The 115,241-nt window shown below is 35.2% G+C and overlaps 12 protein-coding genes and 4 pseudogenes across 15 annotated transcripts; 6 read left to right on the top strand and 10 right to left on the bottom strand.

Moving 5' to 3' along the window:
* Window positions 1-3,224: 3,224 nt before the first annotated feature.
* On the top strand, window positions 3,225-6,212 carry LOC120211942 (pectinesterase). Its single transcript, XM_039210409.1, has 3 exons — window positions 3,225-3,519; window positions 4,523-5,119; window positions 5,518-6,212. The coding sequence occupies exons 1-3, from the start codon at window positions 3,237-3,239 to the stop codon at window positions 6,210-6,212; spliced, it is 1,575 nt and encodes a 524-aa protein (XP_039066340.1). The 5' UTR covers window positions 3,225-3,236.
* Window positions 6,213-14,205: 7,993 nt separating this feature from the next.
* LOC120211965 lies at window positions 14,206-16,748 on the bottom strand (annotated as a pseudogene).
* Window positions 16,749-18,907: 2,159 nt separating this feature from the next.
* LOC120211864 (AT-rich interactive domain-containing protein 4-like) lies at window positions 18,908-23,985 on the top strand. 2 transcript variants are annotated; one of them, XM_039210331.1, is made up of 16 exons: window positions 18,908-19,086; window positions 19,237-19,459; window positions 19,535-19,726; window positions 19,950-20,003; window positions 20,121-20,209; window positions 20,427-20,700; window positions 21,159-21,215; window positions 21,372-21,403; window positions 21,602-21,737; window positions 21,827-22,000; window positions 22,133-22,681; window positions 22,844-22,981; window positions 23,073-23,171; window positions 23,270-23,370; window positions 23,454-23,544; window positions 23,633-23,985. In XM_039210331.1, exons 2-16 carry the CDS (start codon window positions 19,304-19,306, stop codon window positions 23,717-23,719), a joined length of 2,229 nt encoding a protein of 742 aa, XP_039066262.1. In that variant the 5' UTR covers window positions 18,908-19,086; window positions 19,237-19,303; the 3' UTR covers window positions 23,720-23,985. The 2 variants fall into 2 exon arrangements, with proteins under 2 accessions (XP_039066262.1, XP_039066261.1); XM_039210330.1 differs by having other exon boundaries at window positions 18,908-19,459.
* Window positions 23,986-24,199: 214 nt separating this feature from the next.
* Window positions 24,200-26,393, bottom strand: LOC120211964 (transcription factor bHLH74-like). Its single transcript, XM_039210424.1, has 8 exons — window positions 26,097-26,393; window positions 25,612-26,022; window positions 25,482-25,535; window positions 25,270-25,371; window positions 25,123-25,188; window positions 24,940-25,005; window positions 24,774-24,842; window positions 24,200-24,666 (listed from the first exon to the last, which is right to left on the bottom strand). The coding sequence occupies exons 1-8, from the start codon at window positions 26,391-26,393 to the stop codon at window positions 24,226-24,228; spliced, it is 1,506 nt and encodes a 501-aa protein (XP_039066355.1). The 3' UTR covers window positions 24,200-24,225.
* A 10,765-nt stretch (window positions 26,394-37,158) lies between these two features.
* LOC120211963 lies at window positions 37,159-40,440 on the top strand (annotated as a pseudogene).
* Window positions 40,441-40,442: 2 nt separating this feature from the next.
* LOC120211962 (phosphoinositide phosphatase SAC4-like) lies at window positions 40,443-41,365 on the top strand. The gene is made up of 3 exons (XM_039210423.1): window positions 40,443-40,449; window positions 40,484-40,694; window positions 40,984-41,365. Exons 1-3 carry the CDS (start codon window positions 40,443-40,445, stop codon window positions 41,147-41,149), a joined length of 384 nt encoding a protein of 127 aa, XP_039066354.1. The 3' UTR covers window positions 41,150-41,365.
* A 14,188-nt stretch (window positions 41,366-55,553) lies between these two features.
* LOC120211856 (auxin response factor 7-like) lies at window positions 55,554-61,049 on the top strand. Its single transcript, XM_039210322.1, has 13 exons — window positions 55,554-55,668; window positions 56,369-56,481; window positions 56,564-56,659; window positions 56,939-56,995; window positions 57,096-57,251; window positions 57,360-57,444; window positions 57,535-57,625; window positions 57,711-57,875; window positions 57,979-58,174; window positions 58,286-58,424; window positions 58,520-60,384; window positions 60,501-60,691; window positions 60,782-61,049. The coding sequence occupies exons 1-13, from the start codon at window positions 55,626-55,628 to the stop codon at window positions 60,927-60,929; spliced, it is 3,345 nt and encodes a 1,114-aa protein (XP_039066253.1). The 5' UTR covers window positions 55,554-55,625; the 3' UTR covers window positions 60,930-61,049.
* A 148-nt stretch (window positions 61,050-61,197) lies between these two features.
* LOC120211859 (20 kDa chaperonin, chloroplastic-like) lies at window positions 61,198-73,357 on the bottom strand. Of its 2 annotated transcripts, XM_039210327.1 has the most exons (7): window positions 73,353-73,357; window positions 64,248-64,255; window positions 62,264-62,450; window positions 61,936-62,115; window positions 61,696-61,851; window positions 61,493-61,570; window positions 61,198-61,411 (listed from the first exon to the last, which is right to left on the bottom strand). In XM_039210327.1, the coding sequence occupies exons 3-7, from the start codon at window positions 62,444-62,446 to the stop codon at window positions 61,238-61,240; spliced, it is 771 nt and encodes a 256-aa protein (XP_039066258.1). In that variant the 5' UTR covers window positions 62,447-62,450; window positions 64,248-64,255; window positions 73,353-73,357; the 3' UTR covers window positions 61,198-61,237. The 2 variants fall into 2 exon arrangements, with proteins under 2 accessions (XP_039066258.1, XP_039066257.1); XM_039210326.1 differs by lacking the exons at window positions 64,248-64,255; window positions 73,353-73,357 and adding an exon at window positions 62,554-62,642 and having other exon boundaries at window positions 62,264-62,448.
* Window positions 64,392-67,955, bottom strand: LOC120211858 (oligouridylate-binding protein 1-like). Its single transcript, XM_039210325.1, has 12 exons — window positions 67,776-67,955; window positions 67,356-67,417; window positions 67,076-67,178; window positions 66,885-66,961; window positions 66,745-66,806; window positions 66,564-66,651; window positions 66,327-66,402; window positions 66,169-66,199; window positions 65,971-66,078; window positions 65,626-65,708; window positions 65,113-65,286; window positions 64,392-64,798 (listed from the first exon to the last, which is right to left on the bottom strand). The coding sequence occupies exons 1-12, from the start codon at window positions 67,863-67,865 to the stop codon at window positions 64,595-64,597; spliced, it is 1,158 nt and encodes a 385-aa protein (XP_039066256.1). The 5' UTR covers window positions 67,866-67,955; the 3' UTR covers window positions 64,392-64,594.
* On the bottom strand, window positions 68,770-70,510 carry LOC120211961 (annotated as a pseudogene).
* LOC120211960 (pollen receptor-like kinase 4) lies at window positions 70,509-71,683 on the top strand. The gene is made up of 2 exons (XM_039210421.1): window positions 70,509-70,817; window positions 71,510-71,683. The coding sequence occupies exons 1-2, from the start codon at window positions 70,509-70,511 to the stop codon at window positions 71,681-71,683; spliced, it is 483 nt and encodes a 160-aa protein (XP_039066352.1).
* On the bottom strand, window positions 71,826-74,227 carry LOC120211862 (sm-like protein LSM1B). Its single transcript, XM_039210328.1, has 5 exons — window positions 73,914-74,227; window positions 72,900-72,968; window positions 72,676-72,791; window positions 72,501-72,563; window positions 71,826-72,325 (listed from the first exon to the last, which is right to left on the bottom strand). The coding sequence occupies exons 1-5, from the start codon at window positions 73,972-73,974 to the stop codon at window positions 72,248-72,250; spliced, it is 387 nt and encodes a 128-aa protein (XP_039066259.1). The 5' UTR covers window positions 73,975-74,227; the 3' UTR covers window positions 71,826-72,247.
* Window positions 74,228-77,183: 2,956 nt separating this feature from the next.
* Window positions 77,184-80,166, bottom strand: LOC120211959 (annotated as a pseudogene).
* Window positions 80,167-81,664: 1,498 nt separating this feature from the next.
* Window positions 81,665-88,435, bottom strand: LOC120211857 (protein trichome birefringence-like 16). Of its 2 annotated transcripts, XM_039210323.1 has the most exons (7): window positions 88,345-88,435; window positions 87,232-87,391; window positions 86,532-86,702; window positions 84,329-84,481; window positions 83,781-83,933; window positions 83,103-83,298; window positions 81,665-82,939 (listed from the first exon to the last, which is right to left on the bottom strand). In XM_039210323.1, exons 1-7 carry the CDS (start codon window positions 88,351-88,353, stop codon window positions 82,111-82,113), a joined length of 1,671 nt encoding a protein of 556 aa, XP_039066254.1. In that variant the 5' UTR covers window positions 88,354-88,435; the 3' UTR covers window positions 81,665-82,110. The 2 variants fall into 2 exon arrangements, with proteins under 2 accessions (XP_039066254.1, XP_039066255.1); XM_039210324.1 differs by lacking the exon at window positions 83,781-83,933.
* A 7,272-nt stretch (window positions 88,436-95,707) lies between these two features.
* On the bottom strand, window positions 95,708-97,557 carry LOC120211863 (RING-box protein 1a-like). Its single transcript, XM_039210329.1, has 5 exons — window positions 97,370-97,557; window positions 97,216-97,266; window positions 97,037-97,096; window positions 96,028-96,099; window positions 95,708-95,938 (listed from the first exon to the last, which is right to left on the bottom strand). The coding sequence occupies exons 1-5, from the start codon at window positions 97,503-97,505 to the stop codon at window positions 95,901-95,903; spliced, it is 357 nt and encodes a 118-aa protein (XP_039066260.1). The 5' UTR covers window positions 97,506-97,557; the 3' UTR covers window positions 95,708-95,900.
* Window positions 97,558-99,275: 1,718 nt separating this feature from the next.
* On the bottom strand, window positions 99,276-100,908 carry LOC120211800 (transcription factor MYB1-like). Its single transcript, XM_039210274.1, has 3 exons — window positions 100,775-100,908; window positions 100,323-100,452; window positions 99,276-99,859 (listed from the first exon to the last, which is right to left on the bottom strand). Exons 1-3 carry the CDS (start codon window positions 100,905-100,907, stop codon window positions 99,322-99,324), a joined length of 801 nt encoding a protein of 266 aa, XP_039066205.1. The 5' UTR covers window position 100,908; the 3' UTR covers window positions 99,276-99,321.
* Window positions 100,909-115,241: the final 14,333 nt, after the last annotated feature.

Here is a 115,241-nt window from a genome sequence, read left to right as displayed (position 1 = left end):
TATTTTTAATTTATGTGTCAAAATACACTAAAGTATATAAAGTTTATCAAATAATTCCTTAAACTATTATATATAACCACTTTAAATACCTTAACTATTTTTGGTCAAAATATGTCCTTAAATTATACCCTTTTTTTGCTTTAAGCCCCTAAAATATTTTTTTGTCAAAACAAGAATACAATTTTATGTGACATGTCAACATCTTATTGATTAAAAAATAGTTAAATATAATAATTTAAATACCTAGTTTGATCAAAAAATTAATTTGAGTACCTAAAAAAACATAGTTTAGATACATATGTTTACTTTAAACCATATTTTATCCATAGTTCTAAGCTAATCAAAAGCACGTGATACGACAAGGGCAGATAGGGCACGTAGGCATGCACTTTACACATGTTTAGAAGCTGATAAGTGTCTGGTCCGACGCTTTTCCAAATCCCCAAAATGTCCCCACACATCAATAGGACTAAATGGCCAAAACTTGTATGGTTGCTTTTAGCTACACCATCCATATGGTGGCTCACTTGTCCCTTGTCCAACACATGTGCCCATGTCTCCACCAAGAAACATAAATTTTACGTTTTTTATATTTATTATCAGGGGTCTAATTTTACAATACTTTTTTTTATAAATTTCATAAACGGACCTAATAAAAGGATGTTTATTTTATAACGTCGATCGTTTGTTAAATAACGATTTTTATTTACGAAAAGGTCTTTTTATCTAAAAATTAATGTGACTATTTAATCAAATGTTATATATATTTTTGTTATTATATATATATATATCTTTTAAAGGAATATTTCTGGACCGGTCGCCATCGGAATTTATTATTTTGCTTCGCCTCTGGCCACCAACAAGGCGGATAACAGCCTTATCCGGCTGTGGGAACGGCGGAAGACAGTTTAATGTAGACTGCAAGTGAGGCATTTACACGTGGAAGAGGTCTCATGATTTCCAATTAAAATGTGGGTCTAATGATGTGATTATTACATGGTAGATGGCACATACGCATATTTGAGGCCCATATTTAACTTAACCTATGGTTGAGGTCTACTTCCCCTTTAAACTAAGGTTGAGGTTTTTAAAATTTTTAGGGTCAACTATGCATTTAGCACCTATACTATCGCTTGACAAATGACATATTTTCTCATCTAGGTCTTTATCTTTTGTACGTTTTATAGTTGATTCACTCTCTTTACTCCTTCAAAGTCCTACCACTAGGGGTGTTAAAACCCGGGTATTCGAAATACCGGTTACCCAAAATTTTTTGGTGTCAAAATTTTGGCTCGTGTCCCATCCCATTACATCCGGATACCTTTATTTTCGGGTCACAAGTACTCGATTTATAATTTTTTTAGAATTATATTATTTTTAAAAAATATATATAGAAAATTCTAAAATTTAAAATTTAAAGGTCTATAATATATAATTCACACATAAAGTTTAAAAAATCAAATTACATAATTGAAAAAAGTTATTAAAAATTAAAACAAAAATTATAATTAAATTTCAAATGTTTCAAAGTTAAAATAAATATTTTAAAAAATAATTTAGAATGTTAATGTGAAATAATTTAAGAAATTAAGAATTTAGAATGTTATGGTGGCAAAATTTAAGAAATTAAGAATTTAGAATGTTAGAGTGAAATAATTTGAGAATTATAAATAAAAATTTAATAAAAAATAATAATATATATATATATATATATAAAATAAACTAGGTACCCGGTTAAACAACATTTTATTATATTAAATTGAAATTAGGACCTAAATAAAAATTAAGAATTAAAGTTAGTCTTGGTGATCAAATTGATTAACTCTAAAATCTAGGGGATTTAATATATAAATTTAATACATGACTAGAATAAAAGATTTTAAAGTTAATACTCAAATTAAGGCATTAGACAAATTAAAAACAAAATCACGATTGATTGGATTAAATGAAAATCCAAAGAAACATATCATATACAAGTAGTGACAAAAATGGAAGAAAACAAAGCAGGGTGCCAACGCCGTAAATACATAACTTTACAGGGACTCCCGCCCTAATTATACCAATTTATTTTTACTGCCACGTAAATACCTCCGTTAAATGTTAACGTCGTGTGGTCATTTTGAACCCGTTTAAATAGTTTAGTGGTATATTTGTCATAATTTTGAAAATGGTGGTCATTTCGCGACCTAATTCATAGTTCCATGGTCATTTATGTAGTTTGCCCTAATATTTACACAAAATAAAACCTAAAAAAATTAAAGCATTTGACCATATTTATCATTATTACATACAAAATGCAAGTCAAGGCACACCGATCCCACACCTAGTCACATATACCTACGTACGTACATATATACATAATACATACGTACATATATACATGTATAGGATGTTTTTCTCTTGTCATGTTAGTCATGTCAATAATAATTATGTCATGCTTCTTTAAAATAAAATTATAAAAAGGGATAAAGTATACAAATTGGTCCCATGACTATAGGATATTACTTTGTTAAGTTCATTGACTATTAAAAGTTACAAAATGATCATTTGACTGTAGAATGTTGCTTTATTGAGTTCCTTGACTATTAAAAGTTACAAATTGGTCACCCGACTATTCATTATATTCCAAACTCATCTTTTTTCATAAAAAAATGACGATTATCTAAGCTGGACGTTAACATAGTGACTGAATTATGATAGTTGTTTGAGATTCTGGGATTAAATTTTATCATATCACAGTTAGCAAATCAACATTTAACTCAGAATACTGTTATTTTTAACAGAAAAGGACGGGTTTAGAACGTAATGAATAGTCAGGTGATCATTTTGTAACTTTTAATAGTCAGGGGATTCAACAAAGCAACACTCTATAGTTAGATGACCATTTTGTAACTCTAATAGTAGAGGGACTTAATAAAATAATATCTTATAGTTGGGGGACCATATATGTACTTTACCCAATAAAAAAGTGAAAAAATTTACAAATTAGCCAGAGAAATGGACATGGAACTTAGCACCACTGCACTCTCAAGTACAGTTTTCAAAGAGAAATGGACATTTAAACAAACCAAACCATTGTATGCCACAAATCATGTACGTCCAAAACGAACCTTCCATCCCTATAAGTATCCGAACCCCCATGACCATCCCACAACCCACACACAACATTTCACAAACCCTAATCACTTGTCTAAATCCAAACCTGACTTGGTCCGATCATGTTCGAATTATTCACCATGTTCTGGTTGTTGGGTTGTGCCCGAGCGGCCACCCACGGCTCTTTCGCCGCCGTGAGCGGCGGTTACCACAAACATGTCCATGAACAATGCAGGTTCACCAGATACTCCAGCCTCTGTGCCGACACGATGGCGGGGTTCGTGTCCGGAAACCAACAGGTCGACGTCGTCTCAGCTCTTATAAACAAAACCATATTGGAAACCAATCTCCCGACCTCCTACTTCACACAATTAAGCTCCAACCTCGACATCTCAGAAGCTCAACATGTCAATTCCATCACAGGTTTGCCGACAATATTAAAACACTTTTTGACAACATTATTTCGATAATTATTTGATACGTTGATAATAGAGTTTTTTAACACCACAAATAAATTAAATTCATCGTCACGTGTCTTATATTTATATAAATATTAATTAAAAATATACGACAGTAGACTAAGACTGATTGTGAAGCTAAAAAAACTTCACCATTGATGCATCAAATATATATATATATATATGTTTATTATTTGAAACATTGAAGATAAACAATGAAGGATTCTAAAATATTTTGAGGTGCGTACACGTGTATTAATAACATAAAATTTTTGTATGGAGTGAATACAATCAATAAAATATTAATACAAAAAATTCGGATTTTATGGTGTACTGTCCACCCTAAACTAAGGGAGGATCCACCACTTATAATAAAACTCTTACTTCACAAATAGTATTAAGGGTAAATTATGCAATTAGTATATAAACTATTAGTTTTGGTCATTTTTAATATCTAAACTTTTAATTTTTTTCAAAAACATACCTAATGTTTGGTTTTTATTTCATTTTTGTACCTAAACTATCAATTTTGGTCCGTTTTAGTACCTAAACTTTTAATTTTTTTAAAAAAAACATTGAATTTTGAACATGGGTACTAAAATGAAACAAAAACTAAACTTTAAGTATTGTTTTAAAAAAATTGAAAGTTTAGGTACAAAAATAGACTAAAATTGATAGTTTAGGTACTAAATGCATATTTTACCCTAGTATTAATTCACCTTTATGTGCCTTGTAAAGATTAAATAATAGCTCCTATATATATGAGGATTAATTTAGAATAAGAGTTATAGTTTATGTATAAAATCGAAATATTTAGAAGTTTGAGATCAATGAGGGTCCTAGGTTGGGGATTGGTGATGTAATTAACTCGGATTAAAATATAGATCCGAGTAAACCAAAGTGACTAAAACCACAATTTGACATAAATAGTTTTATTGTAGCTAAAAGGCACAATTTTTTACATGCAGGGTACTGTCAAGAGCTGTTGAGCATGTCCCTGAAACGGCTCGACCAGTCTTTATTAGCTCTCCAGAATTCTCGGAACCAAAACAAACACAATATTCAGACATGGATGAGCGCTGCCCTTACTTACCAACAAGCCTGTAAGGATTCCGCCGACACTCATACTTTGCTGTCCAATAGGGACCTAATGGGACAAATAGCCCGAAAAATGGACTACCTGTCTCAGTTGGGCAGCAACACATTAGCCCTTGTCAATAGGATGTCCGGCACGTCGACCGTGTCTCGCCAGCTGAGCGAGAGGGCCCGCGATTTCCCCAATTGGTTGTCGGCGAAAGACCGGAGACTACTTCAGGCACCGGAGGTGAAAGCCAATGTTGTAGTGGCGAAAGACGGGACGGGGAACTATAAGACGGTCTCGGAAGCTATCGCTGCGGCTTCTGGGGGACGGTTTGTGATCTACGTGAAAGCCGGAGTTTATAACGAGAAAATCCAGACTAATAAAGACGGTATTACGTTGATCGGAGATGGGAAGTACAGAACTATCATCGTCGGTGGTGGTAGTGTCAATGGTGGCTCTAGCATGCCCGGGTCCGCCACATTTAGTGAGTATTTTTTATATCTTTATTAAAGGTCAAATTCTGTATTTGGTCCATATATTATGTCCTTTTTTAAGATTTAGTCCTATTATGATTTGATTATTTCTAATTCTCTGCTTTTTAAATTTTGTATTTTCAGTCCTAAATACAAATTATCCGATGAAAAAAGTAGGATTCGAGACTGAAAAAACAAATTTCGGAAAGTAGAGGGATTAAATTCACCAAAAGTATATTGTACAGGGACCTTCTAAATAATTTGATCTTTTTATGATACTGAAGTGGTCCTTAATAAATGGCCTAACATATAATTTGTATCATTAATTATCAAGATCTTAGAAGATCAAGAGCGGGGTAAAGGGTCCTTCATGTACTGGCCTGTTCTAACTTCTCGTTCGATTTTTCAGCTGTTACCGGCGACGGATTTATGGCTCGGGATATCGGATTTCAAAACACGGCCGGTCCCCAAGGAGAACAAGCCTTGGCTCTTCATGTTGCTTCCGATCATTCGGTTTTCTATAGGTGCAGCATTGCAGGGTACCAGGACACATTATACGCTCTTTCCTTGCGTCAGTTCTATAGGGAATGCGACATTTACGGCACGATCGATTTCATATTCGGAAATGCCGCCGCCGTTTTCCAGAGCTGCACGTTGTCTCTTCGCCGTCCTCGCAGCGGCAGCTACAACGTGATACTAGCGAACGGGAGGTCGGATCCCGGACAAAACACCGGCTTCGTGATTCAAAATTGCCGGATCGTGCCGAGTTCGGATTTTTCTCCCCTTAAGCATAGCTTCAACTCGTACCTAGGAAGGCCCTGGAAACAATATTCGAGAGCAATCGTGATGGAATCGACAATAGACGACGCCATCGCTTCCGCAGGTTGGGTCGAGTGGCCCGGACAAAGTGCTTACTCGAAATCGTTGTACTTTGCCGAGTATGCGAATGCAGGACCCGGAGCAGGAACTTCCGGAAGGGTAACGTGGCCGGGATTCCACGTTTTAGGACGCGTTGAAGCCGCGAAATTCACGGTCAGTCAATTTATCGCCGGAAATGCGTGGCTGCCGTCAACCGGAGTAACTTTCACCTCAGGCCTCCAGTAAACTTGATTGAAAAGCATAAGTGTGGTCAGAAATGGATTAATCAAAATCCAGTATATAAAATAAATCATCAGCAAATTTAGGACATAAATGTTTTATTTTACCAAATATTTAGTTTCTGTAAGTTTAATTATATGATTATGAAGATAATATTCAATTTTAAAAATAAAACTTTTTTGGTGAATTGCTTTTTAGCCCTCCAATAATTTTAAAAATAATAAATTGAATACCTGGTCCCCTTAATTTTTATGGGTCAATTGCTCTTTAGACCCTCTCAATTTTGAAACCAATAAAATTAAGTCTTAATCCTCAACTTTTTAGATTCAATTATTCTTTAAGTCCTTATTCAACTTACTTTCTATCTCTTTTTTTTTTCTTTTAAATTTTCAATTACTCTTCAAGTCCTTATTCAATTGCTCTTTTTTTCTTTAAGTCCTCAACTTTTAATCTCACTATTATTGTTGTGATTGGATCCAATTACATCATTACAATAATTAATCTTAACACCACAACTACTTTTAATTTCATCAAAATCTAACTCATTGTCTATTCGAATTAGGAGTGAGTATTCCATTGAGTTGAGTGGAGTAAAAAAAATTTGAGTTAGTCAAGTTTACGAGTCTTATTTTATGACTCAAACTTTATTTGATTTTTTTTTTCGAGTCGGATCGAGTTTATGAGATTTGAGTCGAGTTGTTTGAGTTTCTCTTTAAATTTAATTGTAACTTGTCAGAATATTATGGTACATAGACTCCATTCAATTTAAACGACTTTCTCTAATAATAGGGGTAATATGCTCTTACACAATGTAAAACTCTTTTAGTTTTACACAGAATTGTGACCTTTGGATGAGTGAAAAGAGATGGCTGAGATTAAAAGTAAGAAATGTAAAGATATTTACTGGGAAAAAAATAAGAGGATTCAATCTCAACCATTTATTTTCACTCACCCAACGGTCCTAAATATGTGTAAAACTAAAGAGTTTTACATTGTGTAAGTGGATCCTAACCTATCATACATACATACATATTGTTATTCCAATGTTTAAATAAGATTTATAATGTTATTTAATAAATCAAATAATATCTAAAATTATAAAATATATTTATAATATTTTTCTTAAATAAAGGAATTGGTAGGAAGTAAAAATGTAAAAAAAAAATCAACCAAAAGATCAAATTGAATAAAACGGGACTAAATTGAAAAATAATAAATTTGTTGTTAATAATAGGAATTGAACTTAAATAGATATTCTGTAGTGTTAGTGGAGCATGTAATTTAAATTTGGTAAAAAGTAGACTTAAAAGGAATAATTAAAAAATAAAAAATTGTATAAAGTTGAGAACTAAATTATAAAAAAAATAACTTTTAGAAAGAGGCATTGAAGCTACATAGATATTCTACAATAGTTTAGGAGTGGTACAAATTTGGTCAAATGTGGGTTTAAAATGAAAAAAAGTTATCGAAGAAATTATGAAATCGTGGATTAAATTATAAAATAGTCAAATTTAGTTTTTCGAATTGATAAAATTCGAACTCGAAATAAAAAGTTGAAATTTCAGTTGGTTTGAATAACTTAACTCAAGGAACTCGAAACAAAAAGTTCATTATTTTAGATCGAATCAAATTTTTTGTTCACTCTATCGAATGGGCTCAAAAGTTTTGATATAAAGTGCTAATTTTGAAAATGCTTATATCATAAATAAGTACCTAAAGGATACTCTCTTTTTCATTTAAGTACTTAAAGCATTTTTTTGGTCAAAATAAATACCTAAAGTTATTTTTTAGTCAAAATGGGTACCTAAAGTATTTTATATCAAAATAGGTACATAAACTATTTAAACTTTTTCATATAAGTTCTAAAAAAGTTGACATGTTACATTAATTAAAGAATACTTTAGGTATTCATATGAAAAAATTAAATATAAGTATCTATTTTGTCCAAAAAATAACTTTAAGTATTTATTTTAATAAAAAATTACTTTAAATATTTAAATGAAAAAGATAATATACTAAGGAATCCCACGTCTACGTACGTCTACGTGGGTTTGATGTTAATTATTGAATGTCTGAATGAAGTGAATGGCTTTCCCCTTTTCTTTTTGCACTTTTTGCACTTTTTGAAGCACATTTTTCTCTCGATGTGGGACATGCATGCATGCAATATGATGGCAGCTTGTAAGCACATATCAGCCTCTTATTAATCTTCCACTTATATGCCCACACATTTTACTTGCCTTTCAATTTCACCCATCTTTTCATGTACCAAATTGGATGGTTAGGGAAAAAACAGTACTTATTTGACAGGCCAAGTTGTTTTAACCGGATGAAAATAGAATCAAGTGTTAAGAAAAATAAATGATCTAAATTTAACATAATAGAACCCTTAATAGAAAAAATATTATTATAATTATATCTAAATATATAAGGAATAATTAACCTTTTAGCATAGGCCAAGTTAGTAATAACGGGTTCAATAATATTTTTGGAGTTGACATACATATATTAATAACACAATTTTTTTTGTACGATATGAGTAGGGATGGGCACGAGACTCAAACCTGATAGGTTCCGACCTGATCGGGTCAATTTTTTTTAAAAAAATACGGATGGATCGAATCGGGTTTTTTGAAAATATGTTCGGGTCGGGTTAAATTCTAGTTTAGGGTAAAAAAATACCTTACCTTACCCGATCCGAAAAATTACCTTATATATTTAGGGATAATTACGATAATGACTCTCTATATATGATTTTTTTCAATTAGATCCATATTTTTATTGAATAAAAATAATATATTTTATAAATATATTTATTTTGGGTCGGGTTCGGATTTTATCTCAAAAAAATGGGATCGGATGAAGTCACTTCTAAACTTGGGTCGAATCGGAAATCAAGTGGATAGTTTATATTTTTGGGTCGAGTTGGGTTGACCGAAAATCCGACCCGACCTATGCTCATCCCTATATATGAGCACAAATAAGATTTCGAGATAAAAATAATCAGTAAAATAAGTAAATAAGAAGAAAAATCAAATTTCATTGCAGATACGTGCCCACCCTAAACTTGTGGATCTACCATTGCAAGTCTAGGTTTATTTACTCTAAAACCTAAACTCGATCTAATCTGACCTTTATCTCATAAAAAACTAACTAACCCTATATTTTTTTAGAAAATCAATCCCATAAAATCGAGTCGAATCAAAACTGGTCGAATGCTGACAAGTTGCAAGGTATCCTTCGCCACGCAAATCATTTCCAACAATTAGCAAACAAATTTCAATGAAAAAGAGACTTGAATAAAGTGCTTCAACCACAACTTTAAGATCAATACGGTATAATTAATGATAAAGAAGACCACCTTGAAGGCAGATAATTAGTTGTAAAGTGACTCTTTAACTATAATTTGACAACTAAATATATGCAATCCACACCACAAATTTTTTTTTTTATAAAAAATAAATGAAAGAAAAGTAAGCATAGACCAAAGAAGAAGATATAGTACAAACCTCAACATTTCTTTAATAATATTTTTTGGGTAAATTATGTGTTTTGTACCTAAATGATCAGTTTTATCATGTTTTAGTGCCTAAACTTTCATTTTTTTCAAAATCATACCTAACGTTTAGTTTTTGTTTCATTTTAATACCCTGCCGTTAAAAACACAACGCATTTAGTACCTAAACTATCAGTTTTGGTCAGTTTTAGTACCTAAACTTTCAAGGGTTTTCAAAACTTAATGTTAAGTTTTTAACAATGTACTAAAATGAAACAAAAACTAATAGTTTTGAAAATATTAAAATTTTAGGTACTAAAATGGACCAAAACTAATAGTTTATATACTAAACGCATATTTTACCCTATTTTTGGCTTTGGTGGGTGGGAATCTTTAAATTGTTAAAAAACAATTAAATTCATGAAATTTTTTACCCTTAATTAAGTTTGTGTTTTAAATTTCATTAATTCACTCCTTTAATTAATATTGATCATTAAATATAATATTTTTTGAATTAGTTGATATTATATGTCACGTCATATGTAATGCCCCAAATCTCAGGTTAGTAGTTTGGGTTGACCCAAGACCCGTTATTAGGGCTCAAAGGATTTGTTAAGATAGTTACACCTAAATTAAGTTAGATTTGGGCATGATTGGGCCCAAGTGTTAAGGGTTTGAGATAAGTTTATTAAGAATTAAAAGAACGAAGACCTAAAGTGTAATTTACCCTTTTTTAAATCAAAAGTTAAAACCCCCTAATTTTCTAAGATATTAACGTGAACTACTCTCTTATCTTCTCCACCAAACACTCTTCTTCACCTCTCCATTTTCTCTCTTCATTTTCCTTTCCTCCAAGTATGGTTTAAAGGATTTCATTATCTCATTGGGATAGCTAAGACAAGAAAACTAGTTTCCCATTTCGAGAGCTTCATTTTGAGCCCCATATGTTAAGTTTTATGCTTTAAACTAAAATGGGTTTTATTTGGGGTTTATGAAAAATAAGGATTTCTATTTGTGTTGGGGTAGGGTGAACTTTAAGAAATGTTTCTATACTCACAATGATCTCACAAATAAGCTAGTAACATTATTTTCTTATGCATTAGTGAAAGAAGTTGAAGAGGGGTTAAGGCAAGATGTAAAGAGAAGTTGACCCTTAGGTGAAACTGGAGAAGTTTTCTTCAGTTAAGCCATCAAGGTAACACCCTTATAACTTTCTTATGACAATTATAAGCCTTACCATGCATTATTGTAGCTTACATTAGCTTTGAAGGATTTAAGAGCATTTTCATGGTAGATTTTAAGTTTATGTGTTTTTAAGCTATATGATGTCTCTTTATGACTCTAATAAGTTTAAATAAGATACTAATAATGTTTGAGGACCTCCTTAGGGTCTTAGAAATGGTTAGGAAGGTTTGAAAATACCAAAATAAGACATTTTCAGGTGTCAATATCGATATTGGATGAATGAGTATCGATATTGTTCATAAGAAAGGAAAAAATATGAAGAGTTATAAGTAGGAGTATCGATACTCATATGAAGAGTATCAATACTACATGCCCTGTCGATACCTGAGGGAAATGTCTCGATACTGAAATTCCAGTATACAATTTTGGTACCGATACTCATGGGAGTATCGGTACCAAGGGCTGAGTATCGATACACCCCATAGGGGTATCGATACTACCTTTTTTCTTGAGGTCAATTTTAAGCTGCCAGTATCAATACTCAAGTAGGGGTATCGATACTCTTGGGTTAGTATTACCTTCTTTTCAAAGATAAGAAATTTGGGGGATTTTAGAATCACGGTTGAGGGACTCAAACCACTCTTTAATCCTTCAATAAGACATTAAGTGAGAATGATAATAACAAGTTAAATTTCACTTAAAAACCCTAAAATTTAAGGAATCATAAAACTTGCCTTGTTTGATGTTTGGGAAACGTGGTGGACACTTGAATCACTCTAGAACAAGGAAACTTTTATTTGTTAAGATATGACCAACCTTAAGATGATGCATTAGACACATATTTTCTAACTGGGCGTAGATGCCCCAAGGCTCAACGGAACGAGTTAGCAGGTGATGCAATCCGATGTAGAATTATGGATTTCCACCCTAGGTAGGATAGAGGGGTGTGTGAACTCCGAGATGTAGCCCCTCAGCCTCACCATGATGCTTACCTTTGTACATATGTTTTAGTTATCATATTCATATGCTAACAAGTATGAGTTAAGTATGTTTAAGTATGAGCATTTGAGGATACATGTAGTTTAATTTGGTTATTAGTGTGGCATTAAGCTTGTGAGCTTAGCGATCGGAATTTGTTTTCGTGCACAAGTTAGGACCAGGAGCTTTTCGAGGAGCCTTATCTAGACTGTCTAGCACCAACCGCCAGCCTTGGAGTATTTCTCTAATTTTGTACTAGTGGCATGTATTGTAAATGAATATGTGTGCATTATGTCAAGATGTAAGGGTTGAATAATTTCTGGATTTAAAGATTTAATTAATTTTAAAATATGAGGGCTTTAAATACTCTTAAACTTTTTTTATTGCCCTCCAATTCCAAGACTTCGCCTTGATTAATTTGTATTGATCCGGGTCGCACAACTGACTTTGGTGGATGAGTCTTCTATCGGGGATTTTCTGCATACACAAGGATTCGAACCTATTTTCTTCATCAAAACGATTATTTCAACATAATTATATGATTTTTATGTAGTTTTACTTTTTTTGGGGTAAAGTACACAAATAGTCCCCTGACTATAGGGTACTACTTTATTAAGTCACACAAGTATTAAAAGTTACAAAATGGGCATTTCACTATAGAGTGTTGCTTTCTTGAGTCCCTCGACTATTAAAAATTACAAAATGGTCACCCGACTATTCATTATGTTCTAATCTCATCCTTTTTCATTAAAGAATCGACGATCGTCTGAACATGATGATTGGGATATGATAGTTGTTTGAGATTCTAAAATCAAATATGATCATATCACAATCAGTAGATTAATGTTTAGATCAGAAGACCGCCAGTTTTTTAACGGAAAATGATGAGTTTGGAACATAATGAATAGTCGAGTGATCATTTTATAATTTTTAATAATCAAGGGATTCAATAAAGCAATAATGTATAGTCAGAGGACTATTATGTAACTTTTAGTAGTCAAGTAACTTAATAAAACAATATCCTATAGTTAGGGGACAATTTGTGTACTTTACTTTTTTTTTTTTGCTTTGCTTTATTTTCCACCATAATAACATAGTTTTCCATCAAATGTCTTTATATTAAAGGCAACTAACTTGGAATCTAGCTAAATGGTATGGTGAGATATGGATTGATATAATTAATTGAGATTAGCCCCTTTCAATTCTAGCTTAAAGAGTTCTTTAATGCTTTTCCACACTAATCTTAATTATTATTTATAATTAATTACAGAATTAATTTGATTTGATAAGCAGGCTGGATTGGTCTTGATGCCATGCCAAATGTCCCACAAATTTAAGTATAGTACAGTTGGTGGTTCATACACCTTTTCGATCTGGTCAGATCAGGAACATGCCCCATATAAATTTTGAACTATTAACATAGGAGTGGTAAACGGACGGGACGGGTATGGATTATGGATACCTTTTACTATCTTCGTATCGATCTAATATTTTTATATTTATATCGATCACCTATCCACCACTTTTGATGAGTAAAACTTTTAAATTCATATCCGTTCACATGGATATATTATCAAATCTATCCCATACTCATTACCCAATTAGATATTCACCAGTCATCATGTACTCGCATGTACCCGTCTAACATCAACCTCACAAATTATATAAACAACAAATTACAAAACTAATACATCCAACAAGAAGCATAATAAAATAAACCAATGATTAAATTGAGTTTATACACTTAGATTTGGTTAAATTACAAGTCATATCCTATGAAGTCTTAAGATTTATATAAAAGTCTAAAATTATACGTAAATTCATAATAGTTCAAAATTTATATGGCAAATAATTAGTGAGAGGGCGTATGTAGGGCGGACGGATGCGGGGCAAGCGGATATAAAGCGGACAAGTTCTCAAACTCATCACCTACCTACTACCCATGGCGTGCATAACTTTTTACATCCACACCCGCCCACTACCTACTAAATTTATATCCATTTTTGCTCCAATTAGAGCAAATACGAAATGAAATCCACAAAATTATACAGATCTCTCATCCCTAAATCAGACTGGTTTAAAATCTCAAATTGATTATTTATTTAATATTTAAAAGTATTATTAATATTTTTCTTTTTTCATAATTAAATAAAAATAAAAATATTTTAAATTAATAAATAAAACCATTGAATTGTCTATAGGCTGATCTACCAAAATGTCCAAGATTCAAATAATTATAAATAAAAAAAAACAGATGCATATACAGGCAAAAGGATTTTTAATATCATCATTCAACAGAATTACTAACCTTGTGTGCTGTTATTATTTTCTTCACAAAGGTCAGCCTGAGACCCGCTCGGAACGATTGTCGGAGGAGACCATTGATCCGGCACCATCAGAAAATAAGCGGTCATGGCTTTTCCGAACCTTTTCTTGTATTGTTGGGGCGATATCACGGTCGGCGGCGTGTTTTCCAGTCCGCCGAGGATGCCCGAGGTCTTCACCCATGTTGCAAGGTGCTCGTCCCATGTGTATTGCCTCATCCACACCAACTAGTAAGGAGTAGTCCATTACATCGATCAACTATAGACAGACATATACGTAATCGTGAGAACAAACATTATTGAGTAGCAAATGCGAACATTGGATCGGATCGGATCGGATCGATTCGATTAGTTCATATGCCACTGGAAATGCATCTAACCCGAAACGTATGACAACCTATACATGGTACACAACCAGAGGAAACCGGACGAACGGAACCGGCTATCCGAAGGAGGAGGGTCTTCTAACATCATAGGCTTTTCGTATACTTCCATTTCATTCACTGCTAGGTTTATCGATGAAAAAGTGTCCCGGAAAAAGCAGAAATGTGAAGAGTTCGTCCAGGTGACCTGAACTACGTTCAAATGATCATTACGAACTCCGTTTCAGACTTCTGCAGAATCTGAATCAAAATGTAATGTGAAACTGCAGAATCTGCAGCATCTTTTGGCCTCTCCGACTCAGACATCTGTGAATGATATTCTGATGAGACGAGTGCATATGTTATAATACTAGTAGGCTCATCATCATAAACAGGTACTACTGTGTCATTAGCACCAAGTGGAAGCAACAGCCTCGCACCACTTTGCCTTTCCAACTCCATAAATGAAGAGATATAGACTGGACTACACTCATTGATACTGAGCTTTCGAGGATTGAACGAAGAATTCTTGTTATATGAGAAACTTGGCAATGGTATGCTTGCCCAGCTAATTGACTTCTCCAGGTTTTCAAGTTTCTTAGTAGGCAAAGCAGACTGAGGAGTACGAATCAGTTCCATTTCAACATGATCTATAGCAAGAATTTCCTGATCCAAATTTCCTGCAGCTGACACATCCGCCGCAACTGAACCGGGAACACAGTAACCATTCTCCTTTTAGAGATTATGCTAGCAGGGTGACTTTCACCACCCCATGCTGCCTCAAGGGTCTCAGATAAATTTTCCGTATTTGGTAATTTCCCTTCTGACTGGGCCCTTTGCACAACTGTTCCAGATTCAAGAGAATCATATTTGTAGCTGGTATTTGTACTAGAAGAAAGAGAAAGCTCAGTCTCCTCCATGTTATTGAAGTCCCTGTCCATGCCCTTTTTGGGTGATCTCCATCCGATTTGTCAATTTGACCAGTACTGCCTGCATGATTTTTTTTATGTTAGGCCTGGTCCCAACTAGGGCAGACTCGGAACTACTTAAGGCTTTACTTGGCTTGGGACTGACATTAATCTCGAGAAGCTTCTCCACAGAACTAACAGGCTTCAACCCAAGCATACCGATGGAACTGCTCGTAACTTCCTGGATACTATTGTTAATCGAACTATATGCATGTCCCAGACGTTGGTCCCAAACATAAGACAGAAAGAGTATTTGCCTCCGCAACTTATTCATCTCAAGAATGTCAATCACAGGTTGGCCAGGAGGAAACCCATTGATCCGAGGATAGACCCCAAGCAGCATCAGACATTACAACTCTTCGAGTGGCAGGAGGAAACCCATTGATCCGAGGGCATCGCAAGAACCTATGCCACATCCAAATCTTTCCTTCCCGCTCTCCTCGTAAAGGAAGCTCTGATAGTTTCTTAACAGATATCATCAGGCTACCTTGTCGATGAGTATAGCAGTGAATATGTGCCTCAGATGGCATCTCACATGAACGGCAATGGAAGCTCTGATAAGAAGAATCTTAAGTTGTAGAAATAAGAAACAGAGAAGGGGATAAGTTTTGTGCATGAAATAACAACAATAACAGCTACCTGATCAAACAGATGATCTCGTAAAAAGCGTCCCAAAGGCTTATCGAAGCTCCCATAGTATTTGATTCGATAGAGAAGGAACCGTTCACACACAGAGCCCTTCCAAACACAACGTGTTGATAAAGACACCAAAATGCACTGGTGCTATGAAGGTGATGGAGGAAACTCTTCCTTAGAGGACCCCACCTCTTCGTTGTTGTTGCAAGTCTCCTGTTTCGAGGATGCCAACTCTGGGCCACCTAGATGATTTGCAGCCATCATGTTTCCACCAGCATAATTACTGCCACCAGGACCACCGCCTTGGTCTGTTGCTTCTAATAATCTTTGACAAAGAGAAATAAACTGGCCACCCATTACAGCTTCTCCATCTCTAGCTGTTTTGGTTCGAAGAGATTCTTTAAGGTCCACTCCATCAACCTGTCCACATGCATGATTTAGGGATGAAACATTGTTATGAGAAGAGATATTCTCTCTCAAAGCAGACAGTGAAGTCAAGGAAGCAATAGCTTCAACATTGTCTGAGGCAGATTCCTTGGTCATAGTCAGAGAATGAGGACCTTTTGACATGCATGATGAACTAGCCCCTGTAGGTTGGCAGATGATGGACTATCTGAGCTATTAACTTCGTTGGATTTCTGCAATTTGTTTATCGGTTGAGAATCCATGGTCTTCCCAGAGGATGGGATGGTAAAACCAGGTATGGTGGAAATAGACCTGTCAATACTTGATGGTTTATTGGGTAAGGCAACATTTATAGGAGACTTTAAAGGGAGCCCCGGAAGTGTAGGACCTTCATCAGCTAGAAATGATGTCTCGAGAGCCAAGTGATAAGCTGCAAAAACTCCATATTGGACTACATGTTTCACCTTCTTCAATTCATCTCCATGGGCAACCTTGAGCAAAATCTGAAACAAAGAAAGCATTGGACCAATCTGTAACGAGCCACAGTCTCATCCTCATCATCAAGTAGAGCAGCTTCTCTCTCATCCTCTTCATCTTCAGGTAACAAAGAAAGCATTGAATCAACATCATCTCCATCAGGATGCATTTTATCTGATCCATACACACGGCCAATTTCATCAATATTGATAGCACCAGAATACTCCTCGGTATGAGCATAACGCCTTGATTCTGAATCTGAACGATATGCACCATAATCACCATCTTTATCCTCACTCCCGAAACCAACAGTTAAGGAAGTAACAGGTACCACTGCATAGCTCAAAATCATCATTTATGAATAAATGACCGTTCCAAACCTGTAATATTTTACCTTATTTTGGTTTTTTTTTTGCCCAAACCTGTAATATTTTAAACCAACAAGGCACACATGTTTTTTTTTTTTGATATAAAACATTTACTACAATGATTTGGAACTTGTCACGCCGAGGAGATAAGTTACAATTAAAAAATATTTTTTATTAGAACTTGTTACAACGATGTGACAAAATCGAATGAAAAAAATATATTTTGATAAGTTTATCATGCACTGTAACATTTATCGTAAATCTCAAAATAATTTCCTTGGAGTGGTATTAGGCTAAATAATTAACCCGCCTGGTGTAACAGGCTAAAAAAACAACTTATTTTTTTAATTATAGGTATTAATACCATCTAAAGCTTAATACGAAACAATTTCAAAATATAAACTCTAAACTATCATCTACAAATACATTTAGTAAATTGATAGATTGATAAATTTGTAGTAATTATTAATTTAGTAGTTTACCAATTTTCTTATTATTTATTAGTAAATTAGTAATATTATTAAGATTTTTCTTTTTAATGTAATAATTTTGGATAAACTACGCATATAGTATATGAACTATCAATTTTGGTCCGTTTTAGCACTTAAATTTTTATTTTTTTTAAAATCATACATAATATTTAGTTTTTGTTTTATTTTAATATCTCACTATTAAAAACTTAAAGCGTTTAATACATAAACTATTGATTTTAGTCCGTTTTAGTACCTAAATTTTCATTTTTTTTCAAAATTTCACGTTAAATTTTGAATAGGGATACTAAAATGAAACAAAAACTAAACTTCAGATATAATTTTAAAAAATTAAAAATTTAAGTACTAAAACGGATCAAAGCTGATAATTTAAATATTAAATACATAATTTAATAATATTTTTTAAAGATAATTACTAATCAAGTCGAATTAGACCTTACTCGATAAAATCTCGAATTAAGTTTAAATGGAACCAATCCAAATCAAACATTAACTAAATTTTGTTCGATTCAAATTCCAGCCACTCACATTTACTCAACTCATTAAAACCCTTCAAATAATCAAATTGCATTGCAAGATGAACCTTAAAGTAGTAAAATCGATGACAATGATCGTGGAAAGGACAACCTTGGATACTGAGAGTAATCCGACCTGTCCTGAACTTGTGTCCAAATCAGAAACCTGGAGAAAAAAATGAAAAAGATAGTAGAAAAACGAGAATCTTTAGTAGAACTTGTAATAACCAGGGATTTTCCCCCTAATATTTTTTTTTCAGTGTAGAAGACAGAAAAAAGAGCCTTTTTTGTAGACATTCTTAAAGTTTGCGAACAAGTAATGTAGTTTGTAACAATATATTTTCAATTACGGTAACGTGATGTTTAATCGTTAGGCTTTTACTATCAATCAAACGTGGAAATAAACACAGTGAAATAAAAAAGTCAATTATTTATCGGATTTTGATTTTGATTTTGATTTTGGGTTTTTATTTTTATTAGGTGAAGGAAAGATGTGTACTTTCGGCGTTTTTTATTTGGGATTTTCTTTATAATTGGAGTGAGCCTTGTTATTAAAATTAGGGTTACTTCTTGTACTTTTTCGATTTTTGTTCTTCGAGAGAGTTCGATTCCTTCTGTGTTTTGGGATTTTGCCCATTTGGGTTCTCGATTCTCTTGCCAATCTAATCTGGGTTGGTGAGTTTTCTTCATTTTGTTTGGGTTTTTTAGGAATTGGTGATCTCTCTGCTTGGAATTATGGAAAACCCAGAGATTTTGAGTGGCGGGATTATTGAGTTACTAGATTTACTGCAAGTTCTTTAGGGTTTTGATTTGATTTCACAGTAGTATTTCTGGAAGATGCATTGGTGAGTTAGTGGCAAAGCTCGAGTTTTGTTGGGTCTGGCATGTTTGCATGATGTTTAGTGCTCAGGGGCCTTCAAGGAACCAGTGCAGTCTCCTTGCAGTTCTTTGTGGTGGTAAAGTTTCCGATACTAAACAAAAGCAGCCGGTTTCCGATGATAAGCCGAGATACCCGTTTCCGGTGCTTGGTTCTTCAGGGCGTCTAGAGGTATATAAACAGTGCCAATAGTTTTACTTAAGTTCATTTTGCAATGTTGTAACATTTTTGTTTTTGTGAATGTAGGTTCAGCTTTTGAATAATCCTAGCATTGATGAGTTCCGGCGGGTTATGGATTCATCGGAGCCGAATGTTGTTTATTTGCAAGGAGAGCAGAATGCTGATAGTGATGAGATTGGCTCTCTGGTTTGGGGAGACGTTGACTTGTCTACTCCAGAAGCTTTATGTGGACTCTTTGGTTCGACATTGCCCACGACTGTGAGTGATGAAGCATGACTTTGTTATGATTATGATACTTGTTCCATGGAGTTTATAATTTAATTTCATTCTCGTTGATGGGGCTAGAGATATGGGATATTCTTTGTACATGCAATGTTTCGGTTGTTCTATGACTCTTACGAGTTTTGCCGGTTTCATTGCTTATTTGAGGCCATTATAATCGTTGAAATTTGAAATACTCCAGTCTTGAATGTTTTTTTAGGTCTATCTCGAGGTCCCCAATGGTGACAAATTAGCAGAGGCACTTCACACCAAGGTAAAACTATTATTGACCATGATAACAAGTAAATGATTGTACATTCATTTTTTGTGTTCGCATAAAAGTCATTGATGTTCATTTTTGAAACCCATTGATGTTCATTTCTCATGGCAGGGGGTACCATATGTTATATATTGGAAAAATACATTCTCTCGTTACGCAGCTTGCCATTTTCGCCAAGCACTGTTATCAGTGATTCAAAGGTACAAATATTCTACTCCGCTCATTATATCGACAAAGCATGACCCATTTTCGCTACCTTGTTGAATAATTGGTCGTTGTACAGTGCTGTTAACTTGCGAAATCGGTTGGTAACACAAATTTGTGCACTATTTTAAGGCTTGCAGAGATACTGTCTACAAACTGGTAAAATGTTTTCCGGAGACGGTTCTAAAGTTTTGCAGTTTTGGCCCATTGCAGTTCATGTAGCCATACATGGGATGCATTCCAAGTTGCCGATGCTTCTTTTAGACTGTACTGTGTACGGAACAACAATAGTGTCTTTTCTAATAGTCAGAAACAAAGTGTTAAGCCAGCACCTCATCTGCTCGGGGAGCCTCCCAAGATTGACGTTTGTCAACCACAGGTAGATATGCAAGACAAAGAAAGCTCTCCTGATGATCTTCCTGCCGTAAAGATATATGATGATGATGTGACTATGCGGTTTCTTGTTTGTGGATCGCAATGTGTATTGGTAGGTTTGTGTTTTAGTTGTTCTGTTCTTGAATCAATAAAATAGGCTCAAGGGTCCTTGAAGCTCTTGAACTTTTGAAAGAAAAAAAAATTAAGCCACTGAACTTTTTTTGCACCCATTTGAACCCTCGAACCGAGAGATTGAATCAATTAAGCCCTTAGACCAATTTTGACCATTAAGTCTTAACGCCTTTTTCGGAGATATTACCATCACGTGGAAACATTGTGACGCGACATGTGGCACCAACTGATCCAAAAAAACTGTTAGATTTAGCGGTCAATATTGGTCAAAGGGGGTGAATTGATGAAATTTTGGAGTACAGGGACTTCATTGGGTACAAAAAAAATAGGGGTTTAATTGGTTTTTTTTAGAAGTTCGAGGGCTTCTGGCACTCTTAAGCCCAATAAAATACTTTATTCACCCTGGCTTATATTGGTTGTTAACTGTATGCCCTGCAGGATGCATTCCTTTTGGGATCTTTGGAGGATGGACTTAATGCCCTCTTAAGCATAGAAGTAAGTTCATACTATTGCTTTCGTGTTGAACCATATATTCTCATGAATATACATCTGAAGTGTGTTGTTGTGTGCTCGTGTGGGATGTAATCTGTTCTAATACTTCGAATCTGTTTTACCCACTTATTAACTAGATTCAGTTGTCATTTGTTTCAGATACGAGGGAGCAAGCTCCATAACCGAGCAAGGTATCGATAAATTTGGGATTAGTTATAGTTTCTTTTGGGACATGGGTTCTTGGCTTCGTTCTGTTTCGAGGGTTTTTAGTTAAATGTTTGAGACTTTGATCTTTTCTTTTATGGAGCTTCCATTCCCCATACAATTGCTTCCTCCAAGTTACTTTTGTGCATTATCATCGACATACTTATGGGGTTCCATTCTTATAGTGCTCCACCACCACCACTTCAGACGGGGACATTTTCTCGTGGTGTAGTGACCATGCGTTGTGACTTTTCAACCTGCAGTTCGACTCATGTATCATTTCTAGTGTCTGGTAGTGCACAGACTTGTTTTAACGATCAGGCAAGTAATTGTGATCAGATTAATTGCTAGTGTTGTTACTTTAAGTTCAAGCCACAATTTGTTTTTCCTTTTTTCTTTGTTTGTCTCAGCTTTTGGAAAATCATATAAAAAATGAGCTTATCGAGAAGACACATCTAGTCCGTGCACAGTCAAGTTCTGAGGAGAGCAAATTGCCTCCATCGGAGCCTCGTAGATCAGCCTCAATTGCCTGTGGAGCAAGTGTGTTCGAAGTGAGCATGAAGGTTCCCACATGGGCTTCGCAGGTCCGATTTTCACTTTAAGTATTTTACTCTTTCTCTAGAGCTTTTCTATTTCTTATAACCGTTTTAAAGTTTGCTCGACTTTTCTTGATTTATTTTAACTCCCAACAAGTTTCTCGGAATGACTTTTGACAGATACTAAGGCAACTTGCACGAGACGTGTCATACCGCAGCTTAGTTATGCTGGGGATTGCTAGCATTCAAGGTTTGTCGGTTGCATCTTTTGAAAAAGATGATGCTGAGCGTATTCTTTTCTTTTGCAAAAACCCGGGCAAGGATCCCTCCTTGGGTAGTTATCTAATTGCCAGAACTCCGAGCTGGTTGGTGCCGCCGCCACCTAGTCGAAAAAGATCAGAGCCATGTAAAGACACTAAACCTCTAAAGTGTGCAGTCATGGAAGGTGTAAATGGCATTGCAAGATCAAAAACTAGTGTTGCTGCTATGAGGCCAATTCCTCACACCCATCGTCATAAGATGATTCCCTTTTCTGGATTTTCAGAGACTGAGAAATATGATGGGGAACAAGGAAAGGTAAACTTGCCTGTAGTTCCCGTGAAGCAACCTGCTGCTACACATCGGAAAGCATTGTCGAGTTCTTATCAGGCTCAACAGATTATATATTTAAATCCATTACCTCTTAAGAAACATGGTTGTGGTAGAACCCCGATACAAGTTTGCTCGGAGGTTAGTCATCTTCTCGAGTTTCGAGTTAAGAATTTACAAATATAGTGTCCGCGTGTATAATGTTTTCTAGTCGTTGCAGAAGATAAGGAAAGTTATGAATCTCTTTGCATTATACTTTAAAGCTTCTCCTTCATGTTATTTGAATATATATTTTTCTGGCAGGAAGAATTTTTGAGAGATGTAATGCAGTTTCTGATTCTTCGAGGACATACTAGGCTGGTTCCTCAAGGTGGGTTAGCTGAGTTTCCCGATGCCGTTCTTAATGCAAAGCGTCTTGACCTTTTTAACTTGTATAGAGAGGTAAATTATTCTATGTGCGAAATATGATGGATATCTGGCTAATATATATATATATATATATGTTATTGACGGATTGAATTGAATATAACAGGTGGTGTCAAGAGGAGGCTTTCATGTCGGGAATGGCATAAATTGGAAGGGACAAGTTTTTTCGAAGATGCGCAATCACACATTGACAAATAGAATGACTGTATGTTTCGAAGTTGCTCGTGTTATTATTTTACTTTGTGATAGTAATGTTTCTAATATCGGGACGATAACTGTTGCTTTTTGCTATAATTTACGTAGGGAGTGGGCAACACTCTTAAAAGACATTATGAGACTTACCTTTTAGAGTACGAATTGGCCCACGACGATGTGGATGGAGAATGCTGCTTGTTATGCCACAGGTCTCTCCAGCACACGTTCACAATGAGCTTGTGCATATACGGATTTGTTTGTGATACTGACCGGAGATTTTGTGTGAAAACAGTAGTGCAGCAGGCGACTGGGTAAACTGTGGAGTTTGTGGTGAATGGGCTCACTTCGGCTGTGACCGGCGGCAGGGGCTCGGGGCTTTTAAGGTATATATATCTTCTAAAATTTTCCTATCAAGATAGGATTATGCAACCGACTACGGTTTAACTTGATGTTTCATCTCGTGAACGACAGGATTATGCGAAAACAGATGGGCTGGAGTACGTTTGTCCACACTGCAGCATCTCAAATTTTAAGAAGAAACCGATGAATGGTTATTGACATACTTCGATTTTCACTTTAGATTCCCGTTAATTTCGTAGCCTTTTTCCGATTTCAGTTTTGTTCCTCACCGCAATGCATGCTGAACCCTAAACCTTGACGACATTAGGAAATGTAACTATTGTATCGTATGCCGCCATTGTTGTTCTCATATATAGCTCAAGCCATTAACGAGCCCCCATCCCCCACCTAATTTCTCTTTGTATTCTGCTAAACAGAGATGAAGAAGAGTAACTGTAGATTTAAGGAGTTAGCTTTTTGTTCAATCACTTCATTTCTTCATTAGAATGCTTTAACTTTCTTCTTGTTTTTGGGGTGTTTCTTCCATATCAAGGTATGACCTCGATTGAAATGATACTGATTTTCGAAGGATTTAGTTAGAATGTTTTGGAATCTTTGAGGACTAATTTCAAAAGATAATGTACTAATTTGAATACTCAATTAGAATATTTTGAGAATCTAAACCATAATCTGCAGTAGTTGTGCACATTGGCATGTGATTTCAGTCATTTGGCTGTGCACGGTGTGTTGATTTCCTCTTGTTTGAAGCTTCCATTGCAACCATTTTGCTTTTCGATCGAAGAATTACCATCACAGGTTGTTAATCGATGAATCCCAGTGCCAGTGCTACTGCTGCTGCTCCTGCTGCAGGTGTTGTGAGCAATATCATCGGTGCTTAAAACACCATAAGCGAAACCGGGTTTCTTCCTCTCCTTGGAAGCAAGACCCGACGATGACGACGGTGTTGCCTTTCCGTTTGATATGGCAGCAGCGAGCGCGACCGGCATAAGGCAGAGACCTTTACTTTGCAGATATTGCATGGCTGTTGTCACGTTGGATTCCATGAGTTTCACTACTTCTTGCTCGAAAACGACTTGTTCGGGAGGTGGCGAACAATTGACTCCTTCGCCCACCAAGGGTATTAGTGTTAAGCCATTAGATCCCTGCTAGAACACAATTTGGACAAAATGTTACTGTAGTTGACGATTAAATCTGGGAATTTTGATATTTTAAGGCTTGGAGTTTAGGGTTTGGGGAAGCGAGAAATTGGCACCTCAGCTTGGCTATCAATGATGAGAGGAACAACTGCACCGGCTGCCCCCAGCCTGCTCATGCTTAGTACCTGCAAATAATTTGCAGCAGCACACAGCCATTGGTTTCTGATTAGTTCTTTTGAAGCTTGGCTCGGATTTGCGATATTAACGAAAACTTCGTCTTACCTTCACTTGGAGCTGAAGGAACTTGACATACTCTATGATTTCGTCGAGCATAGAGGCCTTGTCGGTCTGCAAAGCTCACTAAGATCAGATACATACTCGTAACCGGCATGTACTCAAAGCAAAATCAATGTGATCCTATTAGGCCTGTTAATGACCATAGCAAAATACATACAGAAGAGATACCTTATTGGAATTAGGTACAAGCTCTTGCAGATTCTTCATCCTTTCGGCAATCTTCTCTCTTCGGAGCTGCAATCGATCAAACAATATAACTTAGAAGGCGAGACTATGAACTTATAAAACGAGAAATATTATAGCCAAGTGACTGACCCTCTCTGCAATGCTGTGTGGATCAGTAGCCTGACCTCGACGTGCTCTAACTCGAGGCTTCCCGATTCCATTGCAACCATTTTTTGGATTAGGTGATGAACTCTGTATTAAAAGTTCAAAGCTAGTAAGCCTAGAAAAAGAATGATGAGAAATAGGGACCATAATTCAAGGATCCGCAGCAGAGATGGTAAGCCTATCATAGTATTCGTTACCGGACGGTTGGCCGGACAAGATGAGTAGAGAGAATTTTCAGCATCGTATTTTCCCTGATACATTATGAGAAACAAAAGATAAACTTTAACCCCAAACTAAAACAAGACGGCTCGCCTTTTGCCACCATACCTTTGCATTGATCGATGCTGATAAGTTCTCCGGTTGCAGAATCTTATCGATCTCCACAAATCTGCTAATATTGCCATAATTACCATCATCAACTATGTTTCCGTTCTCATGTTGAAGACGAGAGCTTTGCATTCTGGTTTGTCCCATCGAACTCGGAAGGGAAGAAAATACAACGTCATACGGTTGCGGATGCCACGATTGTGGAACTGGAGAAAGGATTTCTAAGCCTGTAAGTGATCTCCGAAACTCGGAAGACTCACCTCCATTGCACGCCGCATTCCTTGATCGAGACGGAGTCATATCACCAACAACTTGATGGCTCACCGAGCCAGAGGAATGAACATCCACATTAAACTGCAGGCCCAGATCTCCAAATCCCAAGCTTCCGTCTACTATCTGCGTCGAGGTGCGCTCACCGAGCCAGAGGAATGAACATCCACATTAAACTGCAGGCCCAGATCTCCAAATCCCAAGCTTCCGTCTACTATCTGCGTCGAGGTGCGATTTTCATCATTCATCCGTGCTCCAGACAACAAACCATGGTCAACAACATCTAAAGGAGTACTATGTGCAGCCAAGCACTCCATGCCATGGTTTGAACCGATCAAGCTTACCGGTACGTCACTTTTATCATCTTGGTACACTCCTTGCGAACAAGCCAGCAGTGCATTTGGCTGATCCGGTTCGCCATGGACCCAAGATGACCTTTCCTTGACATTAACATTAACATTAACATCGGACCATGAAGAGGAAGAGAAATACTGATCAAGATAGTCATCCATTGTCTATATACAAAGCTCACAGTATCCTGCACAATATATATATATACACACACACACACACGCAAAAACACAAACACAAATCATAAGCATTCAACATGAAACAAATCAATTAGTGGGGGAGGGATATAAGTATATTCTTCCTTCAAGAAGAAAGTTTGAGATGCTAAGTCTGAGGTTATACGTACACGCATACATACATGACACATACATACATATGTACATACATATACAGTAAACATGAAAAATCAAAAGTAAAACAGTACTAAAAAGAAAGTGCTTTAACAGTTCCTTATACCATTTTTTTTATATAATTTTATCCTTTTTACAGCAATTCCACAAAACCAAACTCTCAAAATCATCTAACCCATCTTCCAAAACACCCAATAGAGCAACACTCCAACATGAAAACTGGGTTTCCAGCAAGAACCCAACCTTAAACCAGACAGAACACTTGACCAAATGCTAAGTTCTTATATACTCAGAAAACAAAAGAATATTAAATGATAAAAAGAACACTTACAAAGAAAGTGAGTGAATGAGTGAGTTGAGTGTCAGCAGTAGAAAAAGGAAGAGAAGACGATTTTCTTTCTTTCCTTTTCTCGGCATCCAAAAAGAAAGTGTCGCAGCTGTACTACAAGATGTGAATGAAAAGATGTTTAGCTTTTTGACGTAGAAAAACCGCTCCTTTAGCTTTTCTTTCTTTTTAAGGAGTGTCAGTAGAAAAAGGAAGAGAAGACGATTTTCTTTCTTTCCTTTTCTCGGCATCCAAAAAGAAAGTGTCGCAGCTGTACTACAAGATGTGAATGAAAAGATGTTTAGCTTTTTGACGTAGAAAAACCGCTCCTTTAGCTTTTCTTTCTTTTTAAGGTGGTTTAATTAACCGAATATAAGATTATCAATGAGAATATAAGATTATCAGTGAGAATATAAAATTACCAAAGAATAAGATTACTGAGAATATTATATTTTGTGTTTGGTTGATTTAGAAGGAATGCAAGATGAATAAAAGATTATTAGAATGTATATTTAACTAAATTGTCTTTATTATATATTTATTTTTTTAATAAGTTAAAAAATATTTATATATATTTTTTTTAAAAAAATTTAAATTCATAAAATTTATATATATATATATATATATATATATATATTACAAAATTTAAAATATAAAAAAGTTTAATGAAAGGGTAAAATTTTATTTTAACCACTTAACTTCATATAAAATTTTAATTATAGATTTTTTTTTAAATCTAAAATAGTTTAAGGATAAATTTGTAATTTAACGTTCGTAGAAATTTTATTATTCAAAGACAGAATAAGGATATTTTTTAAAGAAAAAAATATTAAGGGCATTTTAGTCCAAAACGCCGGTAATCCAACAATACCTAAGGAAAGGGAGGTAATGACATTCCCGGTAATATACCCAAAAAAATCTACTATTGGTAATAAAACATTACCGGGAATGAGATTCCCGGCTAACAAAACATGAGAATGTGAATTCTATTCCCATAAGAATCCCACATTCCTTGATCCAAACATCCCTTATGATAGATTTTAGTATCTAAATTATCATATTTTTATCATCTTTAGTATTTCAATTTTTTATTTTTTTAAATTATATTTAATATTTAGTTTTTATTTCGTTTTAGTACCTTGTCGTTTAGGTTATTTGCACTTTGCACGGGATACCTTTTATATGGGTAAATTGCATCATTCATCACTTAACTATCTTCTCACTCCTACTTTGGTAACTAATGTTAATTTTTTTCATTTTAATTACTTAGTTTTACTCTTAATTCAATCACCCTAACTTTCAAATTTATTTATTTTTATTTTTAATTATATATTAATAAAATAATAAAAAATTTCATGTCACTAAAATGATTAATAAAATAAAATAGTGTGATTAAAATATGAGCAATTTGAAAATTTATTAGTTAAACTGAAAATTTTTAAACTTTAGTAACAAAATAGGAGTGAGAAGATAGTTGAGTGATAAATGATGTAATTTACCCATAGAAAAATACAGTGTCACTAAGTTCTTAACCGTGATGTATTAAACTTAAATAAAAACTAAACATTAGATATGATTTAAAAAAAAATATCAGTATTTTCTTAGTATTTAGTAATAAAACTTTAACATGGATGATTATACCAAAAAAATTGACAAGTTTTAATAGGGAAAATACTAAGATAATTATTTGTGTAAATTTTATATTTATATTTTATTTACTAAATATAATTTAGTATACTTCCAATACTAATAATTGGACAATGATTTCTATACCCCAACAGTAAAAAATAATAATATTTTTTTTTCTTTTTATTATACTAAATATCTATTTTTATCAAAGTAGAGGGACTAGAAGCATATTTTTTGGTGCCGTGGAAGTTTATGATTCGTCCACGTCAACAATATCGTCTTTTTCCGTTCCGTTACTTTATCTCTTCTATTCCGTTCTCTTATATACCGTCACAACAGCTCATGTTTGGCGAGCTGATCAGTTTACGAAATTAGCCTTGAAAGATACAATATCATCCTTTTTATTGGAGTTAATTGCACTATACAGCCTCAAACTACGATTATCATTCTAAATTAGTTCCTAAACTTTTGAACATTCTATTTTCATCCCTAAACTATGACTCTCATCCTAAATTAGTCTCCAAATTTTTTAACATTCTGAATCCATCCTCAAACTATGACCCTAATTCTATATTGATCCCCCAAACTTTTGAATGTTCTAATTTTACCTCTAAACTTTTGAATGATTTAGGGGGGAGTTATTAGAATGTTCAAAAGTTTGGGGAATAATTTAAAATGAGGGTCATAGTTTGGGAATGAATTTGGAATGTTTAAAAGTTTAAGTACCAATTTAAAATGATATTCATAGTTTAGGGATAAATTTAAAATGTTTAAAATTTTAAGGTCCAATATAGAATGAAGGTCATAGTTTGAGGATATATAATGCAATTTACTCTTTTTATCGTCAACAATATAAGTGCATTTTGGTCATTGCAGTTAAAAGAAGTTTCCGTCCCGAAAAAAGTGGAGATAGGTTAAGTAATTTGGAATTTGGTGACAAAATCTTGTAATTACCAAATTAACCTCTTAAACCCTACTTAAACTTTTGCTTTTAAAATAGGAATAATGATAAAATCACCCACAACATTTATATAAATGATCATTCTATCCTTGTTATTTAAAAAAAAACATTTTAGTCTCTAACTTTTTAATTTTTAGTCAAAACATATCTTGTTTGATGAAAATCATTAGTTAACTAACGATTAAGATATATTTTTGACATAGTATTTTCACATGTGTTTAATTACTGACATGACATATATCACCCATCTAAAGTGATGATGTGACATATACTACATTTGCCAAGATGATGATGATACATGTACTACATAAATCAAAATGATGACGTGACATGTATTATATTAATAAATAAACACATGTGAAAATGTCACATAAATAATATGTGTTGAACATTAGTTAACTAATAGTTTCCATCTAACATGGTCTTTTCTGATAAAAAATCGAAACATTAAGACTAAAATGTTTTCAGAAAAAGAATAGGAGATAAAGTGACCGTTTGTGCAAACGTTGAAGAGTAATTTTGTCATTATGCATTAAAAATAATAAGGTTAAAATATGCTTCGAGTTCTTGTACTATCTACACATTTGGAATTTAGTCCCTCTATTTTTAATATTTAAAACTCAAGTCCACTAATTAATACTGTTAAAATTCTTTTGTTAAATTCACAAATTAAGATATGAATGGTCATACCAAACCATGAAGCATGAATGATAACCAAAGAAAGTAATGAATTTTGATCTTTAGCTATATTTATGAATCAATTATTAATCCCTTCATTTCAAATATATATATATATTTCAAGTGCAGTTAATATAATTGTAAAAGCTCGAATTTTGACAATGTAAATGAAGAAGTTAAGTGTTAAAAGTCATTTCTATAATGAAACTCTACAATATCCGATCCGAAATAGTCGATCGTATAGAAATAGGAAGAAGTGGGATTTGTCCATTTTAGGGTTGAAGGGTATCAAAATCAGCTTTCCATGGCATCTAAGAGATGGATTTACCTACTAACTCAACAATTTGTAGATGTTCTCAAGAGGGCTCAAGCTTTTTCATTAAACTCGATAATCCTGTATGCGTATCGTATTTATATAAGAAACGGAGTTATTATAACATAACGATAACTCCGTTTCTTATACATCGTATTCGCTAGATTCTACATTCTTTTCTGCATGAAACTTGAAAGGAAAGAAAGTGAACCCTCTTTCATATGAGTGCATAAAGAGTAAATCACTCTCACAGAATAAGCATAGCTGAAAAGCATACTGAAATTTAGGGTAAATTACACGTTTAGTACCAAATCTATCAGCTTTGGTCCGCTTTAGTACCTAAACTTTCAACTTTTTCGAAACCATACCTGAAGTTCAGTTCTTGTTCCGTTTTAGTACCATTGTTCAAAATTTAATGTAAATTTTGAATTGGAAGTTTATGTACTAAAACGGACCAAAACTGATAGTTTAGGTACTAAACGTGTTAAGTTTTTAACAGTGGGATACTAAGATGAAACAAAAACTAAACATTAGGTATGATTTTGAAAAGAACTGAAAGTTTAGGTAGAAAAACGGACCAAAACTGATAGTTCAAGTACTAAATGCGTACTTTACCCCTAAAATGTATTCTTTGACTAAATGACCATTCATTGACATATATTCATTCACCCATTGCACTTGAAAGTCTGCAGATAAGAGAACGTTATAGCTATAGGAAGGATACTGGCATGCATGCATGCATATCAGAAACCTATTTGGCAAACCGAGTGCGAGAATACTTAAAAACTAGTAGAGGATTCGAACTGAGTGCTAGAATACTTAAAAACTAGTAGAGGATTCGAACCGAGTGCGAGAATACTTAAAAACTAGTAGAGGATTCGAACCGAGTGCGAGAATACTTAAAAACTAGTAGAGGATTCGAGCTCCATGTTACGAGAGTTACAAGCCTAATCGAGGTAATTTGTTATGCTTAATTGTTTTACAGGTGAGGTCATGTTCAACAAGAAACAATGAATGAAGTTGAACCATCATGCATAGTGGGATTCAAGGGGGGTACCAAAGCACAGATTCTTTAGTTGAAAAATGGCAAAGCAACGCGGAAGAATCACAAGTTTTCAGAAACGTATGTAACTCGAAAATCGAAGATACGATAAAACGGATAATGTCATCGATATTCCCAGTTCAAACAGTAGCAATCAACACACAACTGGAGACGATAACAGATGCTAATGCCATGCCAGTAGCAAAGTAGACCAAATATAAGCCACAAAATTGATAAATTTAATCCCATTAGAGAGGACTAAAACAAAGCTAACCTTCATCGACAATCTTCTCTTTTCCTTTCCCTTTCATCTTTAAGCCAACTCTGAAATTCTACCGCATTCAGAATCCCGGCGGTAAACAGTCTCCTACAACATGGGCATTTCCGATTCCTTTACACAGTGCGTAAGATTAGTCACATACAAAAGCACAAGTACAAAAGCATGTCCTAAAGATAAACTGTGTAAGAACTTTACTATCTCAATCACATTGTCTATCGAATTGGACTATTAGATTCGACATTCTCTTTTATTTGAAACTTGGAAAAGAAGTTTACCCTGTTTTTGATGAGTGCATAGAGTCCCAATCATCCTCACTGGATAAACATTGCGGAAAAGCATACTAGATTTATTCTCGACTAAATGACCATTCATTGACATATTCATTCTCTTACAGGGCTTGCAATCTACTTGTGTTTTCCACTTGCAGAGCCATCTCGGAGAAAGCAACTGAAGTCTGTGGATAAGAGAATCCTTGCATTCGAGGAAGATTAATGTTTACATGTAAGGAAAAATTTGTGATTATCCGCACGATTTATCCCACTGTCGTAGCATAAAAGCGGTTTCCACGCCAATTGGCAGATGCATAAGGAGAAGCTATACAGTATGTTCATGCTCTTTTAGAGATCAAAAAGGAAACAACGTAGGTTTTCAGTAGCACAAGTACGCCAACCCGTGACTATGAGATCCATCATAAGAGGTATTCTGTTGAAAGACTATCAAGATTAGATCTGTGCTTAGGCAGATAGAAGTACAATAAGATTTAGCCACAGGATAAGGTGCAAATGAGACACCTGTATTCACTAGCTATTTGAATTCAACTCGACAAAGATTCGATCAGTATCAAACCTAGTTCGAACTTGATCAGCCATGTTATTCATTAAACCGAGTTCGAGTATCCTAACATTCGAATTCAACGGCTCACGAATCTAGTTCGTGTATCCTTTTTAATAGATAAACGAGCTCAATCTAGCCGGTCCTTTGCCAAGTAAACAAGTATGCCCTTGTTATAGCTTACACTGAAGCACCCTGCTTTCGAAATTCTGATGGAAAATTATTCAATGTTAAATTGTATCTAATCTTACTTTCTCTACAAGTGAAGAAATAGTAAAAAAAAAAAAAACAGGGTAAACTATGCATTTAGTACTTAAACTATCCGTTTTAGTACCTAAACTTTCATTTTTTTAAATCACACCTAACGTTTAGTTTTCTTTTTATTTTAGTAACCCGTCGTTAAAAACTTAACGTGCTTAGTACCTAAACGATCAATTTTGGTCCGTTTTAGTACCTAAACTTTCATTTTTTTTCAAAACTTAACGTTAAATTATGAACGGATACTAAGATGAAACAAAAAACTAAAGTTTTTAACGATGGGTACTAAAATGAAACAAAAACTAAACTTTAGTTATGATTTAGAAAAAAATTTAAAAATTTAGGTACTAAAAACATATCAAAACTGGTAGTGTAGGGTCTAAATGTGTAATCTACCCAAAATAATGAATGATGTTGAACAATCATGCATAGTGTGATTCAAGAGGGTACCCAAGAACAGATTCTTTAGTTGAAAAAATGGCAAAGCAATGCAGAATCACAAACGTATGTAACTCAAAAACCAAAGATTCAATAAGCAGATAATGCCATCAAAATTCCAAATTCAAGAGGACAGTAGCAAAGTAAAACCAAATATGACCTCGAAGTGTTGTTCTCCTTATAGATCTCGGATTCGAGCGATTTGTGCAGCTGTAATAAAGATTACGAATACTATCTTGTAATCATCGAGACTATATGAAATAAAAAATAATAAAACATAGTGTTAACCTTCATCAACAATCTTCCCTTTTTCATTGAATTCCCCATATTCAAAATCGCAGTAAACAGTGACGTTCCGATTCTTCGACAACTTTCTTATCCATCATCAATCAAAAAGCATGGAACAATCTTTTGAGAAAAGAAGAAACATTTAATTAAGACCCAAAACTCATTGCCTCACATAAAGCATCTCCGCCATCTATCAAAGAAAGCTACATATACTGATCATGCAATCCTAAAGTGAGCTCGGAGAGCGACCTCTGATGTTGAACACGACTTCTTTCTTGGTTTGGGTCGACTCGGATTTCAGAGAAAAATGATGGGTCATTGTCCGTTTCGGAGTTCGATGACTCGCCGAGCTCAGTAATGGAGTGACCTGTGAAGGGTTGTTTTGTAAAAATTATGATTAACGGTAAATTACGCGTTTAATAACTAAACTATCAGTTTTGATCTATTTTAGTATCTAATCTTTCAAAATTAATTTTTGAAAAATAATTATGATTAACGGTAAATCACACGTTTAATAACTAAACTATCAATTTTCAAAACCATACCTAAAATTTAATTTTTGTTTATTTTAGTATCCCGTTCAAAATTTGACGTTGAGTTTTGAAAAAAATTTAAAAGTTTAGGTACTAAAATAGGTCAAAACTGATAGTTTAAGCACTAAACACATTGAGTTTTTAATAGTATGGTAATAAAACGAAATAAGAACTAAACATTATGAATGATTTTGAAAAAAATTAAAAGTTTAGATACTAAAACGAATCAAAACTAATAGTTTAAGTACTAAATGCGTAGTTTACCCTATAATTAATGTAAAAATTATTATTATATTTCAATCATGAAATAATTGATATTAAACGTCGGAGATTAAGGAGTATTAGTTTTGTAAAACATCTCGAATAGAGATGAACTCAGAGATAATATAATGTCTTTAAGAGATTTTCAAAGATTTTATTAGGACGTGGTTCATCTTATATGAGAGTCTTTATTAAAAAATAAAGAATTAATGCCTTAATAAGTGCCCAAACTATATCTTTTGTATCGAATAAGTGCCTATGTTTTTTTAGCCCATCCGGGTGGCTGACATTACAAACTTTAATACTCTAGGTGTCTTGGCCGTCAATGGCGTTATTTTTTCCCGTTGAGTGACAAGTGTCTCAACCTAGTAATTTTAAAATTTTAATTAAAAAATAAAATTATATATATATATTTTAAAAAACACATAAATTTCAAAATAACCCCTAAACTTTGAAAATCTTCATTTCAACCCTTAAACCCACATCGACGACCACCCTTTGTTGTCGAAGAAGCTCCACCCGACCTCCCCTCCCCTCGATGACCAAAACCCTATGAAATCGTGACTGGTTGACGATCGATCAACGATAAATTGACATTTTAAATCTTGCAAATCCTAGGATGAAAATCGCAATCCCTAGGATGAAAATCGCAATCCCACACGATTCTGATGGTGAATCGGCAACAACTGCAACGACATATAACTAATATGATGGCAAGGACTATGTTAGTGGCGGTGATCATGACCGGAGAGGGCGGCAACATCAGAATAAGGTTAGGATTTGGGATTTGTGGTTGTTATATAATATAAGAAAATTTAGGGTTTTTTTTATAAATATAATAATATTTTTAATATTTTAAAAAAATTCAAAATTATTAGGTTGTGACACGTATCACTTAACGGGAAAAACTAATGTTGTTAACAGTCTGGGCACGTAAAGTGCTAACGTTTGAAATGTTAAGCACACGGATGTGCAAAAAAAAATGTAGGAATTTATTTGTCACAAAAGGTATAGTTTGGACACTTATTTGGGCATTAAGCCAATAATAAATGAAGAAGTGTAATATTTAAATGACATAATACAAAAATGGCCCTCAATGTTTATCAAAATAGTTATTTTGACCCTTATTCTTTTTTTGGAGCTTTTTAGCCTCTAACTTTTCACTTTAGGGTAAAAACTTATTCTATAGATGAAAACTATTAGTTAACACTCGATTAACGCTAACAAATAGGATCCTTTTTAAGCCTAAAATGAATTACTGAGAGCTAAAATGTTACTGAAAAAAAAGGGATAAATTGATTATTTTGTCAAATGTTAGGATCTTTTTACCTTAAAATGAAACATTAAAGATTAAAATGAAACATTAAAGATTAAAATGCTCTAGATTATAGAATACGGGACAAAAATGATTATTTTAATAAATATTAAGGGTTAATTTTAATATTATGCACATTTAAATTATAATATTTAAATGTACGTGGATGTACGGTCAACTAAGGCAAACGTGTGTGGCGTTGAGTTTGTATAACAAATTTGGATCTGAAGAAGAATAACATAAAAAGATTATGATAAATTATAATATTTTCGTATCTTCAATCCAAACACGTAATTCCATCACTAATATTAGCCTTTGCTGCTTATCTGATTAATTTTCTGGAGGAATCTGCGATAAGCTATTCTTTTTCCATTCTCATTTGCAAAAGATTGGTGATTCAAGAAGATCGTCCAATTTCGACGGTTTTTTTCTTGGAGAAATTTACCGGCGTTTGTGTGTGTTTGTTTTGTTCGAGTTGTTAATGAGAAAGTATACGGAGCCGGGGAGGTAAAATTTCGACGTTTTTTTTTTTAGGAATTTACCGGCGTTTCCTTTGCTGTTGTATTTGAAGCAGCCAAACTCCACGGATCAACGTTTGGCAATAGTGAGGTATTTTACGGATTAAGTTGAGAGGAATTTTTCTCTCAGTGGAAACTAAAAATCTATATTAGGAACGGTTTTCGCCTTCGTGCATGTTCTTCTGTTAAACTCCCTGAGCTTAAGGCTCGGGGAGGAGATCTGAAGCTAGAATTTGAAACTCGGAGAAAAAAGGAAGCTTATCATGGAATCTCCCGCAGCAGAAAATTATGATAATATTAACAATAATGGAAGCTCTTGCAATCTCAGACTTCTACCTGTATGCATAAATTCAGACTCTACGAAACTCGATCGGCATTTCTTCTTATTTTTGTCTTTCATTGTATTAATTTTGTTTTTGTGCGCTTTGATTCATTTTTTATATGCTTAATTTTTATGCTCGTAATTCAACTTAGATGTTTAATTTCAGTTAAAATGGCATTGGTTTTAGCTTTGAATTATTAAATTAAGTGGCTATGATTCCTGTTTTGATTATTTGCATTGTAATACTGATGTCCGTGTCCAGAAATTTTATATGATTGGAAGGAATAAGAGTAGAACTTATTGGAGAGTTTTAAAGATTGACCGGCTCGATCCTTTCAAGCTGAACATTTTCCAGGATTCTACCACTTATACGGAGTTCGAATGCTCTGAGTTGTTGAGACGAATACTCGAAGGAAATAAATCCACTGGTGGACTGAAGTTTGTTACGGGTTGTTATGGCATTGTTGGTATGGATGTTGAACTGTGTAATGACTTTAGGGGAGGGGACTATTATTGTTATGTGAATTCTTATCCGGTGCCTATTTGTTTCATGTACAAGTTTTTGGGGCCTTACTACATGCTGCTTATTACAAAACGAAGACAGATTGGTGCAATTTGCGGTCACAATGTATACGCAGTTTCGAAAACTGAGATGATTACTCTCTCAAATTCAACTGTTAACCCAAGCATTTCGGGTATTAGGAATGAGAACAGGTCTTCTTCTGTTCTGTGTGCTAAGATCTTTGTCTACTGCTATAAATTCATTAATGTTTTGAAGAAAGATGTTTAGATTATGTTCTGTTGTGGGAAAAGTAGAAAATTCTTGTCATTTAGTAGAGTCTCCTTTTTATTTGTTTCAAACTTAAGTGCTTTTCTCTCATGTGCACTTTTCACAAATGGTTTGTAATTTGATATTCTTTGTTTCATTTTTGTTTAGGTACAAGAAGCTCGTAGGCACAGTGGATCTTACAAAGGACTTCTTCTTCAGCTATTCATTCCATGTTATGCGTAGTCTTCAAAAGAACTTGTGTAATAATGAACAAGGCCAAGTTCTTTACGGGGCCATGTTTGTTTGTAATGAGTTCCTGACCTGAGGAATACGCAATCACCTCCAGAATACTCTATGGACAGTTTCATTGGTGTATGGCTTCTTTAAGCAGGTTGTATGGCTTCTTTAAGCAGGTTAAGGATGTATGCTTGGCTAGTTTTCTTGTTCAGTTCTGTTGTCCTGAATAGACGGATGGTTATTAAGTCTTTATAAGTTTCATAGGTTGACACTGGGCTGTGAATGTAGGCCTCACTTTCTGTATCTGGACGGGATTTCAAAACTTACGCTTATAGCAAGAATGTCCCGTTACTATGCAGGTACCAGGTAAGAATGTTGTCCCCCATTCGTGCTAAAAGGCCTAGTTTATTTTTATTGAAGTTCATTATAAGATGGAATTAAGCTTAGGTTAAGGGCTTAAACTCGTCATCATTTGCATCTGATTTTGCATTTAGGTATTTGAAACGAGGAGTAAATGAGAAAGGTAGAGTATCTAATGATGTTGAGACAGAGCAGATAGTTTTTGAGGAGGTCCCTGATGGGTTTCCCACACAGATAACTTCCATCGTCCATAACCAAGGCTCAATCCCACTCTTTTGGTCTCAAGAAACCTCACGGTTGAATCTAAAACAAGATAGCATACGTATGTACTTGTAATCTATGAGAGTACTTTAGGTGTTGCTTTGAATGTTTTTATGTTCCGAAAATTGAATGACTTATCCTTTCTTTTCTTTTTTCCTAGTCTCCAAGAAGGACCACAATTATGAAGCAACCAGACTTCATTTTGATCAAGGTAAGATGGTTGTTCTGCTGTATGGCTTCATCATTCTCTTTGGAATCATTCCATCTTTGTATTACTTCTGAACCTGGTATATCTCATTAAGATATTACGTGTGGTAGAAAATCTTCATTTCGTGCCATTTCTATTGGATCAAGGAGAGGCACTTTAGTTGAGGAGTTTGTTGATGTAGGTTCATTACATGGCTGATTTGCTAATCAGATTCTGAACGCAATTGCTTTTGTGTGATGAGCAGACACAAGAGAAGAAGCCTCGAGAGTCAATTCTCCGTCAAGAGTTTGCGGATGCGATTGATTTTATTAATAAAGATTTGTCAGAAGAGAACCGTTTGAGATTCCTTCACCAGGATCTACACAAACATTCTCGGAGGTATATGTTCTAAGCTTGTTATTTTAGCCTTAACTCTTGCCTGTTTTGCTTTCTCCCCCAGTCAATCCCCTCCTCTTTGTTCTTTGTTTTATTCATTTTAGAGTTTGATTCCTAACGAGTAGAAAACTCCATGTGTTTCCTTCCAGCAAATCGCCAAATGTTTTGCAACATTTGGGTAAAGTGGCTAGATATGCATTAACGCTAACAAGTTTCTTTCATTGTCGGGTTGAGACCTGAGGAGTGTATGGCATGGCCTTTCACTGAGTAAGTTTATCATGCTTTATTAACTTTAAGCTTCATACGTGCAATGTTTTCTTAGATGGTTTTGTTGAATGATCTTTCATGTTTTCAATGTATTAGATATTTAGATTCTTGCATTAGATTAATACATGGGCTTTATGATTACTTGAGCATTTTTATCCTATAGTAATGTTGCTAATGGAAATCATTATGTGAAGGCTCCCACATTCCAAAGAGGTGTGCTCAGTAACAATCGTATACTGTTTGGATCGTACAAATGTTGCACAGTTTCATGTTTTAGGGATTAAGACTTCCCCAAAAATGGACCTCAATGATCCTTTGGCTGATGAATTAATAAGTTTCCTATGAGAGAATGGGCGACACACTTGCGAATCAATATGGTGGCTCTGCAGCTCACAACAAGGTAATCCAACTTCTGTGTTTGTAAGGATGGACCTGGGGGAACGGGTAGGGGTGGTGGCCCCCTAAAAATATAAAATTATCATATGTTTTAGATTTTTTTATGTATTTTCTATTGAAAATATGTTTTTGCCCCCTAAAATTTTATAAGTTCAAGTTCGCACCCCTAACTTAAAATCCTGATTCCGTCTTTGATTTATTCGTACTTGTAACCATATGTGATTTGCAAAGTTGGAATAGATTGACCTTCTCTAAATTCTGTATCTTTTAGTTGGATTTTTCTTTTTCCTCGAAGCTGCCAATGCCAAATATATGATTAACATTGAATAGCATTGAATTCGGAAATTTATGTTATTTATAGGTTTCTCTGAAGTTTGATAAAAAGAACCATATTGTTGACAAATTTTGATAGAACTAGGTTGTCCCTTTTCAAAGAGGTTAATGCTCCCGATAATTTGGTATGTTAATCTGTTGTAAGTGCATTCTATGCTCCATGATTTTTTTCTCTTTTCGATTTAAGAGTCAGTAGTAGTCATTATTCGACTTAATGTATTTTGAACACGAACATAAAAAAGAATCAAACAACCTTTCTGAGTATTTTATGTGATTGTGATATTTATACAGATATTTTCTCAAAGAAGGGGGCAGTGGAGAGCAGCGACCCAGTCCCAATAACTTTTTAGAACTCCTCAACGATATTTTAGCAATGCATACATAGATGCAGAGAAACAAAATGCAATTAACGTGTAAGTTTCAGTCTTTTATCTGCGTTACTTTTTTGGGTGAAAATCAATGGCTGTCGAGTTAGAATAAAATGCTGGCCTTGTTGTCCTTTGGAGTTAGTTTTACATTTCTTTTGCAAGTTTCTTGAATTCATTTATTAATTATTCTTTTGAATATAATTCTTTGTGCAGCTTTCTCGGGTATTTCCGGCCTCAGGCAGTTAAACCTGCAGTTTGGCAGTTGGGTTCATATCAGCAATATAGTGGATGATGATGGAAGGTAGTTTTTTCTTACACTTTTGTCAACTGGGAAGAGATTCTCACCGCCGCTCATCTCTTCACTTCCCAGTGCTTAATTTTCAGGTCACTTTTCAAAAGATCCTTTTCCGATGGCAACATTCTTTGGCCGAGTTGGTCACCCGAGTCCGCCAAAAATGTCAAGCAAGAGGAATCTTTAAATTCAATTTTGCCCGGCCTTAGTCCTCGCCCGAGATATCAACTTGTGAAAGTGCCGGCATATTCAAGGTTCATTGCTTGCCGTTTTCATCGTTGCATGTCCTTTAATTTCTACTGTCATTTGTTTGTGATTGAAATCCCCGACTATCTACTCCCGATAAACTCTTCGCTGATGAAATGGAATGTGTGTCTTCATTTACAAGGATCATTTAATGTCTGTAATCTACATGTGAATCAGCTGTCCGAACCATATGTTTCATAGTTTACCAAATTAATGAGCTTCATGTAGCATGTCAAAGATATAGCTATCACATTAAGTCCTGTAATCGATATGGCTATTTTCCAATTTTTTGTGTAGGTGTACACACTCAATGCCTCCAAGGAAGCTGTTTGGAAAGGCACAGAGAGACTGCTGTCTCGAAACCGGCTGCATTTTCTTCTCTGAATGTGGAGATGGATTCAATTGCTCGAACTTTGTTGACCCGGAATCTCTTTCATCATCTGAAAATTCTTGCGAGGACTAACCTTCTGATCGGTACTCCTTCCTTTTCCGTAGCTCATGGATATTCTAAAGCTCAAATTTCACATGCTTTATAAGTCATTCTCTTGGGCATCTTCAGGTCGATGAGCTCTTCACTTGCCGGTCTTTCATCCAAGAATGTTGTTAATGGTGTATTGGGGGAAGCAATGTCACACCCAAAATATGGGTCAAACTATAAGTTTTTGAAACTTATAGACAATTTTAGAAAATTTCAGGAATTCGAGGACTCATCCTGGAATTGTACCATTTTTTTCTAGTAAAGTGTTAAATAAAAATCAGGTTACCCCAAATCCCCCCACCCAAATTTATCCCCAAATTGAAAATGAATCCCTAATTTTTCCCCCCTCGTCGGCCCTTGTCGTAGATTCTCCACCATCCGACCGTCGTCAATGTGCATCGTTACCACCAATCAAACCAGTGTCCCACCCCCAATCAAACCCCGACCGTCATCCCATATCGGCTGCCGTTTATCGGGATCAAACATTTGGAAGCTACGTTGAAACCTTAGATCGTCGCCCCGATTTTCGTCGATTTCGATCGTCTACATCGTAGGCTCGTCTCACCGCCCTTCCCATTGAGCTCCCCATTTAGTCGTGGTCAGGAATCAGTCAGCGGTGTTCCCTGTCGTTGTGTATTTCTCCGGTCGTCGTTGGTAATGAACTCCGATCGCTCCTTTGCTTATTTTTAATTGGTTTTAGTTGATTTTTGATGTTGAATTGGATCGATATTGGTGATTGTTGAAGCTGGGAGTAATCGACCGATCGAAACAACCCCTGTCACCATCGCACGTGCCGGTAGTGCGCGTGGGGATCCTCTACCAGTCTAGGAAGCTTCTGTAACAGTCCAGGCGGACCGGACCGCCCCGAATCGGTCGGTTTGACCTGACCGAGTCAACCCGGACCGAGTCAAATCGTCTGAGTCAACCTATTGACTTTGACTCGTTGACTTTGACCGTTGACTTTGTCCAAAAAATCAACTTTTTCGAAAAGGTCATATTTTATGTTTTTCGACGTATTGAGTTCAAAGTACGAAGTCTGTTTTGCCAAATTCGGGATCAGTAAGTTGTTTTTCAGTGATTTATCTTCAGATTCAAATTAGTTTCTCAATTAAGTTTAGTTTCTGACGTAAATTCAGTTGTTTTGTATCCGATGAATTATTGGACATTGAATTAAAGTTCGAGGGAGATCGAATGGAGTTTAAATGGTCGATCGATATGGCACGAAAATTTTGGTAATACTCTACTACATTTTGTATGCTTTTTGGAACTCATTGATAGATGGTAATTGTATGAATGAAAATGATTGGTCCATTAGATGTATTTAATTATCATTGGACTCATACGTAAATTGGATTAAGAATAGAACACGATATAAGACTCAGACGGCTCGACAAAGAGAAATTGGAAGATTAATCGGAAATAATTATAAGTTCAGTGATTCAATAATAAATGAATTGATTTCAAGATCTGTAAGTTTTGATAAATTACTTTAAAGGTTAAATATCGAATTATTTGGATAAGAAATTATCAAAAATAACCCTATGGGATAAAATTACGAAAATGTCATTGTGTTGTATAAGACCAATACTTCCCCGGATAGTGAAATATAACCCAAAAAAAACATACTTGACGAGTTATCAGAAATAGTGCATATGTTTGAATTAAAAAGAATTATCAAAATGTCCTCGAGCTATGAAATAATTATAATAACCTCCAATGATCAAAGAAACAAAATACCATGACGATTATTTGAATAAAATGACGATTATACGCTAAGTGTTAAGCACAATGGATGAGTATGATAATGGAGACGACCTGAAAACTCATATTTTGATACACTTGAACCTTGGAATCATCGGTTTAAATTCCGGATCTATATTGAAATGCCTCTGAAATGTAAAATGACCCAAAGAACAACTAAGTAATGGAATAACTAAATACCCCCAAGCTCATAAATGATTAAATCAACCTCGAATATCAAAATGACTTTATTATATAAAACCAAGTTGAATTGAATGGAAGTATCATATGTATCAGAATTTCGAAAACGTGTGAATTACTCTGGAAACTCCGCAATGGCCGTACGCATACTGACCTCTCGATCGCAAGATGATGAACCGTAGACCGGAACATCGGGCGGCCGCGAGGAGAGGCATGTCAGGGGTGGTGAAAATGACAAAGAAGCTTGAAGGTAAGAGTGCCTCACTGCACTTTCTGCTAAATTCATGAAGTTTAACATGAAAAGTGGCAAGAAGAAAAGGTGAAAATAACTACAGGAGAAACACAGCTTATTTATTTTTATTTAAAGTTTTATGAGTTTATTTTATTCTTTTGTTTTAAACCAATTATTAAGATTGATTAATTATTCAGAAAAAACCTATACATATATATTCTCTCACTAGACTTGTGACAAAATTATGTTAAAATGACGATGGATAAATAAATAAAATATAATTCAAAATATTTATTCGTTAACATATCATTATTTGATTCTTTATAAATAAACTATAATTACAAATAATATCAAAATATAATATTATTTATTTGACATAATAATCACTTTGGGTCTTATTTTTTCTTTTAGAATCTTTTAGATCTCAACATTTCATTTAAAGTTAAAAAAAGACCTATTTTAGAACGTTAGTCGTTCATTAACTAACGATTTCAATTTATAGAGAAGATTTTTTGTCCTAAAATGTAACATTAGGGGTAAAATGCTCCAAAAAAAATTAAGGGTTATTTTGACGACTTGAACTTATATCGTTAAATTAAATATCAATAATTATAAAAGAAAATATTTTCCATAAAAAATTTTGTCAAAATCTACATTAGAAATCTATGCCCCGACAAGGAGACATCCATGGAGTCGTAATCGACATGATCCTGTTGTGTTTTCTCATGGTACGACCATATTTTGCAATAATTTCACTTCGACTCTTCAATCTCCACATGTTTTTCTTAACAATCCTTCACCTTTGATTTCTTGTCCCATATCCCCATTGCTAGGTTTTAAATTATTACAATATTATTAATTCGAGCACGAACCAAACGACTTCGGTAGTAAATGAATTGTTGTTATTCCTTAAAATTTTGGGTTCGAGCATCAGGAATATCAGGGTTATGAGTTTTTAATGTTAAATAGTTAAGAGTCATCTTTAAACTGATATAAACCTTTAACTACCATAGATTAATCAAATAATAAAAATAATAAATTCAAGAGAACTAATGGTTTAAAAGAATCAAATTTCATAAACATTTATTTGGTATGTGACATTAAAACATGGAACTTTCAATCTTTAAAATGGCGGAGCCACAGCTTGGTGAGGGTGATCACGTGAATATTTTGAAATTTGAATTTTCTTCGATTAGTTACTTATTTTATCGATGGTGTCAATCCTGAAGTTTTTCGTGTCCACCCTGAAATCTAAGTTTTCTTCGATTAGTTACTTATTTCACGGACGATACCCACCCTAAATTTTATTTGTTACAAGTAGATACCAAGTTAGTATATGGCAATGGCTTTTTTTAAATTACTCGAAATAATAATAATAATAATAATAATAATAATAATAATAATAATAATAATAATAATAATAATAATAATAATAATAATAATAATAATAATAATAAAATAATAATAATAATAATAATAATAATGCAATCGCAGCAAAGGTTTTAATTATTGAATCCTATGTTATCTAATAATAATAATAATAATAATAATAATAATAATAATAATAATAATAAATGAAGGAAACATCTGCCTAATTTGCCGGTGAAAATTGAAATATCACTTATATATATATAACTAAAAGTGTTTGATTTATAAATAGAATAATTTGAATAAAATGTTATTGAAGTTTATTTTGAGATGATTTATTTAATTTTATTTTCTTTATTCATAATTTTAAATTCGAATTCATATATTGATATTTGTACGGTGTGTAACTAATTGGATTAAATATTATTATTTTTGTTAGTACAAAATTTAGATATTTAACTGACTTATAAATTGATCAAACAAATCGATATTAAATCAATTAAATCGATATTTTTAATTTTTACTTTATTCCTTGGAACCCTAATGCATATAGGGATGGACACGAGACGAGGTGGGCCAGTTTTTTGGCCGCGATGATCATGACTCGGAGATATATATTTTATATTGACTCCACATGCTCTAATGAATTTTAGATTTTTTCTCTCCATAATCCGTCCCGATTTTTAGATTAAAAATCTGATACTGACCCAACCTGATTTGAATATATTAATATTTTAAAATAATTAAATAATTTATTTTATAATAATTTATTTTATAATAATTTATTATATTTTAAACGGTTAAAATAATGTATTTTATAATATTTATATATTTTTAATAATTAAATTATATTTTTAATAATATAATATTTTTAATAATATAAAAATAAAATTCTAAAGTATTTTATATATATATATATATATATATATTAATCAGGTTGGATGGGGTTGGTGATTTTTCACCTTTAACCCGACTCCGCCATGCCCCGAAGTTATATAACATATCCTATCCAGTCCCAAACCCCTAGATTTCAAGAAAAATCGTCTCTATAAAGTCGGATCAAATCGAAATCGTCTAACTTGAAGAAACCCAATTTTTAACATAGCATTGAAACTGCAAAGGGGTCCTATAGAAGGGAAAATTATTGTGGCTATGTCCTTTTCTAAAGACTTATTTTGTTTAGAGATATAGTTGAATCACATGGATGGTGACTCTTTTTTCATTATCTTCTTTATTTATTTCCATTTTTTTTATAAATATCAATATTCGATTTACTGATCAATTAATCTAAATCATATGTTATAGAAGCTTATTATGTGACGACTCTTCTAACATAATTTTCTCCATTCACGATATTAAGACTTTAATCACTGATCTTTGTTTAAGAGGCCTAACGTCTCACTCCTAGGGATGGGCACGAGAATTGAGCCTGACGGGTTTCGACCCTACCTGATCCGATTAGGTCGGATTTTTAAAAAAAATAAAATTGAGTTCGGGTCAGTTTTTTTAGAAAATATACTCGAGTCATGTCGGGTCGGGTTTGGATTTAGGATGAAAATACTCGACCCGACATGACTCGAAAAATCATGCAAATTTACCTTATATTTAGGGATAATTAGAATAATAACCCTCTATATATTATTTTTTTCAATTAGATCCCTATTTTTATTAAATAAAAATAATATTTTTAATAGATATATTTATTTCAGGTAGGGTCGGACTAAGTTCAGATTTTATCTAAAAAAGTTGAGTCAGTTTCGGGTCGGATGAAGTCACCCCTAAACTCAGGTCGGGTCGAGTTCGACTTGGACGAAGTCACCCCTAAACTCGGACCAGGTTAAGTTTTTGTAGGGTATATATTTTTGGTATAAAATTCATTAATGTGCATTAAAATATAGGTCGGGTGAATCCAAATTAGTGACTAACCTTAAATTTTGAATGAGGTACTACAATGAAACAAAAACTAAAAATTTTAATGGTGGAGTACTAAAATGAAACAAAAACTAAATTTTATATATGATTTTAAAAAATTAAAAGTTTAGGTATTAAAACATATCAAAACTGATAATTTAAATACTAAACGCGTAAATATTTTAAACCCTTACATCATAATTTAAATTTTTGATTCCGTGACTGATTATTTCAATATTGTAACAACATTAATTAAGAAGGGGCAAAAACACAAAAAAACTCATAAAGTTGTGTGTATCCCCACCATTTCCATGGGAACTCTTCTTACTTTTTTTCTATTGATAAATATATAACAATATTATATACTTTTTGGATGCTGAATTTGAGCATGTAGGGACCATGAACATGACTCCTGTTCAATTGTGGGTGATGATCCATACACCCATCCAAGATATCGCATACGTCCAATGTCATGTCCTTGTCTTTAGATATACCAACATGCATCTTCATACATATATACGTACATACATACATACATACATACATACGTATATACATACGTACATACATACAAATTACCATACAATTATATGCATAGGTACAAAACATCATTAATTTCAAAGCTTGGGTCCTTTTTTATTGCAAGGAAACATTAATGCTAATCCCATGATAAGTCTTTAATAAAAAGACATTATTGCTCATTTGTCTCACTTTTTTTTATGAGGAATATACCACCATCTTTTTCTTTAACATTTTTAGTTTAAAGGATCAAATTAATATTTTATTCGAAAATAGCCATTTTGAAAATTAATGTTAATGTTGATACATTTTTAGATTCCTCAATTTTATCTTAAATTAATTTTTGGTGTCTAAAGAATTTTTCGTTAAAATAAGTGCTTAACATTTTATCTGTTACACTTTTATGTTCATACTATTATATATATATATATATTAATTTTTTTAATAATAAAAATAGAATTTAAAAAATAAAAAATAAAAAAAAGTCAAACCCCTCATAACGTCCCTCTCCCTTCCATGATTCCATTCCCCACCTCCGACGACGACGAAGGGTTCCCACCAGTTGGGTTTTGTTCCGAGCAGGACAAGGAATTCAATGGTGGCGGTCGTGTAACATATGATCAGCTATAGTTGTCGGAAAACAACGAAGGAAAACTTAGAAAACTGGAGATCCTTCGCGACGCTTTTCACAACGATCAGCGTAGTTTCGCAGTGGGTGTGGGATTGGGTTTTGGTCGTAACAACAAGACGGTTTTGATGATGTCAACGGTGATAGCCATGGACCGATAGTGGCCTATCGGCGGTGGAATTTTGAGTTTTTTTTAAATTATAATATTAAATCTTGTTTAAAATATTTTTAAAAAAAAATTTATATGCGGGACACGTGTCAGATAAAACAAAAATTAACGGTTGTTACGGTCCAGACCTAAAAGTGTAACGTTAGATACTTTTAACGAAAAATTCTTTAGACACATAAGGTAAATTTTAGGTATATTTTAAGGACCTAAAAGTTTATTATGCCTTGATGTTATTACAAAAGCCAAAAGAAAAGAAAATTGAATGAACAAGGCTTTAGTTATGTCTTGTCTCGTTTCTACATGGTCTGCTTAGTGTCTCAAACTTCATTCGAACTTGAATTCCAAACTTTCAATCTGTCACCTTTGTTCTCCCAATTTTAAGCATTCTCGTTTGAAGATTTGATTCTTTGCTCCTATAAGATCCTTCAACTTGTAGGACACTTGTTGTATCATAAGAAGGTTTTTTTTTATCGAGTTGATTCGAATTTATGATCCGACTAATGTTTGATCATATTTTAAAAAAAATCGTAATACGACTTATTTGGTGAAAAAATAAATTGAGAGAGTCTCGAATTTGATGTATTAGTATAATTCGATTAGGGTTTTTGTGCTTGTAGTTATACATGTAACTCAGATTCTAGGGCCTGATATATTTAGTGAAATCCTCTTGTATTTTCGCCGTTCATATAGTAAAATTTCCACTTTCATGTTCATGATTTTTCTAGTTTAATACTTTTTTACATGAATTTGTGTGTTTTTATCTTTAATATTTATAAACCGATAAAAATAACAAAATAAGATCAACGTAGAAAATATCATGCACATGATGAGAGATTTAACGCGATTCAATTTTACCTGTCTTTACATATGAGAAGAATAGTAATATACAATAAATATAGAAATTATGAAGAATAGAAATTACGAAGAGTACAAATAAAGATAACTCTCAATCATTTAACATTGAAAGCTCACATCTCTGACATTCCCAGTACTCAAACTCGAGACTTCAAGAAATACTAACAATTCTTTGTATCCGATATCACTTGGTTTGTGCAATTTTAATCTGAGTCAACTACATATATATTCCTTTTAAAATTTATCTTGATTTTATCGCTATATTCAAATTACCTAATTTAAAGGATATAAAACCCTGTAAATATTTTTATTTAATCTAATGTTCATAAACATATTCATTTAGTTTAAAGGCATAATGCTAAAAAATGTTTCTAACATTCAATAAAATAATTTTTCGGTTCATATTCTTTTTTTATTTTTTGTGAAGCACTTCATCCTCAAATATTTCATTTTAGGACCAAATAGTCTCTAGTTTGATGAAAATTGTTAGTTGACAAATGATCAATGCTATTTTTTGTCGGGACAAAATGCCACATCATCACTTTGAACACTTAACACATGTCATGCCAACACTTATGTACAATTGATATATGTTATTATATCGGATCGATGATTAACGACAAACAAATAAACATGACCGAAAAGGAAAAACAAAGAACGCCAAGATTTACGTGGAAAACCCAAAAGGGAAAAACCACAGGCAAAGGAGAAGAATTTCACTAATATGGAGGAATAAAATACACGAGGATTTCGGTGAAAGAAAAACTTGATATCTAACCCTGACCCTTAGTATCTAATTAAATAAAGTAAAAATCTACTTTAATAAAGTTTTATACTTTTAATCAAAATAGGTTTCCTACTTTCTCAATATTTATATATTAACTAATTTGTGCCAGTTTGAATTCGAGTCAAACTCTAATAAATCTACACAATGACATGAATTTTGAAAGTACAAAGGTTTCGAGACAAAACACCCAAATTTGATGTGACACCCAAACTTAACAAAACAATTCTTCACTTCAACGAACAAGTTCTCCACCTCTTCCACAACACCCTTCAAAGGGGTAGTCTTCAGTAATGGACACTGACCGAATCCAAACTTTTTCTAGGCTTGGATTTAGTCTTCACATCGACATGGTTATCATAAGTGTCAACTTTGCTCACAAATGTTTCACCACGAGCAATATCATGCACAACACGATCTCGATCATTAATGATAATTCTATCTTCAAATTCATTATGTTCACGAAAGTGAACTCTTTTCTGCTTCACATAACCGTTCTGACCACAGTTATTTTGTTCAACAACATTATTTGACATGGTGGATGAAACACCAACTGCATTATCTAAAACTATTGAACCTTGTAGAATATAAAACTTGGTAGTATTTCTCTGCCCTTTCAACACAACAAGAGAGTTCATGAAAATTTTCATAGCACCAACTTCACTGGAGAATTTGTACCCTTTTGAATCTTGAGTACCTTACGAAATTACTCAAATCTAGAACATATCTCACATTACCAAGTGTTTGAACAATCCCATTAAACATCTTAATCTTGATTGTGCCAATACTTGCGACTTTACAAGGGACATTATTTCCCAAAAATACATCACCTGTAGAAATAGCTTCATACGTCGCAAATCAGCCACGATTTCTTACTCATATAAAAACTACTACCAGAGTCATGTATCTACTCATCACTTGTTATAAAGTTGTTGTCAGTCGCAACTAGGAGTTCTTCATCGTTGTACTCCTCTACTATACCGACCTGACCAGATTTCTTAGAGTTATGATCTTTTGCTTATCTTTTGATTTTATTTTGCAACTTGTAACACTTTGATTTAACTTGACATTTCTTTTAACAATAGTGACAAATTTTACCTTGGTTGGTAGATTTTGATCTACCCCTTCCAATGAACGTTCGTCTTTTCTCCCAATATATGAGCTAGTCAATTTATGCATCATGAGACAATATGTCTGGGGCTCGAAACCTGATACAAGATATTTTATCTTGTCAAACGAGCTCAGACCATTGTAAACATCTTCAAGAGTGAGTGTTTCGTGATTGTATAAGATTATATCCCTGAAAGACAAGTATGAATGAGGCAACGAACATAGGAGGATCAATCTTAGGTCTTTTTGATCATACTTCACTTTAAAAGTCTCTAGATCAGAGATAGTTTCCTTGAATATGGTCAGGTGCTCTTCAAGAGACGAACCTTCCGCCAACTTGAGCGAATAAAGACGTTGCTTTAGGTGTAACTTGCTGGTTAATGACTTTTGCTTGCAAAGTTGCTCCAATTTCGCCCACAAAGATGCAACTGTTTTTTTTCTTTCAACACATCCTGTAAAATTTGATATGATAAGTGTAAACGAACCTGAGAAAGAGCTTTACGATCCTTACGATTTTTCTCATTCGTCCATTGTGTTACCGGCTTCTCATCAAATCCTTCTATTGCATCGTTGAGATATAACTGTGCAAGAACATCTCGAATCTTCACCTGCCATAGCAAGAACTTGGTGTTTCGATTCAATAGCGGAATATCATACTTCATTGTTACCATAATCTTGAACCCGAAGCTTTGATGCCAATTTTTATTATATCGGAACAATAATTATCGGCAAACAAATAAAAATGACCGAAAATGAAAAACAAAGAACACCAAGATTTACGTGGAAAACCCAAAAGGGAAAAACCACAGGCAGAGGAGAAGAATTTCACTAAGATGAAGGAAGAAAATACAAGAGGATTTTGATGACAGAAAAACTTGATATCTAACACTGACCCTTAGTATTTATTTATAGGGATATATATTTGATTACAAAGGAATATTAAATAAAGTAGAAATATACTTTAATAAAGTTTTCTATTTTTAATAAAACTGAGTTTCCTATTTTCTCAATATTTAGAATTCGAGTCAAACTCCAACAATATATATCATATCATCACTCTGAACACATGACAGACACTACATCATCACATATCTTAACTATATGATACTCTTATATTAAAGAATATATAGTGATGACAAACACTACGTCATCACATGCGTCATCAAATATAGTTGACAAATAGTCATATGTATGCAGTTTGAAGGTATTTTTCCAATTAATACTATTTATGGTTGTTTTAAGATAAAATAATAAATGGAGGTTTTTTTATTTAATAATGCCCTCACTTCATCCATACTTTCCCATTTTATTATATTACCAACATTAATATATACATACATTATAATACTAATTGAAGAAAATCTATTCATATTACACATTAATTTAAGACCATTAAATAACTATCATAATTTAAATTTAAATTTTGTAAATTCATATTATTTATTTTCATTTTTAACGATAAAAATCTTTTAATTTTAAATTGTTAATCTCAGTTATCCATTATATTTATCTAATGATATGTAATTATAGTAAAATTAAAAAGTTTTACATAATATACATATATAACTATATATTGTTTAGGGATAATGATGAGTTGAGCCGGATCAAATTTTTGATTAATTTGAACTTGACTCGAGTATTATATCCTTCACCTTACACTCGACCTGATCTAAATGTAGAGAAGTTTCACGCAACCAGAAATCTAAGATAAAATCTCGCATTCGATCCAAATATACATATCTATCTAGGGCTATTATAGAAATTATCTCTAAATGTATAGAAAAAATTATACTATTATCTCCGATGAGACCAAATATTTTTTACCCTAAACTTGAATATGACCTTATACTTCACCAAATTCAGTCCGACTTAACTCGAACTCAATATTTTTTAAAAAAAATCTATTAAATTAAATTCAAATCTATTAAATTCGAATTAAATTATCATCATATAAAGTTGATTTAAGTTAAAAGCCAAATTGAATATGATTCTACCCTTGAAAGAAGAGTTGTGAAAGGAATCCTTATATATATCGGATTAACTATTAATATTTGATTTATTGATTGATTAATATGCATTAGATATTGCATAGACTCGTTACGAGGGTGATATTCTCAGCCTAATTTACTTCTTTCATAATGTCAAGATTCAAAACTTTAACCTTATTCAAGAGATTTAGTGTCTAATCTCATTAGGTCAACTGATCATTAGTATAAACTACTTAGATCTTTATGCACTAGAAAATCAGATGATATTAAACACTTAAGCATGCTCGACGTTACGTCCTCGTATATGTTGTACCGACAACAATATCAACGAAACTAAATTCAATTGACATAATATGACGTTTGTTTATTAAATTAATATATATATATATTTAATTAAAATGATTCATTTAAATAAAAATATATTTAATTTATTTATGTTCACAAGTAAACTCAATTAACTCATTGCAATCCGTAGATACACGACACACTAAATCATAATCCCCGCCAACCAAAGATTACGTAAAAAAAAGTTAGGATAAAGTACACAAATGGTCATCAAACTATTTATTATGTTCCAAACTCGTCATTTTCAATTAAAAAATTGATGGTTGTCTGAACTGGATGTTAATATGTTATTTGAGTTATGATAATCGTTTGAGGCTCTGTGATCAAATTTTATTATATATCAGATAATATGTTAACATTTAACTGAGATTGCCGTCAATTTTTTAATGTAAAAGAATGAATTTAGAACATAATGAATAATCAAATAACTATTTTATAACTTTTAATAATAAAAAATCAACAAAATAATATCTTATAGTCAAAAAATCATTTTATAATTGTTGATAATAAGAGAATTCAACAAAACAACACTTTTATATTGGTGCCAAATTTTGGTCAAATGCATTACACTAATCGTGAAACCCACGCGCGCATCTCCCAAATTTTGGTGGCAAATTTAAAAATTAATTGACCCTTATTTTCATATGTAATGGGGTAAGGGGAGGTAGGATAGTAGGCTTCCCCCAACGTCAGATTGTGAGCAGCTTCCGTAGGAGATTTCCGAATTATGAAATCGCACGCGAAGCAGTTAAATCAAATTTAAAAAAATGATTAATTACATCCCACATCCCCACAACATTATTTATATTAAATTTTAGTTCGGATTCGGTGTGAACTGTAAAATATATTCAGATGTTTGTACTTACTATATGAACAATTTGTATTAACATATTTAAAGTTCTATCACAAGTTTTAAATGTATTTTACGTTAGATGCAAATCAACATTTAACTAATGTGACCCGTTTGTTTATGGCGACACCGATTTTGATATTGGTTGTCGACAGTCGGCTATCTTTTCTCTTTGTTTTTTTAGTTTTTTAATAAAATTAATTATGTCTTTGTGACATGTTTATCTCTGTCTATATGACACGTTTATATATGCTTTTGTGGCACGTTTTCTCTGTATTTTGGTAGTTTTCGGTCATTTGATTGTTGTTTTCGTTTATATTTTTTCTTAGGGTTTGATTTCACATCGCCATGACTTATCAAGATGTAGATTATTTGTTATTATGTTGATCTTTCTTTCTTTGGACATTCAGATTGATTTGGATGTGCGTTTTGCGCTCGTGAATAGTCTTCTCACGTCGCTTGACTCTGATTTACAATTTTTCGGTGGTCTTTTGGTAGTTTCATTTCCTTTCATGGTTCGCTTGTCGATACAGTCAGATTTGTTCGTATCTTTATTTTGTTCGAGCATTTGTTAAGTTTTTTTAACATTTTTCTTTTATAGTCCTTGTGTGATCTAGGTGGTTGGTTTTTGTGTCAAAAGTTATAGCAAAATGTGCTTATTATAATTTAGTTTACGTTTACGATTATGTTCGTAAGTTTTCATTATAATTCTGGATATTTTCTATTTTTAATAAAACTAGCAGCTTTCTATAAAAAAAAACTAATGTGACATTCGTATTATTTTTTCTCTCTTAATGTGACTCTCTAACTCAGAAAACAAACCTAATGTAACTCTTTGACCAACGTTTTTCGTCGTTGACGTTACAATATTAACGTGTTAGTTCACGGTGCTGATGTAGCAGTCAATCTGTCATGTTTGAGTTGTTAATTTAGCCAATTTGCCACGTTAATCTATCACCTGGATTGTCATGTCATGACCGTAAATTGTCATATCAGTATCGTAACGGTCTATATCGAAAAAACGTTGATCAAATGTCCACATGAAATTTATTTTATGAGTTGGAGGGTCACATTGGGAAAAATTAATACAATTGTCACATTTATTTTTTTTCAAAAGTACAGGGACCTTTGGTGCCTTTTTGCCTAAAATTTTTAATTCGGTTGAGATATTTTAAAATTTATAGACCAATTTGTAATCTAAATTAGAATTTAATGGTGTCTAGTAGAGTTAATCAAAAACTTTATCTTCTCCATTTCCTTTATTTATTTGCAATGTCTGATCACCTCAGTCTCTTATATTAATATTAAATTTAAAAGTGAAATGGGAGAGGAAAGCTGCTTTTGTTTTGTTTTTCTTTGGCTTTGTTTCTCTGATTTCTAGGCGACAAGTATGTGTTTCAAGTCGGATTCTGGACCCAAAACGGCGAGTTTCAAGTCACCGACGAACAACACTCCGTCAAGTTACCTCGGCTCATCGGAACCGGTTGTACAAGGAAATGCTTCGTGTGATTGGAGTACAAGAACTAGTCGACGAAGCTAACGAAGAGAAGAAATTCAGCTAGGAAATGAACTATCAGTTTCCGGTATTAACAATTTAGGGATTTTTTTAATGTGAATGAAAGCAGCAGCGGAGGCGGAGGTTGCGTTTCCTCACAGAGTTGATCTCTTTTTTCACCATTTGTTGGAGATAAACAAGTTATTGGATTCACTAAGGGTTTTCATTATTATTATTTTCTTAATTGATACAAATTTGGAAGAGGCATGAAGGCTCCACCAAATGGATTTTTGGCAAATCCTGCTGAAGGTTTGTTTTTTCTTACCATTTTCCTTTTGATTTGAGTTTTGAGAGATTTTTACTTAATTATTAGCATACATTTAATTGTTGGTGGATTTTCCCTAACTTATATAGTTGAATTACTGAAAATACTCTTTTTTTTTTATGAATATCTTCTCATTTATTGGCTTAAACCTCAACCATCTATTTTCAATAACTAACAATAAATTATAAGATAATACCATGAAAATTTTAAATTTTGGTATAATATATATATATATATATATTATTTTTTATTGATAATATGTTTTTCTCCTTAAAATTTAAGTTTGTGTTCCTTAAAATTTTATATGTTTGATTCCTAACATCAAAACTCCGTCCTGATTGTCACTGAAATGGAGTTTCCCTTTTTTTAGTGGGAAAGATTTGGTTTTGGGATCATTTTTCATTTGCAAATTGGAGGTGAAACAAGGAGCAAAAAACAAAGTCTTAACTATATGGAAAAAGAAGTAGAATCAATAATTCATACACGATGGAACTAAGGATTTCTTTCTTTGGGTCTATAATTCTATAAAGTTAATTCTCAGCTTGTCTATGGTTCAAAAATTTGAAGGAATATGTGAATCTTTAGGTAGTTGAAGCTTTTGATTATTTTTATGACTTTTTTTCTTCTTGTATTACTCTTTTTTTGGGATGTTTGATGATATTCTGGTGGGTTTTGGTAATGCAGGACAGAGGAAGAGTATCAATTCAGAATTATGGCATGCTTGTGCTGGACCACTTGTTTCTTTGCCATCAGTTGGAAGTTTGGTGGTATACTTTCCTCAAGGCCATAGCGAGCAAGTGAGTCGTTTCCTATGGACTAATTGTTTCTGAATCTGGTCTTCTATGAAAAAAATTGAATTAATATGTATGTTCTCTTCAGGTCGCAGCATCGATGCAGAAGGAGACTGATTTCGTTCCGAGCTATCCTAACCTTCCTTCCAAGTTGATTTGCATACTCCATAATGTCACGTTGCATGTAAGCAAAAGCTAGCCACCATTATCCGTAGTTTCTTTTTCTTTAAGCCATTGAAGGGAAAGTGGTTGTTCCTAAATGAATTTTGTGCATTTATCTCAAGATATATGTGCATCACTACATGCTGTAACTATTTGATTGATAATATCGCTTTCCTTTAGGTTAAGTCATTGATAGCTTAGGTACTTGGTGCATCCATGTGCTTGTCCAGATGACTTGAAATGCAAGTTATAAGGTTTTTCCAAGACGTTAATTTATTCGAATATTTAAATTTTGAATCAGGCTGATCCTGAAATCGATGAGGTCTACGCTCAGATGACTCTTCAACCTGTAAGCAAAGTAGGTCGACTGGTCCATTTGAGAACTAATATATATTGATGAAACTGCCTCCTTTTTCCTTCCTGAACTTTGGGAAGCATTTTGAAGTACTATTCCACAGTATGACAGGGAAGCATTACTGGCATCTGCTATGAGCCTCAAGCAAAGTACACAACCTGCTGAGTTCTTTTGCAAGACTCTTACGGCTAGTGACACTAGCACTCATGGTGGATTTTCTGTGCCTCGTAGAGCAGCCGAGAAGATCTTCCCTCCCCTGGTGTGTAGTGTGCACAAATTTATGATATCTCGATATTAGGACTTGAGATGTGTGATGTAAGCATGCCGTGCCTACTTTTACCGAGACTAAAACAATGATGTTTGGTAGGATTTTTCGTTGCAACCACCTTGTCAAGAGCTAGTAGCCAGAGATTTACATGAGAACACATGGACATTCAGACATATTTATCGAGGTATTCGTCTCTCCTAGATGTTTCCCTTCCATTTCACAGGTAGAAGTCTACGAGTTTTATGTATTTCAATGCTTAATGACTTCTTTGCAGGTCAACCAAAGAGGCACCTTCTAACTACTGGTTGGAGTGTCTTTGTCAGCAACAAAAAACTTTTTGCTGGTGATTCCGTTCTTTTCGTAAGGTATGGTTTATATACATACATATATAGAGACACATTCGTATATCATTTTTATGCTGCTTAACTGGAATTCTTTGCTTAAATGTAGAGATGAGAAGTCCGAGTTTCTCTTGGGTATAAGGCGGGCTAACAGACAGCAGCCGCCTCTTTCTTCATTGGTGGTTTCTAGTGATAGCATGCATATCGGGATCCTTGCGGCTGCGGCTCATGCTGCTGCAAATAACAGCCCATTTACTATATTCTACAATCCAAGGTATTGCTGCCTACAACATATCTTGATTTGTCCTTTAATTCATCATTATCACATAATCATTGGTTTTTCCCCTTAATACAAAGATGTTGACATGCTGAATCAGGGCAAGTCCTTCTGAGTTTGTGGTACCCTTGGCAAAGTATAACAAAGCCACGTATACCCAAGTTTCTCTTGGCATGCGCTTTCGATTGATGTTCAAAACTGAGGAGTCTGGAGTGCGCAGATACATGGGTACGGTTACTGGTATCAGTGATCTCGATCCCGTGCGGTGGAAGAATTCACAGTGGCGCAATCTTCAGGTATTCCTCAGATGTTAATCCATTTTTATTTTGCAAATTATTGAGATGCAAATTGTAAGTTCATCTGTTGTATCTGTTTTACAAGGCTCAAATACATATGCATCTCAACAGGTAGGATGGGACGAATCTACTTCTGGTGAACGGCCTAGCCGAGTTTCGATTTGGGATATTGAGCCTGTCGTAACTCCTTCCTACATATGCCCGCCACCGTTCTTCAGGCCTAGGTTCCCCAAGCAACCAGGGATGCCAGGTAAACTATATTATCAGATGTAATTTTCTATAAACAATGATAAATAACAGGAAAATCAAAGAACTTAGTTCCGATCTTTGACGATGCCTTTGCAGATAAGGACGGTGATGTCGAGGATGCTTTCAAGAGAGCTATGCCCTGGCTCGGAGATGACTTTGGCATGAAAGATTCCCCTACTTCAATCTTTCCCGGTCTGAGTTTAGTTCAGTGGATGAACATGCAACAAAATAATCAGTTTGCAGCTGCTCAATCAGGATTCTTCCCTTCTATGGTTTCTTCGAATCCGTTGCAAAACAACCTCAGCATCGATGATCCGTCCAAATTATTGAATTTTCAAACTCCTGCATTACCCTCTTTGAATATGCAATTTAACAAAGTGAATCCGAACCAAGTCAACCAGTTGCCTCGGGCACCTATGACATGGCCCCAGCCGCAGCAACTCCAGCGGTTATTGCAAACTCCTATAAATCAGAATCAACAGCAGCAACTATCCCAACAGCAGTTGCAGCAACAACAGCCGCAATCGCATCTACAACAGCAGCCTCAGCCATCCCTACAGCAGCAGCAGCAACAACAACAAAGACAACAGCCACAACCGTTGCAGCAGCAGCAGCAGCAACAAAGACAACAGCCACAACCGTCGCAGCAGCAGCAGCAGCAAAGACAACAGCCAAAGCAGCCGCTGCAGCAGCAGCGGTTGCAACAACAATTTGTACCGGCTCAAGTACATAATGGCATCATTGCCGCAAACCAGACCCCAAATCAAAATTTGCATAAGCCAGGTGTTTTTTCTGAGATTCAGCAGCAACAATTACTGATGAGCAATAGCCAGTCAACTGAAACTATCCTTTCCGCTAATAATACTTCGTATCCTTTGACGCCTTTACCTCAAGAGGCACAGATTCAGCAACAGATGGAACCACAACCTAACCTTGTACAGATCCAACCGCAACAGACACAATTGCATCAAAATCTGTCTCAGAGGACACAACAGCAACCACAGATTCATCAACTGGCACAGCAGGGCCTCATCTCAGAGCAACAGCTTCAATTTCAACTATTACAGAAATTGCAGAAACAGCAGCAGTCGTCTCACCAATTACTCTCACCTACTGGATCACAGTTGCAATCTCCAATGATGCAGCAACAGCCGATGCATCAACAAAGTCAACCATTGCAGCAGTTGCCTCTTTCTCAGAGTCCACAAACACTTGGCACCAATGGCTTCTCAACATCAGTGCTCATGCAACCTCAACAGCCTGTGGTGAGCCAACCCCCAAGTCAGAACAAACCACTTGTGGCAATGAGAACCCATTCTGATCTAACAGATGGAGACGCTCCATCATGTTCAACCTCACCTTCGACCAATAATTGCCAGGTTTCACCATCAAGCTTTCTAAGCATTAGTCAGCAAGTACTGCCAATATTGGTGACGGATCCAGTTGTTGAGCCATCAGGTACACTGGTTCAGGAGCTTCAGAAGCCCGACATCCGAATCACACGTGACCTACCTGCCTCTAAAGGTCCAGAACAATCGAAGTATAAAGGTCCCGTGCCCGATCAATTAGAAGCATCCTCTTCCGGAACATCATACTGCCTAGATGCAGGCGCCATCCAACATAATTTCTCCCTACCCACATTTCTGGAAGGCGATGTCCAATCACATCGTCGGAACAATCTTCCGTTCACACCCAATATTGATGGAATGGCACCCGACACTTTTTTATCAAGGGAATATGACTCACAAAAGGATCTTCAAAACCTGCTTTCTAATTATAGTGGCAATCCAAGAGACATTGACACAGAGATGTCTACTGCTGCAATAAGTCCACAGTCGATTGGTGTGCCAAACCTACCGTTCAAGACTGGGTGTTCAAATGAAGTTGCCATAAATGATGCAGGAGTTTTAAATGGCGGATTGTGGGCCAACCAAAGTCAACGGATGCGAACATACACAAAGGTATGTTACCTCATTATGGTTTGATGCTTGTTATCTAATTATGGCAGTTCTATAGTTTCAGTAAGTTCCAATGTGTACAAGTTCTAAATGTTTGGTGCTGGTTTGAACTTGTGAAGGTGCAAACGCGTGGTTCCGTGGGAAGATCAATCGACATAACCCGCTACAGAGGGTACGATGAACTCAGACATGATCTAGCCCACATGTTCGGTATCGAGGGGCAGATGGAGGATCCGCAAATTTCCGAGTGGAAACTAGTTTATATTGATCATGAAAACGACATATTACTTGTTGGTGATGACCCATGGGAGTAAGTGAAGAACCCCAATTTGAACTTCAAATGATCAAACTTTTGGTCTCTCCGTTTATCCTCGATATTGAAACTTCTAATTCTTTGCAGAGAATTTGTAAGTTGTGTTCAGAGCATAAAAATACTGTCATCCACTGAAGTACAGCAGATGAGCTTGGATGGTGATCTTGGGAACACGGCAGTTCCGAATCAAGCTTGCACTGAGATCAATAACGGAAATGCATGGAGGGGACATTAAGATGATACCTCAGCTGCCTCATTTAACAGGTAAAAGTCTCATACGTGTTCAATTTAGAAACCTCTGCCATTAAATTTTGGCAGAAGGATCTTGTATAATATAACCTTATTTAGGGGTAATCTGACATTATCGGCATCAAGTTTTGCTCGTGTAGCTGCAGAAATGAATATATCTATTGCAATATTCATAAAGTAAACAGAAACGATGAAAATTCATTTCCAGGGACAAAATCCGATTTTATGCCTTATGGCAACTCGACCATAATAAGTTGCAGTTGTAAACCTCACAGCATACCTTATCAGAGACAACTAAGAAAGCACAGCCATTACATCGGACGCTCTGAGAGCGATATAATTAGTCCCGTCATTGCCTTTTAAGTCATTCCCTGCATACTTCGAATATAAAACCGTGTTCCCCGCGGCAACAGATAGCGGCTTTCGGTTACCTTCCTCGTCCAAAGTACCAGGTCCAACAGCAATAACCTGTTTCATTTTGCTCGGGCATAAGTTGAAATATATTATTTTGCAACATGTTCGGATTATAAGCATACAACCTTTACTCACCGTGCCAATGGAAGGTTTTTCTTTGCTTGCCTCGGTCAACAACAAACCGCCAGCAGTTTTCTCCTCGGCTTCTGCTACCTGCAAAAATCGACATTTAAACGCAACATTGAGTGCCCTTCGAAGACCAATCAACCACTGGCATCCGCAAATAAGGATCCCCGAGACACTACAATGAAATAGCAACCGAATCGATGGACATAAACCTTGATGAAAACTCTGTCATTTAGAGGCTTGAGGTCTTTAATGTCATCGGTTTCAAGAATCCCAACAATGTCGTCCTCCTTCAAGATAAGATGATTCGAACCATTAAACTCAACCTCAGTTCCTGCATACTTGGAATATAAAACCTGGGCACCAGCCTATACAAACATCGGATTTCATAAGCAAACAATGCAACAAATTGATAAAACAAATGGGAAGAATATCAATTCCTCGAAATCCACCTTAACAGAGGTTTCCAATTTGGTCTTCCCAATTGTCTTTCCCTCACCAACCGCAACCACTTCACCTCCTTGAGGTTTCGATTGAGCCGTAGTCGGAAGCAAAATCCCACCTTCTGTCTTCTCCTCGGCTTCTTTGATCTTCACCAAAACTCTATCACCCAAGGGCTTAATCGAAGTGTACTAATATAAACCAATAAAACAATATCATATAAGCAAATCTACCAACAAATTCCACTGAAATCCAATGCTTTTCATAATGTTAAAAGAATCTAAAATCTGCCCATCAACAACAAAACAATAACATAAATGAAACCCTGACAAGAACTACCTTAGGTGCAACAATGGCGGCTGCTTTTACAAAAAGACCCTTAAAGGACCTTTGAGACAAAGACCCGGGCTTTAAAGTTCCAAAAGAAGAGAACTTTACAACTGAAGGCCTTAGCCCTTCAAAGGAAGCCAAGTTCCTCACTGATACCGTCATTGATGATGCTGTTAGCTGAGATGCAGCCATTGCTGCATTGGAATTTTCCCAGGAAACAAACAAGTTTCAATTCAAGAATCCAATTTTTGTAAGTAAAACAATCAAGAGTTTGCTTTTAAGGGAAGGAAAGAGCATACCTTTGAGAAAGTCGCTGAAGATGATAAGGGTTGGGGTCTGAGATAATGGAAACCCTAGAGTGTTCTTCTGGGTTTTTATTTATCTATTGGAGGCTTCCAGAATATTTCGCCATTTTGGAACGAGATTGATCACCACGCGCCTAGAACTTCGAGTTGAGCTATTTTCAAATAGATTAGGTTATTCTTTTTCTTTTTTAAATGAGTCTCGTTTAAAATTTTCTTAGTACTACAAGAGAAAAAAAGTACCTATAGAAATTGTATTATTTACGAAGACGAGATAAATCGCGAGTTATTTGAGATCGATTTGATCAAGGCTCGATCAAAGCTCGAAAATATAATATATTAAGATTTTATTTTTAAAAAAATAAATTATTAATAATATTAACATTTATGTATTGATTTTTTTAAAAATACAGTAAGATTTTCATATATTTAGGTTCATGTTTGAGTTTGAGGCTTCAATCAAGTTAAGTTTAAGAATTTTTTTTCATTTCGAGCTGTTCACGAGCTTCAGTTCAGGATTTCGAGTTCGAGTCGAGCTCGAAAATATTAAGCTCGCGAGTTTTCGAGTCGAGTCGAGCTTCATTTTAGAGTTTTCAAGTCGAGCTCAGCACTACTCGAACTCGACTCGGCTCGTTTACACCTCTACTTACGAGAATCATTCAATACAGTAGCCTTAACAATATTAGGATAAATTGAGTCAAAATACATAATTGAACCAGATCAGAGTGTCCACCTAACTAATTTATGGAAAACCAGTGATAGTAAACATCTCTTTCGCCTTTGCCAAATGGACTCTTAAAGTGAAAATGTCAGTTGTCGTACGTTGAAGTTTGTTAACCAAATGTTGGGCATCAAATTCAAGTCACATGTGCGTCCATCCATACTCCCTGGGTAAATTTAGACAAGTAATAATCACATGAATTTCAGCTATATCGGCCTCAGCACAACCTGGTGAAGACAAGCAAAACCACCTAAAACTTGACCCTCTGAATCTCGGGTGATGACCCCAACTGTTGCCATGCGCGTCATCGGATCAAAAGCACCATCAGCATTAATCTTCACAACACCTTGTGGTGGGGGACTCCAATGAACTGACATAGTCAATGAAGTCGCGCTATGCTGACCACCTTCGCCATGTAATCCCGTCAAACGATCGTGTCGTTGGGCCTGTAGAAACTCATCCCGGAAAGCCTTCGCATTGGTGACTACGACCCAAGGAGGTTAGAGACGCCCTTCATGGACCAAAGTGTTGCGCACATTCCATATATTCCAAAGAAGCACAATAAAGCCTACAAAGCTTTCATGATCAAGTAAACACAATCTCAAGCCAATTCAGGGGAGAGATTAACTGACCAGCTAAGAAAGAACATGTTAATCCAGTAGTAGTGAAAGCTTCTTAAGCATATGAGCAGTCACGCATAATTTGGACCACCGTTTCCTCTCCCCTATTACACATGGGACATATGTCGGTACCTATACTCGCAGCTTGGAGTCGAGATCTACAGGAAGCCCTCTATGCGCCATCCTCCAAGTAAAGACCTCGGCCTTAGAAATCGTCTTCAGTTTAACTATGGTCTTCCATAGGTTCGAAAATTCATCCGTTGTGCGTGTTAAAAATCGTCTTCAGTTTAAAATAAGATATTAATGTAACCCATAAAGATTAATTACGTAGTGGTTCATGTCTTCGCAGTTGGAGAAACTTGTGTTTAGAAACATACTTGGACTAAAAAGTTATATTGAAATTATGAAATTTTAAACGAACACGAACCAAGTATAAATAAGCTTAAAAACCAACGATTATTCATCGAAACTCGTTTCATTTATAGTCCTACTTGCAGGAAATAGGGAAGCAAAATTTTATACCTCTACTGAGTTCTTTAAACGCAACAATTAACGGCTCTAGACAACGTTGTCACACATCCAACGGTCTTAAATAATATCTCAAGAAATGAACAAAATTAACCACATACAATACATGTAGAAAAACTAGAATGTAAAACGGTAGATGCTGGCAATGGCAACAGGAGCATCCCATCAGTTACTGGTAGTACATATGCTGCTGGCTCGTCGCGACATTTTGGTATCCGCCGCTGCCCTGTGGATGCATCATGGTCATTATGTGGGCATGACCGCCGTAAGCAGCAAGGTTTGCGGCTGATACACCCAACATATGTGCAGTGGCCGGTGGAGGAAGAGGGCCCGAGCTCGTTCCTGGCACCGTAGGTTTGCTACCCCATGAGCACTGCAACATTTAAACATCTCAAAGGTCATGCCATTGCATAATATTTGCATTCTATGTTAGAACTCTTCATTTTTCTCAAAGTTCCTGTATCCTATACGAATGTCGGATACATGGATCATACGGGTATATGACATAGCAAGATACTAGAAACACATCCCCGTGTCAAAATATATACCCGTAACCAACACGTACACCAGAGTCCAATTTTACATAGTTTGCAATATCCACAAGTCGTAGCAAAACGTTCCGTAATCCGTAATAGGATGAATGATGTTTATCGATAGAGTTAGTGTTTAACACTAGTAATGAAATACCTTCATTGGTTTACCGAAAAGAATTTGGGCATTTCCCATCTGTATGGCAAGAGCTGCTGCTTCATGCGAACTGTATCTCACAAAGCCGAAACCTTTATCTCGTTGCAGACGGACATCCTCGATGGTTCCCACTCCAAGGGAGTGGAAATGACTGTGGAGATCAGCCGATGTAACCTGCAAATTGTTTTATCTATCAGAGCCACCACCAAAGAAAACCAAGTACCTTCCCTCTACTTGACGGTAAAAAGGATGGCATGCTTCGAGCCATTTCACATATCATACCTGTAGACAGCTACATGTTTCTAAGGTTTGCCGAGGAAGTTAATATCAATGTTTTTATTAGATTACAAAACCGCAAAATTTGTCTAAGTTGCGCAGGGGCAACTTGAATGTGGTCCATATATCTTTTTGATTAGTACAGCTAGCGGCATCAACCTCACTATCTTACCTGCCTACAAGTTTCGATCAAGGGAAAAACAAATAAAATTGTGAATTTTTAAGAACAATACTTGCCTCGGGAGCGAGATTGCCCACATAAACGGTAGTATACAGAGGATTGTTCTCCGGAGCATCATCATTAGATTTTTCTTGACCTTCTGCAAGAAAAGATAATGTGATGATTGATAACTTTACCGGAGCGGAGCAAGAAGCATACTAGCAATGAAGGATCCAACAAAAGCAATAAAACCGAGAGGTCAAGACCAAATTAAATGTCTTTCAAGTTGTAACACATTAAAATTTCGGGAAGAAAGTAATCCGTGTTTATTCCAGGAAAAAATTGGAGCCAAGGGTGACTTAAAATAACCGGCACTGGATCTCAACTACAAGAATTATTTCAAAGTTGAAGGGCAATCCTACCAGAAGCTCCATTAGTAAGCTCTACAACACTTTTGGCGTTGCCATCATTGGAATTAGCACCTTTTGCAGCCCAGTTACATCGGATCTGTCTACTTCCAAGCCACTTCCCTGTAATAAGCCAAAATGAACTAATGGAAATTTAATCAATACTTATCAGAATACAGAAATCTATATCAATAAAAGCAATGGTTCGAGTACCATTTAAGTCATTTATTGCACTTTGGGCATCCTGAAAAGAAAAAAAAAAGAACAGTTGGATGATAAATTGATCGTAGCTTGATGAAATCATACGTAGATAGTGTGAGAGAGAGAGAGAAGAAGAAGAAAAAGAAAAATAAACGAAGAGACCGGAGTACCTGTTGGTTCCTAAAAGAAACAAAACCAAAACCTCTTGAACGCCCGGTTTTTTGGTCCCACATTACCCTAGCATCCCTTCAACCACAGCAAAGAAAAAAATAAATCTCTGTCTTCCATTCAACTAGTTTAAGGTTGATCACCACCAAAGTTCCATTAAACCAAGTAACTAACATTTCCAGCAGTTAAGATCGATAAACTAAATCTTAGTCCAAAAAATGAGGAGAATTAGTACTCACGAACAACTGGAGTACACAGAAAAGCATGCGAACAATGTAGCGTCAGTAACTTCGGGGCTGAGATCACCGACGAAAATGTTGTGATGACCTGAATGCCAAAGTAGATATAGCATAAGTTGTTGACACAAAGACACATTTCTACTATTAAGAGAGTGAAATTCATCGATGAACATATATAAACCTGATGTATCCTCCCTCTGACTGCTAGCATATGCCCAATTCACTTTAATAGGTTGCCCGAAACTGCAAAGAAGACCACACGTTAAAGATATAGCACACGCACAAAGGCTAACACAAAAAAGGGTTCACATTGTTACTCACAGATGCCTTCCGTTAAGAGTCACAATAGCAAGGGAAGCTGATCTACGATCAAAGTAGTCCACGAAACCATACGATGACTATAAAGAAAAAAAAAACCATCCACCATTAGAAGTTATATAAGCATAAACCAAGAACCCCGAAAATCAATTATGAAGCAGAAAACCGATAAAACAGCTGCATCAGAAGATGACCTTATCTTTCTTAATAAGCTTGCATCCTTCGATAGGACCAGTACTCGAGAAAACTTCTTGTAGAAGGGGTTCGGAGACCTGCGGGTGAATATTTCCGACATACCTGCAATTAAAGGTACCGTAAGGCGAACCTAACAAGGATCGAAACGCACAGTTCTTTACTGAATAATACAATGCAAAAAGCTTGATCAAATGATATACTATAAATAATTAGATACTACTCAAAGAGAAGAAAGCCCAAAAGTGAAAAAATTATGAAAACGAGCTAGACAACACTCACACACTGCGGCAAGTAGCTGCATCAAAGTTAGGAGGAAGATTTCCACTCAAAATAGGCTCTATCTGCAAAATTAAAAAAAAAAACCCTAAATTGGGTGAAAAAGTGTAATTTTCCCTAAAAATCTATTTTTAATCCTTTTTTAATAACCATGAACAAGTGTATCAAGCAAATTTTCTAGTCTGCCAAGAAAATTATTTCACTTCTAGAAAATTAAACCAAACAGACCCCCCCCCCCAACACCCCTAATTCACAATAAATACTATCCAATACTATCCAGCAAGCAAATTGACACAAAAGACAAAACGAATTTAAGAAACCCAATTTGAAAAAGAAACAAACAAACTTTATAATAGAAAATAAAAATAAAAAACCCAAAATTTAATACGAAAAAATAAATAATAGAGAACGGGAAAAAAGAACCTGAGGACTGGTGAAGAAGCTGGGATGGTGGTACAATGCTTGTTGCATCATAGCTTGCTGTTGCTGATTTAGCCCTTGCTGCTGCTGCATCTTCTTTCGATTGGATTTAAAATAAACAGAACAAAATTTTGAAGGGAAAAAAACGGGAGGAGAAGAAGGAAATCCCAGTAAGGCAATTGCGAGATTGTGCCGAGTTAAAAGCGGAAGGGAAAATAAATATATAAATAAGCAAAATTGTAACCGAGATAAAAAAACAAAGTTTAGTCCCTAAACTTGATAACTTTTCTTGAAGTGGTCCCTTAATACTTTGGTCCCTTAATTTTGCTCCACTTTTTAATTAGTTTAAAGAGTTTGGTTAGGTTTAGATTTGAAATTGTCTGAATAAAATGAGATTATCACATAATCAAGAGGACTATAAATGAAAAATAATTACAAAATTTAATGATTAAAATGAAAAAAGGACCAAATTGAAAATAGTTATCAAATTTAAGGACTAAAAGTTTTTTTAATCTCGTTCCATTTATTTTAAGTTGGCATTATTCATGTTTTGACTCCTGTACTATTATTGCTTTTCTATTTTCTTATCTAATTTTTCCCACTTGAATAAATAGACAAAATTGATAGTTCATGTACTAATGTAAGACAAAAGAAAAGGTTATGGTACCAAAGTGACAAAAACAAGTATAATTCAGAGTCAAATCATGAATTAATCCTTTTTTTAATCTAAGCCCCTTTTTGGCAATATTTTATAGAGGTTCAATTATGATTTCAATCCTTTAATAATATTAAAATTTGAATTTATTTTCTATATTATTGAAATATTGCTAACTAATTGAACCTACCAATAACATTATAAAAATAGAGATGACAAATAATGTTAAATCTAGAATTTTAACATACTACAGGGACCAAATTAATAATTTGGCCTTTCATTAAGCTGATGAAAAATGTATAAGCTACTTCATAATTTTCCCGACATATCTCCATGAATCAAAGCCCCATTTCTACAATCTTGTTTCTCCTTTGAGCTTCGATCCCGGAAAGAATGGCCGGCTGCCGGCGAACTGATGTCTTCTCATATGTCATAGTCTACATCGGTTACGTTCCGGGCTACAGAACGTTTCATGAGTTTCCCCTCTTCGTTGTATATGTCGAGGTTCTCGCAAGGAGCGGGGAAGATGGTGCCGATTACGCGGCCTTGAACAAAGCCACACTGGAATACGTGCTTCTTCTTGTACGTTAACCCGACGGATATATCCCTAAACATCACGTTCCTTATCGGAATATCTTCACTACCATGTATACGAACGGGAATACGGACTCCTCGACCGCATATCCCTGGTGAAGCTTGTGTCCTTAACTATAGGAGGGCTTTCGGGTCGAAATCACCACCAGGGTGCTTATTGTAGTCTGTCTTCATGATGATTCCAACTCGGACATTATCGAATGTTAGATTTTGGTAGGTTATGTCTCTAATGTATCAACCTTTTCCAGAAGCAGTCTTGATTCGAACCGCACGGCGAGAACTCCAGACAAGGAGGTTCTCTACAGTGAGATCGGATACCCCACCTGACATCTCACTGCCGATTGATATGCCAGCACTGTCGGTATGCAATGGTAAACATTCAAAAACACCAGTGTTCGACAGAACGGGAAGAAAACATGAACAGAAAGATCTTGAAACTTCAAAGATTTGCCATAGAATGCATTTGCATGAGAAGTTCGGAAAACCTGTGATACACATGCATGAATTCGATAAGCTGGCTCGGTCAGACGGTTAATGAACTAAAATGTTCAGTAAGTTCAAGAAACTTCACCTGACCATAGAGCGTACAACGAGGTTTCGGACAAGAATGTTTCTCGAGGTCGTCCATAAACTATGCCATATTGATCCCACCCACTCTTTATTGCATTTGCATCATCTCCAACGCTTGTGTAGCAATCTTCGATTACTACATCCGTGCACCAATCTGTTTACAACAAACAATTTTCCATTAGTCGCGTTCAGAACGAATTAATATTTCCTCTCAGCACAGATCTGAGCCAGCCAGTGTAACATAATGTTCGATCGTAGATGCTTATACAACAAGAAATTTTCTTGTACGCGCTAGAAAACCCTCCGAGCATGAATAAGAATCATGCAGGGAGCCTTAGCTACTGTAAGATCTCGTACTTCCCAGGATCGATTCCATCGGTGTTTGGGGCTCCATATATAGGATCCAGAATGGTAACACTCTTGCAATCATATGGGTGAAACGTCCAAAAGGGAGAATCACGTAAGGTTATATTAGCGATTACGATGTCACTAGACCACATAATCTGCACAAGTGGGACCCCTGGTGTGGTCGAGTAGCTTTTGACGATACTTCTTCCACCATGATTGATCCTGTCCGTTTATGGTACCATTATGCCCTGTTGAATTGTAGAAACAAGAGAAAATCAGACTCCGTCAACGACGATAACTAATGCAGAAGAATCTTCTCAATGTTCATTTATCACAATCATACAATGATTCTGGTAACGTAGAATCTGTTGCAAGTCCACACAAATGACTAATCGTTCAATATCATTGCGAAATTTGAACACGCTTATCGATCCATGAGCTCGACAATGTTTACACTATCTAAATAAGACTCCCTCCTTAAGTTCAAGGACTCGTTGAAGAACGGAGATTCAAAGCTGAACAATTGGACGCTGAGATCGTTTCCTTGCCATGAAAAATGGGATGGTGTCATGTGTTACCGTGGAATTGTCACTGGTCTTCATTTGGCGAGTTTTGGACTCGCGGGCTTGGTTAATGTAGAAATTTTGATTAAAGTTCGTAGCTTGAGAACAATCAGCCTGGTGAATAACACATTCACCGGGCTGATCCCCAAGTTTAATAGACTCAGGGCTTTAAAGGCTATTTACTTGTCCAATAACATGTTCACTGGCCTGATATCGGACAGTTACTACGGCTTCCACCAGCTCATAAACTCCGACAACGCCACCAAAGGATTGTTCGTTTACAGATCCCCGGAATGTCTTCAAAACCAGCAGCATGTCTCTCCTAAATCCTAACGTCTATTGTCTCGGTAACGTCATCCTCGAGATCATGACGGTCAAGTACCCTTCCCAATATCTTAACAACGTCAATGGTGGGATCGATATCGTGCAATGAGCCCAATCATCAATGTCAGAGAAACATGTCGAAGAGTTGCTTCATCAATCAAATGGTCAAAATCATCGAAATTGGAGTTGCTTGTACTAAAAGTAATCCTAATGAACGGTTAAAGCTGAACGACACTATTAGTAAGATTCAAGAGGTTAACTAAACTCTTTTGAGGCATAATCCCTTGTTTGATGAACATAAAAATTAGTTGAGATGGTGAATCTTGTTTTATTAATTTGAGATTCTGTCGAATTGAGTCGAACAAATCTATTCAAATTAAAAAAAAATTGAGTTGCTTTTTAAACACGATAGAGCAAGTCCTGTAAAATTTTCTTGGTATGCATACTACCTGCATATCAAGATCCTAGCTCAAGAGGGCCACATCTTCACAACATCGTCGGGACGAGAAATCTTTCGGGGACATAAAAGAACAGCTCCCATACATAGCAACGGACATCAATACGGAACTTGGCATTTTGAGAAAAAGCTTGGAGCTCGATCGACAATACGAATTACCAGACGGACAAGTCACAAATATAGGAGTAAGCAGGTTTACATGCCCTGAAATTCTGTTCGACCCAAGAATGGTGGGAATGTTGTGCTTAGCGGGGGCACCACTTCACATGCCGGGCTGGCCGATAGGTTAGCCAAAGAGGTTAGCTCATTAGCTCCTCTTGGAGTGGGTGTCAAGGTGGTTGCACCACCAGATAGGAAGGATGGTATTCGGGATAGTCAAGGATCGGATATGGGTTACTAAGGAAGAGTACATGGAATCTGGCTCATCTATTGTTCACATGAAATGCTTTTGAGCAAACAGAAAATACGGTTTACACAGTTTTAAATTCTGTATTTCTTTATGCATCTTCAGTCCTCGTAACAACGCAAAGGAAATTTATATCTAATGATAGTGAAACATAACTAAACACGTTACGAATATAATCGAAAGCGATAGTGCCATAACAAAATGCGGCACCAAAGTAACAATCTACAGCAATCTTGAACAGTTATCCACTCAAATGAAATGTAAGAGCCTAGAAAGGAAGCAGAGAGAAACATAAAATGAGTAAAGACTGTTTCGGGTATAAGAAAAAAACTTCTATAACCCTAAAACTCGTATTGCACGTAGAGGAAATCATCTTACTTGCCTCTTAAGAGACGGGAAAAACGAACTTCCTCTCTCCAAGCTTTTTTAGATATACAAGGTCTTCAGAGATAATGCAAGAATCTTTCATGCTATCCCAACGTCGTTTCGAATTTTGGGTCAAAATCGCACTAATATTTGCAAACATAGCATGAAACTCTAACGAAATGGCGGGATCTATTAATCGAAATCAAGGAACTCCATTCTTTTTCTCATGGAGCCCTTCAGATCTGTTGCTTCCCTTTCAGCTTTCTGAGCCTGGCAAAGGGTAAAGAGATGAGTTATTCATATAGTACAAGTAGCTTGTTCGAACTCTTTTATTAATCATCTTGGAATACACCGCAAGTAGCTAAATCTAGATGGGTTCCATTGTATATATACATGAAACACACGACAACATACAATGAAATAAGAATCGTGACAATTCCTTTACCCTTTTTATCTCGGCTTCCGACACGGCATTCATATGTGGCGGAAGCTCCTCCTTTTCCAAGTCCTGTAAAGTGAGTACCATTTCATAAGAAGAAATAACATCGTAAAACATTCCGCATTCAAACAAAAGAAAAAGGGTGAAAAAAAGGAATGCGTATAACATTATAACAGCATACCAGCTCTCCTATTAAGACAACATTCTCCCCACGGATTACATAGAGACCTAACGGGATATCACAGTACATATTGCCAACAATAACCCTTTCGCAAGCTCCTTCTAGAACAACATTAGCTGCGAATGTCGGCGGATATAATAACATCTATGATCATAATTCAGCACACAAAGAAACAATGAAAGCAGAAAATAACTTGAGCAAGGAATGATATGGGGACAAAATACCAAATTGATCAAAAGAACGTAATAATCCCAAAAGCTTCCGGCCATCTCTCAGCAAGACAAGGAGTTTCTCTGCAAATAGACAACAAACATTAAATATCTAAATCACACGACAACTTTTCCGGCCATCGAATTACAGACAATTTACCGTTACAACTTACGATATAAAAGGACAAGCTCTAGGAGACTAGGGCACAAAAATAAAAATGTTGGGAGCTAAATAACTGCGACGATAAGCATTCAAGGAGTTCGGAAATATAATACAATAGGACTAGATGCATAGTTTATGCTACAAACGTTATCTTCGAGACACCGTATGTAAGAGATTACCATGATTCAACTACAAAAATCCCTTTAGCAGAAATTTCAGATTGTAACATCGCAAAATTTCAGCCAAAGTACCGAGATTGTAACTTTCACTCAATGTTCTGCAACCAATTCAAACATGAAATCAACGATGAGTACTTGTACATCCTCAAAGTCATTCTCGCAAAACCAATCAAGAAGCCTATAAATATTGGAAAATGACCAACGTCGGTAAGAAGATAGATTCCCCTTAAACAAGGTATTGAATTCAAGCCTTGTGGACGGGAAAAAATAGTGGTGGGAATGCTTGCCTCCCGAAATGAGGTCCCCCGAACTCAACACCGGACTTAGTCGAGGCCCCCTTGTGGCTACCGGACACCATGGTCTCAGACCAAAACAAAAGGAGCCTCTTTTCATCCAACATTACCTACCTTCCAATCCAACGACAAACAAATTGGACATGCAATACAATACAAGTTGCTCCCAATTCTTACAGAAAATCGAAATGACTAAAAACAAACAAACAATCCAAGAACATAACTTGGCAAAAGGGGAAAGAACCCAATACAGTATACAAACAGGAATCAACTGAATCAAACAGTATCACAAGACCAAAATCAAAGCAAAACTGAGATAATTCAAAAGATTGCAAACAAAAAAGGAATTCCAATTGCATTGGTTTATCTACAAGGAAGAAAAAAGAGAGATTACTGTCGAGATAAGTTGCAAGAGAAGTGGAGAGAAAGATATCATCAGGGCCAGCCCAAGACATTGAAAATTAGTCCTCCTTCAGTACTTTTTAATCCCAATTCTAAACAAATGGCATTGGCTTCACAATCAAACCCCAAAATCAATATTTTTCCCCCAAAGATGATCTCCCAATAAGAATACACCCAGAAGAGATCAGCACCAAAGCTATAAAAACCCTAAATTTATTGACCAAATTATAGGGAGATTTTATGAGGAAAAGGAGAGAGTTTCGCTTTAGGTTAAAAGCATAAAGCTTTGGTGGATCAATTATTCACCCTTTTTTGTCTTAATTAACATATTTTATTTTATGAATTGAGAGACAGAGTAAAAACAAAGTTAAACTCTGACATATAGTTTTGTTATACGATAATTTAATATAAAATTAAGAAATATACAATAAAAAATATTAATATTTTTTAAATAATTTTTGGTAAAGTACTATCTAAATTATTAATTTCGTTATTTAATACGTTAATCTTTTAATGTTAATTTTTTAATGTTATGGAGAAAGTAACATTTCGGTTACAACCGAAAATATTAAAAAAATTAACATTTTAGTAACGAAATTAATATTTTAGATAGTACACCATTGAAAATATTAAAAAAAATTAATATTTTCGATTACGTTTTTTCTAACTTTATATTAAGTTGCTTTTCCTTAGACGTCAACATCTCAACGACCTTTTGACTTTCGGATAACAAAATAAAATAATAGATTAATGATTTTTTTATTTTTGTTTAAAAATCAAAATCAAAACAAATTAGGCTTAAAGTAAAAATAACTATGTTTTTTTATTTTAGGTATCCTAAATTATTTTTTTCGTAAATTAGGTACTTAAACTATTATATTTAATTATTTTATGTCCCAATATTTGTTAGTTAAAAATTTTTTTTTGACCAACAAAATGTTAACACATCACATATAATTAGATACTTGTTTTTAGACATGACAAATTTGATCCGAACATGATTATTCAAACCGATTTAACCGAACTGAGACCCAAAATAAATTCAAACAGGATGATTTAAATTTGACCAAAACCCAAAAAATCCTAATCGAACCGAAACGACTCGAATTTTAGTCGAATCGAAAGCAACCCGAACATAAGCAACCAAATTGAAAATAACATGAACTAAAAGTAAAGCGAATTTAATTTATCTAAACCCGATCTGAACTAAATGTTGACCCGATTTTAAACTGATAATTGAGTTAAAATGTATAAAAATACTAAAATAACTTATTGAATTGGGTTTCACTTTATTTAAATCAAATTATGAATTATTAACGAGTTAATTGCATCAATGTCCCCCAATCTATGACTGTCATTTCAAATTAGTCATTGAACTTTTAAACATTTCAATTTTATCCTTAAACTATGAGCATTATTTTGGATTAGTCCTCAAACTTTTAAACATTTCATTTTCATTCCCAAGCTATGATCTTCATCCTAAATTGGTCCCCAAATTTTTTGAATATTTCAATTTTATCCTAAATTATTCGTATATACTAATCATATCTCATGTTAATAAAATCATTAGGCAAGTTATATTATTATATGTTTGGGGGGAATTAGGTTAAACTATGTTTGGAATGGATTACATATTTAGATGAATTTGACGATGAAATTAAAATATCTAAAAGTTTAGGGACCAATTTAGAATGAGATTCATAGTTTGGGGATGAAATTCAAATGTTCAAAAGTTTAAGGACTAATATAGAATGAGAGTCATAGTTTAAAGATGAAATTGAAATATTTAAAAGTTTAAAGGCTAATTTGAAATAAGAGTTATAATTTTGGGACATATGATATAATTCATTATTAATTTAATATTTTACTTTGGAACTACTAAAATAACTTTCCAAAACTATTAAATTAATTTACAAATTATTTTAATTCTTTTGTAAATGAAAACAAATAGTTATTTAAATTTAAAATATTACTTTTAAGTTTAATCTAATATTCTTTTGTATAACTTTCCAAAACATTTAGAATAATATTTATTCAAAGTATTATTAATTTTAAGTTTAATTAAAATATTATATTTATAATTAAACATTAAGTAACTAATTTAAAATTTTAAGAGATAATAAAATTTTTAATTAAAAATTTTATTTTTTAATCAAGTAGATCGTACCATAAACTTTTCAGTCCAGATCAATAAAAAATTACAAACTCTAACATATCTTATAGGTTTGAGCATGAATTAAATTATAATTCGTAAATGATAATTGAATTTGAATGAAATTAAACACAAATAATAAGATTTTAAAAAAAGACACAACTTTTACAAAATTATAGCAATAATTCTATATATAGTTGATTTGACTTATACCCAATTCAACTTGAATTGACTGAAGATTAAAAGTTGACCCAAACCGAAAATAATCAATCGGATATTAATTTGACCAAAAAATCAACCGATCTAATTTGATCCGAGCCCAAATATACCAATCTGATATTGACCCAACTCGATACCTAAACCAACCCAACTTACTATAAACTTGAATAAAATCGAAATCTGAAATGACTTGATTCAACTTGAACTCTACCCGACTTATTATAGGCATAAATAAAATCAAACCCCTAAATGACCCGACTCGACCCGAATTAAGTATAAACCAAAATTTCCCAAACGAACCCGATCTGAATGACCCATTTGCCACCTCTACTTATTTTGATAAAAAAAACATATTTTAGGGCTTAAAGCAAAAATTGTATAGTTTAGGGACTTATTTTGACAAAAAAATAAACCCTACCAGTATAAACAAATAAAAAAAAAACAAATTAAAGTAAACCCCACTCTGCAGCAAAAGCAAAGGAGGAGACATCAACCTTAGTGCACCCAGCTGATCTCAACCTAACATCGCGCTTAATCTGCAGAGCAATACTCTCCATCAAACGGGGGGCAACACTATGCAGCATGTTGTTCCTCTCATGCCAAATATAATAGAGATAGCAGCACCAGGCTATCCGAATGATCGTGGCCTTTAAAGTTCTACCTTTCCCATGATCCTGCACCTAACCTACCGTATCCATCAACCAAATCAACAACCCGTCCTCATGACAAACCTCTATAATTATCGATATTTGATTTACTAAACGATTAATTCGAATCAAGTATTGTAGGGGTCATTATTGCCCATCTTGTGAGCAGCACAGTGTGCAACATTCAAGGCAACCGATGAATGCCAAAGCAGTGAATATTTGTGTCAACAAAATGGCACACTGATCATTCATCTTCGAACAACATCGGATGCAGCACAGGCAACAGCAGCGCTTGCACATCCCGGCCGCAGCAATTCGAAGTCGCCTTCATGAAAGCTTCTGCGGCGTCGGGCAGTTTCTGTTCTTCCGCTCCTGAACGCATATTTTCGGCAGTTGCAGTCAGGTCGTCGAAGCCAACCGAAAGCCTCTGAAGCAATACCTTCTTGGGCGCTCCAGGATCCCTGATCTTGTGCGGATCGCCTTTCTTTACCTATATCCAAATTACCAACTTTCATGAGGTCGTCGGGCCTCGGCAACGTTCGAAAAGGAAGCCCCGACACGACTTGGTTGGACATATATGCTAGTTATTGAGGCAAATAGCATACCTTATGAGCTCCAGACGATTCATCAGCTTTTGTCTAGTTTATTTTTCTCGAGTAGGACCATTCGAGTATACTCGGAGATATTGCAAGTCTCGATGCTCAATTGTGCAACCTGCCATTAACATACCGATAGCGTCAACAGCGGTTTTTACGGATATGAAACATGGCGTTGGTTTATGTTCTGTTCCAAAACTGTTTTCCCACCAATTTCAGGTCAGTAGATTGTCTGACATACACATACCTTCTGCTCGAGCTGTTTATCTTCCGAGAACCATGCTCGAGCCGTGAGTAGATCGATCTGCTTACGTGCTAACACCTGTAGAAGCAAGGGAAATCGTGAGTAGTTAAGAGGCAATGAAGTGAAAACAAGTATTCCTCGGACTTTCTATGCAGCGAAAACCGAGTAGGAGCCTTACTCTGTCCAGAGGAACGTCGGTATTCCTTACCACCTTCAAGTCCATGACAAAGTTACTCAAATCCCCTAAGATACCATTAGCTTTAATCGTGTTGTGGAAATTTCCTTCGAACCTACCGCAATCGTCAACTGGCCTTCGAAGGAAAGGTTGGGAATGCATGAAGAGTACACCTATACATAGAAGGAAACCAAATAAAGTCGGTCAGCTAGAAGAACCTACAGTAAGACGCTGGATGATAGCTGCCTAGACGGTAAAAACATGAATGAATCCCGATATGCATCACTGTGAGGCATCAATGGAGGACTAATATGACACGGACTTAAAAACGTACCTCTATTTGTTTGTTACCGTCGAATGCATCAATGGTTATATCGGCAAGAACAGTAGACAAACCTTTGCTAAATAACTTTTGCTTCTGAACCTCAATTAAATCTGAAAAGAATCAGGAAGGAAAGTAGTAAGACTAATGGTATAGGACACAAACGTTCACGTATCCTTATAAGGGAGTTATAGGGAAAAATCGAGCAATGCATCGAATTTTCATTATGTAGCACGATTCTTTAGCACGAGATATGGATGTAACGTCAAAGCATATATGGACCTAGATCACAAGTAGCATCGAAATCTCCCTGTCCGATCATGGCAAGCATGTGCAGGAAATAGTGATTACAGAATGAACCTGCAATATTTCCACAAGGGAAGGTGATTGGAAGTAACAAATGCGATTTACGCAATATAGGAGGATCAGAGGCTGGAGATATTACCTATGCCAAAAGTATGTATGCGCGGAGACGGTGATCCTCCGTTTGTCAAACGTTTTTTCATCGAGTCACAAATATTTCTCTCATCTTCAACAGCCCATCGGTGATAAGAAAAATCATAGGAACCGAACCACTAGTGTTCAATAGCATCTCGGATGCCTGGCAGATGAACCACAAGTTAATAACACACAATTCTCTTGAAGAAACGAGGAAAACACGAGAAAGAAACGAGTATACACCTTTTCCAGTGGAATCGACATAGTTGTACCGCCACCCATTGTAGATTTCGTGCTCATCCATGTAGTCGCCCGTTCAATCGCTTCGTCGGAAGCCAACTCCATGGCAGTTGAAAATAGAGAAGTTTCACTACTAAAAGCTATAATGTTAAATGAATCTTCGGACCGAGTTTAGACAGGGCGGAAGATATAGCAATCTTGGTAGCCTCGAGTGGCTTCCCTTGCATGCTGTCACTTAGGTCGATGACAAATACGACCTCCTTTTTGAACACCTATCGAATTCAACAAAATGAGGACCAATACCAAAATGAATAACCAAATCAAAATAGCATAGCAGGTTGAGCAAACGCTTGACAAACCTTCCTACTCTTCTGACTTCCAGGTAAAAGATAAACACAAAACATATCCCTTTGGCCACAATCATACAAAGGCAGAGACTGCAAAAGGACGCCCCCGAATACGTTACCGACGAGACCTATAAAAACACGCAGTCAATATGCAAATAAGTATCCCGATCACAGAGACTTGAGGCACAAGTAAGTTGAGTTTTATTCTTACACTATAAGAGAAATTGAAGTCAGTATTAGACCAAGTGAGAACTTCTGCTTCATACAAGAACGAAAACTTCTCGGCCTGTTGTTTCGTTTCCTGCGAAAAATCGGGGGTTTAGCAAGAACATAACAGGAGAAAACAAAGATTCTGAACCAAAATATGCACCTTCAAAGGATGACTAGTTGCTTTGCACAAGACTCCAGATGCAATACCAAAGTTGACATTCAACTGTATCCTTTCTTTCTTCGAAATCGTCCTTACAGCCGGCGTAACGTATTCGGGAAATCGAAACGGCACGGATAAGTAAAACTGGCCCTGATCATACGACAATTTCTGAGACCAACGAAGCTTGATTCCAATATTAGTACCGCCATCAACCTATCAACATAAAAACTGAAACATTCATTAGAAACAATGGACTAATAAAATCGAATACGAATCGATAAACTCCGAAACATCGATGCACCTGTGGTATTGTTAAAGTAAATATGTGTGGCTTCAAAAAGCCTGCATCTTGTGGTCTTGCTAACTTCTCAATAACCCTACTTTCTTCTTCTCCAATCAGTTCAGTCGAATATGATTTCCCAGGAAGATCAATCTCCACCCCTAGTATTGAACCCTGTTGGCCAAATGATAGACACATTATTGTTTTGAAACCATGAATAAGCACAAAGACAAGGAGATTTTGTAGAATCAAATGGTAAAAACTTATTGAGCTAGAGGGGAATCAAACTCGATTCGACTCTAAAAAAATGATTTTTTTTAATTTCGAGTCATTCGAGTCGAGTTCGGATTTCCCAATTCAAAAAATCAAAAATCTAAATTTGACAGTTTTACAATTTAGTCATTGATTTTGTTATATTTTTCAATTCCTCTATCATTTTAAGTTCATTTTTACTAAATTTGAATCACACACTCCTAAATCATTATAGAATACACATAGCTTCAATTCTTTTTTGAAAACTAATTTTTTTACTTCTTTTAAATTTATTTTTTCAATTACTCGGTCGTTTTAAGTCTATTTGAACTAAATTTAAACCACTTGTTACGCTGACACTATAATATATGTATGTAACCTCAATTACTATTATTAGCAACAATTTTTTTTTACAATTTAGTCTTATTTTATTCAACTTGAATAAACATTGAAATATATTTTTAAGTAAAATATTATATATACTTTTAATTTAAAATAAGAGTAATATATATATTTTTATATTAAATTAATAGTAAAATATTTAAATATATTTCAAGTTAAGATATTTAAAAATATATATTTTTAAGTGATGATAAAGATAAAATATATATTTTTACAATAAAATAAAAACAAAATATATTTAATAAATTAAGACAAAAAATAAAATATTTAATAAGTTAAAACAAAATAAAGATAATTTTAAATTTAAGATATATAACATATTATTAATTTTGCGTAAAATATTTACATACTAAGATACAATATATATATCATTTGTTGTTCAAAATATATTAAATGGTTGCCTTGGCTTAATGGTTTAGCTTGCATTATTTCACCCAAGGGTCCTATGTTCAAATCCCCCCACTTGTAGGTAAATTTATTTTAATTTATTAAAATTATGATCAAATTGAAAGAATATATAAATAACATGGATTGTTTGTGTAATTATACCATCCATGTAAGCTTGTTAACGGTCCACGTGTTTTCCGTCACGTCTGTTAACGACGAGTGACCAATTTGTAACAAACGAAAACATTCGTGATCGATTTGTGACTTTTGAAACATCACTGGTGAAAACGATAACTTACCCAAATATTAGTGACCATTTGAGCGGTTTACCCTAAAAAATATAAGGCTTATATCACAAATAAGTATCTAAAGTATATCTTCTTTTTCATTTAAATATCTAAAGTATTTTTTTATCAAAATAAGTACCTAAAATTATTTTTTTGTCAAAATAAGTACATAAAGTATTTTATGCTAAAATAAATACCTAAACTAGTCAAACTTTCTCATCTAAGTTAAAAAAAATTGACATTTGGCATTAATTAAAGAATACTTTAGGTATTAGATGAAAAAAAATTGAATACTTTAATATCTATTTCGATCAAAAATACTTTAGGTACTTGTTTTGACAAAAATATAACTTTAGGTACTTATCCAAAAAGACACTTCATGTACTTAAATGAAAAAGAGGACATACTTTAGGTACTTATTTGTTATATAAACCTAAATATAATTCAGAAATAGACATTTGATTTTTTTTCCCTAGTTTTAATAGCATTTAACATACAAGAATTCCAGCACTACTCTCCCTTCCATCATCGAAGGCTGCAAATGTACTCATTTTCCGGCCAACTTCTGTTCAACGGACTCTCCTCCGGCGATGTTCTTAAAAGTATAAATATATAAAATGTTATGGCACACACTAAGCTAAAGCTCTAGATACTACACCTATTTTTAAGTAAACTAACCACCGAAATTTAGTGGTTTGATAACACTAGGAGTTAGCCGATTCGACTTGGGAGAAGCCATTAAAACGCCGCCGCCGAGAGTATGCCCGAACGATGATAGGAGAAGGAAACGCATTTGTGTCTTGGGGCATTGAAGCAAAGAACAATTCGAGACTAAATTAATGCGAAGAGGATTTCATTCCATGTGTCGGGGACACCGGGCAAACACCAATGCAGGCAGTCCTGGAATCCGGGCGATGCCGTAAGACTGAACCGAGATATGTGGCCCTCTTCCCTGACCTGAGACAATGCTGTTATGTCGAGAAGTTTAATCCCTGTGCCGCTCACAGCACTGGCAGCACCGTGATCGCTGGACTCTTCTTGTAATACCTCTTTCCCTATAGACATGGGAGTAGTATTGTTACAGCTCCCCCCGGTGTTCCAATCTCCGTTTACAAAGTGCCTCGGGGAGATACTCCGATAAAAGGCTTTCAGATGAGGATGTTTCGGAAGTTGAGAGTTCAGCCACTTAATTGTGCTGTGGATTGTGAAGTTCTTGGCACTTCCAATATTGGCTATCTTCCTGTTGGTATTAGCCTCGCCCCCAACGTACATGATCCACTTGTTAGCCCTGAGTTTCCCTCGATTCCAATGATGCCCCGAGTTTAGAACCAAGACATCGATTCTGTGGAGAAAATCACGCAGAAATGCTGGAGGTCGATCGAGATGCATTGCATATTCTGTTTGTGGATCCTTGGGGTTAAGAGGCTCCAAATCACAGAGAGTTGAAGACCAATAGTAAAGGACAGTAGTATTGGTGCTGGGAAATCGGTAGGCCCAACCATTAGGACGTTTACCACCCGGTGGTATGACAAGTCCAAACTCCGGGCCAGCATTGAGGATATCCGCGCTTTCTTTACCAGCTGTGATCATGCACATTAGAGACTGGAACTGCTGCCTACCCAATGAATCTCCGACAAAAGCTAGTGTTCTGTTTTGCATCCTGTAATGCATCACAAGGACATGTAAATGTCCAATATATATCGATTATCGGGAAGAGGAAGGGAGTGTGTTTATCAAGGAAAATGATTAAGATCTAGCAGGAAGGACTAACCGAAATAACCGATATTTAAAGGACAAATATTCAAGGAAAAGGATACTATTACCTTTTTAAGAACTTTTGCCCTTCAAACTCTTCCAATTCACAATCTTTTGGTTGCCATCTTAGATTCTCAAAGGCAAAATCTTGACGCTGCATCATACGACAAGCCCACATTGGTGCTAGCCACTGTTTACAACCACGCCCGGAATACAAAGGTCGTCTATCGTCTATTACCCATTTCCCTTTTGTGTAATCACAGGCTGAAAAAAAATATACGAGAAAATGAGAAGCGGTAATCATGTGGTAATCACTTATCGATTGGTAATATTATCACAACATTGAACGGATTCAAATAGAGGGGGAGCATGAACATCATAACCAAAGGCATCTTGCACATTACCAAATAACCCACTACGAAAATGACTAAATGTTTGATGTTACATCCATGTAACCCAATACAAAACCTATGTGAGAGGTTCGGAAGAGGCAGTAAAAACAGTGTTCATAACTCTTTGCTGAGGAATCCATCAATAGCTTAAAAGACCTCGATCAACAAAAACTGGTCAGACATGGTCTTATTAATCATGTTGATGAATGCAATTCCTCCCCAAGCATAATGTTTATATAACAACAGAATTATCGGCAGAATTTCTTATCTGCAATTTCCAAATGTAAACTTGTATACAGGGACGAAATCATGCAAAACAAGAAGAATTCATATCAGGCATAGGCAATATTCTACCTTGATGCTCCATCGTTTTTTCTTCTTGTTCTGAAGTACTTCCTCTTAAAATTACATTGTGTGTTTCCTCTATCTGTGTTGAGGTTGATCCACTTTTAATAGAACCAGTTTTCTCTCTTTTGGGACTGCCTTTGTGTTTTGTTGCTTCCTCTTCTGCACCATAATATCAAATTACAATGGGAACCCCAAAAATACCTTAAGTGTAAACAGAAGAAACTGGCTGCGGCAAGACCCTAATAATATTCATTGTAAAACAAGGAAAAGTGCGCTGGAGAGCATGGAACCAGTTAGTGTAGTGAACACATTAGAACAAAAGAGAAAAGAACAGAAAATCATGCTCTAATCATTCATGACTTCACAACTGGACAGATATGCAGCAGGAATTCAACAGATCTTCTATGGTAAAGAAATTGTTTAATCTATCCATGAGAATACTACAGAACTATCGGCAGAATTTCTGATCTGCAATTTCCAAATGTAAACTTGTATACAGGGACGGAAACGTGCAAAACAAGAAGAATTCATATCAGGCATAGGCAATATTCTACCTTGATGCTCCACCGTTTTTTCTTCTTGTTCTGAAGTTCTTCCTCTTAAAATTACATTGTGTGCTTCCTCTATCTGTGTTGAGGCTGATCCACTTTCAATAGAACCAGTTTTCTCTCTTTTGGGACTGCCTTTGTGTTTTGTTGCTTCCTCTTCTGCACTATCATAACAAATTACAATGGGAACCCCAAAAATACTACAAGTGTAAACAGAAGAAACTGGCTGCGGCAAGATCCTCATAATATTCATTTTAAAACAAGGAAAAGTGCGCTGGAGAGCATAGAACCAGTTAGCATAGTGAAAACATTAGAACTTAAGAAAAAAGAACAGAAAATCTTGCTCTATCATTCATGACTTCACAACTGGACAGATATGCAGCAGGAATTCAACAGATCTTCTATGGTAAAGATATTGTTTAATCTATCCATGCAAATACTCATCTATGGAAAATATATACCATTGACATTGGCAATTATAAGCCTCAAACATCATCTTGCCAGAAAAAACTTATTACCATGATGAAAGTTATTCCAAACAAGATTTAGCAAAACAAGTTATTGTAAAGACTCCTTTGGTTCTAAGTTTCATAGTTTGTGCAATTTTCATGTTGGAAATGGTAAGCATGTTCGATTTTGGCAAGACAGCTGGGCTGCTGATTTTCCGCTTCAGATTCTGTTTCCTAGACTGTTTTTGCTTTCTACTAATAAATTCGGTAAACTTTGTGAGTTTGGGGAATTTCTTTCTTCGGGCTAGATTTGGGATGTTCAAGTTCGAAGGAATTTAAATGATTGGGAGCTTGAACAATGGTGTAATTTGGTAAGCATCATTTCTTCTTTTTCTCTATCTATTGATTCTAGTGATGGTTTGATTTGGAAAGGCAGTGGGGACGGTGTTTATACAGTCGGTTCTTGTGTTAAGAGGTGTGCATCAGGTTCAGAAGATGTTCAATTCTGGAATAAAATTGTTTGGAGAGGATTGGTTCCCCCTAGAGTTGAAACATTAGTGTGGCAAATTGTGCTTAACAAAATTGCTGTTAAAACCAAATTGGTTAAAAGATGTGTTCAAGGTATTGAGGATGAGTTATGCCCTCTTTGTAGAATGGTTGAAGAAACTTCATCGCATCTATTCTTTTCTTGTTCGGTTGCATGGTCTTTGTGGAACAAATTTCTAAATTTTTTGAGGTTTAGTTCTGTGTTTCCTGCAGAAGCTAAAAATTTTCTTCTAGTTTGGGATGAGTTTAAATCTAATTCTACAATATGGACTTTCATTCCTGGGGCTGTTATTTGGACAATCTGGAAAATCAGAAATTTTATTGTTTTTGAAGGGGAAAGCTTGATCAGACTGAATTATTTTTCTTAACAAGAATTAGGCTGGCCTCTTGGTTTCTAGCAAAGAATAAGGATGTTTCTATTCCTAAGGACTCTTTAATTTCTGATCCTTCTATAGGGGATTCCTATTCGTCCTACAATTTCTTGAAGTCTTCTATAATCCCCTGGTTACCTCCCCCTATGGGTTTCATCAAGTTGAATGTGGATGCAGCCACTAGCAGTGATTGGAAGAAATCAGGTCTTGGAGGTCTTATGAGGGATCAATCTGGTGCAATCCTAGGTTCTTTTCAGGAGTCGGCTGGTTCAGGACCTCCAACATTGAAGGAACTTAAAGCTATTCAAAGGGGTATTTCTTTCTTTGCCTCTTTTCAAGGGAGGGTTAAAGATAGGCTGATCGTTGAGAGTGATTGCAGGGTTGCAGTAGACTGGATCAATAATGTTGACTCTTGTCCAGTTGTAAATGGTTTCATTGTTAGAGATATTGTTGATAGTCTTAGAACTTTCAGGGGGTGGTGAGATGGGTTGCAAGGACAGCTAATATGGATGCTGATGCTTTAGCAAAGGCTGGTATAGGTTGATTTTTATGTTGTTGGCTTCTTCAGTTTGGTTTTCTGGTTCCAGTATTGTTGTAAGGGTTTTTTGGAATAGTTTTTCCAAGGTTGTAATTCTTATTTTCTATAATGAAATTATAAGGCACTCTTTTCCTCCTTCCGATGATTAAGAAGCTTCTATACAAGCTCCATTAATCAAGAAGGAGGTTTTTAATGAGGCCTTCAAATCTTATCAAAAAAAAGTTATTGTAAAGACTAGCCACAGTGATATCAAAAAATTTGATCCTAATTCTTGGAATCTTGAGACAAATAAAGAAGCAAATCACCTTTCTTCTGTATAGGAGCTGTTTCAAAGTCTGAGTAACTTTTGGCAGTGCCAGTAGAATCTGGCTCGTCCAAATGATGTTCCTGTTTGTTATTTACAGCTTCACTCCGTGTCAATGTAGAAATATCTTCTTTAACGTGTCTTTGGGGATCTTCTGGTACTGTTTTAGTATCTGCACCATATATTAGGAGATTAAGGGAAGCTATTCTGAGCGTGTAAGTGGCAGCACTCTTATCCAGAATATGCTTTCCAAGTTCCTAATTTAAATGATTGTCCCTATTTTCTAGAAGGTTTAAAAATCGAAGGAAAGCAAATATTAACAAAACTTGACAATTTGACATTAATGTATGCTGTTAAAGTTGGTCTAACAGTGCAGTAGGCCAAACCATGTTGTAGTCCCTATGAAGAAAGTTGCTAGGCATGACAAAGCATTTTTTATAACATAAAAATAATCGAATCCTTTATTGTTAAAAATGTACGTATGCAGCCTTAACCAGGAATATTAACAGAATGCAGAATATAAACATAGCATGGGAAAGGGAAACGAGACAAATAACTTCATATTGGACTTAGATGGGTAAGCCTATGAAGCAATAGATAACTAAAATATTAATTGGAAAAAGATGCTCAGGTTATACAATTAACAGAGTTGCAATTCTAACAAATAACACAGTGAAGAAATAAGATAGCTTCAAACAAACCTGGAGGGAGCTGCAACTGATTTTTTGATGATACTGCTGAAATAAGTGTTGGACTTCTGTCCCATGTCCAAATAAGAATAGTTGCACATACAAGAACAATAAGAGCCAGAAAGAATTCTTTAGCCCTCCACCTCAGTTTGTAAGGGCCTCCTTTCATCCTATAAAGACATGAAAAGTAAGACTTATCAAAATGTCACTAACAGGAGAAAGCAATTCCACAAAATGAGAAAGTTATAAAGGCTGACATCTCAAGGAAAAACAAAAAAGAAACAAAATGTAAGATATAGGTATAAAGGGTTTCACGCTTCCAAACAACTACCGACTATCCAATTGTGTTTCATACATTCTATTATTGCAAACTCATTCAGATACTCCAAGAGCTAGACCCGTAGAATGGGTCATAAAATTCACAAAAGGATGTCCTGAACAAATATTGCAGAGCATAGATGATCGACTTCAAAGTACCGGAAACATTCTAAACCACTCTTAGGTGCAAGCAATACTCCCTCATCTAAATCATTCAAACACAAACATTCCAGACACGAGCCAACAAAGCCTACAAAAATCAGATATTTTGACCCCATTTTTGCAGAGATTCAACATAGCTAAGCCAAACAAACTTAATTCTATGGCATCGTTAGAAAACAACACAGATCCTATCCCAACTCACAACCTACATTTACTAAACGCAACCACCACAGTTGAAAAACCTCCATTTTTCCAGTTTAAGCTATAATTAACAAGTAAATCACCACAACGCAATTATCCACAGAATTCCTTACTTTTTCTGATCATAATTTTGAAAACAATTGATCTCAACTCAAAGCGAAAATTGACAATCTTCACACACATTAGATCGAATCAATGACAATGAAAGACAAATTAAAAAAGAAGAAGAAGCAAACAACAGTCATTCAAGTCACAATCATCAGCTAGATCAAAACACGAGGAAAACAATTAAGTCGTGAACAAAAACTGCAACATATTGTTACGGCCGCCAGATTTAGATCCAAACACAGAATCCAACGGGCCCGATCTATTGAAAGAAGTATTTATGAAGAAAATGACAAAAAAAATAGATTTAAGACATAACTAAGGAGGGAAGTACCCGATGAGGCGCATCAAATATGTGAAAAAAATAGCAAATTGTCTTTATTTATCGAAGAACGAAGGAAGAAGGAGATAATAAGAAGGGGAAATAAAATAAAGGGTAAACTATATGGGAGACCACTGAACTATGATCAAAAATCAATTTTACCACCGAAGTTTCAATTGAATTAATCAGACCACTCAACTATTTAAATGTTTAAATCAAGCCACCGGCTGTTAATTTTTAACGGAGGTGATGATGTGTCCGTTAATAAAATTTATTTATTTGAATTAAAATAGTGACTAAATTGATATAATATGTAAATATTAATGACCAAATATATAATTATGCCAATTTTATTAACGGACACGTCACAACATCCTTTAAAAATTAACGGTCGGTGGCTTGATTGAAACATTTAAATAGTTGGATGGTTTGATTGATTCAATTAAAACTTCGGTGGTCAAATTGATTTTTGATCATAGTTTAGTGGTCTCCCGTGTAGTTTACGCTAAAATAAAATATTTCTCTCTTTTTTTTATTTCGGATCGTGGATCGATCTTATATGTGGACGTCTCGGCGTAACAGTATTGACCGTAAAGGAAATTGCACAAATAACGAATTTAGTTGAAATTTTAGATTTTTTTTTTTTTTTTGTCATTCCTTTCTTATTCCTTTGTAAATTGTAAGTAAGAAATTAGGCTATGGATTTTGATTAAAAAAATCCAAGGCATCATACAGGAAATTGGCCTATGCATCGGCCCAGTTCTAAAACTTGATTACCACATTGAAAGCGGAAGGAGAGGTCGGTTCGCTCGTATGGCAGTTACCATCAACTTGAACAAGCCGCTGGTCTCCAAGCTGATTGTTAAAAGCAATGTTCAATTGGTTGAGTATGAGACACTGCCAATGATCTGCTTTAACTGTGGTCGATACGGCCACACACAAGCTACATACCAAGGATCCAACACTGGAGTTGCCAACACCGACCCTAAAAAGGGATCTGCTCATACTGCAACCATGAACAACGTTACTACAATGGAGACTGCACCTGCTTCAATAAAAACACAACCGACTGATAACGACCGATCGGACCATGGATGTTCGTGGAACGACGCCAGCGTCGGAACCCTAAAAGTGCAGCAGCCAAGGTAAACCCACGGAGAAGCCAAAATAATGGTTCTAGATATAGTGCTCTAAGTGAAGTTGTGGAAGAACCTATAGCTGCACCGTCTAACAAGCAGACAACCGTCACCCCGATTACCCACGTCACCTCCACCGATCCACATACCCAAAAGCAGCAGAAAGACTCTCGAACCTCTAAGGGAAAATCGACCTCCACCTTGAAGAAACCCCTCGGAATAGCCTCCTGCAATGCTCTCCTTCATAAGCCAAAAACCCTCTCCACTGCTTTGTCCCTCGCTTGCTCCAGCTCACGGACCTTTCATGCATGCAACACGTAACTCTCCTTGACAGAACTATACACATTGCCCTCCGAATCTCTGAGAACTTGGACCCGAAAATTAACCACCTTTCAGCTCTAGGCCAAGCTCCAGTTCCTATCCACCATTCCAAACCACCGGACTTGCCTGACCCTCCTCAGGATCCTCCAACCCACGTTTCTCAAAATCACGTTGATACTGGCACGCCGACGACTACCGCTTATGAAATGGTTCGACGACCTGAGATTGTGACTAAGCAAGTGATTGTCATGCTCTAATAATGTGAGCTCCCCCTCTCTTTCAGATTGCCTTTATGAATTTAAAAGTTTTTTGCTGGAATGTCCAGGGGTACGGACACCCAAAATTAACCCAAACTATGCATCAGTATCTCCGAGAACAAAAGCCTGATGTGGTCGCCTTCCTTGAGCCTAGAGTTAGTGGCTCACAGTCGAATGTGGTTATTCGAAACATTGGCTTTCCTTATTCGCACCGAGTCGAAGCTTCCGACTTTTCTGGTGGTATATGGATCTGCTGGTTTCATTCGGCTTATGTAGAGATAATTGCCAACCACTTCCAGTTCATTCACTTTCAGAACACTTTCACGAATACCCACAGATCGATCTTGGCTTCTTTCGTTTAAGCTAGCCCCAACCCCTCTAAGTGTAAACGGCTTTGGCCTTATCTTCGCCAACTTGCCTCGTTAATTACCGAGCATGGATATTTCTTGGAGATTTTAATGCCATACTAAGTCACTCGGACAGGAGCGGTGGAGCTAATTCCTCCCGCCCAAGCTCGGATTTCCAACACTTGGTTCATGATTTTGCCTTACGAGACATGGGTTTTTAGGGGCCAGAATTCACTTGGTCTCGCAGTTTCACATTAGCCAGACTCGACAGGTGTATTTGCAACTCTCGTTGGGACGATCTTTTTCCCGACTCCATGGTTTTCCATCTTCTCCGCATGAGGTCAGATCACAGGCCTCTTCTCCTAAGTGTAGGCAATACTGGTTCTCGTCGTAACACCCAATTCTGTTACTTCTCAGGCTGGTTATCCCATGACGACTTCTCCCATATGGTCAAAGATAACTTGGACTCCTCTGCTCCCCTCCCAGATGCTATCGACAACCTCAAAAAAGCTGTTGATACATGGAACAAAGAAATCTTCGGCTACTTAGGCACCAAAAAGTAAATAGTCATGGTTCGGCTTCGTGGAGTTTAGAAAGTTTTATGCAATTGTCGCGCAGCGCAAGCCACCTCCTCCATCTTGAATCGCAACTTCTTCTCGACCTTGAGCAAATCCTTGACCTTGAGGAAACTCTCTAGAAGCAAAGATCTTGGATAGATTGAATTATTTTAGGAGACCGTAACACTAAATATTACCACCGCAAAACCATGCAACGAAAACGACGAAACAAGATATCCGTTCTTAAACTCCATAACGGAGAATGGTGCCATGATGAAGATATACTTCGAGAGGAGGCAGTCCGTTTCTTCCATAACCTCTATGACGTTGACTATACACCCATCGGTGCTTATCATCTCTCTGGCTGCTTCCTGACTATCTCCCAAGACGTGCTCTCTCCTCTATGTAACACTCTGTCCCATGAAATCTACGAGGCCCTCCTTGATATGGCTCCCTTAAAGGCTCCCGGTCATGACGGCCTCCATGCTGAATTTTTTCAAACCTAATGGTCAATTGTCGGCCCGGCTATCTACAGTATGATCAAAACCATTTTAGAGGGTAGCGAAATCAATGCAATAATCAATAGAATCGCCCTCATCCTCATACTAAAAAAGGATGCATCAGAGACCTTTGTTGATTTTCGGCCCATTAACCTCTGTACAGTTATTTATAAATTAATCACAAAGATAATCGTGAGAAGGCTCAAGCATGTCATGCTCCTTCTTATCTCTCCCAACAAGACAAGCTTTATTCATGGACGTAATATCATTGAGAACATAATCATAAACCAGGAATTCATCCACTCAATGCGCCTAAACAAAACAAATCAAGGATGGATGGCAATAAAGGTGGACCTTGAAAAAGCCTTTGACAGAATCTTCTGGGACTTCATTCTAGATACTCTTGAAGATGCAGGTTTCCCGACGGATTTCACTCAGCTAATTATGTGATGTAACTCTTCCTCCTCAATGCAAATCTAATGGAATGATATGTACTCACAGCCAATTACTCCTCAACGAGGTGTCCGCCAAGGCGACCTCTTCTCACCCTATTTATTCGTCATTGCTATGGAGCGACTCGGCCATAGTATATCGAAAGCTATCCATGACAACCTCCGGGAACCATTCCGTTTCCGTAGACAAATCCTACATGTCTCCCACCTCTTTTTTGCAGACGACCTTCTACTCTATGCAAAAGCGAATAGCTCGCAAGCGACAGTCATTGACACAGTTCTCTTAGACTTCGGCTACTTCTCTGGTCACAAGGTCAGCAAAGCCAAAACTCTGATATACTTCTCGCCTAATACGGCCCTACATTGCAATCAGAAATTATGTCAAAACTTGGTTTTCGCTCGGTTGATTCCTTCGGCAAGTATCTCGGAGTTCCCGTCTTTCACAAGTTCCCTTATCCTCGGACTTCTCCTTCATAATGGACGTGATCAACAACAAACTTTTCGGCTGGTCTGCTCAAACACTTTCGATGGCTGGTAGGATCTCCCTTGCCAAATTTGTTCTCTTTGCAATCCCAGTCTACTTTATGTAAACTATGGTTCTTCCCCGGCACATTTGTGATGAAATTGAAAAATAAGTTCGAAAATTCATTTGGGGCTCCTCCAACAAAATTCCCCTTATTATTTGGGACTCCCTCACCTTGCAGAAGATCGGGGTGGCCTTGGAATGCCTCGTATCCACAACCACAACATGGCCTTCATGATGAAACTAGGTTATGCCATCCTCACAAAAACCGACTCATTTTGGGTTCTGGTACTACGACCAAGTACAAAATTTCTGAAACATTTCCAATGTCCATACATCGATCGATCTGCTCACCCCTGTGGCGTGGCCTCTCAAACATTTAGACCTCACTCTTGCAATAGCTAAGCTGGTCAGTAGGAAATGGTTCGTTAGTTCATTTCTGGGATGATGTTTGGGTACCCAATCTCGACCCCTTGCATCTTTATGCTCTCTCGGATGTCCTTATTGATGAGAATATTTGCCTTGAGTCCTTCGTTTCCATGGACGACACCTGAAACGTATCTGCATTTTCCACCTTCATCACCCCTCATGCTCTTAACCATGTTATGGGGATTAAAACGCCCGACGTAGTCGAGACTGATGACTCCCTTACTTGGCGTTGGACTAGCAACCAGACCTTCGCCTTAAAATCCGCTTATAAATCTATAAGTGAAGCAGGCTGGCCTGAAACAAATAGCCGATGGAAACTTATTTGGAGCCTTCCTCTCCCTCAAAGATTAAGGCTCTTCTTTTGGATAATCATACATCAAAAACTCATGAAAAATTGTTAACGGGTCCGACGTTCTCTCACTGACGATGCTTCCTGCCCATCTTGTGGTGCTTCGTAAGACACTATTATTCATGCTCTTCGAGACTGCCCTCAGGTGCGTAGATCATAGAACCAGCTCTCACCAGTGACGATAACCACTCGATTCTTCCAAACCGACTTAAATGAATGGCTCTTTTCCAAAATGGTTAACACGACTCCATTGCCAAACTCCAATATCTCATGGTCTACACTCTTTTCCTCTCTTTTCTGGCAATTTTGGAAGTGTAGGAACGATATTGTCTTCAATGAAAATACAACGCCAAAGGAGACCACCGTTCAGCTTGCTTATAATTGGGCACGCTATTACGAAAAAGCCTCTTCCACCCATATGGCTGCTGCAAAATCGGGTCCAAAAGTATCCGACTGGTTCAGACCACAATCCGGATGGAGGTGTCGACCTGCACAGTGGCTCAAGTGCGGCAGGAGGAATTTTTCGCAATACAACATGCTTTTGGATATGTGGCTTCAGTAAAAACATAGGTCACTGCTCGGTTCTCCATGCCAAACTCTGGGGTATCCATGAACGTGTCTGAATTGCTTGGAACCTTGGTATTAAGCGTCTGGAAGCAAAGAAGCTATTGATCTCTTAGAAGACAGAAGAGCAAGGAGCAGCCCGATCTCTCTAGTTCGATCAATCGCTACCATGCGAAACCAAGGGTGAGAGACGTGTTTGCGTTGGATACCCCGAACAGTGAACGGCGTGGCCGACAAACTCACCAAGATGTCTCCACCGAACATATCTCAGATGATCATCTACGAGACCCCCCTGTCGGAATTGAATGCGTGTTGGCTAGCTGATATGAAAGGAGCCATTTCCCCCAGTCCACATGTAACCATCTTTAGGTTATCCTTTTCAATTCAAAAAAAATGTTTAAGCTAAAATTTTAAAAAAGTTTAAAAAATTTAATTTACTTTTTTAAAAATTATAGATTTAATTAAAAATAAAAAAATGAAGTTTTAATATCAACTTATAAAAAAATAATGAAAATTTTACAAATTTCATCACTGAACTTTACTTTCTCTCCTATTTTGCTCACTAAATTTTTTTTTATTAAGCTAAAGTGATTACAAAATAGTATATATTCTAAATACTATCAACCATTTGACAATAAATACTCAATCACCCTACTGCAGTGAATGGTGCTTGAACCTGTGATATCTAGGAACAACAACGATTCCTTTAACCACTGAGGTAAGTCATTCGTGTTGCTCATTGAACTTTAAAAGTTTTCAATTTCCTCACTAAACTTAATACATTGAATTTTTTTTACCGAATTTTACTCTCTCTCTCTCCTAGTTTGGTCACTCAATCATTAAATAGTTAATGGTGTTAAAAATAATATTTTTTTAAAAAAATAAACTTTTCATTAAAACGATATCGTTTTGCATCTATATAGCAGCTCATTTTAATGTTGTTAACTATTTAACGGGTGAGTGACCAAGAAACGTATTAAACTCAATGAGAAAATTAACAAGATTTAAAGTATGATAAGTAAAATAGGAGATAAAGTAAAATTTAGTTGCCAAATTTGCAATTTACCCAATTTTTAAAGGGTTTAAAGTAAAATTTATGAAAGATGAGAAGCCAAATGCTAGTCTACAAAAATTTAGTGGGGAGGGATCCCTCTATTTGTTACCTAATCGGGAAAGAATACAAACGTGGTCGTTTTGAGTCTAATTTTTTGGATTAATATTTTAAACAATAATTTTTCGGTTAAGTGTGATTGCATTCTAAGTTTTGGGTATGTCGATCAAGTGGAATGAAAATGCCCTCTCGGGATTACTGACTTTGTGACCTGAAATCCATTCTTTTGCAGTGGCTTTAACTTGTCTTGGATCTTCTGTTGCCGTTATTCCGAGCCAACCTCCGTCACCATCCGAAATGTCACCGTAATAATCCATTCGACCGCAGCTCATGCATTTGCATGAACCCTGTCATTGCAGGTCGTGCAACTGCAGTTCATATTTAGGCTGCTGCTTGATTCCAGAATGGCGGTGTTGCTCTTGTCCCGAATCGCATTGCTCTGGCGCAGCCAAAACCGCTGCGTTTTCAGGTTACCTTCGTGCACGGACTGTTGTTGTTTTGATGGAAATGCTGCTGTCCTAGATATCCCAAGGTAAGCCTTTGCTGCAATTGTACAACAAAACTGTTGTAACCCAAGCTACATATTGTTCTAACATACTAAATGCAATTTTCTGGTGGAATTTTTATGTTTGATCCTAAATACCCGTCGATTCCGAGTCGACTCAAAACCAAAAACTTGGGTCGATCAATCCGAATACAAATCTAATACAATTAACCCCAATCTGAACTCGTGTCGAACACAAAACGACTTAAGCTTTGAAATAACCAAAATTTGAAATGATTCAAACTTAAAATAATGGAACCTGATGGGCAAAAATAAAAAATCCAAACTCGAATTCTCAATAAAATTTAAGCATATTGCAGACAGTGCATGGCAAATCCCAATCCCTAATTCATAGATCCAAGTGTTTTCCAAAAAATGAAAAGCAAATACAGTAAAGTAAACAGAAAGCTGAAGAAATATGTAATCTTCACCCACTCCATGCCAGAAAGGCAAGCAGATTCAACTGAAAACAGTCCAAATGATTTAGTGACCATACTTTTGGAATTCCCACTCACTATTATCTGCAAAATCGAAACCACAAAGATAGCATTGTTACGGATTGGGCAATATATCAAAGTGAAAATATGGCACCGGGAGGCACAAATCATACCCAATGGACACACTTGACGAGTCTTCAGCCATCGGCTGATACAGTGGAAGTGAAATGCATGGTTACAGACCCCTACAAATGAAAAGCGATTCAATATCAAATCAAAAATGAGTTTCTATGTTTTCCGTTGAACAAAAAGAGTGAGAGATGAGTTTCAGTGTTCGTTTATATGCAAGGAAACGACTGATATAGAGTGAAACAATAAAATTTCCGAGACCAAAACATCAGTTGACAAGCTGATATACTAATGCTGTTAAAGAAGGCTGTCTTGTTCTTAATGTTATCACCCACATGCTTTAATAGTTTCTCCAAGCTTCATATGAGTCTTAAAGAGAATTCAACGAACAAATTAAAATTTAACAAGTAATTTTTTCGGTACTCTAATTAGCTTAGTCATGGAATTTTATTTAGATTAGAAACAAATAAAGTGTATGGATCAACCATTCTCACGAACAAATGTAACCATCAAACGAAGACCAACCAATACAGTTCATATTTACTAGGTCCAGACCAAAGCTAAGAAATTATTCAGATAGCGTTAGGTAGGGGTGAGCAAAACTCGACTTGACTCTGGAAAAAAAATTCAAATAAAGTTTGAGTCATAAAATATGACTCTAATAACTCAACTATGCATGATATAAATATATCCATATGAAAAAATATGAAGAAATATATATATATATATATATATATATATATTGGTTATAGAAAACCGTTTAAATCAGAATCAATTAGTACCATAAAAATATAAATATTTACAACTAAATATAAATAGAAACTCGAACAACTCGACTCGACTCAAATTTCATAAATTTGACTCTAAAAAATTTCAAATAAAGTTTGAGTTACAAAATAAGACTAGTCAACTTGACTAATTCAAATTTTTTTGACTCAACCCGATATCGGGAACACGGCAACACGCACATAAGGAGCACGCCCAATACATTATAATGCATTGTAATTCAGTAATTCTACTGTTTCAGGGAATGAAAAAAAGGATAAACAATACCCCAAGCAACAGTGCATTCCTCACTGGTGGCGCTGGCTTGGTTTGCTTGGCATTCAATACCTGTAAAACCAAATTTACGTAACCAGTCGGAATTCATCAAAACCAAAAGAAAAATAATCATAAATCGAATGAAAAGAATAAAAGAAATTGAAAAATAAACTCAAGGTAGGAAGACACACATAGATCCATGATGTGATTCCTGCAAATCGCACAATTATCCACAACAATATCTGCATCGATCAAACAAGTCAACATTAAAAGAGCAAATTGGTTCTAAAATAGGGGGGAAGGCAAAAGAGGAAGTAAATTAGGGTTACGGTTAGGGATTGGTACCCCAAGCCCAGAGGGCAACGGCGCTCCACTTTTTGATCTCAAAACGCTTGGGCTTCTTAGTGGAGGAGGAAGCGGCGGAGCTGTTTGAAGATTCTCCGACGGGGACCATGGGAACATCAGAATCTAGAGCAGCCATGGCGGAGATTGAAAACCGCAGAGGTAATAAACTTTTTTACCAAAGATGCTGTCGAAGAAACAATATGTAAAACAATCGAGGCTTAATGTTTCGATAGCCCTCGATCGTTTGAAAATATCAAATCAATTCCTGAATTTTTTTCACCTAATTATGCCCTCAAACTCATAAATTAAATCAATTTGATCCATAACAAACGTTAATCTTTAACTCCAACATATTTTCTAATAATTTATGCTATTCGGGTGCATATTCATCTATTAGAAAGTAAAATTTGTTAAAAAAATCAATCATTTGATAATTAAATAAATTAAATATTTAATTCGTGCGCAAAGACATCTAGAGATAATAATCATCCCAGTGGCGAAGCTACAACTTAGTGGAGGCATGTGTCCACTCTGAAATCTAAATTTTTTTCGATTAGTTACTTATTTTTACTTATGGTACCCACCCTGAAATTTTTCGTGCCCATCTTGAAATATGAGTTTTCTTCAATTTGTTGTTGTTACTTATTTACGAACGGTGCCCACTTTGAAATTTCATTTGCATCATTTCATTTAAAACTTTTATGTTGTTAATATATGTGTGTCAATCCTGAAAAATATTTTTGGATCTATTACTGATCGTCCCTTAACTACTGATATCATTTAATTCGTGTAAGATTTTTAAGAGTTAAATATCATCTTATCGAGAAGAAAAATGTTAAAATGAGCAATTTATCTGAGAGGTACCCATTTCCTTCTGATTATGTGTTGAGCAATTAGACTGAAGGCCTCTGTAATTTTCAAGTCCCTTTTAGAGTAATGTTCGAGCATTATTTTTTTAACTTAATTATTAATTAAAATTTGAATTAGTGCATAATAACTTTTTCATACTTTATAAGGTTATAGGCTTAATGTCAAAAAAAGTGCCTAAACTATAGTGTTTTTCTTAAACAGGTGCCTAAACTATTCTTTGACTCATCTAGGTGCCTAACGTTATAAACGTTATCGCTTTAGGTGCTCGGGCCGTTAACGGTGTTAATTTCTCTCGTTAAATGACACGTGCCACAATCTGATAATTTTAAAAAATTTATTTAAAAATTAAAATTATATATTAAAAAATAAACATTTTGAAATAACCCTAAAAGTTTAAAAACCTTCATTTCAACCCCAAAACCCACGCCAACTGCCATCTTTTGTTGTCGACAAAGCTCCACCCGACCTCACCTCTCCTCATCGACCAAAACCCCTATGAAATCATGACCGATCGACGATGAATCGACGTTTTATACCTCGCGAACCCTAGGATAAAAATCACGATTCCGACGGCCAATCGACGACAACTACGGCGGCGTATGACTAGGAGGTTGGCATGTGCTACATCAGCGGTGGTGGTCATGGTCGGAAATGACGACGGGGTTAAACTTAGGATGCGAGGATTTTAGGGATTTGAGGATTTTTTATAATTTAAAATAAATTAGGGTTTTTTATAAATATAATAATATTTTATTTTTTAAAAAATAAATTTCAAAATCATCAGATTGTGACATGTGTCACTTAACAGGGAAAATTAACGATGTTGACTGCTCATGCACCTAAAATGATAACGTTTGTAACGTTAGGCACCGGGATGAATCAAAAAACAGTTTAGGCACCTACTCGAGAAAAGCGGTATCGTTTGGACACTTATTTTGGTATTAAGCCTAAGGTTTTAATATGATTTTAACTAAAATAGAAATTACATCCATTCCCGATATAATACCTAAATTAATCCATACTCGTAATTTTTCTTATTACAAGGACATACTTATGAAATGACAAACTTAGTTTAACTTCAACTAATTGATCCATTCATCTTCTATATTTAGATACGATGCTAGGCTTCGAAGATCCAAATTTTCACTTGTCTCGAAAATCTCAGCACCATTTCTCAAATCATCCATTGAATTGCAAAGCTCGTTAGCATCATCAATGATCAAGTTGAACCCATCACCATACCCCATGTTGTCCCCATTTTCATCTCCTTGTCGGACTTGATGCTGAAACTCCGAGATCGGGTCGTATTCGGGTACGAAAAGTTCATCGATGTCGAAATCCATCAAGAAATCCTCGTTGATCGACGAGGAAGGCAGGGTTTCGACGCCGCTAATGGTTTTGGATTTAGGGTTTATGGTGACATTTACAGCCTTGGTGCACTTCACTGCTTTGGTTCGTATCACTTGGTGTTCACCATTTGTTCTCAGCTTGTTAGAAGTTTCAGTGGATTTGGGAGAATTGCTCTTTTGGCCCTTCAATCTTTTACCCAAAGCTGTGTTCCAGTAGTTTTTTATTTCATTGTCTGTTCGCCCTGGTAGTCTTCCAGCGATGAGGGACCACCTGATAACATTGAATCGAACTTTCATTAATCGGAGTTATAAAAACACTAACCGTTAATCGAATCGAAATAAAATCCACGGGAAATCAACCAAGACCAATGCTAACATGATGGGGTGATCATTTTTCTTTTGATATCGGTATATACTAGACCTATCCGGTAATCGAGCTTACGCAATGTTATTGCTATGATATATGGGTCTGATTCGATCTATAAACACCTAAATTTTGATTTAACTCGATGTACTATTATAAATATTGATTTAAATGGATTAAAACACATTGAAATTTTAATCAAAACCAAATGTAGCGTACTTGACACCTAAATTCAATACTTAAACTAGAGTTTCAACTAATGTAAAAAGGGTGTTGAAGGTCGAACTAGAGCGTAGAATTTAAATATCGAATTTGATCAAGGACCAAAACCGTAATTTGACCAAAATCGTAATTTGACCAAAGGTGTTACCTGTTACCAAGGAGCTTGTGTAGTCTAATAATGAGCTCTTCTTCTTCAATAGAGATGTTTCCTCTCTTAATATTCGGTCTCAAATAATTCAGCCACCGGAGCCGGCAACTCTTCCCACATCGCTTCAACCCTATATCAAAAGAGATAAAGTAACTTTTAGCCTATGAATTTAATAACTTTTCCAATTTGATACCTAAACTTTTTTTGTTCATATTGGTCCCTAAATTTGGATTTTAACTCATTTTGGTGCTCTTGACGACATGATACTCTGAATTTGACAATGTGTTCCAATTTAATCCCTAAACTTGAATTTCTAACTCATTCTTAGTCCTTTTGGTGGCGTGACACTCTGAAATCGTGCCACGTTGAGGGATCAGGTTGGAAAAAAGAGGTAAGTTCGGGGACGAAAAAACAAATGAATTCGAAGTGGAATGGAGTGAAACAAGGAATACCAGCTCTTTGAGGGAGGTCTCTCCATTTGCCTTCACCATGGATTTTGATGTAGTCGGTGAGGATTTGGTCCTCATTTGAGGACCATGCACCTTTGTTCATCTCTTCTTTGGCACAACAAGGCTTCCTTCCCATCACTTTCTTCTTTGAGTACAAGTGGTCTTTGTCGTGATAATTATGATGGGCGTGGAATTACTAGGGTATATATATACCCACAAATTGTAGGGTTGGTTCAATTACTTGTACTTAACACCGTAGGAAGTGGCGGACGTTTGCATGTAAACTAGTATTTTAAACCTAGTTTGAATTGTTTATTGCATAAATGTAATAAAGTGTGTATTGTCATTTGCCAAGGGTTAAAGCAAGGAATCTGTAGGTGTTGATTTGTCCTAAACGACGACTTGTTTCCTTCCTCTCCCGGTCCCATGTAGGGGGTGACATAAGACATTTGACCCGAATCCAACATATTCTAACTCGACTTGATTTTATAAGGTTGGATTTCTCTTAAATCTAGATTTAGGTTCATGTCAGAATTTTAAATGATAAGATCGGATTGGATTAGGGTTTAGGATGAAAAAAATTCGACTAGGCCCGAGAATAATAGTGTAATTTTTATAATACCCTTCCTCAAAAAAATTATTATAATACCCCATATATATATATATATATATATATATATATTTCAATTAGGTCCAAGTTGAGCATTTAGCCACTAATAATTTAGTAATAAAAGAAGTTCTTAGGTCATTTTCTAATTGAATTTGCGTCGCTTAGTTAAGTGACACTAAAATCAAGGATTTTGGATGACTCTCGTCTCGAATCTTCTAATCCCAGTTTAGTTTTTATAAACTTATATATTAATTTAATTAAGTTTTGTCTCCTATTTTTTTATATAAATAATTAATATTTTTTTAAGATTTAATAATTTAGTCCTCAAATCTATGAATAGTAATTAAAAGAAATATTATTTTTTTCGAGGTTATGGTTCAAGCAGTTGCATCTACAGAATATACAAGTATCGTCAATAATTAAGAATTATTATAAATATATATTATCTTATAATTACCACGGATAAAAAATAGTTTAATTTTCGTAATATTTAATCTTAATTCCATATACCTGTAACACTTTACTCGGCTTAAGTTATACCATAAGAGTGTTGATATTGGATTAGTTTTTTGGTAAATTATGCATTTAGTATCTAAATTATCAGTTTTGTTGTTTTTAGTACCTAGACTTTTAATTTTTTAAAAATCATACCCAAAGTAGTTTTTGTTTTATTTTAATACCTCGCCGTTAAAAAATTACCACGGCACTATATTCTTTATGGGTAAAGTACACCATTCATCCCTCAACTATCTTCTCAGTCATATTTTGGTACTAAAGTTTAAAAATTTTCAATTTAACTACTCAACTTTTAAATTGTTTCTATTTTAATCACTCTAATTTAACTTTTTTAATATTTTTGTGACATGATATTTTTATTATTATTTTATGAATATATAATTAAAAATTGAAAAAATTGAAAGTTATAGTGATTACATTAGGAGTAATTTGAAAGTTAAGCAATTAAATTAAAAAAACTAAACCTTAGCGACCAAAATAGGAGTGAGAAGATAGTTGAGTGATGAATGTTGCAATTTACCCATAAAAAAGGTTCCAAGTGCAAATCACTCGATAAGTTTTTAACGACGAGATACTAAAACGAAACAAAAGCTAAACGTTATGTATGGTTTTGAAAAAAATTAAAAGTTTAAGTATTAAAATGGATCGAACCTGATAATTTAGATAATAAACGAATAATTTACTCTAGTGTGTGTTTTTTTTACCCTAGTTGTTAAGTTTTCGTGTAAGGAATAAGCAAGCCTCCATGCGTAAAAGAATATTGCTTCATTTCTTTGTCTCCCATAATTAGTACACCAATTGACTACCAAGTAAGGCGATGGTGTGCTGTTTCTCGGGCCTTGCTCTTCGCATGCATGAGATTCACGTTTAAAAAATATATGTTATCGAGATTCATCGAACGATTCATTCATCATTATGTACAGTCACTTTTACGTTTACTACTAAAACTCTAGATAAAAGAATATTTTTCGTTTATTCACCCCTACTCAATCTCCATCTAATATCAGAACTAGGGATGGGCATGGGTCGGGTTTGGGCCAACCGGCCCGAAAATTTTACATCGTTCACCCGGTCCGTTCCGACCCAAAAATTATATAACCTCCACCCGACCCGAACTCGACCCGATTTTTGTGATAAAATCCGAATCCGATCTGACCCAACAAGAAATAATAAAAATATTATTTTTATTCAATAAAAACAGTGATTTAATTAAAAAATAATATATAGATGGGTATTATTGTAATTATTCTTAAATATATAATGTAAAATTATTTTTTTGGGGTCGGTTGGGTATTTTTCACCCAAAATTAAATCCGACCCGACCCAAACCTAATTTTTTTTATAAAAAATCCCGATCAGATCGGGTTCGGATCTCATGCCTAACCCTAATTTACCCTCAAAACTCCCCCTAAATTATCAAGTTTGATTTAACCATTATCCGACTTTTTTTTTGTCTAAATAAATGTCAAATTAACAATGAGATGGAAGTGATAATTATAATATGTTTTTGGCATAATCATCAGTATTTGATTTATCGATCGATTAATATAAATAAATTATTGAGAGATTCGTTACAGACGATTTCAATTCAATTTGCCTAATTCACAATAAGATAATAAAATTTGTGTCGAGAAACATGTTACTTTGATTGAATATCCTTTGAACGCAAACTTTTTTTTGCCACTAACAAAATATATAATTTTATTTTGATACCATTTATGATTTTTTTTTTTTTGCTTCACCCTCGATTACATGTGTAATTCATTATTTTCGACTTTGAATAATTCTTTAAGTAAAGTCAAAGATTTAAATCTCGCTGTTGTAAATGAAAAAAAAAATTGATTAGAAGATTCGTTCCTATAATGAGCATATGCGGTACTTAATCTAGATTAGTCAATCAATCAAATATCGGATTGTATGCATTTTTTAATTAATCGGGAGTAAATACAATGAAATATATGTTCAAAAACTACTCTCGATCATTTGACATTAAACGCTCACACCGTTGACATTTCTAGTGTTCAAACAAAAGACCTAAAGAAATAACAATAATTTTTTTATCACTAAATTCGCTCGATTCATGCAATTTTACAAGAGTAAACTTGGGTTTTACTCCTTCCAATTACAAAATGACTAGTGGGATAGTTTCTTGCTTAAAACATGCAAACCATGGCATGGTAACGTAGATGGTAATTGACTTAAAGACTAAAGAGCTCCTTTCCTATCTAATTTGACTAATTTAATTAGGTCAAAATTTTACTATATTTTTTAAAACTCGATTCGAATATAATAAACTTTCGTTTGATTCAAAATTTAATATGATTTTTAAGATAATAGTTTGTACTCTATCTGATTATATATATATATATATATATTCTTGTTTTATTTGATAAAATAAAAGACTTAATTGAAAAAATATGTATAGAAATAAGAATATTATTGTAATTATCTATAAATATATATAATAGATAGTTATATTGTTATCTTAAGTTGACTCATAAATTTTTTACTATAGATTCGAATTTAACTTGGTCTGATCTTATCATCTAAAAATATGATATGATTCAAACCTTTTTATTTATAAAAAGTGACCCTATAGGGTCGAAACTCATTAGGGGTATGTTTGTTTTCCTGTAATTGGTTTTTCGAAAAATGTTTTCCTCATTTTCTAGTGTTTGGTTGGATGAAAACAGATAGTCAATGTAATTCATTTTCCTGATAAACTGAATTCATTTGCATTTTCTGGAAAATGACTTACCGTATGATTTTCTGTAATTCATTTTACGAATTTTTCACTTCAAAGCATAAACACTCAAAACATTATTATTTTATATATGTAATATTAATATATTATTTTAATATCATTTTAATAAAAATATTAGTTATTAAATTATATTTATTGATAATTTTAATAATATAATATAATATTTTATTGTTATAATTATATTAATATAATAAATAATATTATAGTTTTATTTTAATAATATATAATAAATTATTAAAAAATAATATTATTTATTAATTTCATAAAAATAATATTATTCAATTGTTGAATATTTAATATATATTCTTTAAAAATATAATATAATATTTTTATTTTAATATTATATTTTTAATATTTTAATAATATTACTATTTTAGTAAATAATGAATATAATTTATAATAATTTTATTTTAATAAAATATAATAACCGTAATATTTTTATTTATAAAATTGTTGATATAACATTTTAATAATAATATTGACATAAATAATATTATATAAATTATTCTGATATTTAAAAATATTATTATTTTATTAATAAATAATATTATTCATTGTATTTAATGTTTATAGTAAAGAATTTTTAAAAAATTTACCAACCAGGTGCAAAATGAATTACACAACATCATCCAAACACAGTAAAATGTTTTTCAAAAAATGTAATTCATTTTAAGTAATTCATTTTTTGAAATCTGTTTTCCGTGAAACAACGGATCATAGATTTGGGTTACAAGTCCATCCCTAGACGATACCCTCGATAAATATATATATATGGGATAGGTTCTGGTATTTATACTATGTAAAACTAACAAGTTTTACATTAATTTATAGTCATTAGTTTTAAATAAATAAATATAGTAGATCTGATTAAAATTGATAACTTATAAATAAATATTTTTTAACTTACAGTAAAAAAATATTTTTTTTAAACTCACGGTAAAATAATATCTATTAAAAATGGCACTGCTATTTTGAGATGATTATCCAGCTCAGTTGGTAGAGCACAAGGTTCTTTACATTGAGGTTGTGGGATCGAGTCCCACGGAAGGCATTTCATAATTCGGAGGTCTTTTACGGAAGTGCTCTCAACCTGGTGTTGGGGGTAGCCTACTATCTTATCTCTCCTTACCCCATTACATATTAAAATAAGGACAACTATTTACGTAGAACAGGGGCACAATTAAACTGTGATTAGGTCAACAAGTTCATTAAGTAACCCAACAGTCTTCAACTTGGAATTAAAATAAAAATAAAACAAAATCGTAATCTCTAGTGCAAGTTACCGTCTAATCTACGTCGTCTCCAATATGTCAGTAACACAATTAATTATTTCATCGAATGTCAATAATATAACACACATGGATCACATAACAAACGAAATTAATATAACAATCGATTAATAATTTTCGAATCGAATCAAATTAAATATAAATTTTTATTTCAAAATTGAGATCAGATTTTGGATAGGACGAGACCCGAGATGAGTTGAGGGGATAGGTGAATGTTGTTATCCCTTAAAAATTTAAAATTATCATATATTTTATATTATTTTATTTATTTTCTATTGAAATTTTATTTCTACCCCTAAAAATTTATATATTCAAGTTTATCCTTAATATAAAATTTTACGTCCGTCCTTAAATAAAACATTTGTAAACATGGATCAAATTGAATTTAAATAAAAAATATACTTCTCTGATTAAATAAATAATATGTTAATCATTCAAATCATAGTGTGACATTTCTATTATACGTCATAACTTTGTTTATAACTTCACATATATTATAAGTATATTTTATAAATTTAGACCTTTAAAATTTTAATATAAATTCATAATTTCACAATCTAACATAAAATTATTCATTATTTTATGTTATACGTAGTACATAAACGAGTTCAAGATAATTCTAATAATAGTTTATTGAAGATATTTTTCCTTTATCATACTTGGGCATTCAAGCAATAAACTAACAAAACTAACACTCTGGTTCGGGTTCGATCGGATTTTTGATCCACCCGACCCGAGAACAATGACTCCTCCACTCGAGATTCAACCTGACCCGCACGAAACAATATTTCACCCGACCCGACCCGATATATAACTTAAAAACCCGATCCGACCCGAAATAATAATAAAAATATTATTTTTATTCAATAAAAATAGTGACTTAATTGAAAAAATAATATTGAGAGGGTATTATTGTAATTATTCTTAAATATATAAGGTAAAATTATATTTTTTTTGTCAGGTCGGGTTAGGTATTTTTCACCATAAACCCGAACCAGATAAAACCCGAACCCGATCAAACCCAAACATCACATTTAAAAAACCCGACCTGACCTGAACCCGAATTTTTTAAAAACCTGACCCGATCGGGTCGGATCATAACCTGTCGAATTTGGATCTCATGCCCATCCCTACTCAAACGCGGCTTTCCTTTGCAATTAATATGATTATGGTGTCTCTTATATATATATACATATGATTTTTCAATTAAATAATTATAAAATTGTACGAATTAAAATAAAGAGAAAATAACCTCAGTGACCAAAAATCCCATATAATATACGATTTTAACCAACTTTTTCCGGATTTGCCAAAATGACCAACAAAATCGCAATGTGATCGCTAATTCGCAACGCGATCTCCATTATCGCAAATTCGCGTTGCATTTTCGCAATGCGATAGTTGAAAATCGCGTTGCGATGGTCTACAGTGTCGTTGCGATTTTCCCAATTCGTAATGTGAATAAGTAAATCGCAACGCGAATTGGGAAAATCGCAATGCGATACTGACTATCGCAATGCGATAATACAAAATCGCAACGAGATACTTACTTTCGCAACGCGATTCTGACTTTCGCAACGCGATAATACATAATCGCAATGCAATTTTCAAAGCGCCATTAGTATCCTGGCCAAGTATTTTATTTTTAAATTCCAAACACGAATATTAATATATTGGAACACTGAACCGTCCACAGTATATCCCGTAATCGCAACTCATAACCTAAAACCTAAAATCACAACTCAGTCTCATCTCCATCTCTCACTCTCTCACCCATCTCCGACGAAATCCGTCCCCATCTCCGACGAAATCCGTCTATCTCCATCTCTCAGAGCCACCCTCACAATCAGAAATGGAAAATCAACCAAATCAACCAACGAGGGTTAGTTTTTTTAATTATTTTCTTTTTGAAATTTTTGCATTATTATTAGGTTTTTCATATTGAAATTGATGGTAAGTTTACTGGTAATTTCAATAATAGATTAACCATTTCACTTAGATTGCTTATTAAATCAACCGAGAATCGCAACGCGAAATGAAAATCGCAACGCGATTTTAGTTTCGCGTTGCGATAGTCATTTTCGTGTTGCGATTTTCATTTTCAGAAACTATTCTTCTTCTGCAAATTGAAACTTGAATGAATTGCATTACTTCAACCAAAAAACAAAGACAAATAAGAAATTCACAGTGTTGCAAATTTAAGTTTGAAGAATAAACTACTACTCTTTATGTTTATTATTGTTTTTGGTATATCTTCACAGTGTAGTTTTTGGTATATCTAACTTAGTATGTTTATTGTTTTTGTAGAACTTTTATTCGGCTCAATTAACCTTAAGAAATAAAGTCAGCCTGGCCAAAACAATTGCGTCGAAGCTTTCACCTACACAAAGAAAAATGTTTGAGGATACTTGCTTCGGGCCATGGCTGAAAGTAAAACATCCCGGTGGAGATGCGATGTTGACACACCTATTTCTTCAAACCATGACTAGGGATCTACCAGATACTATACAACGTCGTGATGAAGAGATATGGTTTGATTTTCCACCGGCGTATACGTGTTTTGGGCGGGAGGAGTTTTGCTTAATCACCGGTCTACGCTTCGGACACGATGATGTAGGTCGGTACACTAGACACATTACCCGCCCATCATGGTTATCCCGGGTTTTTTCTGAGCTGGAGAGGCCGAATCTACACGTGGAAGACCTGACGATATTATTGAATAAGAAAGATGGTTTTACTCGGATGGATGACGTCGACGTTGTCCGAGTATGCCTTCTAATTCTTTTGCATGCCGGCTTTTTAGGCAGAGAGGCCATACAACCTATTCCAAATGATATAATCAAATTGGTAGAAGACCTAAATGCGTGGAACCTGTTTCCGTGGGGCTCGTATTTATGGAAAGCTACATGGAATAAGTTATCGTCTGCCTTGTATGATCGAAAAAGTTTGCATGGCGATGGTTCCAAATACACTTTGACAGGCTTTATTTGGGCCTTTAAGGTAAGAATTTTTATATAATGTTTCCAAAATTATAAGTAATTATTTAACAATTACTAATGTTTGTTATTATATTGTTTGTAGATTTGGATATTTGAGGCCTTTCCCGCCATGAAGACATATGCAATAAAACTTCAAATAATATTCCCAGGGTTATTTCCTGGAAGAGGAAACGAACCTTGCAATGGGAAGATTTACTACGGTATACGACAATAAATAATGTAAGTTAACATAAATACTACTATATGTTTATAAACAAGTTATTACTAGTACACGTTTAACTTTGTTTGAGCTTTTATATTGTTAGGAGGCCAACACTCCTCTACAGAGGCTGACACCCACGGAAGCTGAGCTTGCCACTGATTGGTGGCAAGCTAGTAAGCGTTTTTTTGATGGAACGGTTGATGAGCAGCCTCCACTTCGGGAGCCATCACCTCGCCCAGAGCTATCACCTCACCCAGAGCCATCATCTGATCGACCCGGCTATACACCTCCACACTGACAGCCATCACCTATTCTGTCACATCATCGAGCCTCTTCTCCACCATCACCGCAAGATAGGCGACCGGCATAGATGCCACGACGTTTATCTCCCTGTTCTCCACCTCAACGGGATGAGTTAGGGGAGTTACGTGATGAGGTCAATGCCTTGCGTGAGGAGGTCGGTACTTTACGCAAAGATGATGGTGCATGGCGTGTTGAGGTGTCTACATTACGCGGTGAGGTAGCCGCTCTACGTGAGATGGTAGTATCGTTGCAGAATGAGGTTCATACTCTACGCAACGAGGTAAGTTTAAGATTTTTCATACTCGTAATTCATTCGGTTGCTGCCAATACTGCTAAACTGTTTTTGTTAGTATTTGTTTTTGGTTTTGTTTTTGTCTTTTGGTTGAAGTAATGCAATCCATTCAAGTTTCAATTTGCAGAAGAAGAATAGTTTACTTTCGCAACACGAAAATGACTATCGCAACGCGGAAATGGCTATCGCAATACGAAATGAAAATCGCAACGACAAAATAGCAATGCGAAATGAAATCGCAACGCGAAATGAAAATCGCAATGCGATTTGTGTTTCGCGTTGCGATTTTGTCGTTGCGATTTCATTTCGCGTTGCGATTTTGTCGTTGCGATTTTCATTTCGCATTGCGATAGCCATTTCTGCGTTGCGATAGTCATTTTCGCGTTGCGATTTTAAGTTTCGTGTTGCGAAAGTGAACTATTCTTCTTCTGGAATGTTTATATATGTTTTCCTTTTAAATGTTTATATAAGTGCTTACTTATGGAATGTTATCTGAGCATTTTGTGAACTATGATAGAATAATGACTTGGGTAAATACAATGCTAGTTTGAAACATATTTTTCTTTGTTTAATATCATGTCTGTTTATTTACTGATTTATGTATTAATTTTTTTTAGCGGCCCGATAAGGTGGATGCTTTATGTCGGGTTTTCCTTGCACGACGGAGTTCACGCATCAGACGGCGTGGACGTGCTATTACGTCTCCGTTCACCCCAATGGTGCGAAGACTCCGCAAGAAGAAGCCCGACTAACCGGTCATCCCTCAAGAGTCCCCTCCAATCGTTCAAGAGGCCCCTATTCTCCCTCAAGATTCCCCACCCCCCACCGTTCAAGAGGCCACTGTCATCGTTGAAGAGGTCCCTCCCACCATTCCAGAGCCTGATTCACATGGGGTAATATATCGAAGTATTGAGAAACCCCCACCAGTTCCGGACATGATGGATGAGAGTTGGCTCTCGTATGAGTTACCGGCTAGTACCCTTCTGGTATCTGAAGTGGAGAGGAGACAACTACCGGAAACAATTGTGGAATACCTTTGAGCTAAGACCGCAGTTGATTTTATCTACATGAGCGGAGCCAAGGGTGTTACACTGACATCAGCAAACTCAACGATGAAATGTTTTTGTTGCTTGATCGGTCTTGGTGGGGTGTGCTATTAGGGGTTGAAGACAGTGGCTATTTGGATGGGGAGGTAAGTCTTATATTTGTCTTATATATGATTTTGATTAATTTGTTTAAAAAATAATGTAATTCACTAATATATGTATTTTTTTGTAAAACAACATATCGATGCGTGGGTGTCACGTCTACTAATAATAAGGAAGCTTAGGAAAAATAAAAAAAATTCGCTATATACAATAATGCCGACGGCTTTTCACGCAGTTCACTTGAAGAATCAACGAGATGAATCATTTTTTTTGGGCAATGGACAAGCTAAACTTTATCCTGCATGGTGGGAGGTCGATAAGGTTAGTGTTTATTTTTTAAATTTTTTAAAGGTGTTCATAAATAAGTGCGCAAATAAATGAATTATTACTTATGATCGCATGTGTTTATCCCTGTTTTGGAACGTCATCACTGGCTTCTCGTCCAACTTCAGCTCCCATCCCTGAAGATAATAGTGTATGACAGCATGATCAATTACATATCACTGTCTGATTTGAGAGATATTTTCAAGGGATGGAGCTCTCATTTGGCTAAATTCTTGGATGGGATTAAGTATTGGAGTCATTCTGGACACAAGAAGCCAAAGAAGTTCAATGTCACAGTTGTCAGAGACGAGACCGCACCACAGCAATCGCCGGGATCTAGAGGGGATTGTGGTCCTCTCGTATGCCTTTGCTTGGCGCGTTTGACGACGGGAAGCACAGAGTTTTTACCTCCCACCGATAGAGATAGAGCTGCAGTAGGCTTGTGGTTTTGACATTATATGGCTAGAGCAATATATTCGAGACGCTGCCTACCTGCATCCGCGTTATGAAAGTGTCCATTGTTAATTGGTAAGTCAAATGCAAGTTTTGTTAACATATATACTTCTTTTGGTTTGAAAATGTTTGGTTAAGTACCTAGAATTCAATAATTTGCTGTTTGTAGGTTTTAGATGTGTAGGAAGTCTTGTTTGAGCAAATGTTTGGTTTCTGCAGGTTAATCCTTAAGTGAGCTGCGTGAAATGGATGTACAGGGTCACAAAGTTGTGGTTTCATTGATTCAATAATTGATGAAGAAATAAGAATTATTATTATTATTTGATTGTTTAATTGATTTGTAAAAGATGATTTGTAAATGTTGATTTGTTTAATTGATGTGTACATAATTTGTGTTGAAATGTAATAGTTGATTTGTTGATTTTCAATCTGCTTTATGTTGAAGGCAAAACAGACTATCGCAACGCGAAATGGCTATCGCAACGAGAAAATCGCAATGCGAAATGAAAATCGCAACGAAAAAATCGCAATGCGATTTTCATTTCGCATTGCGATTTTCTCGTTACGATAGCCATTTTCGCGTTGCGATAGCCATTTTCGCGTTGCGATAGTCAAATGAATGTCTAATAAGTGATAACAACTGAACAGATCATAGCAATGTTCAAACTCAAGTTACTAATACATGCCTAACTGAAAATGTTAAAAGTGCACACATAAAATACACATAATGCAAGTTTTGTTAACATATATACTCCTTTTGGTTTGAAAATGTTTGGTTAAGTACCTAGATTTCAATAATTGTTAAAAGTTTATGCATGTTAATCCTCGTTGCCTTTTTCATTTCGCATTGCGATTCTATCGTTGCGATTTGCATTTCGCATTGCGATGGTCAAATGATTGCCTTTCGCAATGCGATTCTGACTTTCGCAACGAGATAATACAGAATCGCAATGCGAGTTTCAAAGTTCGCAACATGTTTTTAGTTTCGCAAGCCAAATTTTTTGTGTATATATCTACGCAGCAGCAACAACTCATAACCTAAATCCCTAAATCGTAACCCATTCCATCTCCATCTATCACTCTCTCCGGCGACATCCGTTCCTATATCCAACGACATCATTCCCCATCTGGCAACAGGTCTTAGTTTCGCATCTCGTTTGTTTAGTTACAACCATGAAATCATCTAATATTGATCATGTTTGGATATATTTGTGTTTTGGAGGGTCATGGGAGAATGTTCATGGTGTTTTACAATATATTCCTTTACCCATGAATCTTCAACTAAAACTGTCATTAAAGAAGTTAACTTATGAAACCCTAATGTTACGTGTTTCAAAGAAATTGAATTTAGAGCCCCTAAGTGGATTTAGGCTATCTTATCAGAGAAATGGTAAAGTTTATTTGTTAACCGACAATGAAGATGTTGAACGATTCATTGCTTACATTAATGTTTCAAGTGATGATGTTACATTGTATGTTGTTGAACCTAGAAGTAGTATTGTTGGGTCAGTAGCGGGTAGTAATCAACTAAGTGGGTCTCAAAACCCACAGCCTTTGTCTAATCCAAATCCAATCAACTTTCAGCACCAAATTCCGGTTTTCGTATTGACCAATTAGACGATGATTGAGCCAAGAGAAAAAATTGTGAGTACTAGTCAGTATTCGAAATTGATCTTGGTCAATACCCGGACTTTGATATTGGTCAATACACGAATTTTGATGATGTTTCAGAAGAAGAAACAGACCCTGCGTGTAATGATTTTGATATTGGTCAATACCCGAATTTTGATGATGAAACACCCGTTGCCGAGGAAGATATTGTTGATGATAATGAGGAGGAAGTTACGACTGTGAATGAACATGTTGAACATCCATTCTGTAATTCATATAATTCTGAAGAAGAAAAAGAAGAAGAAAAAGTCCCCGAAGAAAAGAAAATGCCACGGGAGTATAACTGGAATATGCCAGAATTACTTCAGCTACCGGAAGAAGAGTTGGCAAAGAAAGCAGTTGATTGTTACACAAAAGTTATTCGTATCAAGAAAGATGATTGTTTGATACAAAGGAAGACTTGAAGATAGCTTTGTATACGAAATGTGTGGAAGATGGCTATCAACTAAAAGTTAACAAATCAAGCAAAGATCGTTTCGAACAAGGTGTACGATTGACAAAAACTGTACGTGGCGTATGATTGCAAAGAGGATAAAAGATTGCGCAATGTTTCAAGTTAGGACTTTTATTGATAAACATACATGTTCAAGAACCCAAGTTTTTCCTCACCATAGACAGGCAAACAAAAAGGTGTTGGGTGGTTTTCTGGCTGAGTTAATGTTTTTGAATGGCAGGGTATATCGGGGACATGAAATTATGGACTGACATGAATGCTCGGTTCAAGATTAGTATCATATTCTCAAGCTTGGAGAGCCAAATGTTATGCCTTGGAATTGTTGAGGGGGTCGCCAGAAGCATCGTTTGCCCAACTGCCGGCTTATTGTCACAATTTAAAGTTGAAAAATCCTGGGTCGGTAACTCATATCAAAACAGATAGAGATGGATGCTTTGAGTTGCTGTTTATCGCCATTGGTGCGCGGTTAGTAAATCAATATAATTCTGTTGACTCATTTCTGTTAGTTACATGCATTTCACATTAAATGATATATTTCTTGTGTATATTATTTTGTAGATTCGTTCGTTTATTATTACATGCGCCCAGTTATTATAGTGACGGAGCACATTTGAAAGGTCGATACCTTGGAGTAAACTTATTAGCAGTAGCCATGGATGCTAACAATGGGATATTGCCAATAGCTTACGGGGTTGGCAATCTGAAACCTCTGATCATGGACATGGTTTATGGGGCATCTTAGGATGCATAGGTCCTATTAGCAATCTGACAATCATATCCGATAGGGCAAACTCAATTGACAACGCTGTTAGAAGGTGTTTCCCATATGCGTTTCATGGACTTTGTGGTGTTCATTGTATAGAAATCTAAAATCAAGGTCTGCTGGTATAAAAAAGCACAAAGGAACATACTGGAAGGCTGTAAAGGCTTATCGGGAAGTGGATTTCAATAAGCATATAAACTGTTTAAGACGTGTTTTGCCTCAGTGTGCTCAAACACTAGAAGATGTCGGGTTTGAAAGATGGTCAAGAGTACATCAACTTGGAGCAAGATATGGTTTCATGACGTCTAATAGTGCAGAATCAATTAACGCTCTAAGTCGTCATTCCCGGAAATTACCCATTACTATGTTAATGGAGTTTTTTCGAGCCTCTATTCAACAGTGGTACTACAAGAAAAGAAACCATGCAGGTATTATTTCTTTGAATTCGTAACTTATCATATTTTACTAAGTATTATTTATTTAAATTTACAGGAACATTGGAACATCGTGTTACACCATGGACTGAAAAAAAGATAACAAAACGTGTTGTGAAGTCAACGTCATGGAGAGTTGAACCATGTTCAAACACTTTGTTTGAAGTACTGGATAATAACTTAAATGGGCTTGTCGATCTAATGCAGGACGTGTAGTTGTATAAAATGGCAAACATGGTATCCGTGTG

This window comes from Hibiscus syriacus, unplaced genomic scaffold, assembly GCF_006381635.1.
Source record: "Hibiscus syriacus cultivar Baekdansim isolate YM2019G1 unplaced genomic scaffold, ASM638163v2 tig00109987_pilon, whole genome shotgun sequence".
NCBI lineage: Eukaryota > Viridiplantae > Streptophyta > Magnoliopsida > Malvales > Malvaceae > Hibiscus > Hibiscus syriacus.
The sequence above is the reverse complement of the archived record's forward strand: the minus strand, read 5'-3'. Positions and strand labels throughout refer to the sequence as shown.

What these genes read in the sequence shown, in the direction of transcription:
- LOC120211942 (XM_039210409.1), top strand. Translation starts at nt 3,237, where the DNA reads ATGTTCTGGTTGTTGGGTTGTGCCCGAGCGGCCACCCACGGCTCTTTC. An exon ending in ACATGTCAATTCCATCACAG is followed by an intron (nt 3,520 to 4,522) that starts GTTTGCCGACAA and finishes TTTTACATGCAG; the next exon opens with GGTACTGTCAAGAGCTGTTG. An exon ending in GCCCGGGTCCGCCACATTTA is followed by an intron (nt 5,120 to 5,517) that starts GTGAGTATTTTT and finishes TCGATTTTTCAG; the next exon opens with CTGTTACCGGCGACGGATTT.
- LOC120211864 (XM_039210331.1), top strand. Translation starts at nt 19,304, where the DNA reads ATGATGTTTAGTGCTCAGGGGCCTTCAAGGAACCAGTGCAGTCTCCTT. An exon ending in CTGTTATCAGTGATTCAAAG is followed by an intron (nt 20,210 to 20,426) that starts GTACAAATATTC and finishes GGCCCATTGCAG; the next exon opens with TTCATGTAGCCATACATGGG. An exon ending in TTTTTAACTTGTATAGAGAG is followed by an intron (nt 22,982 to 23,072) that starts GTAAATTATTCT and finishes TGAATATAACAG; the next exon opens with GTGGTGTCAAGAGGAGGCTT.
- LOC120211964 (XM_039210424.1), bottom strand. Translation starts at nt 26,393, where the DNA reads ATGGATGACTATCTTGATCAGTATTTCTCTTCCTCTTCATGGTCCGAT. An exon ending in ATCGCACCTCGACGCAGATA is followed by an intron (nt 26,023 to 26,096) that starts GTAGACGGAAGC and finishes TGGCTCGGTGAG; the next exon opens with CGCACCTCGACGCAGATAGT. An exon ending in TCCTTCAGCTCCAAGTGAAG is followed by an intron (nt 24,843 to 24,939) that starts GTAAGACGAAGT and finishes AATTATTTGCAG; the next exon opens with GTACTAAGCATGAGCAGGCT.
- LOC120211962 (XM_039210423.1), top strand. An exon ending in AAAGTGCCGGCATATTCAAG is followed by an intron (nt 40,695 to 40,983) that starts GTTCATTGCTTG and finishes TTTTTTGTGTAG; the next exon opens with GTGTACACACTCAATGCCTC.
- LOC120211856 (XM_039210322.1), top strand. Translation starts at nt 55,626, where the DNA reads ATGAAGGCTCCACCAAATGGATTTTTGGCAAATCCTGCTGAAG. An exon ending in CAAGCAACCAGGGATGCCAG is followed by an intron (nt 58,425 to 58,519) that starts GTAAACTATATT and finishes ATGCCTTTGCAG; the next exon opens with ATAAGGACGGTGATGTCGAG. An exon ending in GTTGGTGATGACCCATGGGA is followed by an intron (nt 60,692 to 60,781) that starts GTAAGTGAAGAA and finishes AATTCTTTGCAG; the next exon opens with AGAATTTGTAAGTTGTGTTC.
- LOC120211859 (XM_039210327.1), bottom strand. Translation starts at nt 62,446, where the DNA reads ATGGCTGCATCTCAGCTAACAGCATCATCAATGACGGTATCAGTGAGG. An exon ending in ATGACAGAGTTTTCATCAAG is followed by an intron (nt 61,571 to 61,695) that starts GTTTATGTCCAT and finishes CGATTTTTGCAG; the next exon opens with GTAGCAGAAGCCGAGGAGAA. An exon ending in AAAAACCTTCCATTGGCACG is followed by an intron (nt 61,412 to 61,492) that starts GTGAGTAAAGGT and finishes AAAATGAAACAG; the next exon opens with GTTATTGCTGTTGGACCTGG.
- LOC120211858 (XM_039210325.1), bottom strand. Translation starts at nt 67,865, where the DNA reads ATGCAGCAGCAGCAAGGGCTAAATCAGCAACAGCAAGCTATGATGCAA. An exon ending in ACTCTTAACGGAAGGCATCT is followed by an intron (nt 66,807 to 66,884) that starts GTGAGTAACAAT and finishes TCTTCTTTGCAG; the next exon opens with TTTCGGGCAACCTATTAAAG. An exon ending in TTTTCGGTAAACCAATGAAG is followed by an intron (nt 64,799 to 65,112) that starts GTATTTCATTAC and finishes TAAATGTTGCAG; the next exon opens with TGCTCATGGGGTAGCAAACC.
- LOC120211960 (XM_039210421.1), top strand. Translation starts at nt 70,509, where the DNA reads ATGTGTTACCGTGGAATTGTCACTGGTCTTCATTTGGCGAGTTTTGGA. An exon ending in GTCTTCAAAACCAGCAGCAT is followed by an intron (nt 70,818 to 71,509) that starts GTCTCTCCTAAA and finishes GTTCGACCCAAG; the next exon opens with AATGGTGGGAATGTTGTGCT.
- LOC120211862 (XM_039210328.1), bottom strand. Translation starts at nt 73,974, where the DNA reads ATGTCTTGGGCTGGCCCTGATGATATCTTTCTCTCCACTTCTCTTGCA. An exon ending in TCTTGCAACTTATCTCGACA is followed by an intron (nt 72,969 to 73,913) that starts GTAATCTCTCTT and finishes GTCTATTTGCAG; the next exon opens with AGAAACTCCTTGTCTTGCTG. An exon ending in CGGAAGCCGAGATAAAAAGG is followed by an intron (nt 72,326 to 72,500) that starts GTAAAGGAATTG and finishes ACCCTTTGCCAG; the next exon opens with GCTCAGAAAGCTGAAAGGGA.
- LOC120211857 (XM_039210323.1), bottom strand. An exon ending in AAAAACGATGGAGCATCAAG is followed by an intron (nt 83,299 to 83,780) that starts GTAGAATATTGC and finishes ATTTTTTTTCAG; the next exon opens with CCTGTGATTACACAAAAGGG. An exon ending in GGGCAAAAGTTCTTAAAAAG is followed by an intron (nt 82,940 to 83,102) that starts GTAATAGTATCC and finishes GATGCATTACAG; the next exon opens with GATGCAAAACAGAACACTAG.
- LOC120211863 (XM_039210329.1), bottom strand. Translation starts at nt 97,505, where the DNA reads ATGGCTGCTCTAGATTCTGATGTTCCCATGGTCCCCGTCGGAGAATCT. An exon ending in GGAATGCACTGTTGCTTGGG is followed by an intron (nt 96,100 to 97,036) that starts GTATTGTTTATC and finishes TTTCATTTGTAG; the next exon opens with GGGTCTGTAACCATGCATTT. An exon ending in TCGTCAAGTGTGTCCATTGG is followed by an intron (nt 95,939 to 96,027) that starts GTATGATTTGTG and finishes TCGATTTTGCAG; the next exon opens with ATAATAGTGAGTGGGAATTC.
- LOC120211800 (XM_039210274.1), bottom strand. Translation starts at nt 100,907, where the DNA reads ATGGGAAGGAAGCCTTGTTGTGCCAAAGAAGAGATGAACAAAGGTGCA. An exon ending in AGACCTCCCTCAAAGAGCTG is followed by an intron (nt 100,453 to 100,774) that starts GTATTCCTTGTT and finishes CTTTTGATATAG; the next exon opens with GGTTGAAGCGATGTGGGAAG. An exon ending in CACAAGCTCCTTGGTAACAG is followed by an intron (nt 99,860 to 100,322) that starts GTAACACCTTTG and finishes CAATGTTATCAG; the next exon opens with GTGGTCCCTCATCGCTGGAA.